Below are 144179 nucleotides of genomic sequence, written 5' to 3'. Positions count from 1 at the left end.
GAATCAGAATATAAGGGAAAATGTCTGAGCTACTGACTTTGTCTCAAGAGTTTTTATCAACTTTTTAAAATAAGGTCACTGCTACTGACTATATTGGTTGCTAGAGCTTCTATGACAAGTACCACAAACTAAGTAGCTTAAGCATTAGAAATTTATTGCCTCATAGTCCCAGAGTCTAGAAGCCCAAAATCAAGATGCTGGCAGGGATGGTTCCTTCTGAAAGCATGCCTCTCCCTTAGTTTCCAATGGTTTACAAACAATCCTTGTCTTCCTTGACGTGTGGCAAAATACCTCGTGTGGCTGACTATTCAAATTTCCCCTTTATATAAGGCTGTTTGTTGATATTTCTTCTGGCCACGATCACAGTATGTGGAAGTTCCTAGCCCAGAGATCCAACCCACTCCACATCACTGGCCTGAGCCACAGCAGTGACAATGCCAAATCCTTAACCATTAGGCCACCAGAGAACTGCCATCAGTCCTGTACTGGATTAGGGATTCACCTAACTCTAATAAAACCTCATTTAAGGAGTTCCCGTCATGGCACAGTGGTTAACGAATCCGACTAGGAACCATGAGGTTGCGGGTTCGATCCCTGGCCTTGCTCAGTGGGTTAAGGATCCAGCGTTGCCGTGAGCTGTGGTGTAGGTTGCAGATGTGGCTCGGATCCTGTGTTGCTGTGGCTTTGGTGTAGGCTGACAGCCACAGCTCCGATTGGACCCCTAGCCTGGGAACCTCTATATGCCGTGGGAGCGGCCCAAGAAATGGCAAAAAGACAAAAACAAACAAACAAACAAACAAAAAACAAAAAAACCTCATTTAAAATAATTATGTATGCAATAGTCCTATTGCCAAATAAGATGACATTCTGAAGTATGGGAATTTAGGACTTCAGCATATAAATTTTGGTGAGGGAAACAAAACTAAACCCATAAAACTCACCACTGTGTTCTTGGAAGTAGTAACTTCTTGAAATGTTTCATTAATATATATTCTCCTAAAATCCATTCTCATAAAAATAAAATTACATGTCTGAAATCTTTTCTGTGATGGCAGAAAATTGCATTTTCTTATATATATATAGTTTTACATATATTTGATATAAATATTTTTTCTTTTTTAGATTCTTTTTCTTTACAGGTTTTTACAAAATATCAAGTATATTTCCCTGTGGTATACAGTAGATCCTTGTTGATTATCGATTTCATATGTAGTAGTATGTATATGTTAATCCCAAACTCCTATTATTCTCTCCCTTCCCCTTTGGTAACCACAAATTTGTTTTCTGTATCTGTAAGTCTATTTCTGTTATGTATATAGGTTCATTTGTGTCTTTTTTTTTTTTTTTTTAGATTTCACATATAAGGAGTATCTAATGCCATATATGACACACTCACAGCTAACATCATACTCAACAGTGAAAACCTGTAATCATTTCCTCTACAATCAGGAATAAGACAAGAATGTCCACTCTCACTGCTAGTTTTGGAAGTCCTAGCCATAAGCAATTAGAGAAGAAAAAGAAATAAAAGGAATCCAAATTGGAAAAGTGGAAGTAATAACTCCTTGATTTGTTATTTGATATTGTCTCTACCCTCCCAAATCCCCATTTCTCCAGCCCTGTTATTTATTTATGTTCTTTTTTTTTTTTTTTTTTTTTTTTTTTGTCTTTTTGTCTTTTTAGGGCCGCACCCAGGGCATATGGAGATTCTCAGGCTAGGGGTTGAATCAGAGCCACAGCTGCTGACCTATGCCAGAGCCACAGCAACACCAGATCCAAGCCACATCTGTGACCTACACCACAGCTCACGGCAATGCTGGACCCTTAACCCACTGAGCAAGGCCAGGGATCAAACCCACAACCTCATCGTTCCTAGTCGGATTTGTTTCCAATGTGCCACGATGGGAGCTCCTTATTTATGTTCTTGAGTACACAGAACTCCAATGCATTTTCATTTTCTTTCAAAATTCAGAACTGAGAGTTCCCATCATGTCTCAGTGGTTAATGAATCCGACTAGGAACCATGAGGTAACGAGTTTGATCCCTGGACTCACTCAGTGGGTTAAGGATCCAGCATTGCCATGAGCTGTGGTGTAGGCCAGCAGCTACAGCTCCAATTAGACCCGTAGCCTGGGAACCTCCATATGCCGAGGGTGCAGCCCTGGAAAAAGACAAAAAGACAAAAAAAAAAAAAAAAAAAAAAAATCCAGAACTGTCATTTGTTTAGTCACTCAATTAACATGGATTTATTAAACATATGTTATCTTCTAGATATAAGAGACATAGTACAAAATGAATACTAAGTGTCTTCAGCTCTGATGGACTTACAGTCAAATTAGGAAGATATGGGCCAAAAGACAGTAGAAAAGTTTATAATCAAGAAATTTTAGGAGTCTCCGTCATGGCTCAGTGGTTAACAAATCCAACTAGGAACCATGAGATTGCGGGTTCGATCTCTGGCCTAGCTCAGTAGGTTAAGGATCAGGTGTTGCCATGAGCTATGGTGTAGGTCACAGACGTGGCTGGGATCCCCTGTTGCTGTGGCTGTGGTGTAGGCCGGCGGCTACAGCTCCAATTGGACCCCTAGCCTTAGAACTTCCATATGCTGTGGGAGTGGCCCTAGAAAAGGCAAAGAGACAAAAAATAAAATAAGAAATTTTAGGAGTTCCCTGGTGGTCTTAGTGGTTAAGGATCCAGTGTTGACAGATTGTGGTTCAGGCCAGTACTGTGTTGTGGATCCAGTTCCTGGCCTGAGAACTTCCACATGTCATGGGTAAGGCCAAAAAAAAATTGTTTTAGATGTTAAAGGAAATAAACTATGCTTCTTCTAGGAACACTAAGGAAGAAGTCAAGAATTTCTTTACTCTTATTTTCATGACTTCCCCCAAAGCCTAATTTCTGTATTTAAAGACTCTGAAAAGAATAGATGTGTATATATGTATAATTGAATCTCTTTGTTGTATGACAGAAATTATCCAAACATGGTAAATCAACTATGCTTCAATAGAACTTTTAAAAAATTATTAGTTTAGGGGGCAATTTGATATTCCAAAGGGCATAGTTCCTAGCAAGAGGAAACAGACCCCACAATTGTGTATTTCAAGAGCTCACCGAACATCTGTGGGCCAGTAGCCACAGATTGTTTTTTCTTTTTTTTTCTTGGATTTTATCTTTAAGACTTGGAGCAAATACTATTCAGTAATATAAATGGAGAAGATTCACTCTAGAAAGAAGTTTCCTTTTATGCGTTGTTCTTTGCCGCAAGCAATTTAAGCAAACCATTCTTCAAGAGTCACACTGGATGAAACTCAAATGAACCACAGAGTGGAGGGAGTCATGCAAATGAGAAGAAAGGGAAGGAACCCATTAAGTACCAAAAATAGCAACAATGATACAGAGAAGCTAAGCCCCAAGTTCATCTGGAACTTGGCCCCAGATGAATAGGAAGATCCAATTAAAGCAATAGTAGGAAGCTTAATATCACTGTTTGTTGTGCATTATTAGGAAACATCTATATAAGACATATGTTTTCTTTGATTTTTTTGTTGTTTACAATGAAAAATATTATATCTTTTAAAAAAAGTTAACTGCAAAATAAATGTTTCATACTTCAAGAAAGACCTAAGAGGGCCCAAATATCTTACTTCAGGGGTATTGGTGGTTCCATTGCAAAATTATCTTCTAATTTTTAAGAGGATCCAGTGCAATGAGTGGTATTCCAGGACACAGAGCTGAAAATCTACTGCAACCTAGGCAGAAAGGAATTAAGAGATAATTGGCCTCAGTCTGAAAGGGGGGAAAATCACTACCATTGCGAAGAGAATGGAGCCATAGCTTAACTTGACTAGGTATTGTCAAGCTGCTCTGCAAAATGGGTACAGCCGTCTTTACTTCCACCAGAAATACATGAAGATTCCTTTAATTTCATTTGGCTGGGACAGATGGATACCTCTGCCCAATTAACTATGGGTAGAAGTGCTATTTATTTTCTATTGCAAAGCCCATTCCTCCTTCCCAGCTCCACCCCCACCCCATCCCCACTCTCTGCCCCAATAGCTCTCCTTTTCTCACTAGCATGCTGATCAGCAATGTTTAACTGGATGTGAATATAAGCCTAGGTTCCTGACTGCAGTGAACAGATGACTGCTGTTGGCACTGTAATTTACATGCATCATGAGCAATAAATAAACCTTTATTATTTTTATATTTTGGGGTATTTGGGGGTTTGAATGTGTTTTTTGGCTGTGCTCATGACATTGAAAGTTCCCAGACCAGGGATCAAACCTATGCCACACTAGTAATCCAAGCCACTTCAGTGACATCCCCAGATGCTTAACCCCCTGAACCACAAAGGAACTCCAACCTCTGTGTTTTAGCCATGGAGATTTTGGTGTTTTTCATTTCATAGTTTTTACTCTGAGGTGTATTCAGACATAGTCCATAACCATACCAAAATTTGATATTAGCTGTGTTGGTAATTTTTTTTTCTGTCTTATATATATAAATATATATTCCAATATTAATGTGCATTTCTCTGATACCAAATATTCTAATATCCTGTGTATCTTATACAATAATTAAATTTTTGTGTTTCCTCTTCAATGTCCCTGTTCATAGATGCTGCCCATTTTATACTGCTATCTTTATATATACCATTGATTTTCATGAGTTTTATTCAAGTTTTTTATTAATCCCTTTTCAATTTTTTTAATTTTTAAAGTTTTATTGAAGTATAGTTGATTTACAATGTTGTAATAATTTCTGCTATACAGGAGTTCCCGTTGTGGCGCAGTGGTTAACGAATCCGACTAGGAGACATGAGGTTGCAGGTCTGATCCTTGGCCTTGCTCAGTGGGTTAAGAATCTGGCATTGCTGTGAGCTGTGGTGTAGGTTGCGGACGCAGCTTAGATCCCTCACTGCTGTGGCTGTGGTGTAGACCAGTGGCTACATCTCCAGTTAGACCCCTAGCCTGGGAGTCTCCATGTGCCGTAGGATCGGCCCTAGAAAAGGCAAAAAAAAAGACAAAAAAATAATAATAATTTCTGCTCTACAACAAAGTGACTCAATTATACATATACACACATCCATTCTCTTTCAGATTCTTTTCAGATGTAGTCTTTTCAGTTTTAGATATTGCATATATTTTCTTCCACTCTGGCAACTTGTCTTTAACTTCATCAGTGATGTTCTTTTTAGAAAAGAAATCTTTTTTTTTTTTTATCATTTTTTAGGGCCACACCTGCAGCATATGGAAGTTTCTGGGCTAGGGATCCAATTGGAGCTAAAGCTGCTGGCCACAGACACAAAATGCAGAATCCGAGCCATGTCTACAATCTACACTACAGCTCATGGCAATGCCAGATTCCCCGGCCCACTGAGCGAGGCCAGGGATCAAACCTGTATCCTCACGGATACTAGTCGGATTGGTTTCTGCTACCCTACCATAAGAATTCCCATGAAATCCTTAATTTTTATGTTATAAATTTTCAGCAATTTTTGCCATTGATGTTTTGAGAAATCTTTTTTAATCTCTAGATCAAAAAGATAAATTCCTACCTTTTCTTCTAATAACTTTATAGTGTTTTGCTTCTCATATTTAGTTCTTTAGTCAATCCAAAGTTTGTTTGTTTTTTTTTTTTCCATGGAGGAGTAATTTTTTCAACACCATGTATTAAACAATCTACCCTTTTACCAATGATTTGTAGAGCCAGATGACTTGTGTACTAATTGCTCATGTTTTTGCAATATGATTATAGATTCAAATTAGTTAACTATCTCCCCATGGGGATCCTATTTGGCAAGGGCATTTCTTTTCCATGGATTTTTGCATTTTGTGACTGCCATGCCCACCCACAAGAATTGAGAAATATGTAAATGGATACAAACACTACCATCATCATGTAATCAAGAGCATTTGTTGATACCCATCCATATTAGGTTAAATAGATCAACTGAATATCAAAATTGTCTGAATTTTGTATACTATGTTAGGGAATGATGAAGAGAAAATACTCTAAGAATAAGGTTTTGCTTTGGCTCCCTTAGAAGCAGACTCCAAGATAAGAACTTGAGTGCAAGTCCTCTAATTTTGGAGGTAAAGGGCAAGTAGGAAAGTAAGAAAGTGAGACAAACAGACAAAGCAGCCAAAGGTAGCCAGCACTATGGAGACCAGAGTTTAACTCTATTGAGAAAATTCTGGAATTGAATGTAGAACACAAATTTTACAGTTATCATACGTGAAGGGTGAGGAATGTGGGGTATTTCCAAAGATAAACCATTGCTTTAGAGCTGTATTTTTGGTCTTTGGTGGGCAGAAAAGGTGCTCCAGCATCAAGATAAAGCTCTCAGGCATGGATGCTGGCAGTTGTAGAATAGAGGTACATGTTAGGCACTGAGAAGAAAAGGTGGTGGAGGCTAGTGGACCACCCACAGCAATTGCTCTCATGGTGAATGCAGATCATTACTGAATGAATCTATTTAGTAGAATGAATCTATTTAGTAGAATGAATCTATTTAGTAGAAAGAGAGATATAGAAATTATATCTATAAAAAAAAGAAATTATATCTATGAATCTATTTAGTAGAAAGAGAGATATAGCAGGACTTCTCAAGCTTAATTATTAAATGAACCCTTTTTGAATCCTGATAAAAATCATACAGAGTGGATATTGTTAATGCTCCTATTTTGCATATGAATATACTAAGGTAAGGGGGGGGGAATTTCCCAAATTTCAAAGTCAGGTTTGGCTTTTATTATTTTTTTCAGGAATTCAGGTCCCTGGGATATTAAGACTTTAGATGTAAATATTTCCCTACTTGTCTTGATTCCCCTTACATTTGCAAAATGATCTATGGAAAAAAATATATATGTCCAAAGTGAAAACGGTTTGCATTTACAAGTGAAAGAAACAAATAGGTAAGATGTGAAATCCGAATGTTGAATTATTTTATGGTTGAAGTGTAATAACACAAACAGGAAACATTATCCAAGCAGTGAGTGGATGTCCTATTTAATGTTCTCTCTTATTATTTCCTCACATCACCTGCAATGCAAAGCTCGGCCCAGAGAGAATATCTGCCACACTCTGTCCTTAAAATCTCCCATATCAAATTTTAGTTTTTGACTTTTCTAATGTAAACACAACAGATGCTTCTGTGTTTAGGGAATCCTATTTTTCCCCACTCTAATATTTACTTGCAAACATTCACGCTCTTTCTTAAAAAGAATGAGATAGTGTGGCAGACTATCATTTTGTTGATGTAGCTTGATATTCTATTTTGGATCCCCTGCCAGCCTGCTTGCAAAATAGTCCATGTTAGACAGTACAGTGCTGTCCTCCACCTGTACTTCTCCCCTTGGATGGATGGTAGGTGCTGAAATCCTTCTCTGGGATATATATTTTAAAAATAATAAAAGAAGACATGTTTTATTGTTAGTGAAAAAAAAAAGTATACAATGAAATACTCCAAAACTTCATAGATTAAAAAAAAAGTTCTCCCAGGGGAAGTGATGTTCAGTTGCCAACATTTCACATATTGGTGTCCACATTCATATGATATGGCCTCCAAGTACCATAGAGTACTTGGAATAGCATAGAGTGGCATCACTGATGATGCAATGTATCTTTTTGTGTGTGTCTTTATGTGTGGGTGTGTATATAACAAAGTTCCTGCAAGATGGGGGCAAAACTTCTCATGCCATCTGTGTGGGTACAGGCTACCTCTGTCTCTGTCCTCCTGAATTTGAGGAAATGTCTCTTTAACATTGTTTCTCCTTCCTAGAAAGTGGGGGAAGATTTCTTCACTTAAATTCCTATCTATTCAAATGGACATTAAGCAGTATTTTGAGAGGCATCTTTGTTCACTTTGCTTTTCCAAAAAAAAGGGAAAGAAAGATACATGGTGAGTTTATGCAGTTAAGTGAACTCGACTTACTGTATCTCAGTCTCAAGCATTTTAAGACTTTCTTATTCTGAAAGAATTAAATATGAAGGCTTTATTGTAGTTACTGGAAATATCTTGTGCCTAGATTGAAATAAAGTTTAAAAAAAAAACTATCTTTGTTTTATGTAGCAAAGATATTTTTAAATAGAGCATCTTATTTAATCAACAAAAAAATGTATTCCAGGAGTTCTCATGGTGGCTCAGCAGGTTAAGAACCCAACATAGCCTCTGTGAGGATGCTGGTTCCATCCCTGGCCTCATTCAGTGGGTTAAGTATCTGGCATTGCCACAAGGTGTGGTATAGGTTGCAGATGTGGCTTGGATTTCATGTAGCTGGGCTGTGGTGTAGGCTAGGTGCTGCAACTCTGATTTGACTCTTAGCCTGGGAACTTCCATATGCCATGAGTGGAGCCACAGAAAGAAAATAAAAAACTGTATTCCATGTTGTAGACTTTTTACCAAAAAATAAAATCTAGGTAACTATTCCAGAATCAAAGAAAACTAGTCATTGCTGGATGTACTTGCTGAAATCAGGACTGCTCATTCTACTATTAATGTAACATTCATATTCTTTCCAATAATCTATGTTTCAGGACTATGTTTCCAAGTGAGACACTACCAATTTAAAATCTAGCCTAGATATTCAATCTCATAGAAATTCCTTATGTTGTCTGTAAGTGATCATTAGTTTCTGGATGTTTGCTCCACAAATATTTCTGCCAAGTGAGCCATGAGATAACACTTAACAAAAATGAGATGTTTGTGTGATAATTACCACAAAGATTCTCTCCCAGCAATTCTTCCTAATGAGGCAGAAACAGAAAAATGTGCCATAAAGTTTGCCAATTAGAACAATATGTTGAAAACCATCCTCTCTCAGAAAGTAAGTGCTGATGGGAGTGAATTAAGGGCCTAATGTTTCTTCATATTGCTATTACTTGCACTTGTTTTAAGCCATACTGTTAGACTGTGACAAATATATGAAGGATTAAGAGACATTATCTCCAGTACCAAGAAACACTCATAGCACACACAACTAGACATACATATACACATGTAATCACAGATGACTAGTGAATGATTAGTGCAGATATGGTTTGGAAAGTCAGAAGAGATATTTTCATGGACCAGTAAAGAGTGGTTGTGATATAACAGATTCCAAGAATGAGATTTCCTGAGAAAGAAGAAGAAAATAAACATAAGTTCTTGATAGTTCTCTCCAAAATTTCATTCATAAATGATTAGGAGAGCTATAAGATTCTTAGCTAAAGAAAGGTGAGATAGGAAACACAATCCACCATAAGCATTATTTAATAAGAAGTCTCAATTTCATGCTAAATGCTCCCTGACATTCAAGGACATAATTCTAGCAGGATCATTAAAGACAAGCATCATCTGATTATATTGCAAAAGTCTGTAGCTATAACAAAGATTTGTGTTAAAAGGACAAGATCAACATTTTATGGGGTAGGAATCAAATGTTAAACTATCTAGAGTAGAGCTCATCTCTTTCAGATGGTATTCCTTTATTGGCAATTAAAACTCTTCTAACTTTTACTTGGCTTTTTCCTTTTTCAGCTATAGGAAGGTATTCTAATTAAAATAAAATGCATTTCTCAAGCCAAGCAATAACATTTGTTTTTTGTTTTGTTTTGTTCTTACTTTCATAATAACAATCTACTATATGGTTTGGGGGCAAACTGCCTTCTTCACCTCAAACTGAAAATTTAGAATTGGAAAAAAGAGAACACCTTTCTCTCAGTAGAAGAACAACTAATAAATTTAGAAGAAATATTGGAATTTTAAAGTTCCTATTTGGGAGTTCCCATTGTGGCGCAGTGGAAATGAATCTGACTAGTAACCATGAGGTTTCGGGTTCAATCCCTGGCCTTGATCGGTGGGTTAAGCATCCAGCGTTGCCATGAGCTGTGGTGTAGTTCACAGACACGGCTCAGATCCTGAGTTGCTGTGGTGTAGGCCAGCAGCTACAGCTCCTGATTCGACTTCTAGCCTAGGAAGCTTCATATGTCGTGGGTATGGCCATAAAAAGAAAAAATAACGAAAATAAGTAAATAATCGTACTATTTGGCAATCACAAGAGTAGCAAATATTTAATCTAAGAAATATCAAAAGATGCTAAAATTATGGGTGAAAACCTGATAAAGAATGAAAAAAAAAGTTTTGTCTTTTTTAGGGCCACACCTGCGGCATATGGAAGTTCCTAGATTAGGGATAGTATCAGAGCTGTAGCTGCCAAACTACACCACAGCCACAGCAACATGAGATCCAGCCACGTCTGTGACCTACACCACAGTTCACAGCAGGCAATGCTGGATCCTTAGCCCACTGTGCAAGGCCAAGTATCCAACCTGAATCCTCACGGATAATAGCTGGATTCATTATCACTGAGCCATGACAGGAACTCCAAGAATGAAATATTTACAGTCTCAAAGTGCCTTCCCTCCTCACCACACAAAAACTTTTTTTTTTTTCTTTTTTCTTTTTGCCATTTTTTGGGCCGCTCCTGCAGCAAATGGAAGTTCCCAGGCTAGGGGTCTAATTGGAGCTGTAGCCGCTGGCCTATGCCAGAGCCACAGCAACTCGGGATCCAAGCCTTGTCTGCAACCTACACCACAGCTCATGGCAACGCGGGATCCTTAACCCACTGAGCAGGGCCAGGGATTGAACCCCCAACCTCATGGTTCCTAGTCAGATTCGTTAACCACTGAGCCACAACGGGAACTCCCCAAAAACTTTTAATTACAAAGAAAAAAAGAGTAACTTTATAATAACATAACTTAAGAATAATCAAAGTTTATATCAACAGTAATGGGACGAATTGAGATCATGTGTCTTCTGACAGGGCAATGATAGTTCTGTGCAATTCTTGCCCAAAATGGAAATCTGGGTCTAACGAAGATTTAAAAAAAAAAAAAAGAAAGAAAGAAAGAAAGAAAAAAATCAGAAAAACCCAAATTAGGGGAGTAGGGGCAAAATGAAAAAATATGTTCTGTAATCTTTAAATCTGCCAAGGTCATAAAAGTCAAGGGAAGACTGGGATACTCTACAGATCGAAGGAGTTTAAAAAGACAAGAGAAGGGGAGAAGCAAGTCTGACCTGGAACCATGAGGTTGGAGGTTCAATCCCTGGCCTCGCTCAGTGGGCTAAGGATCCAGCGTTGCCATGATCTGTGGTGTAGATCGCAGACACGGCTCGGATCTGGCATTGCTGTGGCTGTGGCTGTGGTGTAGGCCAGCAGCGGTAGCTCCAATTAGACCCCTAGCCTGGGAGCTCCGTATGCCTCGGGTAGCGTCCTAAAAAAAGGACCAAAAAAAAAAGACATGAGAAGGAAATGGAATGCATCATCTTGGAATGTTCCTTTTGCTGTAAAGGATATTACTGGGCGACTGAGGAACTCTGAAAAAGATCTGAGAATTTGATGGTAGTTGTCTTATGATGGAGGTTCCCAAGCCAGGGGTCGAATCAGACCTGTAGCTGCCGGCCTATACCAGAGCCACAGCAACACCAGATTGGAGCTGCATCTTTGACCTACACCACAGCTCAAGGCAACCCCGGATCCTTAACACACTAATCGAGGCCAGGGGCTGAACCCAAAACCTCATGGTTCCTAGTCAGATTCTTTTCCTCTGTGCCACGACGGGGACTCCTAAAACAAAATTCTTTGTTTTATTCGTACATTTCTGAAAGTTTGAAAGTATTTAAAAATAAACACAGGAGTTCTCTGGTTGCTCAAGGAGTTAAGGATCTGGAGTTGTCACTGCTGTGACATGGATCCAAGCCCTGGCCCTGGAATGTCTGAGTGCTGTGGGCATGGCCAAAATTTTTTTAAATAAAAATAAAAATGATTGTTATGATATTTAACCAAATCAAGATATTTTGAAAACCATCATATCTGTATATGTTTTCATTAAGGTCTATTGATTAGGAATTATTCAAATCCGAACCATGAGGTTTCGGGTTCGGTCCCTGACCTTGCTCAGTGGGTTAATGATCCGGCATTGCCGTGAGCTGTGGTGTAGGTTGCAGACGCGGCTCGGATCCCGAGTTGCTGTGGCTCTGGCATAGGCCGGAGACTACAGCTCCGATTTGACCCCTATCCTGGGAACCTCCATATGCCGTGGGAGCGGCCCAAAGAAATAGCAAAAAAAAAAGATAAAAAAAAAGGAATTATTCAAATCCAAAATCAAAGATCATTATTACTATGAAAGTCTAATTTTAAAATCTGATGCTCTTTTAAAATGTTTTGCTCCTGGGGAGTTTCCATCACCACCCATCCTGGGGCTAACAACTGAACTGTGTTTATGTGTTGCGGATGTTTACCTACGAAAGAATTTGGGATTAAGACAATTCTCTCTTTACTATGAAACCATTATATTTTTGAAGTATCACTTTTGCTAGAATCATCCAAGTAATTATTTCCACTTCCTTTCTATTTTGTCAGTGTATCCAGAAAATCTGTAAGTAAAACCATTTTTTTTTCAGATTCCAAACACACACTGATGTATTCACACAAACACACACCTCTTACGTAACCATAACCCCCACAGTTGTAATAAGACTATTCCTTTCAAAATAATAGCAGCCTTTACCATAACCCACCAGACCACAAATGTACTTATGCATGAGTTAGAGATAGAGCAGAGTCCCAGATCTGTGTGGTTTTTACAAGCCAGTGCCATCTGTTTACCATTGAACATTTCCTAAGGCCTACTTCCCACCACTTTTTAAGACACTCCATCAAAGGGAATATCCAACAGCCTTTCTAAAATGTGAATGTTACAAATTATTCCACTTGAGCAGGATATTTTGTTCTTCAAATCCCAAGTTTTAAAAGCTTGCAAGCAAAAGCAGAAACAACAAACAAAAAAGGCATAATTTTTAAGTAGCAAAAGTAACAGGTTTTCATGATTGTTCTCGTTTGCTTATGGGGCATAATTTTTTCCTCCTACTTCACAAAAGCTCTGGCCAGCCATTCATCAATAATTGTCAAGATGTTAGCTAATGAACTTCATTTTCACCTTAAGAACAGTTGAATTTTAGGGTGAGATCATAAATGAATTAAAATCCTTAAGACTCACAGAAATAAATAAACTTTGGAGAAATGTCAAGCAGCTTAATCATTGAGTGAAAGAATATTTGGAGCAGGAACGTTCCCAGAAACCACACTGAAAACATTCCCCTGCTTGACTCCGTCTCACTAAGCTGGTGGCAGCAAGGTCACGGAGGAAAAGTTTTGTTTTAGCAGCCGAAGGAATTGAGGGTTTGACTACAAGTATGGCCAAGGACAAATGATGACATTTTCTAATCAGTTTGCTCAAATGCATAATTATACTTTAGGGATGTTGTTATAATTGATCATTTTTAACCATCGCGTTTGCCTATCTACTTCTTCACAGTGAAAATTCAAGATGTGGAGTTCCTGTCATGGCACAGTGGAAACAAATCCAACTAGGAGCCACGAGGTTGCGGGTTTGATCCCTGACCTCGCTCAGTGGGTTAAGGATCTAGCATTGCCCAGAGCTGTGGTGTAGGTCGAAGATGTGGCTCAGATCTGGCATTGCCGTGGCTGTGGTGTAGGCTAGCAGCTGTAGCTCCAATTTGACCCCAAGTCTGTGAACCTCCATATGCCGCAGGTGCGGCCCTAAAAAGACAAAAGACAAAAAAAAAAAAAAAAAAAAAAAAAAAGTCAAGATGTGATCTGAATTGTCACAATTTGTATTCTCTCAATAACTTCATGACTATGTTACTAAGTTCAAGCTCATCCTCTTCCAGGCACAACAGGCCAATAAATTGGCTCATACATCAAGAGATGAGTTGTGAGGGCAAGGAACAGCAACTTTCTTCAGAAAGCCAGCAACTGAGAAGACGGCAGACTCGTGACCTAATGAACCGTTACACGGGAGTTAGAATTCAGGCTTCTGCTCTTCTAAAAGGAGAGGGTGTGTCGCACACGTCTTGGTGCCAGTCAGATCCTGGAGGGGAGGTAATCATTCTTCTTTCTTACAGCTGTCCATGTAGGCCTGATCACGATGTTCTTGTAAACATCCAAGACAAATATTATCCTCTGTTCTGCAACTTTTTATCTCTATGTGAAAGCAAAATATTATACCTTTAAAGGGCAAGCCTGGGAGGTAGAGCCTTGAGAAAGGGCTAGCTTGTGTATTTCAGGTTATAGGCAACTTTCTTTTACCAAAGACTAAACACAGGCAACAGAGCACAAGGATTAGAGCTAAAGGAGTATTTCCAATATGGAATCAAGTTTGTTTTCTGTCTGTTACAACTATAGTTTAATATTCCACTCTTTAAAAAATGAGGTAGTCAGAAATTTGAGGTGAACTTAACTAGAAACTTGTTGTTGCTTTCTTAATGTGGAAATTTTTCTTAGTAGTAAAAACCTGTTCATTGCTAAGTGCTCTCAATTTTTACTCAGCGGTGGCATCTTGAATAGAAATGGAACATTTCATCTGCTGCTTGTATTTGAGTGTAAACAATATGGGAATTCTACATGGTTCCAAATTCCATCTTTGCGTGTGTGTATATAATCGAAGAAGAAAGTGGGAGAGGGAATGAACACATATAAGATTTCATGTTGTTAGTAAATTTAACATCATAAAATCATTTCTCTAGTCCATAAGATACCCACGTTCAGTATCTTAACAAAACTTTATTTGTATAGCAAAAAGTCAAAACCAGGGAGAGAATGGATGGAGTAAATAATTTTTGGTTTTGTTTTAAAATTCTTTTGAAAGTACCATTCTCACACACAAAAATAAATGGTTTGTTATTTTGTGAGGGGATAAGTTCACAGAAATTGTTTCATAAACCTCCTATCCATAAACTATGAATATCTGGCTATGATATCCAAATATGAGCCAAATTTAGATAGTTATTAAGCTATACTTCCAAGGTATAAGAAACTAATATTATTGATATCAGAAATTTTTGTTTGGTTTTCCTAGTAAGTCCTATTTTAGATTCTGAACGTCTGAAAGTCAGGTTTATATAATTCCTATGAATATATTTTTGTGATTATTCAGCAATAATGAAAATATTTACCATTTCAAGTTTTTTCTGTGTGCCAGATACTGCTCTAATCACATCATTTCATCCTCAGAACAACCTGTGTGATGTCTTACTTTTTAAAAAGAGAAAATTGATTCTTTTTAGAGGTGAAAGAGCTTCATTATTCCAACATCATAAAGGTAGAGCCAGGACCCAATTAATCTGATTCCAAAGCCTTCATTCTCTGTTCCTTTGACAGTCGTGTGTGTTACGCACTTGGCTTCCATTCATCTTCAGATATGCTTTTAGTATTACTCTTGCCTTCTCAGGAAGCTAATGGTAGAGTCCCCAGCCTCAGTCATGAAGTTACTTGACCTTCAAACAACTCTTATAAAAGCCTGTCATGGCCTCTTCGCATATGAAAACCACCAGACAGTTAGGAAAAAAGGTAAGGACATTAGGCACATTTTAAACATTTCTGGTGCACATTCCTTAATCAGATTAACTAGTTGGCATCATGAGGACAGACTCTGTTGTTGGTAAAATATTTCTAGGCGGAGAAAATTAGCACTAATAAGGCTTTTCGTCCTGAAAAACACCATTATGTTTAAGCACCAGGAGGGGAAGCCCTAAGAAAGCAGAGTGGAGGATTAGGTGCTGTGGCAACAGAAAGAAAAGACGATACAAGCCAAACTTGATCCCTTGATGTTTACATTAAGTTCATCTCTGCTCACAAGTGAAGCCTGGGTTGGCTTCCAGTTTGTGTGAACGATTATGTATGTTTAGTTTTTAAGAGAGACTTTGGCATGCGTGTCAGTGCCTAGGGAAAATATGGTGAATATAATGAGATGTTGTTTTTTTCAGTAAATATGTAAAACTTGTATTTGCATAGCATTAAACCCTCCAAGCATTCCCTCAGACCCATCCTGGAATGCAGACAGATCCAGAATGACCCTTCCGTGACATGACAAGTATTGGACATAAATGAATCAATTGACTTACCCAAGATTACATTGCTATTTGATAATTTTCATAAAAAAGGATAGAGGTTCTCAAACTTTTAGGGTGGATATAATTTAACAGGGGATATCTTAAAATTCAGATGTCTAGGTGCAACACCATAAATTCCTGGGGTAAGGCTCTGTGATTTACCTTTTTAACAATACTTCAACTGTTTTCATGGCAGATGACCCAGAGTCTTTCTTTGAGAAACACTTGCCCAATGAGCTTCTTGCCACACAAATGTTAAACTGATTAAGGAAAAGCTTGAGGAATAATTGTGGCCTTAAATTTCCTAGAGTCTTGATGTCCCTTATGGAACTATTACTTGCAGGATTTAACAAACTGTTTATAATGGCTTAAACCAAGACATCTGGTAAGGAAATAACTACCCAGTACAGGACAGTGAACAAAGGAAGAGGCCTCAGACACCAGTTTCCAAGGGCATCCCAGGGCAGTTCTGTCCTCAGAGCAAAGAGGATGAACTGATAACATAGCCAGCTACCTAGACAAACCACTCCACCTGCTTGGGCACTATCAGGTGGTAGAGGAAACTGGGGTCAAGTCCAGGTTTGCGGTCTTCTTCATTCTTCTGTCTCAGGAATTGTGCCTCTTTAATGAAAAGTGTCCTAAGGGAATAATTTTGGTGTTAAAACACTTGGAGGAGAATTAAACCAAAAATCTTTTTAAAAACATAGAAAGGCTTTCCTGATTCTGCCAGCTGAAAGCAATCATCTTTCCCTCATTTTCCATTGCACTGGATGTTCACCTCCAATTGACACCATGATTGCTCTGTGGGGCATGTTTATTTATGTGTCTTTTCTAACTCTGAGCATGACTGTGGGCTTATTATGGACAAGATCCATTGCGGATTCACTGTTTTACCCCATACCCCCTATTTCTTGTAGCAAGTAACTGACACTTCTATGCTATTCTTTTCTGGGAATTTGATCCAGTGAGGTTTTCATTTGCTAGAGTATAACTTCTTGCAGAACTGCTATTAACAACCCTAAGCAGATAATTTGGCAAGCCTGCTGAGCAGGTATAATTTCTGATTCCATCTCTGCCAAAAAAGAGTGAAAATCACACATACCAGATCTTTTTCCTCTGGTCTGAGACTTGCAATACCACAATTTGTATGGTGAATCATAAATTAAATGATTAGAAATAAAGTCATTATTATTAGGAAAACTAGAATTCTAGTGTCTTGACTCTCCTCAGGGAAAGCATAAGCAAAGTTTCCTTGGACAGGGATTTGGCAAGAGGAAATTGTTCAAAAACTTTGGGTTACCTGCCAAACCTTAACCTGAGCCTGGTTTGAGGAGACGGCAGTACACAGATCATTGCAAGCCTAAGTATATCCATTTAGTCTAAAGGTCTATTGCTGGGCAAAGTTGAGAGAAGTCTCTTTTGGATCTTGCCAATAATAAAGACTTGTGGGTTAGCCCTGGTGGTCAGAACTTCCTGATTCCTTTGTGCATTATTGAAGATTCATGGAGTCCAGTCCTGCTGTTTAGCAACGAGTCAGGCCTCTGACTTCTGTTTGTGGCTTGTTTGGCGTAAGAATGACATGGTAGATGCTAAAAGCTGTGGTTTAGTCTGAGTGGCATTTTGATCCCAAAGTGTATCTTGGCCCAGTATGATTCATCTTGGACAATTTGTTTAATTCCTTTAGTATGGTGTCCCAGAGGCAGGAGTTGGTGATGTCTTGGCCATGTTTGCAACCTAGAAATATTTCTCCTTTGTAATTTAGTCTTGATGAAGCTAGGTAGTGGCAACTTGTAAGGATCTAACAGATACTTTTTCTAATATTCCAGATATGATAGCATTTAGACAGTTGGTTTGGGCAATAAGTAATATTTAGAAAAAAAATCTATAATATGATTTATTTGTGTGTGGGAGGGATGATGAGGGGTGAACATCAGTATTCTTGTAAGTTCTTGCTACAGTTTGTGTCCAATCTTAATTTATGAACACTTCCTCCCCACAGGAAATGCCTAATGGGATCCTGGACCCAGGGGCCAAAGTCTTATGACACCTCAATTCTATGACCCATACTTTTTGAGTCCTCAGCTTGGTAACAAGATAGTAAAAGGGTGGAATTAGAAGGTCTTCAAATATACCGATGAAGCCTCTGGAGTCATAAGAGAGCCATCAATTCCTAGAGAATTCTCAATGCCTATGATTGCCTGCACATGTGGACTTGTGTTTGGAATGTGCAAAGATATACCAAAGACCCTCACCAATCTTAGGGCTTGTGTTCCTTCAGAGACTGTGACCACATATGGTTTGCTGTGGTGACTCCATTATTCTCCAATCACTAGTGGTGGCTGATGGTCGAGTAATGCAGGTACTGGCTTTGGGGCTTGGTCATGGCATCCCAGTGATTATACATCAGTGTGACTGTGTGGGATGGAGTAATGGTGGCGCTCGTAGGTTGGATAGTCAAATATATTCATCTTGGTGCAGTAATTGTACAGTTTCACAGTGAAGACACAGCACTGACTTTATTTTATACAGATAGTGAAGTTTTTAGGAGGAAACTGATCATGGGAAGCTGATGTTTTTCCTATGATGAGATTTATCTTGGAGCCCAAATTACTAGTGCTCTGTTAAATGACATGTGTATCTTGACCTCTGCTAGTTACCTGTCTTTCTCAAATATATATTTTATTACTAAGCAAAATTTATCTACTTTCCAAAGTATTTATAGCCTAAGTTCTTGGTGTCCTACCCAGATTCCTTTGACTAAGCCACTGTATTTAACCTTCAGAAGCTGTAGGGTTTGGTTGCTGAACTGTCTCTCCAGATCATCATTAGAGAATGGGACCTGAATCACCTGGAGATGCATGTAGGTTAAACACCCCCACACCTGTGGGATTGCTTCACAGCCAGTGACAGATAGAACCAGGATCTAACGGTCCATCCCCCTTGCCTCTGGGTAGGGCAACATCTGTGATATGATTCATGTTCCAGAGTTTCTATATTTCTCATGAACAACATGCTTGCCTAGCTTCCCCTTAGTCCATCATATTGTCCTCATCCCCTTAAAAGTTTTTTCCTAAGATCACTCCATTTAATAAGTCACTTGCACAGGATTTAGGAAGATAATGCAGACTGGATATCTTAAAGGGATATCAAGAGAGAAAAGAAAGATAAGAACAATAGAGTAGCAATGACAGCAACAAAAACCTAAAAGGAAGAGAAAGGTACCACTGAAGTTGAATGATTGAGTACAAGATCCTCTAAATTTTTTTCATCATTTTATGTCCAATGCCTAGAAAAATGCCTGGCTCAAATAAGCATTAAATGAACAAATTTATGTAAGTGAACCAGACATCAATTCTCACTATAGGGAAAACTGACTGCCTAAAGAAGTAGACAGAAAATTAGCATCACAAAAGGGAAAACATATGAAATAAAATAGATTAGAAGCTAGACAGACCTGAGACAGAAATGAGAAAACAAAGAACATATTTTGGAAGAGAAGGGTACAATTATGGTCATGAAGGCTCAACCAGCCAACTTATGGTATACATTTATCCTTTTTTTGGTTTATTAAACAACATGGTTCTCCAAGGACTAAGAGCTGTAGTTAGCAAATGTTTTATTTTTTCAACAAGGGAAACTGTTTACTAAATAAAATTTCACTTAAACACTAGAATTCATAATTCGTTAAAAGCAATATTTATAGGTATGCGTTTGTTTGGTAAGTTAAAATTTATGGCCGAGTCAACCAATAGGAAAATAAAGCTAGGTTGAGTCATTGAAAAATGTTTTAAGTATGGATTGTGTTTACATTTTATATGAACCTCAGTAAGTTATTTCATTACAGTGTTCTTGAAAAAATATGAACATACACACATCAGCAGTTCCAATGACACCAGATTTTAGAGCTTCACCTTGTAATCACATGACACTAAACCAATTAAATTCTTGAAAAAACTCATATTGAGAAATTTATATTTCAAAGTTAGATCGCTTAAAGTCTAATTGCTGCCAAATTGTCACAATGAAACTTTGTGAGATTATTTGTTATTGGACAAATAACAAGTAAAATTAAACTCTGATCTATTCATTTACTTTGCTGATACTCTTGATCACAAGTATAGAAGGAATTTTTTTTCCTGATATTATTTTACTTTAGCAGATATACACTAAGCTGATTTATTAAAAAAAAAAAAAATAGGACAAAACTGGAGTTCCCTGGTGGCCTAGAGGTTAAGGATCCGGCATTGTCACTGCTGTGGTTCCAATTTAATACCTGGCCTGGGAACTTCCTCATGTCATGGATGTGGCCAAAAAAAAAAAAAAAGCAAAACTAAAATTTCTTAGTCAACAATACGTTAATTGTATATTTAAATATGTATAAAGATATTACAGAAAAATGTTTCTTCTAAGACTGACCCTTTCCCCCCTAAAAAAAATACACAATGTAATATTTCCAGTTAAAATTTTAGTGAATTCCAAAGTAATATTAGTAGATAGCTGAGTTTAAGGTTACTGGTATTTTTACTGGGGACTTTGAAACATTTAAAAATATATAAATGAAATTTGAATCATTAACAGACAATCAGAAGCAGCTCTGTTGAACCTGTACAAGCTAATGTTGAGCAGTGATCACTGGATATCAATTATTTTCCTAACCTTGTGGGGATTTAATCCTACATTTTTGTCTTTGGGATTAAGACAAATTAACTGAGGCTCATGCAAAGCACCCAACACAATTCTGCAATGATCCCGGTGGTAGTGTGAAGGCTAGTTGGGGGACAGAGAGAGAAGGATACAGAGAGTCATATGCAGAGAGTCATTCGGAGTGATGGTGAAAACCATAGTTGCAGTATGGTAACAGGGTATTCTGAAAAGCAAAGTTGAATGGTGGTAGGTTAAACTAAGATGAAAGAGAGAGGAAAAAGTCAAAATTTAGTTGCCCAAGTGCTAGTGACTTTAGGCATAAGATTTATGTTCAAGTGAAAATTTTTAGTTCAGGTGAAAAAATGAAAGGAATCCCAATAAATTCTACTTGAGGACTAGCATTGTGTTTAGTTCTGGAAAAAGTCTCTCTCAGGGGAGTGGAAAAGGAGGAGAATTCCAAAATAATGGGTCCAGCAATTAAGGACACTATAAAGAACTCGTTCCCCATTGATTACTAGCATACTATTTGCATGTGTTACTTGTTAGTTTTTGAACAGACCTAACTTTTTGTTGAATTAGGCAAAAGCAGCAATGTTCACTTCCATTAAAGGTAATAAGAGAAATGAAAAATACATTTTGCCAACCTTTCAATTTTCTGGCCCATCTGAATTTCAAATTTGATTCAAAATTTTTCATCTAAGTTGTACTACAAAAGGGGAGACATTTCTGGATTGACCAAAGCACCGGCATGGAATAGCATACAGATACTGTGAATATAAAATAATTATTAGAAACTCTTTTATGAGTCCTGTATGCATAAATAAGAAACATATGGACTACATTTCCCTGGAAATACACTTGGGTTTGAAAATTAAAAAGAAAAAAATAACCACCTTGGCAAAAAGCTGACAAGATTGTGCCAAACCCCAGCAGTTGGAAAAATAGCTTGAAACATTTGAGGAACCCAAACAAGGATGGGTCTGCCCTAGTTAGAAGGCCTTTTACGGTCAGATGAATGTGGGTAACAGTGGAGGAGGCAGAGTGGAAAAACAAATCATGAACAACACATGGTTTGGCATAGTTCCAGTCAATTTAACAGAAACTCAGATTAAAATATTCCACACAATGTACCTGACTCAAATGTTCACACCAAATAAGATCAAGAATCCCCTGGGTAGTTGACCCAATTTGAAATTAGAAGTTTTTACAGCTTCGTGTATCCATATTACCAGGCATCCTAACTGTTCAAATGTAAATTCTAGATTTAGTGATCAGGAGTTTTAAAAGTTCAGAAGAAAATATAAGAATGACCACATAAGAAAAGAGAACCCTCCTGCACTGTTGGTGGGAATGTCAACTGGTACAGCCACTATGGAGAACAGTTTGGAGATACCTTAGAAATCTATACATAGAACTTCCATATGACCCCACAATCCTACTCTTGGGCATATATCCAGACAAAACTCTACTTAAAAGAGACACATGCACCCGCATGTTCATTGCAGCACTATTCACAATAGCCAGGACATGGAAACAACCCAAATGTCCACTGACAGATGATTGGATTCAGAAGATGTGGTATATATACACAATGGAATACTACTCAGCCATAAAAAAGAATGACATAATGCCATTTGCAGCAACATGGATGGAACTAGAGAATCTCATACTGAGTGAAATGAGCCAGAAAGACAAAGACAAATACCATATGATATCACTTATAACTGGAATCTAATATTCAGCACAAATGAACATCTCCTCAGAAAAGAAAATCATGGACTTGGAGAAAAGACTTGTGGCTGCCTGATGGGAGGGGGAGGGAGTGGGAGGGATCGGGAGCTTGGGCTTATCAGACACAACTTAGAATAGATTTACAAGGAGATCCTGCTGAATAGCATTGAGAACTTTGTCTAGATACTCATGTTGCAGCAGAACAAAGTGTGGGGAAAAAAAATGTAATTGTAATGTATACATGTAAGGATAACTTGATCCCCTTGCTGTACAGTGGGAAAATAAAATAAAAAATTAAAATAAATTAAAAAATTAAATAAATAAAATTAAAAAAAAAAGAATGACCACATAAATGGGAAATCTGCAAGGGATGAAATATTAAGAGGGCAGGTGATAGATCAGAAGTGAAATTCTAAGTAAGTAATTACAAATAATGCCCATGGAGAAGAAAATGCTGACATGCTTAAGGCAACTTACACATCTGGGCTAAGAATGCTTAGGTATTTGAATATTTGCCTTGAGCAGCAACATAAAAGAGATGTGTTGGGTTATTAGGAACAACTTACAATTGGGAAAACTACCCTCCCCCCAAAAAAAACTGAGCACAAAACTGAAGACTTTGAGAAATGCTAAGAACAATATAAACTTCTTTCAACAACTGTTTACAATCTGAGTAAGAACCAAACAGATTTGATTCATAATCAATTTCTATAAATTTAAGGATTCAAAGAGTAGAATAAACTATTCATCGCATATATTTTCATTTTCTGTATCAAAGAGGATAATTTTCAAACTCAAGTGAATTTATCTAGTTAAAATTTAAGTCTCAAATTGGTGAAAAAATAGCCAAGGACTTCAGCTTTTCAATCAATGCATTATAGTGGGTAGACATGGCGAATTTTACTGTAGGGACTTGAACAAAATTGCGGAGGACAAGCCAAGTCCCCACAGGTAATTTTTGGTAATTTATGAGAAAAAGGAAGACCAAAAGAGAACAATATATTATTTTCATTTTCAAAGTGATTTCAAAGAGTGCAGAGTGGGGATTTCAACTTTGGTGGAGTGGTAAACTTAGGTGGAGTACTTGTAATATTTTAGAATACTAACTTAGAAATAATATCTTGAGGAATTTAAGGATTTAATTTCAGGTTGACTTATTGGAGGCTTTCTAAGAGAATATGGAAAACTGTGTGTAAGAAGTGCTTATCACTAAATCATTTCTCAAATTCATGATTTGAGGAGGAAGTTACGGGAAAAGGAACAGAGGCAGGAAAGATGTGGGATGGCACTTAATAAGAGGAATAGACTAATTTCAAATAAGCTGAGATGATATTATTCAAATAAACACATTTTTGATGAGTAAAAATAAAAACAAATCTTTTTTTGATATCTATTAAATACTTGAGACTCGAGATTGCTGCTTTTCATTTCTTAACCAGATTTTCTATCCCGGTGCTCAAGGCATTATGACTAGGAACTAGAAGATTGTGCAGTGGGGCTGATCCAAGATTGGGGAATGGCACAGTCTTAGAGGCTGAACTATATTAGTGATGACGTTATTTAATAAACCAACCATAGGATCTAAGCTCTGCAGAAAGCCAAGTAGAGCAGAAGTATAGCTCAAAGAGTGAGGCCCCATCCATTTGTTTATTCAATGAAAGGAGAGCCACTGTATGTTAGCACCTGTCCTAACTCTACTGTACTGGGATGATCAGCTTTATGTATCAACTTGACTAGGCTACAGTTCCAATTATTAAATCAAACAGGCGTTTTGTTTTGTTTTATCTTGTCTTATTTTGCTTTAGGGCCGCATTTTCAGCATATGGAAGTTCCCAGGCTAAGGGTCAAATTGGAGCTACAGACGCTGGCCTACACCACAGCCATAGCAATGCAGGCTCTGAGCCACGTCTGCGACCTACACCACAGCTCATGGCAACACCATACCGGACCCTTAACCCATTAAGCGACGCCAGGGATCGAACCCGAATCCTCATGGATCCGAGTTGGGTTTGGGTTCATCATTGGCTGAGCCACGAAGGGAACTCCCAAACAGGGATCTAGGTGTGGCTGTGAAGGTCTTTTGCTACCTTCTTTAATAACTGATTGTTAAGGTTTATAATCAGTTGACTCTAAGTATAGGAAATTATCCTTGATAATCTGTCTGGTCCTGATTCAATCAGTTGAAAGACCTCAAGAACAAATAGGAGACATTCCTCTGAAAAAGAATTATATGTATAATAATGTATATAACAATAATTCCTTTGCGGAGGAATTATTATTATATATATAGAAGAATTATATATATAAATATAATTTTTCTGTACACATGAAAGTAACAACAGTAAATCAACTGTACTCCAGTATAAAATAAAAATTAAATTTAAAAAAATAAATAAAAATGTTTTTAAATTTAATTAAAAAAACAAAATCAAGAGGCATTCCTGAAGAATAAATTCTGCCTGGGAACTGCAGCTTCAGATTGTGCTTGAGAATTCCAGCCTGCCCTTCCTGAAAGCCTGCCTTACGAATTCTAGATTGACATAGCCAGATCCCAAAATTGCATAAAACAGTTCCTTGCAAGAAATATTTTACTGTTTGTATATCCCATTATTCTGTTTCTCTGGTGGAAACTTAACTGATACAGATTTTTATACCAAGAAGTGCAGAGACTCTGTAACAAATAAAGTAAATATGTTCAAGTGGCTTTGAAAATTGCAGAGTGGGTAGAAGGTGGAAAGTTTTTGAGAAACATGATAGAAAAAACTTAGATTGTCTTAAACAAACTTCTGGTAGAAATATAGATGTTTAAAGGCACTTCTGGTAAATCACAGAAGGGAATGAGAAACATGTTATTCGAAACGGGAGGAAAGGCATTTCTTGTTATGTAATGGTAGTAGCTGAATTGTGCCCTATAGTTGTGTGGAAAGCAGAACTTGTAAACCAATAAACCTGGATATTTAGCTGGGGAGATTTCAAACAAAGTGTTGAAGACGCAACTTGGTTTCTTCTTTCTGTTTATGGTAAAATAGAAGTGGAAAGAAGCAAACTGAGAAAAGAATTAGTAAACAAACAGGAACCAGTATTTGATAACTGGGGACATTCTCAGCTTATCAAGACTGCAGAGATGCTAAAATGAGGAGATTCACTGTTAGGAAAAGTATATTCCGAAGAGAAGGTCAAAGTATAGCTGGATAAATTTTTGCTGGTGCTAAAGAGATCAGGCACATGACACACTATCTCCTCAGCCATCTGGCATAAGGTGGAATAGAAATGGGGTTACACTGGAGAGATATTTGGAGAGCACTTTTGTCTAATGGTGTGAATCCTCCTCATGACATATATCAGAGAGCCACAACATTTTTTAAGAATGTTATATCAGCGAAAACCTGTCAGCCTGCATTGAAAGTGACAGAGGCAGGACAAATGAAAAAGGGCTGTTAGACTCCCAACATTCTAGAAGCAAGAAACAGGCTGATAAAATTACTCAGATGCAAACATGTGCTACCATTCAAGAAAAAGGAAACGTAACTCCAAAACCAGAGTTTTGATTCCAGAGCTCAGAGAAATGGGCACAAAGACTGGAACCCTATGCCCAGAGGGTAGAGCCACGGACACAGAGGCCAGAACTCTAATCCTCAAAGTGCTATTCCTAGGTCTTAAAACCTAATTGAATTATCCTGCCAGATTTCAAAATTGCATGAGACCAGTGACCCTTTTCTTGCTTCCATTTTCTCTTTTTAGGGATGGAAATTCCTATAACTATCATGTCTGCCCCATTCTTACAATTTGTGAACAGATAACTTGTTTTCTGGTTTCACAAGTCCACAGATGGAGAGGACAGGGATCATAGTTAGAGTCTTAAATATTCATGATTTAGATGATTTAAGGGATGAGATTGGGCAATTTTAACTTGGCAATACTTAAATGAAGTTTAGGACAGGAGTTGATGTTGTATGGGTTGAGACTTTTGGAAATGACGGGGTGGTTGAGTGTATTTTGTATGTGGGATCAACATGAAATGCTGGGGTCCAAAATAGCATGCAGTGAATTGAACAATGGTTCCCAAAGATATCAGGTCCTAATTTCTAGAATCTGTACATGTTATTTTATTTTTTTACAAAGTTATTTGCAGAAATGATTAAGGTAAAGATTTTGAACTGAGAAGATTATCCTGGATTATCTGGGTGACCCGTAAATCCCATTACATGTATCCTTATAAGATATTTGGCAGGGAGATATTTGGCACAAAAAGAATAGGAGAAGGCAAGGCGACCAAGAGATTGGGGTGATGTGGCCACAAGACAAGAAATGCTGACAGCCACCAGAGGCTGGAAGAAGCAAGAAACATGCATATTCTCCCCTAAAGCCTTCAACAGAAGTGCAGCCCAACTAGAACTTTGATTTTGGCCTAGTGATACTAATTTCAGGCTTCTGGCCTTCAGAACTCTGAGAAAACAAATATCTGCTGTTTTAAGCCACCAAGATGGTGATCACTGGTTAAAAAGACACAGGAAACTAATATAGGTACAAGGAAAAGTAGAACGTGGACTCTTCCATAGAGATGATCAGTCTCATGGGGACCAGAGGCATGTCGAGTAATTATAACCCCTTGAAATAACTATGGATGCACAAAAGAGGAAAGACTGCTTTCCCCATGATTCTAATATAATCAATATTCTGTTCTGAATATTTTTGTGCAATATAACAAAAAATGTCAGCTGTAAATGCAGCTTAAATGCATCTTCTTCAGATAAATAAGCAAAGGAAGATTATTAAACTGGCGGGAACAGGAAGTAAAAAGGCCCAGGGGCAATGAGAGAGTCAGGGGTGTTTAAAAGTAGAAAGGAATCCTAAACTGAAGAATGGGGTGAATAAATGAAAGATCCATAATACAGTGTAAGAGGTCATCTGAAGCCCTGTTGATGGACTTTTCTATAGTACTTAATATTTGGGGCTTATTTATATGAGAAATGGGAAACTCTAAAGATATTCAATGCAACAAGTCAATAGGGGTTTAGAAAATATGATTTTTAATATATATTTTAAAGTGTGCACCCCAGAAGCTATACAGAAAAGAAACTAGGGTGAGGTCAGGCAGGGACAAAATCAGTCTCACTCCAACATCCCAGATGAGATAATATGACAAAAGTTACAGAAAAGAGGCGATGAATTTAGAGTTATTTTTGAGGTCAAGTTACCAGGACTTGCTAACCAAATAAAGGTTAGGAATGAGGATGAATCTGTGTGGCTTTTTTCATTTTTTGGTTTTTTTTCTGCAGCAGATGAATGGCTGCCAATACCATTAACTGAAAACAGAATGATAGGGGGAACTTGTGGAGCTGTTGACACAATTCATTCATTCACTTAATAAATATTTACTGTCCACCTACTTTGTCTAAGCTCCGGGATAATGATGTTCAGCTTGGGGTGATTCCAGGACCTTAAGAAGGTCACAAAGTACAAAAAGGGTGAGGAAGGAAACAAGTCACCCAGGGAGTGTTGAATGTTTTGTATTGTTAGTTTTCTTTTGTTTGTTTTTTGTGGGGATTGACAGTGTGGAAAAGAGAGATAGTAGGTGAAGAGGTTGTCGTATAGACAGGGGAGGTGGTACATGTGGAAGAAAAGAATTTGAAGAATTGCTAAAACGAGGGGTAAATCTGCTGTCAAGAAGAATGTTCTATCTCCTTGAGCACAAATGAAATTTGATAACATTTTCATGATTGATGGACGTTGAAATATTTTGGCATTAAATATAAGTGGCATACCAAATGCAGCTCCTCCTCTTACATGTGGTTTTTGGAGAATTTATCATCTATAAAAATGTACAGTGGTTTATTGACATATGCATTCCAATGCGTTTACAAGATAACGAGCACACTCAGTAATACCATGCATTAAAACTTCAGGCTCACAGTGAACCTAAAATTTTATAACACTGCATTTCTAATTTAGTAATACTTATAAAGTACAAACCTTGATATCTTCACATAGTAAGATACTTGCTACATTTGTATATATTGTTCAAAACACATTTAAAAAAAAATAATGGTCTAAAAAATAAGCCAGAATTTTTCTCTTTTTAACCCCACCCAGAATGCAATTGTACAGGACTACAAAAATAGTGATTGTTTTTATTTTTTACATGAAAGCCAATTCCATGTTTAGTCCATGGGCGTGGTGATTTTTGGATATCAGTTATCTATAAGCGTCCACTGCCTCAGAGATCAATGAAAGTAATGACCACATGTAAACACCTCCTATGTTTGATGTCTTGGTTGAAAAAATAAACTGAAGTAGTGAATAAGCTTTCCGTAGCAAGAAGTACGTCCATGGTATTTGTCATCCTTCTTGTACTATGAATGGTTTATTTGCGTGGATGTATAAAAATTGTCCATCCTGATCCTGAGCAGAGTTTAAATTTCACGGTACCCACAGGGGGATAAGGCCATAGAATTGCTGTTCTGTAATTCTGCAACAGAGGCCTTTACCAAAGGCCTCCCCAAAATACTTGGTACTATATAAAAATGATTTCTGCTCCACCCAACACTGCTGAAAGGGAAATGTTATTGTAATAGATATGGCAACTGGTAATTTTCTTATTTTAATGGATGAGGAAAATATTATTTTGAACATTTTAATAGATGAGGAAATTTACCTGGTGGAGTTGTGATTCAAACCAAACACGTGATTCTTCAACCCCAAAGCCATGCTATTCCTAGAACAGCAAGCTACCTCATAAACACACTACTTCAAATCCCTGAATAATCAAAATACTTTCATTTATTTATTTTTGGTGGGTTTCACCTGGACTTGGTCCCTTGGAAGATATATCATGATTCTGTTATAATCTAACTTTAGCATATTTCCTCTACTTTTAGTTGGTTTAAAGAATAAGAGCAAGCTTCCTTCAACCAGAAATACCACAACTTTGGAAATCAAAATGCATTTACTTTTTTCAGCCAAGGTATACAATTTAGTGTAAAGTTTAAGCTAAATAAAAACTCATAGCATAGTAGTTGTGTGCATTTTTTAGATAATTTTATTCATTTAATAATGATTTTTCTTGTTCTTTAAGCATGCAAGACAGGGCACATGTATTGAAATGTTCTCCTATACCTTCTAAGAACAGATTAAAATGAAATGATTAACCATTTTATTCTCCTGCTTCCCCAGACCACCTTATCTTATAGTCTCCTCTCTTCTCAAACCTCCAAAATCTTCCTTCCTTTCTTCAAGCTCAGTCAACAACCTTGCTTTTACAAACCATTGAGTTCATCTAAAATTTTATTTAACTCTGTTGGGTGCATGTAGGGAGAAGAAATGGATGGGAGGGCTATGTAAGAGATCAATCTTTAGCTACTGTAAGAAGTTACTGGATGATGATTAAAACCATAATGGAAAAGAATGTGAAAAAGTAAATATATATATATATATATAATATATATGTATATGAAACACTTTGCAGTATACCAGAAATTAACACAATATTGTAAATCAACTATATTTCAATAAAAAAAATTAAGAACTTTATTAACATACCACTTAGAAACATGGAAATAATATCAAAAGGAACAGCTGAGAGTTTTGAAATATGTGCTTCTGAGGAGTAGAACTACTTTGTCTTGGGATATAAGAATACTATTTTTTATTTTAGCTCTAAGGCTTTTAACATTTTTAAAAAATATATACAATAAAAATTCAGTTGATAAAATGGTAAAATTAGGAGTTCCTGTCATGGCTCAGTGGTTAATGAATCTGACTAGGAACCATGAGGTTGCAGGTTCTATCCCTGGCCTCACTCAGTGGGTTAAGGATCTGGCATTGCTTTGAGCTGTGGTGTACTTTTCACAGACGAGGCTCAGATCCTGCATTGCTGTGGCTCTGGTGTAGGCCGGCAGCTACAGCTCCGATTCAACCCCTAGCCTGGGAACCTCCATATGCCATGGGAGCGGCCCTAGAATTGGCAAAAAGACCAAAAAAAAAAAAAAAGTAAAATTTAAAGGCTGGAATAAAATACACAAAAATTATAATTGCCTTTCTATTAAGATGTTCTGGGTGATCATTTATCATGTTTTTCTCAACATTTTGACATGTTATATAATTCATATGTTTTACCAATCTTCAAGAAGAATAATTTTTCTTTTGTATTTTATTCTCTTTTAGAAAATCTATTTTTTTTTTTTTTTTTTTTTTTTTTTTGTCCACACCCACAGCATGTGGAATTTCCCAGGCCAGGGATTGAACCCAAGTCACTGCAGTGACAATGCCAGATCCTTAACCCACTGCACCAAGAGGGAACTCCCTAGAAAACATTTCAAGTGTTCTCTAAAAGAAATAACTTGGTGGTATGACGAAGGGAGAGGAGGCACATTTCTCTGCGTATATTCAATCTTAACTACGGAAGACAGGACAAGAGATGGCTCTCTGCTGGGCCCATTATTGGACTCCACACTTGGGGAGAGGGGCTGAAATGTTTTCCAGGGCTAGAGAAGCAGTTGTTTTTATCAGTAAATTTAATATGCCAAAGAAAATGTGTATCAGGGAGGATTGTCAGCACTGAAAAGTGGGTGAGCTAGGCAAATGAAAGGCCTGGTTTCTTATCTGAAAAGCTAGTGATCCAATCTTAGACCATAAAAATTCACCGAGGCTTTTTTCTCTGAGGCTTTTTTGTGTAATGGCAAACCATCTCAGAAAAGACTCCATTCACACTCTGAATGACAGACCAGCAGAATCACCAAGTGTTGTCCTTGATAAGGAAAACCTCGAGGAATAGGGAAATGGCCAAATTTCAGAATCTCTGATTTTAGGTAAACGTCACACTATCTATACCTAAAAATCAAAAATGAAGATGAAATTTCTGCTTCAAAGACTGTTTTCTTTGTAGAAATGTCTGTTTAGGTCTTCTGACCATTTTTCAATTGGGTTGTTTGTTTTTTTGTTGTTGAGTTGCATGAGTCGTTTGCATATTTTGGAGAGTAGGCCCTTGTCAGTTGTATTGCTTGCAAAGCTTTTCCCCCAATTTGTGGGTTGTCTTCATTTGTTAAATGTGGTTCCTTTGCTGTTCAAAAGCTTTTGAGCTTAATTAGGTCCCACTGGTTTATTTTGATTTTAATAGTCATTATTTTAGGAGATGGATCAAACAAGAATTGTGATTTACATCAAAAAATGATCTAATTTGGGAGGATTTCCCTTCGTGGCTCAGTGGTTAACGAATCCGACTAGGAGCCATGAGGTTACAGGTTCAATCCCTCGCCTCGCTCAGTGGGTTAAGGATCTGGCATTGCTGTGAGCTGTGGTGTACTTCACAGACGAGGCTCAGATCCTGCTTTGCTGTGGCTCTGGTGTAGGCAGGCAGCTACAGCTCCAATTAGACCTCTAGCCTGGGAACCTCCATATGCCACGGGTGTGGCCCTAGAAAAGACAAAAAGACCAAAAAAAAAAAAAGTGTTCCACTTTTTTCCTCTAGGAGTTTTATAGTATCTGGCTTTATATTTATGTCTTTAACCCATTTCGAGGTTTTTTTGTGTGTATGGTGTTAAAGAAAGAGGATATACAGATAGCCAATAGGCACATGAAAAGATGTTCAACATCACTAATTATTAGAGAAATGCAAATCAAACGACAATGAGGTACCACCTCATACCAGTCAGAATGGCCATCATTAACAAGTCTACAAATAACAAGTTCTAGAGAGGATATGGAGGAAAGGGAACCCTCCTGCACTATTGGTGGGAATATAAATTGGTACAACCACTAAGAAAAACAATATGGAGGTTCTGTTTTAGAAAACTAAATTTAGAACAACCATATGAAAATCAAATACTATATTATATTACTTACATGTGGAATCTAAAATGTGGCACAAATTAACCTATCTACAAAAACAGACATAGAGCACAGACTTGTGGTTTCCAAGGTGTGGGGGAAGAGAGTGGAATGGATGGGGAGTTTGGGGTTAGTAGATGCGAACTATGACATTTAGAATGGATAAGCAATGAGATCCTAATCTATAGCTCTGGGAACTATATCTAATCTCAGGATAGAACATGATGGAAGATAGTATAAGGAAAAGAATGTGTGTGTGTGTGTGTGTGTGTGTGTGTACAACTGGGTCACTTTGCTGTATAGCAGAAATTAGCACAACATACTGTAAATCAAAAAAATTAAAAATTTTAATAAAAAATTTTAATAAAAATAAATAATAAATATTTTTAAGAAATCCACAAGGACTGTTTTCTACTGTATTCTTTTTCTAGACCAACATAAGACAGTCCTTAAATTTATAGCTAATCACTTGGGCTACAAATTAAATGATTAAACTTGACTGATTTTCTTTCATATACAATGTTAATAAAGGAATTTTTTCTAATCAACAAGCTGATGCTCATTTTCAAAACTTATCATAGTTTCTCTATTAAAAGCAATTACTCGTCATTAAATCATAAAGGTATTCAGTGCATAGGATTAACACTGTATAGAGTTAGCATATGTGAGCAATGTAGTAACTAAATACACAAAAATAGTCTTTACTGAAGGTATAATTGGTAGAACTATTTTAAGGATAAAAGTCAACAGCTAAGGCCCTCTAAAGGAGGGACAATATATATGTAACAAGTAAATAAGATTTAGAGTCAGAAAACTTGGATTAGTTCCAGCTCTGCCACATATCAGCTCTGACTTTGCCCAAGTTACACATCATTTCAAACCTTGGTATACCTATAAGCAAAACACAATTTATAATGTCTTTGTCATCGATTTATTAAAGGTTTAAATACACTTATCTATCCAAAGAAACTGTCTTTTGGATAGTTTCTATCCAAAGAAACTATCCAAAGAAACAGTGACTGTCACATAGTAAGCACTCAGTAAATACTGATTATTTGTTTCACTTGGTACAAAATGAAAGAATATGTACACAAAGGTAGAGAACAAAGTTTTACCCCCTGTAGCCTATATTATTGTTATTAATTATTGACACAGAATGTTTGAGACCAAGAACCAAAAAGAACCCAGGCAGAGGGAGCTGCAGAGGCCCCCAGGAGGCCATGTGAAGTCAAGGACCCAGGCCATGTGATCTTATATATTGATGTAGGTCAGAAAGCACACAGCGCCTGTGATGTAGCTGTATATGGCCTTCTGCCAGGGCTCTGAGTAACTGGCAGAGCACAGAGCATGTGACTCATTATAAGTCAAATTGCTGTAAGTGAGGAACCACCTGTAGTTAAAACAAGTGCTTCATTGAATGTATTAGAGCATGAGAAAATTTAAGGAAAGAGTGATCTCTTTGATGCAAAATAGCCCTCAGCTCTGACATGCAGTACTCTCTAGGAATTCTCCCTTGCCACACTCCAATTTGGTCAAAGTGTTCCTTCTCAGCTTCCTCTTTAGAGAAAACTGGACTCTGGGACCTGAGGCTCCCTATGGCACCGCTATACCTAGGCTCTTCCTTCTTTCCAACATTGTGGGTTACTCTGAAAAATAAAAAAAGGAGCTAGTTCCCTTTAGCTTTATGTATGAGCCATATTAGAAAGCCCTGTCCTACCTACCTAAAGTTGGAGTGCCTATCTGTATGCCTATCCATGGGACAGAACTCAAACTAATTCAGTTTCCATCACCATTCCCAAAATCGATGTATTTTCTCTTTGCCTTCAGTTTGGCCAGGGTAATTTTCTCTTTCCCACTTTAAAGTTAAATCCTTTTTGGATATTGCCACACATTGCTTGACAATTTTGTGTCTTCTCTCTTCACTGTGAATGCTTTACAAGTTCACTAGTTCTATCTGTCCCTCTAGTTGGGCCTGAATCAGCCTTCATTTTCTCTCTCTCTCTCTCTCTCTCTTTTTTTTTTTTTTTTCTGTGTTACACTTTTTTTCCTATGTTTCTATGTTTTCATTAAAAAGCTTTCTAGCTTTTTATACTCCTTTTTCTTTCTTTTCCTTCCCTATACTCTTAGCACCATTTCCTCAATGTGTTTTTTTCATGGTTATACTGAGGTTATAGGTTTTTAGAAGAAAGACTATAGAGATGAAAGAGGAAATGTCATTCTCATCACATCATATGAAGGCTACTTACAATCAACATTACTTATCACTGGCCTTGTTAACCTTGATCACCTGACACGGTAAAGTTTGTAGGATGTCTCTGCTGTTGAGATCTTTCTCCCTTTCCATATTCTTTTCACTGGATACAAGTCACTAAGTGTAACCCATCCTCAAGGGATGGAGAGCCAAATCCCATTGACTTGAGGGACACAGTAATTGATATATTGTATGGGAAATTTGTCTTTTCCTTTTTTTTTTTTTAAATGCAGTAGTATATTTGCATCAGTATGAGCTCAGGGATGTTTGTTCTACACTTTGGGTTTTAATCCAATAATACTTTATATCATTGCTCAAATTGTCCCTTCTTTGGCCACTGAGAGATCTTTCATGTTGGTGCCTATATTAGACACATCATAATCTCCTGCAATTTTCTATTTTAGAAAGAAAATGTCCTAGTTTTTAAGAAAAGTGTATAAAATGTGCTATTTTGCAATTATGTCCAAATTCAATATTAATCAAAATATATAAATTTTGAATTTCTCATTTTATCTTGTATTCTATGCCTTTCTTCTGTGCTGACCTTTATTCTCACTCATTTTTAATCTTTAACCCTTCCTATATGAGTCTATTGGTTAATAGAAAATTTTTGTTGGAAAACAATTTTTAATCTCAATTTTGCCCTCATTCTAGGAGAATAATATGGCTGGGTATAAAATTCTAGGCTTACAATTATTTCCCTTTAGTCCTTTTAAGATATTAATCCACTGTTTTCTGTTACCTATTTTTTGCTGACCAAAAGTTTGCTAAATATCTGTCTGGGTTTTCTCCCGCTCTGGTGACCACTAATATAAACTAATAATCCCTTATGTTAGAAAAATTAGGTGTCATAATTCTAAATAGAAATTATTTTTATTAATTCATTTTGATAGAGTAAATTTTTGATCTAATGAATTCTGGAAACTTGTTAAATATTTTCTGTTTATACATTTCTTCTCTATCATTCTTTTTATTCCCTGAGTCTGTTGGACCTTCCTAATTAATACCCACATCCCTTGCCTGCACTTTTGTCTTTATAGGATGCTGCTATGGTCTGAATGAATGTATCTCCCCACAAAATTCATATATCAAAGTCCTAATGCCCAGTGTGATGGAGCCTTTGGGAGTGGTTTATATCGTTAGAGTGGAGCCCTAATGAGTGGGTTTGGTGCTATTATAAAAGGCCCCAGGGAGCGCCCTAGCCCCTTCTCACCGTGTGAGAATGCGGCAAGAATTCTGTGGCCCATTTACCACAGACTGAAAAACAACAGTAAAAACAGTCAATGAGTATTTTCCAATATATTATTAAAATGTAACATTTAGAAGGATGTTTATTTAATAAGCTTCTGTGTAGAGCTTGTAAAGAACAATTTTGGTTTCATTTTTATTTTCTTCTTACATTTTTTATTAAGTAAGCCACTTCATATAGTACAGAATAGCATAATGGTTAGAACCACAAAATTTGGAATAAAATAAATTCAGTTCACAAACAGCTCTGCTACTTTTCTAGCTGTGTGTGATCTTCAGAACATGATTTAATGTGACTGAGCCTTTCTTGGGCTCACTTGACCATGCTGGCACCCTGATCTTAAACTTCCAGACTCCAGAATTGTGAAAAATGTCTGTTGTTTATAAGCCACTCAGTTTACTAATCAGAATACTAATTCTGTTATAGCCACATAAGCAGACTGAGATAGACACACTCTAGATAAATTCTTCAATATCTTCTTCCAAATTAGTATCTTCAACTGTATGTACAGTATATGGATGTATCATGTACATATATTTTTTTGTGTATTATGACATTCTGATAGCTTAAAAAATCTTTCTGGTGGGGAAGAGCCTGTACCTCCCAGGGCTAGCCAATTCTTAGAGGTAGAATGAGATTCAGGAATTCAGCTGGGGAACATGCCTCTGATATACAAACCAACCAATGCAAAGCCATACATCTGGCCCTAGTACCGCAAAAGACAATATTCTTCTGCCTTAATCATCCAAGAACCCGTCAAGTACCAGGCAACCAAGGACACACCTACATCTTAAAGTCTATTGAGATTATGCAAAACTCCATAATCCTAAACTGTTTACCCTGCCCTGCCTTGCCTCTTTCCCCTGAAAACCCCAATAAAGGTCAGAGCCTAGGCACTCCCTAGCTCCTATTTCTGCTTCTTTACTAAAACTTGGTGTTCCTCCAGCAGCCCTGTGACACAAGTTGTGCTTGTCATTTCTAGGGAACTGTAAATAAGTTAAAAATTTTCTTTTTCAATAGTATTGCCTTCTGTGTTGTCACTCAGTCTCCCCTGTAAATTAAAACCTAGGCCCAGAACAATGAAATTAATTAAAATAGTTTTAAATTTTAAAAATACATGTTTTAAAAATTTCTAACTTCTAATTTATACAAAATATATTTCCTACTTTAGTATGTAATAGGTTTATTATTATTATAAATGAATCAACAAATATTCTTTTTCAACTCTATTTTCTATTTTGGTAACTATCAGAAGATACAATCTCATACTGAGGACCTTATATAAACCAAAGTTTTCAGGGGGAACTCAGTAATTTTTAGAGGGATAAAGGTACCCCAAAGTATTTGAGATTCATTGCTTTCTAGAGGATGAAGATTTCTTTTCCTTCCTTCTTTCCTTCATGTTCCAACGGAAACATGAAGAAAGAGAAAGCATAAAGTACTCTAGTCTATAGATATGCCAAGAAAACATTAACAACTCATACTTTAAAATGCCATTTTAGCACAAAGTACTTGTGGACATTTTTGAAGAAAAAAATAAAAGAATTTGACCAAGGCTAATACTGTTTTTAATGGAATGTCAATAAACATTAAGGCAGTTCTTATTCAAGTCCCTTAATGTTGGGAAATGACAGAACAGGAAAACAAGTGAGTCTTAATCCCAAAATATGCTACATCACCACAAAAGTAGATGAGTCAGTTTATCCTTGGCCTCCTTAAATCCTGGTGTTTTCTTACCCATCCCATGGATGAATGAATATTTGGGAAGGAATTTTCTTTATTGAACATGTTATTTCTCTGCTATGAGTTTCTCCACTTCAGAGAACACTTCTGGGGCAATGATTCCAATAATGCATTTGTGGATTTCACATGTGTCAAAAAATAAAATGCTTCGGGAAGTTTCAAACTAGCATTTACTCCAGGAGTGCTTAGTCCAGTTGCCACTGTCTTGCCTTCACCATCTCTAGCTCCGTAGAAATGGTCGCACTCTTGACTCTCCAACATTATTTTAATAGCGATCCACAGTGGTGTACTTTTCTTACATCACACATTTCTTTCCAAGTGTTTATCTCACTGGTAAGTAAACTCTGCATTGCGTGAACCACTTGGAGTTACTCTCCCATCTACTTTCTTTTCTTGTACCCTTGAGCAACACAGTGAAATCCTTTCCATGGTAGAGCTGAGCCTTTACTAAATTCCCTTTTCAAACCTATCCACTTTCCTGTTTTAAAGCACAAGTGCCTTACACTTCTTTGTTTTCTCTTCACTTCTACCACCAATAGTCATAGTTGACTTCCTCTGAAGAAATGTCTGTTTAAAAGGAACAAGAAGGTTTAGTTGTCGGATTTTCTTTTTTTTTTTTTTTTTTTTTTTTTTTTGGCTCAAAACATTTGGCTCAGAAATTCATTTTCTCACATCCTGGAGGCTAGAAGTCCAAAATTAAAGTGTCAGTGGGGTCACACTCTCTCTAAAGGCGCTAGAAAAAGATCCTTGCTTGCCTCTTCCTAGCTCCTGATGGTTGCCTGCAGTCTTTGGCATTCCTTGATTTATAGCTGCTGTGTCAGCCCAATCTCTGCTCTATCTTCTCCATCTTCACATGATCAGCTTCCCTCTGTGTGTGTTCCTGTATCTGTGTCTTATAAGGACACCAGTCATTGAATTTAGGACCCACCCTGTTCCTGTATGACCTCATCTTAACTAATGACATCTGCAACAACCCAAATTCCAAATAAGATCACATTCTGTGGTTTTGGATGGCTTCTAAAGAAACAAGGAGCTGTCCTTTTAGTTTTTGCTTAATCTCATTACCTTAGCTTTTCGATGTGTGATAATGAGTATTTAAAACAAAACAAACAAAATCCAAAACCAGAAATGCCAGGCAACTGCATAGTGACCACATTTCAAATTATGAATTAGAAATATCTAAGTTCTTCCTAGAACCACCGAGTGACTGGATGGGTGATTACTGTATCCTCTAATCCTAAGGGTTCTTTATGGTATATCATGTGATGGGAAAGAGAAGAGCCCTTGAGTCTTCTCTCAAGTACCGACAACTTGTACCTTATTGGCACCACCTGTATTCTCTTCTGGACATGGGGCTTTCCAAGGCAAAAGCTTCTATTAATCTGAGTTATAGATAGTCATGATTACTTTCATAAACTGTAATTATTTCTCTTTCCATAACCTTTGTACTTTATCTCTTCTTAATGAAACCCTGAGAGATCAAAGGAGATTGATTTAATTGAAACCAATGAGGCGGATGTTTGTTCAGAGGCTATAGGTTCTGATGTATCAGGTGCTGGAGGCACATGTAGAGAGGGGTGACATCCTCATACTCGGCAATGATGGTCTAGCATGTGGCAGAAGGAACAGAAAGACAAGCACACAAATGACTTCAACACTATCGGGGAGTGTAAACGTGAGAAAAGAGCAATGGAAAATATTAAGTGTTTTTTCTTTCCGCAGAAAAGAAACTCATGGACTTGGAGAACAGATTTGTGGTTGCCAAGGGGGAGAGGGAAGGAGTGGGATGGACTGGGAGTCTGAGGTTAATATTGCCTTTGGAGTGGATAAGCAATGAGATCCTGCCATAAAGCACAGGGAACTATATCTAGTCACTTATGATGGAACATGATGGAGGATAATGTGAGAAAAAGAATGGATGTGTGTGTGTGTGTGTGTGTGTGTAACTGGGTCACTTTTCTATGCAGCAGAATTTGACAGAACACTGTAAACCAAGTATAATGGAAAAAATAAAAATCATTATAAAAAAATTAAGTGTTTTTAAAACTCCCTCTTTACAGTTCACTCAGACATCGGAAGTAATGACCATTAGATGATAAATCTCTCTAAACCTTTTTGGAGTTTCTACTTTGCATCAGGCTTTTCCCAAAATTTAGCACCTGTTTTAAATATCTTTATTCTTCAGAGCTTGCTTTTTTAATATAATTTTATTAAAGTGTAGTTGATTTACAATGTTGTGCCAATTTCTGCTGTGCAGCATAGTTACCCAGGCATACATATGTATACATATTTTTCTCATACTGTATTCCATCATATTCTGTTCCAAGAAATTTGATATATATTGATGGTCTTTCAAAGCTTCTTATGGGGGCAAAGTCAGAGACACCCTCTGAACCAAAATATAAGAGGACACAAAAGACTTAAAACTAAATCCACAACTGCTATAGTGGGGTAATAACAACAATAATAATAGTAACTATTCATAATAACATTATTATTATTAACTTGCTGTTCACCAGGCACTTCATACATATTTAAACTTAATCTTAATCTTTATAGGAACCTTGTAAGGTATGCATGACAATTGTCACTCTTGCAGATGGAGAAACAGGTACAAAGATTGAAATAACTTCTGAATTACAAAGAGTCACAGACAGCACCTGGACTGAGGTAGAAAATTGGGCATTTCAGCTTGGTGTGGTGGTTGTTTTTGGAGGGATGTTCTCAACCATACAGCAAGTTGGCACAAAATAAATCCGCTACCCCCATGCCTCATGGTTTGATAGAAGAATTTTCTTATGATGCTCGGCTCAGGCAGTTTACTCTAATTACCAAGAACCCCCGTGATGAATGTTTTTCCACCCTGTGGGGCCAGCACAAAGAGGGGCAGGGTGCCAAATATCTCCTCTGAGCACATAAAGGAGGGTATTAGGTGTCCTTATGTTCCCAAATATCACAGACGTGTGCAGTATTTAATAGGATTAAATAGATTTAGAATAATAGAGGTACTATTGAAATCTCGGTCTTGACTAACCATAAATGTGAAAATTCGGCAATTAGTGAATCAACCCAGATAAAATGTGTTGACAATTTTGATACAGATCATCATGAAACATGCACAAGTGAGCAACACGAAACAGGATAACAGGAAATACAGCGATAGGCTAAGTATCATGCATTTATTACTTGAGACTATAATTTTCAAGAATGCTGTATGAGAGATAAGCTTGACAGCTAACATCAGACAAATGTGCTAACACTGACTGTTCATTCCTATAATCTTTAATTCAAAAAAACATTCAGACTGCCTACCATATGCAAAGCTCTGTGCCGAGGACTAAACACACTGTGGCAAGAAAAACAGGGATGTGTTCATTTGGATTATTTCTGTTTTAGGTGACAGCACCCCTAATTAAACTAGCATAAACAAGGATTTCCCATCGTGGCTCAGCAGTAACAAACCTGACTAGAATTCATGAGGACGCGGGTTCAATCCCTGGCCTCACTCAGTGGGTTAAGGATCTGATATTGCTGTGAGTTGTGGCGTGCCTTGAGCTGTGGTGTAGTTCACAGATGCAGCTTGGATCCCGTGTTGCTGTGGCATAGGTCAGCAGCTGCAGCTCCAATTTGACCTCTAGCCTGGGAAATTCCATATGCTGCAGGTGTGGCCCTAAGAAGACCAAAAAACAAAAAGAAAAACCTACCATAGACAGCAAAAACAGAAATAAGGATTCTATTGACATGGATTCAAGGCTTCTAAGGTTACTGCCTTCTCTGGTTTTTTGGGGGAGGGGGTGTTGTTTAAAAAATAAAAATCCTTCTTTCTTATTTTTTCCCTAGTGTTCTTTTTCCCATCACTGCTTGGCTTCATTCTTAGTCTTTTTCCACTGGGTGTCATCTCTAAGATAAATGACAATCCTCAGAGACTGCCTAGATGTTGTCTTCACCCCCTTCTTCATTTGGGGTTATACGCTTGCTCTATATTCCCAGCTGCCTACTTCTGCCTTATGTGTGGGTCCCCATGGCTAGTTATGCCAAGGGACTGTTAGCAGAAAGGAAGTATGCCACTGCTGGCAAGAGGCAAGTAAGAGAGAACGCCTTATCTACTCCCTCTTTCTTCCTTTTCTAAGTAAGTTTTGGAGGCAAATGGTGGAGGATGGGCAGGATCACAAGATGAAACAAGGTTGAATTCTTGATGGCATGGATCAGCATTCCACCTGCCAGCAACTCACAAAGAACTGGGATGTGATAGAAGGATAAAATAGGATTATGTAAAAACACTGAGAATTTGAGAGGTTTATTATAGCAGTTAGAATAAACTTCAATTTGGGGATATCACTGAGATTTTATGAGTGATTCAAAGTTAGAGTTCTGTTTTTAGAATATGGTCATTACGTCGGCTGATCATAGAGAAAAAAGTACATTTGGCCAATGACTTGGGCAAATGTCCCAAGTGGGAATCCAATAGGCAGAGTTCTTTTTGGAAGGAAGTGTTATGGCCAGGGTCTATGGGGCCCTATGAGTTGCTATGCTTTTTTTTTTTTTTTTGTATTTTGTCTTTTTAGGACCAAACACGAGGCATATGGAGGTTCCCAGACTAGGGGTCAAATCGAAGCTACAGCTGCTGCCCTACACCACAGCCACAGCAATGCAGGATTCTGAACCATGTCTGTGACCTACACCACAGCTCATGGCAACGCCAGATCCTTAACCCATTGAGTGAGGCCAGGGATTAAACCCGAAACCTCATGATTCCTAGTCAGATTCGTTTCCGCTGTGCCACGACGGGAACTCCAAGTTGCTATGTTCTGTAGCAAGTGCCCATACTCAAACATGTGGATTAGGGTTCCCTGAAAGATGCAGTTTCATTATTAGAGAAAGAACAATTAAGAAAAGTGATAATGTATAACTGAGTCACTTAGTTGTACAGTAACAATTGACACAACATTGTATATCAACTATACTTTAATAAAAAATTTAAAGGAATTCCCATTGTGGCTCAGTGGCTTATCATGACATAGTTTCTTTGAGGATTTCAGTTTGATCCCTGGCCTTGCTCAGTGGGTTGGGGATCCAGCATTGCCAAAAGCTGTGACGTGGGTCACAGATGTAGCTTGGTTTTGTTGTTGCTGTGGCTGTGGCATAGGCCTTAGCTGCAGCTCCATTTCAACCCCTCACCCAGGAACTTCTATATGCTGCAGGTTGGCCATGAAAAGGAGAAAACAATTTAAAAAGCAAAGTCATAGACAAATATCCAAAAACACATGCACAAATACTTTAAAAATAGTTAACATACATGTTTTGTAGAGTTAATAGGTATCTATACACACCTCCCATTTGCAGTTGCCAAGCTAGAAACTGGAGTTACAAGGTGATACAGACAAGCATGTTTCCATTTTCATGGTATATCCATTACAATGAAACAGACATAAAGAGAGAGAAGGAGGGGAAAAGAGAAAGAAGGAAGAGAAAGAAGCCAAGAATAATAATGTCTTCAGCATGTAAAAGTTTACTTGTGTAGGAGTGACGCACGCATTAGACTTGTCAAGGATCAAAGGCAAAAACAAAGTTTATTATAGAGAAGAGGGAGAGATGGAAACAAAAATACCTCATGGTCTTAAAACATTGTTTCACAGTTTTTGGAGAACTGTTTGGCTGAAAACTAGCAGCGTCCAGTTGGGAGAATGTGCCTTTTAAGCCTCTGACAACATGTAATTCGTTTAAATTGTTTTCAAATATTCTGAAAATTCTGTAGCAGTTAGCTGTGAAATACACACGAGAAGCTTTCATGATGTCCAACTTGACAGCTTCCTTCCGTGAAGGCTCTGCCCTATTTAGTTTCAATCTGCATCACGGTCCTCAACACACTCTTCTAAAAGAAAGACATCTTATGAGCAAATGAATGAATAACGTGATGACCTATTTGATCGCCACTGTGGCAAAAATGAGTGAGGATCTGAGATGTAGGAAAAGAGTCCAGAGATTACAGGGTTAACTGTAAATATGTGTTTGGAAATGCGCAACCAACTCCTGGCAATTAATTCCAAAGGCATGAGGCAAAAGAACTCTTTCAGGTACGATTCAACAGTCACCTCAAATATTTGGGCCCAAGCTGATATGGGCGATCAAGAGTCTCATAACCTTTGTGGGCAAATCTGGTGAGAACGCCTTTATTTATTTATTTTTGCATATTTTATTTAGGTACTTTATTTATTTACTGACATGTCTTTGATTTACCGTGTCATGTTGGTGTCAGATGTACAGCACAGTGATTATATATATTCTTTTTTAGATTCTTTTTCCTTTGAGTTATTACAAAATATTAAGTATGCTATACGGTAGGTCCTTGTTGGTGATTTATATTATATATATAGTTAGTGTGCATATGTTAATACCAAACTCCTGATTTATTCCTCACCTCCCTTTCCCTTTTGGTTATCAAAAGTTTGTTTTCCATGTTTGCAGGTCTCTTTCTGTTTCATAAATAAGTTCTGTTTTTTTAGATTCCACATATTGTGTTGTCATATGATACGTGTCTCTCCCTCTCTGGCTTACTTCACTTAGTATGATAACCTCTAGACATATCCATGTTGATACAAATGGCATTATTTCATTCTTTTTTATGGCTGACTGATATTCCATTGTTTATATGTACCACATCTTCTTTATCTGTCCCTCTGTCAATGGACATTTAGGTTGCTTCCATGTCTGACTATTGTAAATAGTGCTACTGTGAATACTGGGGTGCACGTATATTTTCGAATTAGAGTTTTCTCCAGATATATGCCCAGAAGGGGGATTGCTGGATCACGTGGTGATGGACTCCTTTTAGAAGATGATTTTGAACATAAGTTTTTGAGTTTCATGAGTGACAGCACCACACTGTCATTCTTTCCTACTCAGCTCAGTTCTCAAAAGAATGTGATGCCCCACATCCCTGAAGGACACGGGGAATCTTGCTTCATCATTTACCTAGACTGGAAAGGGTATAGATGAATTGGAAGAGGATCCCAAAATGAGAAAAAAAGAGGAGCAAAAGTGAGAGTCTGGCTTTGGGGAAAAATGTGGGCAAAGATTAATTCCCCTCAACTGTAATTCAATTAAATTCCATTTCTTCTTTTCTTCCTGCTGCTCATATTTTCGAAGGTGAGGGCTAGCAAACTTGTTCTCAGACCCTAGGGTATTTCAGTAGTAGTAAAAGGGGAGTTTCCAACAAGTCCAGGATGGTCCAGCTGGAAGGAGGAAAGAAGGAGAGTTAATGGTGATTGCCGTGGAAAGGGTTCCTTCCTGGGATTTAGAATAAAATCTCTATTTGTGAGTGACAAGTCTCTATTTGTCAGTGAGTGACGATGGCATTACTTCCTCTTTCCTCTGTGAGTCTAGGTTTGGGAAGTCAGGTGACACCTCCAAAGCAGAAGAAACTAAGTAAGCACAGCAATGCTTTTACCTGAACCCCTATCCTCATGCAGGAGCATAACCAGGATAACAGTTCCTTCCACCTGCTAGTACCTGACTAGGAAAGGTGTGTGCTGGAGAGGTGTGTATTCATCCATGGACAGTCAGGAAAAAATGATACTCTGTAGATTTTCTTTGGACTAACTTCCACTTCTTACTTTACTGACCAGAATAAGATAAATACATTTCACAAGGAGAGATTGACTTGTTAAAGATGGTGAAGACTGTGACGTGGTAGAGCTTGAAAAAGGTGTTGTAACCCTGTTATCAAACAAACAAAAAAACGAACTGCTTGTAGGACTATGGAATACTTTGTACCTACTATAATTACAATGGCAACTACTAGTCATTAAGTAATCTGAAATCTTTGCTTAAATTTGCCATCACGGAGGAAAAAATAAAAACCTCGAATGTTTCAAATTACTCTAGGCTGGAAATTCCTGATTTTCCATGTGTTTCCAGTAAGGTTTGATTTTTGAAATGATTTCCGGAAAATAAAGGAAAAAAAAGAACTCGAGTAACTCATAAAACAAGTAGTATGCGAATAATTGTGTGAGAAAAGCTAAAACAACATTTCACAGCTGGTCAACATTAAAATTAAAAAAAAAAAAAAGACTTGTTGGTTTTACTTTACAGATAGCACCTGTATGTCTTAAATAATACAGGTGTACATTATTCATTTGAAGACTTTTATACTGTATAAAATTTCTACATACAATGAAAATCTAGTTTTTCCCCAAATTTCTTTCTTATAACATTAAATATAACTGATTCTGAAGCATATGTTAGCCACCACGAGAGACAGACTCTTCTGTAAATATATCCTAGGCAGATAGCAGAGAAAATGGTTTTGAGTATTATCAGGAATATGGTAGGAAAAAAAAAAAAATCTCTACAGTGGTCTCAAGAAAGTTTTCTCTGCAAAGGAGAAAGGAAGAGTTGGCACAATCCCTGTTCCTATTATCTGGGGACTTTCTACCCACCCATCACATCAGTGCCGCCTAGACAGGAAACCAAGTTAGGGTGGAGTGTGTTCGCACATACTGGTGTGTGCTGTGTGGCTACTGTACGTGGGATTGTGCCAATGCTCTGGTGTGGCAAGAAACACTGTACAACTCTGTGGGTTATAGAAGGAGTTGGAGAGATAGAGAGAGGTGAGGGACTAGGAAAAAAGAGAAGGATAGTTTAACAGTTTCACCCTCTAAAAATTTAGGATTCACATCAAAGCTAGTGTAGTATATACACTCCCTTCCCTATTCCCAAAGTGTAACCTTTGGTTTTCCTTTTGTTTTATGTTAAGAAGATTTAACATGAAGTCTACCCTCCATAAATGTTTAAGCATACAATATAATATTGTTAACTATAGGCATGATGTTTTACAGTCGATCTCCAGAATTTATTCATCTCGCATAACTGAAACTTTATACTCTTGAAGAGCAACTTCCCACGTCCCCCTCCACTAGACCCTGGCAACCATCATTCTACCCTTGCCTTTATGAGCTTGACTATTTGATGTGGCCAACAAGGATGAAGCTGAAGGACAATCTGCAAAGTGAAATCAGCCAGTCATAGAAGGATAGATACTACATGATTGCACTTACATGAGGTATCTAAAATAAGCTTTTGTTTTGAAGCAAGTCTTCTGAGAACTGGAATATGCCAAGATGAATGGCCATTGAGGACAAGGCTGACTTTAAAACAGTCGTATAGGGTCTCAAGCAGCAGGGGTGCTATTCTATTCCCAGCATCCTTCACTCTACCACTCAGGGACATGATACTAAGGGACTTCAAAATACAGCAAGACTTAGGGTAAGGATATATTTTCTTTTGGCCACACACCCATGGCATGCAGAAGCTCCTGGGCCAGGGATCCAGACCATGCCTAAGCAGTGACCTGAGCCACAGCAGTGACAGTGCTAGGTCTTTAACCTGCTGAGCCACCAGGGAACTCCCTAGGGTAGGGATCCTGATGTGGGAAAGGAAAACTATTACAGAGCTGAGAGAGGGTGACTCTCTACTTGGGAGGTAAGGAACAGGTGTTTGGCTGGAGGGGAACATTTTATTGTCAGTTATTTCCTCACTCAGCATTAAAATCATAGATGGGGGAAGGGGAGGAAATGACACTTTAGCAAACAGAAATTTGAGAAAACACGACTTACAAGGATCTATAGCTCCTGCCATAGGGAGCTGTACTGGAAATACACAGTTCACAGCACCCACAGAAGTTTGCTCTCCTGCTTTTCCCCCCCTCGACATTTATATTTTCCAGTTTGCAGTCCAAGTATCTCTTGGTACAGTTGGCTCCATCTCTGAACCGTCAGCATCTCTGAACATTAATCATGGCTTATTCATCTTTGTATGTCTCCAGAGAATCTCCAGAGTGGGTTGCAGTGGGCCCTTGACAGATATTAGTTACAGTGGGTGGATTTTAAGAGATGTTTTGGATTGAGCATCAAATTAGGGGAAGGGACTTAAGTTTTGAAAGAGCCAGCCACTAGACGACTTTCATCCACAAGCAAGTCACTTTGGTCTCTGCTCTTAGATTATCTTATCTCCAAGAAAATTTCCAATTTGTAACATCCCGAAGCAGAAAGTCTCTTTGGGGAAATGTAAACTTATGTATCAGCTGTGATCATATACTCTAGAAATGCTATGGAAGCTTCTCCTTGAATATGCATAAATAAAATGATTTCATGGAAGAAGGTTCATTAATGAAGTAGCAACTAGTCCACCTAAACATGAACTTTGATATATTTTATCTTTCTATTTTAAAAAGAAAATAAAAACCTGAGCTACTTTCATCCAGTGCAAATGATTTCCTTGTACAGACAGATATTAATTTCTATGGAACATTTCTGGAACACTCATCTAATCCACAAGGGTAATATTTTGGAAAGTATTACCAAATGAACTTCCTAAAGTGCCCAACTTACTTCCACAGGAAGAAAAAAAAAATGATATCCAAGTCAAAATTTTCTGGAAATATAAGAATTTACTCATTATATTTATAGGCTGCATTAGTTCTTATCCTTGTGATTGTGTGGTTATATTTATATTTAGTACTTGATATTCACATTGGGAGCTTAATCTGTTTCTATCCTGTTCTTCAACAAATTTCTAAACATTTGAATAAACTACCTGAGTACAAATATCATTATGTCATTAAAACTGAAGGCATTAAATTTCAGAAGCATGATTCATGTGAGAAATGCAGTGTTTTTGAGAGAGGAGAAAAATAGTCCCTAAGAAGAAAATTCAGTTGGAGTTTTTTTAAATGCTAAATAAGAAGTCTGTGAATGCAAATAATTAAATTTACACCACTGTTATCTAAAATGCCTGTCCATCAGAATGATCCTTTGAGATGAACAATGATGAAATGCATAAATATCAAAGTTGTTTTAAAGATGGTATGGTATTGACAAATATTGGGCTACTTTTTACTGAGGTTGATAATGATTAGTAATAACAATAACAACACAATAAATGCTATGTAGAGGCACAAGGCAATGACCATTGAAAAGAGTATAGCCAGCACAAGGGTTGAAGGCTATCTGAGGCATAGGAAGCCTAGGTTCTCCTCTGCTATTTCCTGATCCTGAACACCTCTGGTTCCTCTAAATATTCAAGGTGGTATTGGCCTTAGACAATTGACCCCTGAGAGACAGGGGTTGTGGAAAAGGCAATGTCATTTAGCAATAGCAAATTCCTCCCAGATCTTGAGGTATCTCAGAATCCACTAGGCATTGATGGGTGGCTTCTGGAACCCTCCAGTTCACTTATACATGAGAACTAACCCTCAAAATACACTTCACCTGTCCTCCCAAATGCACTGGGGGTGCTTCCAGCACAGGGCAGTGGGCACCATTGCTGGCCAATTCTGGGATTCCCTCCAATTTCATGCTCCTCCGAGGACCTCAAGCCAATTCAGGACCCTCCTGGTTCCCTGAAAAAGTGATCAGATGTCTTATTAGTAAGAATACAAAAAAACCACCAGCAGCTTAAGGTGCACAAAGGTGCCCCTGCTATCCTTGGGGTGCATACCCGGTAAATTAAAAGACAGAAATGTGCTAATTACAGGGGATTCATTTTTCACTGATGTGTTAATTCATTCATTTGCCTAAGAGTAATGGGAAGGCAGATGTTCTTGCCTCTGGAGTTGACCTTCTAACCATCACAGGTAGTGGTTAGTTGTTGGTTTTCCTTTCTTTTCTGTTTGAGTGGAGAATTTGAGGAAAGGAGAGGGAAAAACCAAGCAGCAGTAAACAATGCCCACTTACTTACTAATGAACACCAAATTGTGCCCCCCCCCCCCCAACGTCCTTTTTTCTCCTAAAAGGAATTTCTGAGATTGATTTTAGCTCAGGGTCAAGGGTGATGAGTGTTTTTTTTTTTTTTTTTAGGAGATAAATACAAATATAGTTATTTATCATTTAAGTATCATTTAAGCCGAAGGATGAAGAAAGTGTGGGCATAGTTCTTCTTAATCTTATTTTTAAAATGAGCTCAAATCCTTTCAAGAGTTAACTCCTTGCTTCTTAAAGCAGCAAAGGAAGTTCCAGTCATCCGGGATTAAGTGACAGATTGCGGACGCCGCTGAAAGGCTCGCTGGAGAAAGGAGGGAGCGCCCGCGGCTCGCACACAAAGGCGCGGAGTTCCCAGGCCTCCGGCGACCCGGTCCGGGGACACCGCAACCCTCAGGGCTAAGCGACGCGCCAGGAAGCGCCCGCGGCTCTCCAGCTGTCCGGCCCCTCTGCTGGTGACTGGGAGAAGTTAGTCACCCGCAGCCCGAACCCAGCGTGCGTCCCAGCGCTAAGAGACCGGGAATGGGGAGGGAAGAAACCCGGTGTGGCTGGCGGGACGCAAGAGGAGCGCAGGGCAAGGGGGCGCGCGGGAAGCGGAAAGCCCTTGGCTGGTGGATGCAAGTCTGCGAGGCTGGAGCGCACCAGCGTGCAAAGGGGAAAAACTTGCGGCAGCAACTTCCTACCGAGGGAAAGAAAAGCACGAGAGAAGGAGGCAGGGAGAGACTTGAAATGTCTCAGTAACTTTAAAAACACACCAAAACACCCCTTCAGGAGATGAGGTAAGCCGAGGTTAGCCAACCCCGATTAGTTGTGAAATATCAGACAAACCCCGAGCCGCTGTGGCTTTAAATGAGGCCAAGGAAATCTTCTGTTTTTCTTACTCAAATACTTTCCCCCATCCTCGCCCTTGCTCCCTCCCTTCTCCCTCCTTCCAACTCGCCGGGTCCCTTCCTCCTCCGCGGTCTCCCTTTCCTCGATCACCCCTCTGGCCCGCCCTCCCCCATCTGATTAGGCGCGGACCGGGAAGGGTGGGAGTGGTGGGGGAAGCTCTCCCTTTAAGAGGCAGCTTGCAGTGACGAATTGTTGAAATTGCCATTGCAGGATGGCATGCCGCTATAAATTCATTGTTCCACCTCCTCGCATCTTCACAGCGCTCGCGCTGCTCTCCGCGCTCGCAGCGGCCGACTGGGGATGACGGCGGGCAGGAAGACACTGCATCCGAAGGGACACTGACGCGCCGCTTCACTGGCTCGCCGCAGGCCGCCCCTTGCATTTTTGCCTTAATTTTTATGGCTTTTTTTCTTCTCTTTCTTCCCTTCCTGCTGGTTCCAGTAGAGTCAAGGAAACCCACAAAATAGGAAAGGAAGCGGGCTCTGGAGCTTGAAACCTCCGCTGCCGGCGAGTCCCGAGCAGCAAGGGGGCAGGAGGCAGCACGCACCAGTTGCCCGCCCGCCCGGTGCACGGCACCTTCCTTACTTTCCTCGGTGCATCGGTCGTGGTTGTGTTTGGGTTTGGATTTGGATTTTTCCCCTTTCCTCGTACTTGCTGCATCTTCACAACTCGACTTTTTTTTTTTTTTTTTTTTTTCCTTTTTCTTTTCTTTTTCCCTCCTCTCTTTCTGGAGCACGAATCCAAACATTTTCCAAAGCAACAAAGAAAAGTTCGCACGCTGGCAGTGCGGCCGGGACAAACTGGCGCTGCTGCCGGGTTCCCTTCCCTCCGACACTTGACTCAACCTTGCAAGCAAGTGTATGTGTGTCCCCACCTCCCGCCCCGGTAACTTCCAGAGCGAATAACAGATACCCATAACATCCCCATCGCGCAGCCCCTCCCCGAGGGCAGCGCACTATGCTGCTCGGGTGGGCTTCCCTGCTGCTGTGCGCGCTCCATCTGCCCCTGGTCGCGGTCGGCCCCGCCGCGGCACCTGCCCAGGATAAAGCCGGGCAGCCTCCGGCTGCTGCAGCGGCCTCACAGCCCCGCCAGCGGCAGGGGGAGGAGGCGCAAGAGCCGGCAGAGCCTCGCGGCCACCCGCACCCCCTGGCGCCGCAGCGCAGAAGCCGCGGGCTTGTGCAGAACATCGACCAGCTCTACTCGGGCGGCGGCAAGGTGGGCTACCTCGTCTACGCGGGCGGCCGGAGGTTCCTCCTGGACCTAGAGCGGGATGATTCGGTGGGCGCCGCTGGCTTTGTGCCCGCAGGAGGCGGGCCGAGTGCAACCCGGCGCCACCGGGGCCACTGCTTCTACCGGGGCACGGTGGACGGCAGTCCCCGCTCCCTGGCTGTCTTTGACCTCTGCGGTGGTCTCCGCGGCTTCTTCGCAGTCAAGCACGCGCGCTACACTTTGAAACCGCTGCTGAGCTGGCCCTGGTCTGAGGCCGAGTCCGGGCGTGTGTATGGGGATGGGTCCGCGCGGATACTGCACGTCTACACTCGCGAGGGTTTCAGCTTTGAGGCCCTGCCTCCGCGCACCAGCTGCGAGACCCCGGGGTCCCCGCCCCGGCCCCGTGAGCGCCCCCCGCAGCACAACAGCCCGGACCGACGCTGGACGCTGGCCCCACAGCTCTCTGACCAGGCTCCCTCGTCGGATGGGAGTCAGGGACCACAGACGTGGTGGCGGAGACGGCGCCGCTCCATCTCCCGGGCCCGCCAGGTGGAGCTGCTCCTGGTGGCTGACGCGTCCATGGCGCGGATGTATGGGAGGGGGCTGCAGCATTACCTCCTGACCCTGGCTTCCATCGCTAACCGCCTGTACAGCCACGCCAGCATCGAGAACCACATCCGCCTGACGGTGGTGAAGGTGGTGGTACTGGGAGACAAGGACAAGACCCTGGAGGTGAGCAAGAACGCTGCCACCACCCTCAAGAACTTTTGCAAGTGGCAGCACCAGCACAACCAGCTGGGGGATGACCACGAGGAGCACTACGACGCGGCCATCCTGTTTACTCGGGAGGTAGGTCCAGCCTGGTGAGTGGTTCAAGCCCTGATGTAAGAAGGTAGGTCAGAGGGACAGTCTTGGAGTCCCCACTGTGGCTCAGCGGTTTACCAACCCGACTAGTATCCATCCATGAGGATGAGGGTTCAATCCCTGACCTTGCGGAGTGGCTTAAGGATGCGGCATTGCGTGAGCGGTGGTGTAGGTCACAGGTGCGGCTCACGGATCCCCCCCTCCTCCCCGCCCCATCATGGATGTGGCTGTGGCTGTGGCTGGCAGCTGCAACTTGGATTGGACCCTTAGCCTGGGAACTTCCATATGCAGCAGGCGTGGCTCTAAAGAGAAAAAGAAAAAGTTTTGCGGACAGCCTGGTTTCTCCCTCAGACTGCCTGCGACCATGAGTTTGCTTACCTGCTTCTTGAAGAAAACCCAGCCAGCCTCCAATTCTGCTCCTATATTCAGAATAGAGCCAATTCAAGCCTTAAATGACCAAGATCTGCTTAGTCAATCAATCAGGCAAGATGTCTCCAGACTGAGACATGGTGTCTTAGATGTATTACTATGACAATGTGGGGCTGGAGAGCTTGGGGGAAATGTGCCTAGTTAAATGGGAAAAGGGGGAAAGCAAGTTTGTCTTTTGAATTAGGGCTCTTCTGCTCTCCACTGGGCCCAAAGATGTAACTTCGTCCAACCTAATGGGGAAAGGTCTATGGTTCATTCATTGCAGTAACTTTATCTACCACTTTCCTTTGTAAATGTTCATACCTTTCTTACTTGAAGCCCTTTGGGGAAATAAGTCAAGGGAAGAATTTCCAAAGAAAGGACTCTTTTTTCAATCTGGCTTCCTGATGGAATTCTTACATATCTACCTTGATGGCATATTGGTTCCTTGCATGGAAGGCTTTGAGAGGGCCAGGAGGATATAGAAACCCAGTCTTGGGAGGTTCTTTAGTAACTCCTTTGCCTAATCCTCCAGTGCACAGCAAGCCCTGCTTGAGTCCTCCACGGCTTCCAGTCAAGTGTTACATCCAGCTTGCATGTTTAGGTTTTAGATGAATATGTTTCTGAAGCCCCAGTGTGGAAAGGTATGACAAAGAGTCAAGACATGAAGAATGTTTTCCTAGGATAGACCTCTTTTAAGGTAAAGGGTTACAGGAAGGGAAAGAAATGATCTTTATAGGCCCAGAGGTTCTGGGAGGAGCAGGATGTCTATCTAGACCACCACATTCAGACACAAAATGTGACATTTAGACACAAAGTTTTGTTTTGAGGTTGTCCTGCTCAGAACCTCTGTTTTCATAGCTCTATTCTGATTGGCAGTTTTAAGTCATGCTCTCAGATGCCTGGCAAGAATGGACTTTCAAGCTCATTCTTCAAGTGTTTGAGATCCATCCAGGATAGGTGAAGGATTAGAAACTTTGAAATATTATGCAAAATCATGGTTTGAATGAGAACAACCAGAACTAGGACAGGAAATTCAGTGATGGCTTGCAGGAGGTTTCAGAATCCTGAAACACAGCTCCACCACCTAATTCTCCTATTTTTACTAAGGCACCCCTAGTATGAAGGAAAAGTGTTGATAAATTTGGAGTGGAGAAACACTTGTGGTTCATGGGGTGGACATAAATGTAAACCACATGTAAATAAAGACACCGGAGGGCAGCAGTTTAGGGAGAGCCAGACAGCACAGGGTGCTTTGCAAGATGGAAAATCTTTCTCTTCATTAAGTGATCTCCTGGAAACCATCCTTTAATTTTTTTGCACAACATTCATCTTTAGAACGGAAGAACATTCATTTTTGTAGCCTTCCATATGAAATGAAATTCTCCTGTAAAACTATCCCTTTCTTATTTGGTTTCCAAGTCTTTTTTTTTTTTTTTCTTTTTTTTTTCTTGTAAGCAACTTTCCACGTCTGGATTTCTTGCTTTGCTGCATCACAAGAGGCTGCCAAGAAGGAGGCTTCAGAGAGAGTTTATGGAAGGAAGTCCTCTAAAGACAGAGGAAAAAATACTTTTGTAGGCATACTATTCCAAAGTGTTCACTTCGAACACTTGGAACATTTAAATGGTTGACTTTCCTTTTTAAATACAAATGCACATTCTGTTTATTTTTAAATAAGTGAACATTAATACCAGACCCCATTACTCCCTTCTTCATGCCCCCATAGTTTTGCTAATTGCTTCTTATAAAAAAAAAAAAAAAAAAAAAAAAAAGGAAGACTAGTCAGTGCTTCTAAATGACTTGTCTGTACTTTTTCTGGATTTGTTTTTTGTTTGGGTAGTTAACAATTCCTTTTTTCCAAACTCTGAAATATATCAGTACCTTTTAAATAGATAAAGCCAGGGGAAAACAGATTAACAGCTATGTTAATTTTGCTAAGTATTATAAGAACATTCATTTTTCAGACTAGTCTCCACATGGAAGATATTTTACATGAATGCTCCCTGACCTCCTTGCCAAGCAGAAGCATACTTTTAGTAAAGTGAATCTCATTGAGTTTGTGGCTGGCCCTCTGGCATATACATCTAACTTGATGAGAACCAAATATGTGAAAAGCATGTTATTGTGAATATATGCACCTAATTTAAAAGGGCTCATTTAATTACGGGGCTGAGACTCATGCAGCACTCATGTGAGAGTACTTTAAAATGTAATCTTCACCTAATACTTCAGAATGTGGAAATCAAGAGGGCTCTAAGAGAGATGATCTGAGATCTTTAGTTCCATGAAGCTACAGAAAAATTTTCATGGCTATTTTCTTTTTCAATGAGAAATACCCAGAGTTGGCAGCAGAATCCTCCTTTTACACTCTGTTTTGAATATAAGAGGTGCGTTGCTTAGCAGCCAGATGCCAAGCCATCACATCCATGTTTTGATGGGCTCTAAGCACTGTTCAAATTCTGTGTCCAGATGTCTTTTCCTAAATTGCTTGTTTTGCAGGCATGAAGCAAATGTGTGAGGATGTGTTTTCCATTCCCACTGGCCAGTCAAGGCCACCTTGAAGGTTGCGTCTAGGAGTCAGCAGAATAGGGCTAGTAATTCATTTATCAAACTAACAGGCTTCTCTGTCAGAACTGTACCCCAGCACTTGGTGCTATTCTAATTAGAGAAACTTAGCACCAGTCACTTTTCTGCAATAGGAGCCATTTTCATTCTGCAGTGGCACTTAGATGGAATTCACACCACTTGTGCCATCAAACAGTAGAAATCTGATCTCCCCAGAACTTACGTTTCCTTTCCAGAACGCTTTTCTTATTCCTGGCTTCCTCTTTCTCTTAAAATAGTTTCTTGAAAGTCAAACTCCCAAACCCACTTTGTAGATGATACACTCTTCTACAAAACACCTACCTGCCTGCAAACAATATGGAAAGTCATTTAACCCTCCCTCATCCTTGCATAACATTAATGAAAGTGTAACTTTTTTCCAGGATTAGGAGCATTGGATTGAAACCAACCTGCTCTGCCAGCTATGAGACTATACAATATGAAAGGTTCATTGATTTTCATTCATCATCAGTGTGCCAGTTAACTGGCAATTGTCTGTCAGCTTATACCTCACTGCTATTATATTCTACATTATAATGATGTGGTGGGGACTCCATCCAGCATTACCAGTGGGCTCCTTGCAAGGTTATGACAACGGAGCCCTAGAGGAAGATGTGAAGCTTGGAAGAGGGAGAATGATGTGCTTTTTCCTATTTGCTTGTTGCTTGGATTGACTAATTCAGTCACACATTTGAGTTCAAACCCCATTTAAATTCAAGAGCAAACACTTACGGGAGTCCCCTTTGTGGCTCAGCAGGTTAAGGACATGACACTGTTTCTGGGAGGATGCTGATTCAATCCTTGGCCTAGCTCAGTGGGTTAAGGATGCAAGCTGCAGTATAGATTGCAGATGTGGCTCAGATCTGGTGTTGCCATAGCTGTGGCGTAGGCCAGTAGCAGAAGCTCCGATTTGAACCCTGGCCCAGGAACTTCCTAAGAAAGAAAAAAAAAGAAAGCAGACCCTTATCAAGGAATCATAGCTGATAAGTCAATTCTAATCAATAAAAGGCTAAAGAACTCAGAAATGGGAAGATTGGGAGCAGGTTCAGCAATCTTTAATAACATGTCCATTAAAGACATGTTAAAGATAAACTGTGAATTGAAAACTGCTTGAGAGTAGGTCTTAAAAGTTTGCATCATGAGAAAAAGTATTTGTGACTATGTGTCACCATGGATGCTAACTAGATTTACTGCGGCAATGAGTTTGCAGTACATATGTGTATTGAGTGATTATGGTGTACACTTGAAACTAATATAATGTAGGTAAAATATATACTAATTGTAATTATTTGTTAAGAATATTCTGTAAAATCTAAAGATCATAGACAATAAACCACAGCACACAGGACGTATTTCACTGTTCTCTTTTCTCGCATTCAGTACATACCTCTGAGCATCTCCTATGTGTAAAATGCCCATTTAGGAAGGCAACGAGATGGGAAATATCTGGTCCCTACCCACCTCGGCTTATATCACCAGAGAAGAGGAAGCAGAAACATGCATAAATCACTCTAATGTTAGGAAAACTCTAATAAATGCTGTAACTGAGCTATAAGCAAAGACTATGGAAGGAAAGAGGAAGGAACAGTCAATTCTGCCTCTGGATCTTTATGTAGAATAGGTTTTATTGTAAGTGTAGAACTGAATTTTCCTTGAAGAATGGATAGATTTGATGTGGATTCAACCAGCTTTTATTTATTCATTACTGTAAACCATTTTACAATTAATCCTTTCAACAATCTGCAGCCATAGTAACATTATTATAATATGACAGATAAGGACATCTGTACAGAGAGAAAGAGATAAAACTCTCAGAATAGTAGCTGACCAGTGGCAGAGAGGGACGGTTGTCCTGTCTAGTGGTCTCTGAAATAAAAATATTACAACAAAATTATTCAAACATTCCGTAAGTTTCCAATAGGCAAAGAGGGTTTCAGAGGTTTGAAAAGTGGCCCCTTTTCTGAGAATGTGTTCCAGAAAATAGACAAGGAAATGAATGATTGCCGTGTAGTGTGATGATTTTTTTTAATAGATGTGGTCATTTAATATCTTGGAAGTACATTAGAAGGTAGCCTATCTCATCTGCATTCAATTCATAAGAAAGAAGAGAATTAGTAGATCCATAAGGAAGAAATAGATATTGCAGACACACCAAACTAATATGTGCAGTGGCCCAGAGGCAAATATAGAGGGCTGAGTGTGATAGGACAAACAATGTGACAGTGGAAGGGTGATAGATGTCTAGAGAAGAAGGTCACCACCAGCTAACAGAAGAAATTGTATGCCATGTGTATTAGTCTTCTTGGGCTACCATAACAAAATACCATAGACTGGGTGGTTTTAACAGCAGAAAAACCCTTTCTTAATACTGGAAGTTGGGAAGTTCATTATCAAAGTTTCAGCCTATTTGGTTTCTGGGAAGAAGTCTCTTCCTAGCTTATAGATTGTTACCTTCTCACCTTGTGCTTACTTGGTGGATTTGAGGGGGCAAGGGTGAGAGAGAGAGTTTTCTGGAATCTCTTCTTAAAGGGACACTGATCCTATTAGATCAGAGCCCCACCCTTATGATTTTATTTAACCTTAATTATCCCCCCCTTGATAGACCCTATCTCCAAAAATAGTCACATTGGCGATTAAGGCTTCAACACATGAATTTAAACAGAGGTGGGAAACACAATTCAGTCTATAACATAAAGAGTTTAAATTATAAATTAAAGTCAGTGAGAATCTATGGAAAGAACATCAGAAGGAAAACAGCAATGACCAGAGGTGTACCAGCTGGATCCAAGCCACATCTGCTACCTATGCTATAGTCAACGCCAGATCCTTAACCTGCTGAGCCAGGCCAGGGATCAAACCTGCATCCTTACAGAGACAATGCCAAGTCCTTAAGCTGCTGAGCCACAACAGGAACTCTAAAGATGTGAGGGTTTTTTGTTTTTTCCTTGTCTTTTTGCCATTTTCTTGAGCTGCTCCCATGGCACATGGAGGTTCCCAGGCTAGGGGTCGAATCGGAGCTGTAGCCATCGGCCTACGCCAGAGCCACAGCAACACAGGATCCGAGCAGCGTCTGCAACCTACGCCACAGCTCATGGCAACACAGGATCCTGAACCCACTGAGCAAGGCCAGGGATCAAACCCGCAACCTCATGGTTCCTAGTCAGATTTGTTAACCACTGAGCCACAATGGGAACTCCAGAGAGATGTGTTTTTTAGTGAGGCTTCTAGCTTAAGTAGTTGGGCTGGATCTTGGGAGAGTCTTTAGAGGCTATTTCATTCATCTTCAAGGAGACACTCGAGATAGTCTAAACTAAAGCAGTGGCATTAGAAATATAGAGGCAGTCAATAACTGTTCAAAAGAAGTGGATATGAATAAATTAATCTTTTCCAGCAGGAGGAATATTGGGGCTGAGGTTTGAGGCCACAATGTTGGTGAGATGTGCAGGAAAGAGTGGACAGAATGGATCATGAAGCTGCAGTGAAGGCTGACACAGAAGCCTGGGTTGCATTGTGCAAGGTTTGAATGCCAGGCTAAGGTTGGTACACCTTTTAAGTTTGGGAGGAATGGAGGAATCTTATCAAATCTAGGCTCCAAAAGGTAACTGACTGCAGCATATAGCTAGGAACTTACTGGAGACCCAAGAACCATTTAGAAGCCTTAGATGATGGTCCAGGCAGGAAGGAACAATGGAAAGAATGAGAAAGAGAAGACAGCTACATGAGACATTTGGTAGATGAAGTCAGTGACCTAGAGTGGCCGATCAAATGCATCAGGTGAGAGACAGGCAAGTTAATGATGTCACCAGGCTTCTTATCCATCACTTCCAATTTCCTGTTTTCTGAAGTATCAGTGAATTTTGTATTTACTGTGTCTCTAGATTATTGAGTTTCACCAAACATAGCAAAGAGATAAAGGCTGTGCTGTGTTATTTGTTGTAAAAAACAGAACTTGCTTGACCACGTACAGATTATGAACATAAAAGATACAAGTAATGTCGAGGAAGACATAGGTGATGACTTAACAGCACCACAGTGAGGTACGTTCAGGAATTGAGTGTTTATATATAGATTTGAATCGCATCTTCACCAGTCTCACTGGTGTGATTTTGAACACTAATTTCCCCAAAGCTTTAATTTCTCCCTCTATATGTTGAAGTGTTTTCCCTTAATCCTAACACCTGTGTAACTGGAACAAACCCTGGAGACCCCAGGGTCCAAACTCCCTATGCCCTTAATGAAGTGACTTTGTCTCAGAGCATATAAATGACTCATGCACTGATTCTTACGAATGGTGTGGAATTTAAAGCAACCTACCTTCCCTGTACCATCTCTAATCAGCTTCCACTCCCATTAACCAAAATGGCTTTTCTGAGCATCTGTTGCTCTCAATTCCCAACTCACGCTGTCGTTCCTTCCCTTTCTTCTTGCCTCATATATATCAGAGAGTTTCCTGTCTTGGAACTCTGAGATCAGGTTACCTTTTCAGCTTCCCCTGTTCATCATCCCCAAGGTCTATCCTGTATTCTGGTCACAGCAATGCTGTCATTTCCAAGACAGAATCCTGCTTTTTCCCATCCCATCCGCTGATATAGTCATGAGTCTTTTTTTTTTTTTTTTTTTTTTTTTTGTCTTTTAAGGGCTGCACCCACAACATATGGAAGTTCCCAGGTTAGGGGTTGAATCGGAGCTCTAGCTGCCTGCCACAGCCACAACAACACAAGAGCCAAGCCGCATCTGCGACCTACACCACAGCTCATGGCAACGCCAAATCCTTAATGCACCAAGTAGGGCCAGGCATCCAGCCCTCGTCATTATTGATACTAGTCGGGTTCATTACCGCTGAGCTACAATGGAAACTCCGAGTCTTTCTTTTTTTGAATACCCTTCCTCTACACTGTCAAACTTCTTTTCATCACTCAAGGTCCAGTGGGTGACCTCTGAGATGCTTTTATGGGTCTCCCGAAGGAGAAGAGCTCAGCAATTCCTCTTCTGCGCTCCCTGGACAGTCTCTTCAACCTGCTTCCCTCTTCATGTGTCTTGTTGTGTTCACCAGATCATGACATTTCTGCAGGGTCAAGACCAGATCCTATTTCATTTATGCCCTACATTGTCAGCACTTAGCACAGTGTCTGGCAGATTGTGGGCACACAATCATTGTTTGGGGAATAAATGTACCTGGATACCTTGGCCCCTAATCCAGCGGAGCTCTGGGTATTTGGTGTCACCTAGTTGTATCAAGAAGCATGGACAGAGGTTGCATAGCAGGGATCATTGTAATGGTCAGCCTAATAGACCCAATTAATGTAGTCTCTGCCCGGATCCAAAGCAAGACCGCTGTTATTGGGGACGGGTGTCTAGGTAGCCAGAAAGGCAAATGACACCTCAAGAATCAGATCCATAGACAGATAGGAATTATGATGAATAAGTGTATTTTGTTTAGTACTGATGGCCGAAATAGGTACCACGCCAGATTCTTTTATCACTAATCCCTATTCACTAGGAATTGGATGGACAGATAGATTGACATCCAAGGCTGGTTAAATCCTCTTCTCTGGCCTTCCTTGGAGCTCCAGGCTTGTCTTTACCAGGTGGTAATATCTATAGAAACAAAAGGTGCCGGTACTGTGTGCCAGTACAAGATTCTCTTGTACGAGGTATTCTTCATTTTGGCTGCTATTGCTGCAGTTGTGATTATAGCTGCTCCTATCAGCCTTCCTGTTTCAGCACATTTATGCTCAATGAGGGACCAGTCTAGTCAAGACTAGAAATGCTGCAGCTTCTGTTATGCCTTCCACTTTGCACATCCGAATCTTTGTTCATATCCTCCACCCAGTACCAACCACTGGGATTTTCCCAGCTGTACCAGCTTCTGGACACCTGCTTCTCAACATAGTGCCCCCTGGCCCCCACTTCATCCACAAGAATAAGTCTGGGGTACTAGGAATCCTTCTAAATTCCACAATAAATCACAGATATTGCCATATTCCTGATCCTTAGTCACCAAGTCAACGAGCTTTATGTCAAGTTATCACTGGTCTTGCTGACCATCTCTGCTCTATTTATTTATTTATTTATTTATTTTCTATTTTAGGGCCGCACCTGCAGCATATGGAAGTTCCCAGGCTAGGAGTCAAATCGGAGCTGCCAGCTTAACGCCACAGCCACAGCAAGGCCAGATCTGAGATGTGCAATGCAGGGATCAAACCCGCATCCTCGTGGATCCTAGTCAGGTTCGTTAACCGCTGAGCCACCAAGGGACCCCCATCTCTGTTTTATTTTGGATACGATGTCCTCCCAGTTCTGTCTCCTGGCCAGGACCATACGTACTATAAGCCCACCAGTTAAATCTCTGCAAGCTCTTGCAACGCTAACATTTTACTGAACCTTCCAGTGCATTGTTGTCTGCACTATTATTGCCTACAGGATATCAATATCTGATAATGAATTGGTCCTGCATGAAAAGAACCATCTTATTTTTTTATTTTTTTGCGATTTCTTGGACCGCTCCCGTGGCATATGGAGGTTCCCAGGCTAGGGGTCAAATCAGAGCTGTAGCCACCGGCCTATGCCAGAGCCACAGCAACGCGGGATCCGAGCCGCATCTGCCACCTACACCACAGCTCACGGCAACGCCGGATCGTTAACCCACGGAGCAAGGGCAGGGATCGAACCTGCAACCTCATGGTTCCTAATCAGATTAGTTAACCACTGAGCCATGAAGGGAACTCTGAAAAGAACCATCTTTAATATAACAAAGACATTAACTTACCTTCAGATTTACAATAAGCAGAAAAATTCTTGTCAGAAAATTTTAGTTCATTTTCTCTTATGTGGATCCTCTACGTGATTTCCGTTTCTTTAGTATCCCCTGCCTTCAGATCCAGACGATATAGATGATAGATGGATAGATGTTGCTTTTGCCCCAATCATATCCTTACTCTTTACTCTGAATTTTTTTTAAAAAGTCACCATCAGGAGTTCCCGTCGTGGTGCAGTGGTTAACGAATCCGACTGGGAACCATGAAGTTGTGGGTTCGGTCCCTGCCCTTGCTCAGTGGGTTAACGATCCGGCGTTGCCATGAGCTGTGGTGTAGGTTGCAGACGCGGCTCGGATCCCGTGTTGCTGTGGCTCTGGCATAGGCTGGCAGCTACAGCTCTGATTCGACCCCTAGCCTGGGAACCTCCATATGCTTCGGGAGTGGCCCAAAGAAATAGCAAAAAGACAAAAAAAAAAAAAAAAGTCACCATCAGAAAACAGAAATGAATGTGATGTACAGTGCTGGTAATAATTGGATGCACAAGTTGAATTTTAATGCATTAGGGTGAGGATTGGATCACAAAGAAATACAAGCATTTGTTGTAAATCTTGAGGAGGAAACCATAACTAGGCTGCCAGGGTTTGAAATTAGATGAGTGAAAGGGAAAGGTTGCCAGTTCACATAATTACAGTTACAAAAATAAAGACGGTGGCTATGTAGTCAAGGGGTTTAATCAGTGTGATTAAGAAAAAAGCTTCAGTTCATAATTTGTCACATGTACATATTTCCTTGGCAAAGGGCCAAATGCATTTAATGCAATTCAAAGATGACAAGGAGGGTTGATGGCCTCTAATGAGCAATTGATTACCAGTCAACAGAGAGAGATTAAGAATCTACATTAAACCCTGTTCAGAACAGGAAGGCCATTTCCATTAGCTGTGGCTCTTCATCTGAGCTTATTAATGAAGTAAGGAGTAAGGAGAAACAATTCTTAGATTTCTTTTTTATCTGAAGATAACAAACCCCAAATTGTGAAGATAAACATAAATCTCAGTTTAAAAAAAATATACATGTGCAGAAATAACTGACAGTGGCCGGCAATTCACTTAAACTATGACCTGGGTCTAAAGACTACTGAAACGATTGGGGGTGGGGGAATGGATTAAAACATGTATTTTACTATATAATTATCTCAACGACCGATTGTTATGCAAAAGTGTGTTCCAATTTCAATTTTAAAAACTACTAATTTGTTCTCAACAGCTGTAATTTGAGTTCCCTTGGGATGACATAAGAGGATACACAGGAGACTTTGGGAGGCTATTGTTGGTATGGTGACTTGATCCACCAGGGCTTCTTGGCTGAGATTTCCACTGGCTGAAGCTGTAATAACATGGCAGCCACAGGGAACTTCATCACAGCTGGGATCTCATAATATATGGAACACAATCAGGACCTGAAAATGTACTGGGGGATGGTTGGGTATATCTTTTAAATATACTTCACCTTGGCTGGACTTTTATACAGCAAAATAGAAAAGAGAAGAGTTTGATATAGAGTAGGTGGCACTGGTTATATAGGAATAATATCTTGTGCTGACTTCCCGCAGTTTCTTGAGGTCTTGCTAGCATTTATCATATTGATGGTGTGTGAGATCTACACCGCATCTGACTGTATGTTAGAATTCACCTCAACTAAGCAAATGTTTGTTGAGGTAAGCCAAATATTGGGGTAGTTGGAGATATGAAGATAATAGCTGCTACAGAAAGGACACTAGTAAATAGTCATCTTTCATAGTAATTAATTTAAGTTTAAAAGTTTAAAGTTTTTTTGTTTTTTTGGTTTTCTTTTTCTGCAGTTATTCAGTTATGGCTTACCAGGATACAATCTTGCTGTTTTGGATATTAATATACACTGTCAGTTAATTTTCATTGAAAATAGCAGTCAAGTGAAAAATTCTAATGTCCATTAATACTCAAATAGCATTTCTTGGGAAGTTTATCATTACAAATCTATAATGTCAAAAACTTTGGCTTATATTTCTCTTTATGCGTCATACCTTAATACTATCTTGTTGATGTCTCTCTCATCTGCATTGATAATTTAACTATTTATGAGGTGTGATCATGTTGCCTTTTGAGAATCTCTTAAAAGCTATGCAACTTCTCACCAGAAAAATGCATAGGCTCATTTATATAAATACAATATATTACGTATTTTTTTTCTGAGGATTGATCAGGTTGAGAAACACAACATGAAATACTATGAGAAAGAGTGAATACGTTTCTGAAGACAACTTATGAAATTACAACTCGATTTGGAAATTAAGAGATGCCCTTTTGAGAAATCACCCTTAAGATTAACATTTAGTTTCCTATCCAAATTCCTGAGAAATGTAGTTTCTGCCATAAATATGTGGCTGCAGTTTGACCCTGTGATGGAAAAGGAATTATTAGGCCTGACTTCTGATAAATTTAGCATGAATTTAGGTCAGAATATTGAGGCCTTTCTAAGCATGACCATATGTGAAAGTGATCCATGACACATGTGGCTGCATATGTGAGATACAGCTTTGTTAAGGCTGTGGCTGCTATTGCAACAGACAAGGTACAATCCTGTGACATCCTTTAAAATGTAACTGAGTGCCATCAGCCCTCTGTGCTTCTAGGGCCCAGAGAAGCTGAGAAGAGTCAATGCAGTTAGTTTGTCTTTGGAACATTTCCAGAGCCGAGCAGGTGATACCGTAAACATATCCCAGTGTTGACATTTGGAGTGAGCCAGTGGCTCTTACAGGGTGCCTCCTTCTGGATGTAGATTGATTTTAATGATTTCTTTCTTTCTCCCGGAGCAGGATTTATGTGGGCATCATTCATGTGACACCCTGGGAATGGCAGACGTTGGGACCATATGTTCTCCCGAGCGCAGCTGTGCTGTGATTGAAGATGATGGCCTCCACGCAGCCTTCACCGTGGCTCACGAAATTGGTATGCAGGGCCCTTTGTCTTCCCTGGCCAAATCAAACACTTGTAACAGCTGCAACAGGAACCAAATACTTGGCAATTAATTCCAGATTTTTCCCGGTTGAGATGTACCCCTGGGGATTGCATTTGTTTATATTTGCACTTTTTAGGGTTAACTAATAAGAGGGAAGGGAAGCCAAGTCAGGCACACACAGTAGATATTTCCTTTCTGTCAGTGCCGTTTAAAAGTTTAAGAGAAATCCGCTACAGCCACTGTCTTTTGAAGCATCCATAAATGACTCTTAGGCAGAATTTGCCGCAGTTGACGGTGGAACGCAGCATGCAGACCTGAAGGTACTCTATTGACTCATCCAGGGCTAATCAGGTTACACAGAAATTCATCAGGTTTTATTCTACTGTGAGTGATAACAGTAGGCTCCTGTCAAAGCGCATCAATAGCCTCTGGTCCACATTCCTGTCTTATTTTGAACAGCAAAGCAAAGGAAACAAAACCTAGCAGCCACCGGGTTTGTTTTAAAATGTCACTTTTTGCCTGGTTTGTTTGTCCTAAGAGAGTCATCTAAGTCCTAAAACTAGAAATTGAGGACTGAGTTTATTGAAAAATATCCCAGCAGTTCAGAATACGTGTGTCCTAATCATTATCCTAGGCCACCAGGTATATGAGAAGTTAATTTAGTATTCAGGATTAGATATTAGAATTCGATACATTTGGGCTCAGTTCTTGCTAAAATGCTTTCTACCTGTGTCACCTTGGTCTTATTACTTAAATTCTGCAAGCTTCAGTTTTCATATCTGAAATATAGGAATAATAGTGCCTATTGCATTGTGTCACTTCAGGGACCCAGTTGGATAGGTTAAAGATACCAGCTGTTATTTATATCCACGTATACTTTTGTTTTGCCTATTTTTCTTTTTCTTTTCTTTTTTTTTGACTTTTTAGGGCTGCACTTGCGGCATATGGAAGTTCCCAGTCTAGGGGTCGACCTGGAGTTAGAGCTGCTGGCCACAGCCACAGCCACAGCCATGCCAGATCTGAGCCATGTCTGTGACCTACACCACAGCTCATGGCAACACCGGATCCTTAACCCACTGAGCGAGGCCAGGGATCGAACCGCATCCTTATGGTTACTAGTCGGATTTGTTCCATTGTGCCATGATGGGAACTCCTACTTCTATTTCCTTTTTTAATTAACTAGTTCATTCACTTTTATTAAAGGTATCACCATTTAGCGTTATCTTTTGGAGGGCAAAGTATGTTTGATAATTGTTGTACTTATTGCTGTGTTTTATTAAAAAGATTTCATTTTCTTAAGCTAAAACCGTAATTTTAAACTGCTATTAAAACTTTTTTTTCACATTCCTAATAGGCAGAGAATATTTCACTATGTGTTGATTTTTGGCTGCTGTATTTTCTTTAGGGACTTAAGTTCACTTTGAAAGTGTAATTGCCTAAGCAAGTATATGGGAGCAGTAAAATAGAAATCAGTACTTAAATTCCAATTAGTATGTATTAATCATGACCTTAAATTTCTTGACTCTCTTCTTGACATCTTTTAACCAACCCTCTTCTTACCATCAAAGCAGAAAACCACAAACATAATATTTGAATGAAATGTAAATTACCATCCAACAGCATCACTGATAATAATAATTCAGTCTGATGCTTTATTAATTGAGCATCTTTAGTTTCAGGATGGAGTCCTAGATCTGTCTCCATGTTCTTTGTTTTATCTCAGGCAAGAGATTCTGACAATGAGTCTCTGTTTCTTCCCTAGTAGGTAGACTAATAATGAATGAGGCTTGGCTCCTTGGTGGCTGCACCAGGAGACCTGGTATGACCATAAATGTTTTTAAAACACAAATGGCATTTGAACTTCAGGGCTGAGATTATGTTTTCACCTATCTCTCACTCATGCCTATTAACTGATAAAAAATACAGCCTGACATTGATCCTTCATCGATGTTTATTACATCTCTGGGTACATGCACGCATGTGTAAGTGGGAGAAATGCAAGAGCTGCCTCAGACAACATTCTAATTTTGCAGCAAAGCTAAGACAAGTATTAGTATTAGTAAAGTATTAGTTCAAATACTCAAGAGCATTTGATTACACAGAGACAATTGAAAAAGTACACCAGTCATTAATCACAGTGGAAGTTTCATAAGAAAAGTTCTAAGCCTTGGGTAGGTAGAGGCTGGTTCATCTCAGATGGAGCAGAGGAAAGATAAGGAATAAGCAACAGAGCAGAATCATGGCAGCAAACATCCATAAGATCATAAGCCCTAAATCCTAACCGTCTAAAGTAGCGATTACAGATTCCATGGAGGAAGAGCTATTTCTTCCTTTAATTCTCTAGTGATCCATTTTCACACATTGGCAGCATCTGGGAGGTTTCTTTGTAGAGGAACCACCGTGGCAGAAAATGCAGCTTCTTGGAGGCTGCACTGACCCTCAAGGCAACTGGACTGGAATGAAGAACCTTCCAGCGTCACCCTTCCTGACCCTCCTGAGCTCCTAAACCAAGGGATTAATTACCTGGCAGGCACAGCAGTCAGAGAGGGAGAAGGCCAGGTGCCTTTGAGTAAGAACAAGCATTTTATTAACATTTGTATATGTGCAATAAGAACTTTTCTTAATACAGGAAGAGTAAACATCGTTTTATAAGATAACAGTGCAGGAAAACTGTGGCTTTCTATGCAAAAAATCAAACCTAAATCTTTGATGTCTGAGTACACTCTGTGTTCCCTTTAATTTCTCGGTTGAATCACTTCTATTTACCTCTTTAGAATGCTCTATAATTCATTCTTCAATCAAACAGCGCCTACTTAATTTCCCTTTTTGCATTACATATGGCCTAATCCGAGAAATGTAAGGTTTGGGGGCAGGTGGATATGAATTTAATTTCCCTTTCACAAGGAGACCTGGCTTTCATTCACTTTATTTTCTAATTGCTTTATTATTCTTTAATTTCACGTTTTGCCTAAATATTGCAAACATGTGTTGTGAAGTATGAGCCTTAAACATTTTAGAGAAGATAACCTTACAAAATATTTCCTAATCATCTGTATGCTATTACAGAGCTTTGCCTCTGCAGCCAGGGCGATCTTGGGTAACACAGCTTGATGTTCTGTTTCCAGCACTTTATTTTTAGATGGTTGCTTGAAGCCATCAGCTGGAATTAACTATGCTCTGGATTCTAATTCTCCTCCTTTCTTCTTATGTAATTTCCTCCTTTGCCTTTTATTAGACATTTATTACTTTCCAGATTTGGAGGTTATATATACAGGCTGCATATGGTGATAAGATGACGTTGTGAAACCTCGGTTTGGCTAGAGTGTTTTGAATTTGCCTGAGCCCATTCCAAAATGAGCAATTTGCTTCATCACACAGTGTAAATATGTGCCTGTGCTCAAAACATAAGCTGTGGAGAAAATTTCCAGGCTGTTCCCATGATTTTTCTACTTTGTTTCTTCTATAAGCAGTAAAAGGCTGTATTTAATTAAGAATAACACTTTGGGGAGTTCCCTTCGTGGGTGGGTCGGCATTTAACAAACCCTACTAGGATCCATGATGATGCAAGTTCGATCCCTGGCATCACTCAGTAGGTTAAGGATCTGTCATTACGGTGAGCTGCGGTGTGGGTCGCAGACGCAGTCCGGATACTGGCTGTGGTGTAGGCCAGTAACTTTAGCTCTGATTTGACCCCAGCCTGGGAACCTCCATATGCTGAGGGTGCTGCCCTATAAAGACAAATGATAAAAAAAAAAAAAAAAAAAAAAAAAGTTCTCTGTTCTTTTTCTCCCTTTTCCTTGTTTCCTTTCATTCCCTCCATCTAAAAATGTCCCTGCATTGAGAATTATCATGTAAGATAAAGAGAGGCAAATCTGAAATCCTCACCCTGTATCTCTTCTATTCATGATCTTCAAGTCATAATGAAGTGACTTCAGTGAACATTTCTGAAAAATGATTCTTCATGTGCCCCGTGCTAATGGGAACACTTCTCTTTCCCTGCTAATTCTTTACAAAAAAAAAAAAAAAAAAAAAGCTGGATTTTGGAGAGGCATAGCCAACTGATGTCAATACAGCCTTCTGGAAAATAAGAGTTGGATGCACCTAGACTCTGCAGAGGCAGAGACAAATTACCTGCTTTCTTGCTATGTTAAGTGCATGTCAACATTGCGTAAATTGTTAGGATGTTTAAGGAGTTCCCGTCGTGGCGCAGTGGTTAAGAATCTGACTAGGAACCATGAGGTTGCGGGTTCGATCCCTGGCCTTGCTCAGTGGGTTAAGGATCTGGCATTGCCATGATCTGTGGTATAGGTTGCAGACGTGGCTTGGATCCCTCATTGCTGTGGCTCTGGTGTAGGCCGATGGCTACAGCTTCGATTAGACTCCTAGCCTGGGAACCTCCATATGCCATGGGAGCAGCCCTAGAAAAGGCAAAAAGACCAAAAAAAAAAAAAAAAAAATTGTTAGGATATTTAAGAAAGTTGTTTTAAACTATCAAGAACACAGTCCCTATCCCTGGGCCTTGGGTGAAGGTAAGAATGTGGTTCTAGTTCCGAATGCAAACTGGAGCAAATCTCAAGTGAATCTAAGTTTACATTCGGAATTTATATTTTTAACTTGTCAAATGTTTATTATGGGCTCGTGATAATAAAGATTTCGCCTGCTGTGCATGGCTCTTCAACATAATAATTTTGTCGATGTTGGGCCAGCTGCTAATGTAGTGGGGGAACAATCCGATTTTATTTAGGCTAATGAAATCCATAGTTTGCAAACATGCTGAAGCTTCAGCTTTAGCGCAGTTAATTATAAAATGTGCTAAGTGAATCTCTCCACCTTGAAAGACTCCAGAATATTTCCTAAGCTCAAGTCAGGCAACTCAGGGTCAAATCTTCCACGGGAGGCTTTAGGAAGTGGTCGAGACACAGCAGTATGGCTGCCTGTGTTTTGCTGCGGTTGGAGCAAGTTCTGGTTGTGCTGATCTGCGTGTGACTCTGCTCCCACAGATGATTAGATTAAACAGGGCCTGTTTTGAAAAGCTGCAGAGGCCCTTGAAACACCATAGACCAAAGCCAAGGGCACAGAATCAGATGTCAGGACTGGTTGTGAGATGTGAGGTGAAAGGAAGCTGGGATTAAACTTGGTATTTACCCTCAAACCCATAGCTTTAATCAACATGAACTGAGCAGTTTTTTTCTATCCAGTTTGGAGTGGTGCCACACTGTGTCTTTCTTGGCCCTTAGATGAAAGGTGGGAATAGGTCTCTGCTCCATGTCTGGAGGCAGTATTGAAAGATTTAGTGCTTAGTATCAGTTGGTTCCTTTTTTAATCAGATCCCAGTTCGTTTTTCTCAAGGGGAGGGCTACGTGTGTGGAAAGCCAACAGGTTGAAGGGGGCATAAAATAAATATATCATACCCTTAATGTGTTATTTTTTTTTCCCTCTTATGTTTAGAAACTTGCCCCTTCTCTTCCCAAATGAAGAGTGTCTAGGCGTTCCTGTTGTGGCTCAGCGGTAAAGAACCTGACTAGTATCCATGAGGACGTGGGTTCGATCCCTGGCCCCACACAGTGGGTTAAGGATCTGGTGTTGAGGTGCAGGTCACAAATGCAGCTTGGATCTGGCGTTGCTGTGGCTGTGGTGTAGGTTATCAGCTGCAGCTCTCATTTGACCCCTAGCCTTGGAACCTCCATAGGCTGGGGGTGCAGCCCTAAAAAGAAAAAAAAATAGGATTGTCCAGTAATATCAAAATTTATCAAAACTACTAAAGACTAGAATACCCATAAGGAAAGTTATAACAGACCCAAAATATCAGTGAGAACCATAAAGTTAGCTAACAGTCACTGGGCATGAATGTTTGTCAAGCGCATAGTCTAAGCCCTTTGCATCTTTTACATCCTTTAAGCCTCACAGAATCCCATGAGGTAAGTACTATCAATGAGTCCCTAGGAGAGCAGGATGCTGACACGTAAGGAAGTTTCTAAACTGGTCTAAGGTCAACAACTAGGATACTGCAAGGGTAAAATTTGAACCAAACTCATTTGGCTCCAGAGCCCAGGATTTGGACGCTATCCTATAATAGTTTATGTTCCTTTTGAAGGAGGTAATCCTGAATTTGATTCAAAAGGATATTGACACAGCTATTTATAAGGTGAAAAAAATTTGTTTTCTTCCTCCCAGATTACATCATGGATGTGATATTAAACATGTATGTGTAATGTTTTGAAATAGGAGTTTGAGTTTTATCACTTCTACACTGGGATTGGCATTTGAATAGACATGTAGGATGCAGTTTTTGGAGCTCCTGGTTTCCTTCATCGAGGAGTCTAGATTCTGATCCCATGTGAGGTTTTGACTCCCTTTTCAACCCCTAGCAAGACCTTCCCTGCACCTCAGTAATCCCGGCTGGAAAATTAGGTAAAATGAAAACATGACCTCATTAAGAAACAGATGCTTCATCTGAGCAGTGCTTTCTTAAGTAAACACATTACAGAGCTTTTTGGGACACTTGTTTAGGATGTGGTGCTGTGTCCCCTTGTCCATTGGTCAGTCTGGGGTCAGGAGACAAGAGCTTGAAATTTTGTTTAATTTACAGACCGAAGTTTAGAAAAACAGCCAAATTTCCTTCCTGAGGTTAACGTTGTAAGTCAGCCCTAGCCGTACAGTAATACCTGAGTTGAATAAGAAGCTGAACCAACATTTTCCTTTAAAGTAATGTCTCTTCACCTCGGGTGTACATTTTCCTCCGATTTTTCTAACACGATTCCCTTTGTGAATTTAAGGAGGAAAGAAACTTTTAAAATCTACTTTGTGAATATCAAAGATGAAATTTGTTTAATGAAATGTCAACCATTTGCCAATTTAAAAAGATAATTACTGTACTAGAAAAATTATCAGGTGACTAATAGTTCACTATTTCTGAACTCGGAATAGAATTCAGACTCAGCCTAGAGACTTTGCTTTGATGTAATTTACCATGAAATTTATTTCCTTAACATAATTCAAATAAACCCCTTTCTGAAGTTACTTTGTGTGATGGGCATGCATCAGCAGTGCTGTCGTATTTATGATGTGATTTAATATCTATTAAGAATAGACCAGGAGTTCCCCCTGTGGCACAGAGGGTTAAGGATCTGATTACTGTGGCTTAGATTGCTGCAGGGGCACAGGTTCAATCCCCTACCTGGCACAGTGGGTTAAAGGATCTCTTGTTGACGCAGCTGTGGCATATGTCATAGCTGAGGCCTGGATTCAATCCCTGGCCAGAGAACTTCCATATGCCTTGTGTGCGGGGTGGGGGAGAAGGGGGGGGAACCAGTATTTTCTACAGGAGCCCTTATAATTTACACCTTGATTTTTACTAATGATTTCAAACAGCAAGATTCAGTTCTGGGACCCCCATCACTTGGGAAAATACTAGATTAGAACCCTGCTTTACTCTGCAAATTTCACTCTGACCTCTCTAATTTAAAAAAAAAAAAATTAGTGTATAAATACAAATTTAGTGTGTAAATACAAATGCCATTAACAGGTACATCCATTGTAGAATTGTTTTTGATCTTTAACTGTGCCAGGATTTTAGGCGAGAAGTGGTTTCTCATTACTGCAATCAAGAATTAAAGATTCACTAAAAAAGACAGCATGGTAAACAACGTCGTTTAATTTAGGTAAAGCAAACAAACTGTTCTTCAGTCTTCTGCTTGTCTACTGATTACAAATGGTTCCAAATAACCTGAATGCCAATTCTTCCTTAAAGCCCAGGCTTTGGGACCTCTGCTTTAAACTCTGACCTCCAATTGTGGTTCTGAATCCATCTCAGTCCTCTCACTAGGATTTTTCATATCCTGTTTTACTAGGGGAGCTTGTTTGAGCATCCTCAAATCTCTTCCTTGAATTCTCTTCACGCTTTTCCTATACTTTGGGACCTAAGAAAGAAATCTGTCTCCCAAGAGAAAAACTTGCCTTTGTGGCTTTCTAAATGCCATCACCCTGACTCCTCCAAGACTTCACCTTGCTCTAAAAACTCATTGTAAAATACATTCTGATGAAAAACAATGCATTATTCTAGGATTCAAAATTTTATCCAACCCTGTTTTATGCTCTGGGTCACACCTGTTTAAATCTTAGCTGAATCAGTTCTGCCGGAGGCTGCTTATGGAGGGAATGCTTAATATGCAATCCACACTTATGTTTTTTCTTTTTTTGTTTAGGGCCCCACCTGCAGCATATGGAAGTTCCCAGGCTAGGGGTTGAACTGCAGCTGCCGACCTACACCATAGACACAGAAACTTGGGATCTGAGTTGCATGTGCGACCTACACCACAGCTCATGGCAACGCTGGATCCTTAACCCGCTGAGCAAGGCCAGCGATCAAACCGGAATCCTCATGGATACTAGTTGGGGTTGTTACTATTGAACCACAATGAGAACTCCTACACACCTGTAATTTTAAACATCTCTGTGGATGGTTCAGGATTAGACTGTCCCTGGGAAAGGGTGATGTCCTAGGCAATGAGTGATAAATTCTGACTAAACTCTTCACAGTGGCTACTTGAAGTGTATTGTAGTCAGCTGCGACATTACCTTTAAAATGTCCTAGATTCCAGATTTTTCTCTGTTAAGAAGCTTTTAGTATCATACCATGTGTTCTCTAATGTGTGTGTCCCTTTAAAATAACTTATGCTTTTATAGGTATCTTGTCATCTCAGGGCTCAAAGGTATTGGCAGATTTCAGACTGACACTAAATGTCCTGGTGTCGTGACCACATGTGAAAATACCACTTCTTGGGCTGTTCACAGCCTTTAGTATGCCTGTCACGTCTCTCCTGAAGAGCTTCCAAACCTCCCCCACATTGTCCACTGTAATTTCTCTCCAGCTCCTGAAGGGAAGTCACGTGGCTCCTTGCTGTGCCCTGGTTCCAGCTACTGTGGGACTGGCTGCCAGTTTCTTTGGGCACTTAAACGGTTCTTCACAGTGTGCATGACTCTCATTGTCCTTGAGAGAACCTACCTTTCCCGGCCAGCTGACAGACTTTCTTCATGGAGAACAGACCCAGCACACGCATCCTTCCGCCAAGGAGGGGTCCATCCCTCTCAGCTGATCCCTTTCTGATTGATTCTTAGAGATGTTTAAAAAAAAAAAAAATCGCATCTCCTTTCAGCTCTTGCTAAATTGGAACTAAGATTTGTTCATGCCCAGAATGGCAATCTTTTCGGATGGCCATCTAAGAATATCTCACGGGTATCTTCAACAGCAATTAAGTTACACATCTTCAGCAGCAATTAAGTTTCATTGATACATTAGCAATCTGGAGGCCAAAGAGCATGCCAAAAGATTCATAGAAAGAGACCAGCACACCCGACTCGTATCTGTGAGGAAGTGGATTCGATGCATCCCTGGCCTCACTCAGTGGCTTAAGGATCTGGTGTTGCTGTGAGCTGTGGTGTAGCTCTCAGATGTGGCTTGGATCTGGCATTGCTGTGGCTGTGGTGTAGGCTAGAAGCTATAGCTCCGATTCGATCCCAGCCTGGGAACTTCCATAGCTGGGGGTATGGCCCAAAGAAAGAAAGAAAGAAAGAAAGAGAGAGAGAGACTGAAATATCTTGAAATAAATTGCCTTGCTTACATAATTGATATTTTAATGCATTATATTAATTCTCATAGCTTCATTGTTTTGTATAAAAGAAAAAATGGAGGTACTTGCCAGGTCCCTCAGAGTGAATTTGATATTCGCCACATGACTTTTATTTTAAGTTAAAAAGCTAAACTTCAGCCTCCAACTGAAGTGAAGATTTCTTGATGCCATATTAAATACATGTGAAAGTGCTATTTATTTAGATATGTTTGGAGGAAAAGACTATTACTCCACTAAATAAATGTGAATATCTTATGAAGTTGAGTGCAAAAAATCACATTTTTAAAAAAATAGAAACCCTGGATTCATGCTGCAGAGTTCCCCTTGGGCCACTTCCCCTCTCTTTATGTCCCAGGGAGAAAAGCTCAAGTGTGAAACGTCTACACAAATCCCAAGGTGTTAGCTGATAAAGATTCTACCTTCTCAACACGTGTCTGATGTACTCAGTAACTTTGAGCAATTTTGAGGAGGACGTGAATGAAAGGTTCTATTTTTCTGTGAGCTGTGGGTGCTGTAAAAACCTCAAAATACCACCCCCAAACTGGACCAGCCCCTGCCAATCTTTTGCATGTTATTTGGAAGCTATTTTACAGACTGTGATGAACATTTGCGCTGCTGACCAAATAAAAGTGAGTGAGTGGTGGCGGGTGTCCCACAGAAAATTTGCTAGCTTAGTAAATGCTATTGAAGTAAATAACTGCATAAATAGCATCAAAACATGGAGCCTTAGAAGGTCACTGAGCCCTGGCCACTTAATTTCAACCACAACAGCAACCAGCTGCTCCATGGACAATTTTGTTATGAGGTGTTAGTGATTTAACAAGTTGGCCCGAAGTAGTTGGAATTTGGCGTGAAAAATTTCATCTCTGTTGGGTTTTACTGTTGCACACTGGACTTTTTCTTGGCGGAATGGCCAACGTTCCTGCCTTTGTTGTTCAGGAACCCAAGGAAAATGCAGTAATCACTTTTCTATAGTGTTTTCCACATTCTTTTTTGGTGGTTTGTGTATGATTCTGCAAAACTCTACAAAAAAAAAAAAAAAAAAAAAAAGCCCTACGAGGATGACTCGTCTACTTTTTAGAGTCTCTTCAAATTGCTGTCCTGGATTTTTTTAAACAGCATTTTAAATATAATGGAGAATGCATTATACCCTTGGACTGTGTGAAAATTAATCTTATGTAATAAAAAAAATTAGTCAGATTATAAGAGTGGGATTAAGTGCTCTGTGAAATGATACCTTCTCTGGTGGACTGGAAATAGCGGTATGGAATTGCAGAGAGCGTGCTTGGTAGGCTGAAGCACAAACACCACCTAGCAGAGTAATTTTCCGACAATCACTTTCTCAGCATGTGTTTTCTTTCCAAGCGCTAATATTCTGCGTTTTAGACATTTCTTAAGTATACATGGCTATATCTTCAAAATGTACCATTTACTTGTGGGACTAATGAACATTCACGACTATAAATAACCGAAAGAAATGAAAGGATGAAGCAAGCTTACATTTGCACGGAGCCAGAAAGTTCCTAATTGCACTTTTTTTTTTTTTTTTCTTTTTCTCCGTAGTCATCTCTTATATTTACTTGGCCAAGAAGATGGAAGTCACAGACATTCAAAAGCATCTCTTAAGTGTTTATAACTTGCAGAACATTGAGTTAAATACAGATTTTTCAGCAGTAGATGGGGGGATGCTCTCTAATCTCATGGGGCTTATAGTGGATCACAGAAGATGGAAAATTAGACAAGCATTCAAAATAATATGTAGTGAGGGCTATGACATAATCCCACAGTTGCCTTGCAAATTCTAGATTCTAAATAAGGCCTGTTTCTACATATCCTTGAGCATGTGTGATCCAGATGGATTATGGGAACATTCACTCTAGTGTAATTTTTCAGCTTTCCTCTAAATGTTCACCAGAAGTGACCGCTCTAACTACATGCAGCTTTAATTTCCCTGGGGGGTCCAGTCTCTGTGTGAAAAGGCAGTTAACATGAACTCATATACAATTGGGAGGGGAAAAAAAAAAAATGCAAGTGCCAGTATAATTGCCACAGAAAAGTAGAAATGCAAAAAAAAAAAAAAAAACCACTCATGATTTGCGCTTCATATACTCTCTTCTTCAGGACATCTGCTTGGCCTCTCCCATGATGATTCCAAATTCTGTGAAGAGAATTTTGGTTCCACAGAAGATAAGCGCTTAATGTCCTCCATCCTGACCAGCATTGATGCATCCAAGCCTTGGTCCAAATGCACCTCAGCCACCATCACAGAATTCCTGGATGATGGTCATGGTATGTAGAGTTCCACAGGCTCAGAAGCAAAAGTTGGCATTATTACAGGTGGTGCTTCATTATATCCTCAGGACTTTCATCTTGCCCTCCGAGACAGTGGTTGTTTAGTGTCAAAAAAAAAGTGGGGGGAGGCAGGCAAAGGGACTGCCTGTTGTTGTGTAATGCCAGCATCCTTGGTGGCATTATAGCTATGGTATTTTCGCTTTTGAATTGCAAAGTTCAAAGCAAAGCAGGGTGGGAGACCACACAGAATGCCTAGCTAGTGCCCTGAAAGCCTGGCTTTTATTCCCTCTTTCACCACTAGCTTCCTGTGAGAACTTTGGCAGATATCTTGTTTCCCTACTATGAATATGACTCTCAGAATTATTTGTTCCATGCTTATTATGGGGGTGTAGTTAAAATGTAGGTGACGATTCTGTCAGATTCTCTTTATGGCCACAAAACGTCAGGAAAGGGGAGTTGCCGTCATGGCTCAGTGGTTAACGAATCCAACTAGGAACCATGAGGTTGCCTGTTCGATCCCTGGCCTGGCTCAGTGGCTTAAGGATCCGGCCTTGCCCTGAGCTGTGGTGTAGATCACAGATGTGGCTTGGATCCCACATTGCTGTGGCTCTGGATAGGCCGGTGACTACAGCTCTGATTAAACTCCTAACCTGGGAACCTTCACATGCTGTGAGTGAAACCCTAGAAAAGACAGAAAGACAAAAAAAAAAAAAAAAAAGTCAGGAAAGGAAGTCCTTCAGATTTGCATTCACCCGGAAAGATTCGGTTTTTATCCTGACAGCAGGTTTTCCTGAAAGTGGAATCAAAACTGCCAAACAGAAATAGAAAATCAATCTAAATGGTGAGCAAACTGTTTTAAGAACTTCAAACGAAAATCTTTGGCTTTATCCTCTAAATACAGTTCAGAAACACAGCAGACTTTATGAAGTTCTGTAAATCTAGGATTAGTGCTGTAAATTATATAAAAATACTAAGGAAGTCACAGTTTTTAAAAGTAATAAATTTTGACCCTTGAGTAATCTTTGAAACAAGCTGTTGCTAATTTCCTTGCTTTCCTTGTAACCTTACAATCTAGAAACGTAGGAGAATAGATGCATTTGAGTAGGAATAGATCATCAGTCACCAGAGTTCAAGTTTCTCATATTGTAGGAATGGACATACTGTCATTTTTTTTTTTTTTCTTCAAATTTGTCTCTTTCTAAAGCTGGTGGTTGAGGTGAATATGAGAGAAATTCTTGATTATGATAATTATCCCTGAAGTTATTTCATGACGTACGGTTCAAAGTTGGATAAAGACAATCTGTGATAACTGTTCTTTCCTAACTCCACCAACTTTATGGCTTGGTATTGTTGTAATTTCTTTGTGAGCTGGCCTTCTTGAACTTTGGCTGCATAATCACAAAACAATTAAGAAATTCAATTCTGGGAGTTCCCATTGTGGCTCAGTGGAAAAGAAGCCAGCTAGTATCCATGAGGACATGGGGTTCAATCCCTGGCCCTGCTCAGTGGGTTAAAGGATCCAGCATTGCCATAAGCTGTGGTGTAAGTTGCAAGACACACCTCAGATCTGGCATTGCTGTGGCTGTGACATAGGCAGGCAGCTGTAACTCCAATTTGACCCCTTGCCTGGGAACTTCCATGTGCTGCAGATATGGCCCCCTCCCCCCCAAAAAAAAGAAAGAAAGAATGAAAGGAAGGAAGGAAGAAATTCAATTATTTTCAGACAGAAAGAAATTCTTTGATATTTTATAGCCAAATGTCGTTAACTGATTTTTGCTATGTTAATCATTGATCTGGCAATACTTTAGCTACTGCTTAAATTTCTTATTCCTGAAGACAATCCACACCCATCTTCCTCTAAAACTTTCCCTCAACCTAAAGTAAATATTATTTTTTGCCAAATTTAGAAATGATATCAAGAATAAATATATCAGGTTTTTCCTTTAGACTAATAATACGATGGTATTTTTCTATTTAACTCAATTTAAAATGCTCGTTGAATGCTGATAAAGTCCTGAAATAAATGTTTCCTAATCATCTGCCTGTCTACCTTGATCAAGTCCATATCTCATAACGTTCCTCTTGGGTGGAATCTTAGTTTCCACTCTTCACATTACTTTTACTTACTTTTTCAAATTTTCTGAAAGTGGAATAACATTAATATTTTATTTCAAAATCACACACTACACAGTCCAAAAAGTTGAGCTAAACTTTGAATCATTAAATGAATGGATTTAGTTGCTAAGGCAGCAAATACTTATGGCTAAAATGGGACCAACTTTTTTTCCTGTATAAGTATTAGGTCAGCTAATTACAATGCTGTGCAGAATTTTGTTCCTTACTGCCATATTTCTGGAATGATTCATTTATTTCATGTTTGTGGAATTCATGATTTTACTTTCCATGCAGTAAAGATGCTTCCAGTCTTGTTTTCATTTTTTTTTAAACATTATTTCTGTAGTTAAAAGAGTCTGATACTCTGCTTTTTAAATTTTTACAACAAATTTTATACATCTCCCTGTGTCTTTTCCAAAGGATTTCATGGTAGATAACAACCAAGACCATACTTTTATTAGAAATAAATCTTACTGGAGTTCCTTTTGTGGCTCAGCAAGTTAAGAACACAACATAGTCTCTGTGAGGATGCGGGTTCGATCCCTAGCCTTGCTCAGTGGGTTAAGGATTCAGGGTTGCCGCAGGTTGAGGCATAGGTCTCAGATGCGGCTGCAATTCGACCCCTAGCTCAGGAACTTCCATATGCCACAAGTGCAGTGGTTAAAAAAAAAAGAGAGAGAGAAAGAGATCTTATTCATCTACACTGAGGAAACCTTACCTGAATTCCCCACCTATTTGTTTATATTCAATAAATAAATACATTCCTTACCAACATTTATTGGACAGGAAATTCTCATAATCATTCTTTCATTTTATCCAGCCTAGACTCTCTCAATTTTGAATGTGTTGATTAGGCAGTCTTGGGTTTTAACCACCGCCCCCTCAAAAATATTCAATTTTATTAGTAGCCTAGGGTTAAAGTAATTTCAGAATGGTGGGCATCTAAGAAAGGCACTGTGGCTATGACACAGTGGCAAAGCTCAATTATGTTTATTTTAAAACAGCATGCACAGATACAGAACTGAAACAGTAATGCTCTGTAGCACCACCATTTAAACTTGAACTTAATAATTAAATAACTTTTAGATGGCAACCAAAAACTGACCTAAGTCAGTTAAAAAGTGTGGAAAGATAAGAACTAGTCAAAGGAATTTTTGAGATGGTGGTGGTTTTGACATTTCAACTTCAGAGCTTTGGGGAGAACCAAGGAGACAAAGCCCAAGATGATGGAAAAACAAAAAAGGCAAACAAATATTATGCCTTCGTTGAATGACTAAGCTGCTATCATGATTCCAAATCATAAAACCCTTTCATTTTATTAGTAGAGAGCCATTCACACTTTCAAGCAGAGCCCATTCATTTATCCTTTTGTTTGTTTGTTTGTTTGTTTTGGCATATAGAAGCATATGAGGCATATAGAAGTTCCCAGCCTAGGGATCAAGTCCCAGCCAGCGCTGCAACTTATGCCACAGCTACAGCAACTCCAGATACTTAACCCACTGTGCCAGGCCAGGGATTGAACCCACATCTCCACAGAGACAGCATGCGGGATCATTAAACCACTGTGCTGCAGTGGAAACTCCTCATTCATTCATAGTTAGCAGAATTTTCTGTTCTAATTTTCCAGGCCACTAATAATTTAAGCAATAAAATGGTTATTTTGGTGAGTAAGGCACTGCAGACAGGTAAGCTCAGAGCGAGAAGTAAAATTGTTTGACATTAGAATATCTGTGAAAAGTAGCCCTAAAACAGTAAAAGCATGGTGGTCTGGCTCCATTTTCCAGAAAGTCAAAAAGCCTTTTACAGCATCGTGAACGCTCAAGGTATCCATGTTTCAGCAATTGCAATAGTTGATAACTCAAAAAAGAAGTGATTTTCAGTTACTTAGGAAGATTAAATTAGGACACTAATATTAAAAGGTGCCAAAGCAATTGCTGGGGTTTTTTTTGTTTGTTTTGATTTTTGTCTTTTTAGGGCCACTGCTGCAGCCTATGGAAGTTCCTAGGCTAAGGGTTGAATCGGAGCTGTAGCGACTGGCCTACACCATAGTCACCGCAACGCAGGGTCTGAGCCACGTCTGTGACCTACATCACAGCTCACAGCAACACTGGATCCTTAACCCACCGATTGATGCAGGGATTGAACTCGCATCTTCATGGATACTAGTCGGGTTTGTTACCACTGAGTCATTGCAGGTACTCCCGCAATTGCTGTTTTAAAGTAGATAGTCTCACAAAGTGTCTACAATGTTCAGGTAGTACCCAAAGAGTCCATTACTTCGAAAATCCATTTACAGACTAGCTCATCTGCCTCCTTCCCACCTCCAGCAATGCTGGAGAAAGGAGGTCTTAGAGTGCAATTAAATTCAAATCATTTCGTTTGTTTTTAAAATGATTAGCCAGAAGTAGCTGGACGTTCATAGCACTCTGCTACTGCCAAATTTAAATTTATTAATATTGAGTGTTTCCTGATTAAGTTCCAGCAAGAAATATGTAGCCGCTAGGTTATGGTTGAAAAGTCAGTGTGCATTCTCTGAAATAGCTGTGCCTGCAGATTAGTGATTCAGAAAAGAAGAAGCCCTGTCTTATGTGGGTGGGGCACCCCCACCCCCACCCCCTCACCCCAGCCTGGCCAAGATACTTGTAGACATTCTGCAGTGTTTATACAAGTTAGCTCTAGGCAAGCTGGCTAGGCGTATGATCCTCAAAAATAAAGGTAAGCGCTGGCAGAGAAAGTGCACGGCAAAAGCAACTTTTTAAATTTCCTTTCTCAAATGCCTAATCTTGAAGCCAAAAACAATAGTAGTGTCTGCGGGATCCCTGAGTCCACCGTGCCCAGTGATAAGAAGGGCCACTGCCTAAGGAGACACAGCTCAAGAACCGCCAAGACAGAGGCTGCTAAGGAAAATCTATGGAGAGCTTTGAAAATTAACTGCTAGCCTACTTAAAGAACCGAGTGTCCAGCCATGTATTGAATGCAAAACTTTAGAGATAAAATGGTATGAGGAAAATCCATTCTCTGAAATTTTTGTAAGTGGAGACAGTAGAGATAGCAATATAATCTTATTCAGTTTTTAAGGTTGTGCTCATAAAATTCAAAACCCAATAGAGTAGTCTCTCTCTCATTTATTTATTTATTGGCTGTGCCCCATATCTTTTTTTTTTTTTGAGGTACATATAGTTAATTTACAACCATCATGGTATTCTCTTGATTTTCACAATAAATATTTTCTTTCACAGAGTCTGCAAGTAAGACATGTATTTTAAGTCCCACAGCAAAAACCTGTATGTTTAAAAAAAATATGCCTCATCCTTTAACAAGGAGAATTTTTTGTTTTTTGTTTTTTTTGCTTTTATGGGTCTCATCCACAGCATATGGAGGTTCCCAGGCTAGGGGTCCAATCTGAGCTACAGCTGCCGGCCTACAGCACAGCCACAGCAACGCATGATCCGAGCTGAGTCTGCGACCACCACCACCACTCATGGCAACTCGGGATCCTTCACCCATTGAGCAAGGCCAGGGATCAAACCCGCACCCTCGTGGTTCCTAGTCAGATTCGTTTCTGCTACGCCACGACGGGATCTCCCAACACGGGGAATTTTTCATCTAATTCCCTTGGCATGACATCTGCTAAACAGAGCACCACTGCTTCTCACAGGTGCACAAACGTCTCATGAATTACTTTGGTCGGTAACATTGTCTATGTCTTTGTCACCGCCCATGTGAATTTATCTATCGCTGATCCCATAACGCGTCAGTATTTCTTCTGGACTTAGACATTCAAATACAGACCTAAAAGAAGAGGTGTGGGACCACACAGATGATGATAGGATGTGAAAGGAGAGAGTGTGCTTTGTTGGAAGGCTTCTTTGAATGAGTTTCGTTAGGAATATTAATTGATTTCTCCTAGACCTTGGATATTTGGGCCAATGCTTAATTTTATGTGTGTGTATTGAAAAGGAAGAGAAAACAGAAATAAGTACAGTGCTCGAAATAGGGGGAGGGGTTAAAAGACCAAAAAAAAAAAACAATGAACCTTAATCTGATCATTTTCATTAATCCTTAATATGAAAGACAAACAGTGCTAGAAGTCAAATAGAAAAAAAAAAAAAAAAAAAAAAACCAAGGGTTTTTCTGCTGCATTTTCTGGAAGCATGACATACCTTCCATCACTCTTAATTGTACTTTGTAGCCATGGAGAGATTTCTGCAACCTTTCCTTTATTTGTCCATATCACTGGGTCCTACTTTTAATTTTTTTCACCTTATTCTTAGCATTTGGCTTAACATGGATAGTAAAAAACAAATATGTGATGTTCACACCTTTCTGTTGTCTTTCTTTTAGAAGCGCTCCATTACACACACAAAATGTTAATAAGCTGAGAAGGAAGGAAAGGAGAGAGGGAGAGAAAAAGGGGGAAAGAAAAGGAAAAAGAACTTGGCAATTTTGTGGAACAGAGCAGACAAAACATCAGCAGTGAAACCTGATTAATTTTTCAGGCTAAAGGCAAATTTAGAAATATCTGAAGAAGTAGTGGAGAATAAAAGTAAAACAGATTAAGAAGAGTCAGCAATAGATTGGATGCTTTTAGAGGTCAAAATAAATGACACTAAAAAATTGATCAGTTTCTTCTCCCATCCTCTCCCAAATTGTACACATTTTTAAAGGTGGAAAATGTATATCCAATCCACCATTGCTCAGATCTTAAATATTTCATACTGTGAGATTCAGAATCGGGCTCTATATTGATTTTTTTATTGTCATACCCTGGCGCAAATCTGCCATTTGGTAGTGACGTCTGCACCTGTTTTATGGCAAAAGACCTAATTCAACGTACAGATGAAATCAATACCCTGTATATATCAGGGTTAGCAGAAACTAATGCGGCAACCCATCCCAACGTTGAGGACTTTGCAGTAATAAATGAAGGCACATCTGAAAGAGATCATTTTATGTTAAGCAAGAAAAGGCCATGTCCAAATGACCTTTAAGGGAAAACCATAGAGCTAAGATAGCTTTTCGTTTTGTTTTAAATAACACAGCGAATGTGTTCTTCATTTTTTTAACACTTATGCTTTGGTATTGACCTTCATAAAGAAGATGCACCTCTTGAAGCCTCCTTATTGGAAGTTGATTTCAACTGGCATCATAAATTTCTTTTCATGCATGTCTGCTAGGGAGGTAAAAAGTTGTCAAGGACCAAGTGGCCATGGAGAGGTGGTGGGTTACTTTGGCTTGAGAGAAAGGAAGTCAATCCATGCCACAGACACCCCCCCCACACACACACATTAACATTTTCCCATCTAAGACCTAGGACCCAGTCTTACAGTCTGTGCTTTTTGGTAAAATAAAATTTAAAAAAAAAAGAAAAAGTTTTTTCAAGCAGCACTATTGAAGAACTGGCAAACTTTCTTGCTGCCTCAGAGATCTGTTGACAGTCTTCTACCATCAGCCATCTGCTAAGCATCCCCTGGTTTATGCAAGGCTCTTTTTCCTGTAGCAGGGAAGATAATGCTTTTCCTGGAGTTCCGAAAGGGACTCATCTCACTTTATCTTCCAAACAAAGCTTAGGGAGCTTGTACTATCACTCTTTCCTGTTGACTTGATGTTGAGGTTTTTTCTTTTAACTTGATGTTTGTCTCCCCAAGTTCTCTTTGGCTGGATACTTATTTTTTCTTTTTGCTGTTTCTTTGGGCCGCTCCCGCGGCATATGGAGGTTCCCAGGCTAGGGGTCGAATTGGAGCTGTAGCCACCGGCCTACGCCAGAGCCACAGCAACGCGGGATCCGAGCCACGTCTGCAACCTACACCACAGCTCACGGCAATGCTGGATTGTTAACCCACTGAGCAAGGGCAGGGACCGAACCCGCAACCTCATGGTTCCTAGTCAGATTCGTTAACCACTGCGCCACGACGGGAACTCCTGGATACTTATTTTTAATGCTTTTTCTGGCTTGCCTTAAGAAGCTCTACCTCTTCAAACATTCTGGCTCAGAAGGTAAATAGGAACTTTACTCTTCATTCATTTTCATATAATGCCTCCATCACAGATTGACAAATTTTAAGGTATTCGCTTGGAAGAAACTTGAGTGTCGTTGTAAAAACACTTGCAGTACCCTGAAAATGTGCTGAATATTCCATTTCTCAGTGGAAAGTAGGATTTAAACATGGTTTTCTTCTGCTGAGTAAAAAGAGTAACGCAAATACATCTAAAATGTTGTTAAATATCTTAGGCATTGTACCAACTATGATTGTTTCATATATATATATATTTTTTTTTTTTGGTGACCCCTTATATCTCGGTGGGCTAATTTTACCCTTACAGTATCACAGTGAGAAGAGAAACATTTCATAGATCTTGAAAATAAATTAAGGAGAGGTTAACTAACTTGGCCAAGAACACTCAGCCATTTAGTGTTTTGCCAGAATTAGACTTTGGACCGGGTGTTTCTACCATTAGGCAGGCTGGCTTCCATTTAAAGGATCCTTACACATGCCTGTCCTTTAACAATAAAATAAGAAATCTCTCCACATGCTAAGCAGAGGCAAGAGGGTATATGATGAGGAGGGCAGATGCTGAGTATAAAACTCTAATAGCTTTGGGACCTTGGGTAAGTGATCTGTCTTTATATGCCTCAGTTTCTTTATCTACGAAACTAAGAACATAAAAGAATCAGCTTCATAGCGTTCTCACGACGATGGATTAAGCTAATACATTTTAAGAACTGAAGATAGTAGAAGTCTGTAATGAATATTAATTATTTTTAGTATTGTTAATAATCAGCGCGAAAATGCTAAAATCAAGTAAATTAAGATCCTGGAAATGATGAGCAATATGCAAGTTCCTACATGATGAGAGGAAATTAAGGGCGTTAACTCACTTGCAGGGATTCTTAGGGGAGTTTTGGGGGGAAGGTGAGGCACATTTCAGCTTCTGAATTTGCACTGTCCGTGTGTCAGCTTCTATTGATCCCCTACCCCCTTGGTAATCCCATCACTGTGTACTAAGGGCACCAACTTGGTGGTGGCAAATACACTCCAAAGACACAATAAATGACAACTGCATTCACTAACTGACACAAAAGGGAGAAAAAGGAGCTGAAGGGTAAAAAAAAATAAAATAAAATAATGCACCTAGTCCCAAGTTATCAAAGATGTTTTCTTTCCTTCTTCACTGCTCCTTTATTTTGCAATGCTTGAAAGCTCTTTATTAAAGTTTTTCCAGTTAAAGACAAAGACTTTACTGTTTCCTTCAGTTTATTTAGGAGAGATCTTGAGGGGGTATCTGAGTCATTTTTCTGTATTCCTAATATCCAGTATGTCTGCTAGGACATTGGAGGAGCTAAACAAATGCTTATTAAGCAGGCACAAGAGAGAATGAATGAGGCATCCTTGTTTATTATTTGTGTTATTAATGGAAAGGGGACATGGATGGAGGCATGAAGAAGAAGTAAGAATGGGTGGTTGGAAGTGAGGAAAGATATAGAAAGAGTACAAGGACAAACTCTCTCAAAGTTCTAAACATCTATTATTTTATTATTATTGTTGTTGTTGTTGTTATTATTATACCCACTATCTTATTACCTCTAGATCCATCCATCCCAATTTCTTTTGAGTCCCTCGGCTACGTTCACAACTAATTCTTACAAAATAATGTCATTTAATCAAACCACTGCCATCATTATCGACATCTCAGAGCTCACCTTTCTTGGGAAGTCCTGGCATGTGCTGGCAGCGAGCTCCCAGAGGTGCCCAGCCTCATCCCCTCACGGAGCCCCTCTCCCAGAGCCTCATGCTGAAGATCTGCAGAGGCCTCAGCACCAGCCAGAGTCTTGCTTTTTCAGATGCGAACTTTTAGAGGTTTGACACAAACACAGAATGGTGGTCATGCTTGGTTATTCTTTCAGGTAACTGTTTGCTAGACCTCCCACGCAAGCAGATCCTCGGCCCCGAGGAACTCCCGGGACAGACCTACGATGCCAGCCAGCAATGCAACCTGACCTTCGGGCCCGAATACTCCGTGTGCCCAGGCATGGACGTCTGCGCCCGCCTCTGGTGCGCTGTGGTGCGCCAGGGCCAGATGGTGTGTCTGACCAAGAAGCTGCCAGCTGTGGAGGGGACGCCATGTGGGAAAGGCAGGATCTGCCTGCAGGGCAAGTGTGTGGACAAAACCAAGAAAAAATATTATTCGGTAAGTGATTTTCTTGTCACGCAATGCCTGGGACCCAAGGCCTGATGTACATTCCTGGGACATGTGTGGGGGACTGTCACCAGAAGGCATTATTTCCTAGTTCAAATATTTTTCTTGGCGGGATCTATTTACAGCTTCCTCCTCTACCCACAGGAGCCATCCTCTTACTGGAGAAAATGCAGATCTCAGGTTATGTCCTGTAGCAAATACGTATAGAGAGATTCTGTGTAACTGAGACCACAAGTCACCCCAAATCATCATGTGGAAGTTTACTTTCAAGCTCTTAGTAAAGTTATAGGCTACATTTTTTTTTTAGGAAACTTTTTTTTTCCTTCTGTTTAGGGCTCCACCTACAGCATATGGAAGTTCCCAGGCTAGGGGTGACATCGGAGCTGCAGCTGCCAGTCCTGTGCCACAGCCACAGCAACACTGGATCTGAGCCCATCTGTGACCTAAGCCACAGCTTCCAGCAATGCCTGACCCTTAACCCATCCAGCGAGGCCAGGAATCAAACCCACATCTTCACAGATACGAGTTGGGTTCTTAACCCGCTCAGCCACAAGGGGAACCCCAGGGAATACATTTATTTCAATTCAAGGAAATAGCAGCAGAGCTGACACATGGTCATCATACACACTTGGTGAGCTCCTGTGGTCATGGTTTTCCCCTCAGAGAAGTTAATCTAACTCTGGGGACTAAAGTAGTTCCACCCAGCTCCAGAGAGACACCGCCTTACTCCCTATGCACTTGGTCCAGTTTAAGGCCAGCAACTGCCACCTTCATTGTCAGGGTCCAAGCACAGACTTTGTTCCCTCTCGTTCACATTTTCAAAGTCCCTAGAAGAGTGTTGCCACATGCGCGTTACCCATGCCTTTCAAGACTTTCAAGACCAAGCCTCTCAGATACCCTGATACAGGCAGCCAGAGGAAGTTCTTCAGGAATTCCCTTGGCAAAGGAGTTTCTAGTATCTTCCTCTTGGTGTCTCTCAGCTTCCTGCTGCAGTGTTTCCAGTAGACCTGGGATGTCGTAACAGGACTCCTCACTGCCTGTGGTGTGGGTGCAGGGATTGGGTGCATGTCAGCATCTGTCCATTTCCTCCCTAGGGGATGTAGTGAAGCCAAACCCAGGTCACGTACATTTATGCCCATGGCAGAGGGTCAGTCACAGATGGTATGTGTGATGTCAACAAAGGGATTATAGAACTTCAGGGACAGAGAGGAAGAAAAGATAAAACCTCCATCAGCTGAAGCCTGGCACCATAGCAAATCCTGTAGCATCACACTGTTCATTAAAGATGCAACATCAGGGCGGACACAGTGTGAATTGTGGTACCACGATTAGTAACAGAAATGCACAGTATCAGAAGGTCCAAAGAAACCGAGAGTCTTCAGTGTACTCAGTATTTCGGGTAAAGTGTTCAGACCCTCTAGGGCTGGCCGGAGGAGGGGCGGGAAGAAAGGTGAATTGTTGAGAATTGGAATGGCATTGCAATTCCAGAGCATTCTATAGCTGTGACTATGTTACAGTCAATGAAAATTTGTCTGTGATAATGTTACCACTGACTCATTGAATGCAGGCAACCTCCAAATGTACATTTTACATGCTTTCCTCCCTTCTGAGTTAAAATCTCTTTTATGTTCTGTTTTAGACATCAAGCCATGGCAACTGGGGGTCTTGGGGGTCCTGGGGCCAGTGTTCTCGCTCATGTGGAGGAGGAGTACAGTTTGCCTATCGCCACTGCAATAACCCGGCCCCCAGAAACAGTGGCCGCTACTGCACAGGGAAGAGAGCCATCTACCGCTCCTGCAGTGTCACGCCCTGCCCGGCTAATGGTACGCTGCTCCCCATGCCAGCCACCTTCCTGTGTCAGGTGTCATTTGTATTCCAGCAGTAATAAATAGAAGAGGCTGGAGAAATAGCCTATTAATCTTGTACTGCACAGTTCCACCAGCATGCAAATTGATAACAAATCCATGGGTGATTTTTTGTTTGTTTGTTTGTTTGTTGTTGTTTTTTAGGGCTGCCCCCCGTGGCATATAGAAGTTCCCAGGCTAGGGGTTGAATTGGAGCGACAGCTGCCGGCCTATGCCACAGCCATAACAACGTGGAATCCAAGCTGAGTCTTCAACCCACACCACAGCTCACAGCAAAGCAGGATCCTTAACCCACAGAGCGAGGCCAGGGATCAAATCCGCATCCTCATGGATACTAGTCTGGCTCGTAACCTGCTGAGCCACAGCTGGAACTCCCTGATTTTTAAATAATTATAATTACAAACAACTGAATATTCGGGAGTAGAAAAAAAGTAATGTATCTACATTACTCTGCATGTAGATAAAAATTCTTTGGTACTGGTGTGTAAAGAGACAGCAAAAAAACCCAAAAGTCAGCACTATCCCATGAAGTATTTAAGTAAGAATGTATCTAAGTTTCAGAACAGATAGAGTAATAATGGACGTGTTTGTTTTTAGGTAAATCTTTTCGTCATGAGCAGTGTGAAGCCAAAAATGGATATCAGTCGGATGCAAAAGGAGTCAAAACATTTGTGGAATGGGTTCCCAAATACGCAGGTGTCCTGCCGGCAGACGTGTGCAAACTGACCTGCAGGGCTAAGGGCACCGGCTACTATGTGGTGTTTTCACCAAAGGTAACTGCACTGACCAGAAACAGTAGGTGTCTTTGGTGGAAATTATTTGCTAGAACGGAGCCTGCACATAACAAATGTAAACAGTCATTATTTGGGGAGTGGCTAGATTTTGGAAGGTTTTATTTTCACCGCTATCATTTCTATATTTTCAAACTTTCTGCAATGAATCAAAACGATTTTGTAAACAGGACAAGTTAATGTTTTAAAAACTATTTTTAAAAAGTGGAGCTCTGTCAGGGAAGGTGAGATGTGGCCTTAACTTCAAAGGAGTATTTCCTAGGTATATTGCTAAAGGGAACTATAAGGCAAGAAAGCTTTCTATTTTCCTGTCGTTTACTGAAGAAATCCCTTTGGTGATTCCTGAAGATAGATTTTAAGATCATCACTGACTAGACTTTTAACAATCTTGCACCTTTAATATGAGTCAGTGTTCCTCTAGCTACATTATAATATATGCATGTGAAATTATCCTTTATTTTCCATAGAAGAGCATTTTCTAAATTTTTGATGTTTCATGTCGCACAATCAACATTACGCAGCAGTTTAAAATACTGTTTATCTAATTTGCAAGTAGGTGCTATATAAAAACCACACCTGTAACTCGCCTTCAGATTTTATAAGATATTATTCAAAAACAAGCTTATGTCCAAGTTATGTAACTTTTAAAATATTTTATCTTTTTATTGCAAAATAATACATTTTCATTTAAAAATATTATAGAGAAAAACAAAAATATTATCTGAAAATATAATCTAGAGAGCTATTAAGCTCTTGAAGAAATATCCTACCTTAGTTTACACACACACACACACACACACACACACACACACACACACACACACTGACATGCTCACACACATATATAAAAAGAGTTTTGGGGAGTTTCCGTCATGGCTCAGCATAAACGAATCCGACTAGGAACCATGAGGTTTCAGGTTCTGATCCCTGGCCTTGCTCACTGGGTTAAGGATCCAGCATTGCCGTGAACTGGGGTGTAGGTCACAGACACAACTCAGATCCTGCATCGCTGAGCCTGTGGCGTAGTCCGGCAGATGTATCTCCGATTAGACACCTAGCCTGGGAACCTCCATATGCCGTGGCCCTTAAAAAAAGAATGAGTTTTGTATATATACATATATAAAATATGTATGTATATACATAGGACTATATATTGTTTCATATAATCACAAGCACAACCCACTGAAAATCCATATACATACTGTTTTATAACTAGCTTATTAAATATATGCTAAATCTTTTATTGGAAAATATTCAGTCTCTTCCAGTAAGGACTTTTCTCTGAGTTCCCCAGACGTCTGTGTTTATGCTAAATTATCTCTATTTCAGCATCTCGCAATTCAACACAATAGGGAGTGCTTTCCAACTGTTAGGAGGTTGTGACTGTCCAGTATAGATTTTCCATTTTATTACTGCAGTAACAATTATGCACCCAAGAAAAATATCTTCATTCTTGAGCCTGATTGTCTTCTGCTCTTGACACAAGTTAGATAGTCCCAAGTCCCACACACTAAGTGAAAGATGGTTCCTGCCAATAAAAAGGCAAAACTATACCACAAGAACATATTCCGTATGCAGAAATGGAGCTGAGGACCTTGGTCTGCTAACACGTTTGGAATTAAGGCCAAGAGAAAAGGGCATAACCTAGATTTATCCCAGTTCTTTTTTCTTTCTGCAATGTCCTACCTATCCCCATCAAACTTAAAGTTCCCAAATTAGAATCATACATGGACTTATGGGCCAATGGGGACCTGTTATATAGCACAGGGAACTTTATCCAATATTCTGTGATCATCTATATGGGAAAAGAATCTGAAAAAAAAAATTGATGTGTGTCTATATAACTGAATCACTTTGCTATTTACAGCAGAAATGATCGAAGCACTGTAAATCCACTATACTTCAGTAAAACTTAAAAAAAAAAAAGAACTTGCTATTTTATCAAAGAAACCAGATACACAAGACCAACTATTTCCTACTGCTAATGTGTTTCTCGCTGTTCAGGTGACTGATGGAACGGAATGCAGGCCGTACAGTAATTCTGTCTGTGTCCGGGGGAAGTGCGTGCGGACAGGCTGTGATGGCATCATTGGCTCCAAGCTGCAGTATGATAAGTGTGGAGTGTGTGGAGGAGACAACTCCAGCTGCACAAAGGTCGTTGGGACCTTCAATAAAAAAAGGTAACATGAGAGAATGATGGCCCTGATAGGACCTGAACAAAGCTTTACCCTCTTGCAAAATTGATAAAGGAAGACTGGGGTCACATCTGTGGGAGGAGATCTAGCCTGGCCCTATGTACACTGGAAGAATACGAAAAGGGAAGGAGAGGAGAAGGGAAGGAGAGGATGTGAAGAAAGCTCTGGATGCCAGCTGGAAACTCTTGGCACCTCTGGAGTGTGATGGCCATGGCCATGGGGTCTAGCTTTTGCAGAGTGTGAAAAAGGAAAAGTCAATGACATTCCATTGTCACAATATCTTGCAGCTCTGTTATTCCTGAAGCATAATTCAGGAAAGGATGGCTGGTTTCCATCTTCCCACCACTTTATTTTACAAATAAATTCTTACCAGGCTGTAATTTTCCTTGAAAAAACATTTCTCATCACAAATTCTAAGTCACCTGCAGGGTTGTAGATGGCAAGCCTGTTTTCAAGGGAACTGGTTTACATCTGCTCTCTAATGAGTAATGTCTGTTTCCTGCTTCCTCTCATGGTCCTTGATGACACTCTTGCTTTAAATATGTAGGCTTAGGAGTTCCATCATGGCTCAGTGGTAACGAACCTGACTAGCATCCATGAGGACTCAGGTTCAACTGGCCTCCCTCAGTGGGTTAAGGGCCCGGTGTTGCCCTGAACTGTGGTGTAGGTTGCAGACACAGCTTGGATCCTGCATTGCTGTGGTTGTGGTATAGGCTGGGAGCTGCAGCTCCGATTCAACCCCTAGCCTGGGAACCTTCATATGCCGCTAAGCAATAAATAAATAAAGAGGTAGGTTTATAAAGTACCCATGTTTGGTCTAAAATGTTATACTATCAGCAAGGATGTCTGAGTCAGCAAGAGCCTGTTGGAGTACAGGATTTTTATTCCTCTTCACCAGAACACTCTTAGGCTGAGTTGTATTGGTCAAGTGCACCTGTATTCCTGATGTATATGCTATGCTGTCTTTCACTGGAGACCAAGTCAACAATAAGGATTTATTGAAGCAATTGCATGCCATGTTAATGTAAAAACTGGAAATGATCTTTGATATATTTTTGAAGTGTCTGGCTAGAGAATTTATTCTGAATTAACAGAATTACTAATTCTATTCAGTACCAATCCTTTTTGCTAGTGATATAATAATTAATCATCTAAATGTGTTGGGCCATCTAGGTCAATACCCCTGCAAGTCCAGTTACATCCTGTATTTTAATATTTTTCAGCGGTGCAAGAAATCATCATGACTAACCTTTTGCTTTACAAATGAGGGCACCAAGACTCTGAAAGTTTGAGTTACCCGATTTCATATGGCTGATGAATGCCAGAACAGAGGCTATAGCTTAGGTCATAGCAACAGGATACACAGGTCATTTGTAAAAAAGGTAAAAAAAAATAAACAAAAAAGTAAAGAAGGGAAAGAAATTCAGGAACCATATGAGAAAATTTTTAAAAAATATTTTTTTAAAATACTACCTTGTGTACTATATGCTATGTAGTCTTCCTCCATCAACTCATAAGCCACTTTTTATAATGCAAAATTTCGCCTTTTAAGTTCTCTGTATTTAGAACAAATATCTGCATATTTGCCATCCCATGAAAAGATGGAGAAATTCATGATCAACAAGTGGTGTGCAACAGCACTGTTTGAAAATTGACTCGACTAAAAGATTAGACTATGTGGTACAAATGACCTCTTTGACTATCCCGAATAACTTACCTTGACTTAGTGTGGTTAAGAAAAGAGAACATTAATCTTGGAGCTGGAACTTTTGCAGTTAAGTTCTGGCTCAGTAATTCCCTAGCCATGTGATCTTTGAAGAGTCACTTAACATTTTTGCTCTTAGAATCCTTGTGAGTGGAATGCAAATAATAGTAATTACCTTGCAAATTATTTTTGCTGTGAGGATCCAATGAGATAATGTATATTAAAATATTTCATTAAGTTCAAATGTCTTCCCAAATAGGGCCTTAATTTTCCTTCTTTCTTCCTACAATTTTCTTCGTGTCAGTAAAGGGCAACTCATTCCTTTTACTGCCTCAAACAAAACTTTGAAGTCATCTTTCACACCTAATTTTCTCTCACAAATCTGCAAATCCTGTTCAGTCCTACTTCCAACACATGTTGAGAATGTGGTGGCCCCTCACCACCATGAGCACTGCCACCCCCAGTCCAGATGTCATCGTCTCTAGCCTGGACCAATCCAACAGCCTTCCCCCAGTCCCCTTGCCGCTCACAGTCTCTACTTCACAAAGCAGACACAGCCATCACTTTATTACCTACGTCAGACCTTGGTGTCCCTCAGCTCATTGCCCTCCAGTGGCTTTCATTTCACCCAGAGTCAGGGTCCAAGACTGTTTGTAACCAATGGGAGGCTGCAAGATTTGGCCATTGCCCTGCTCTGAGTCCCCTTTCCTTGCTCTGCTCTAACACACTGGCTCCCAACTTTCCGAAGCTCCTCAAACACAGCAAGCTGGGCATGTACACGTTTTATTCTGCCTGGAACATTTTTTCACAAATGAATAAGCAATGCTTCCTCTAGAATTCCTTTAGATGTCTGTTAAATGTCACCCTCTGCCCCTTAGGTTGTGACTTCCCTAAATGAAGAGGAGGAACTCTCCCCCGTCCTGTTCACTCCTCCATCTCACTGTGTCTGCCCTGTTTCTTCACAGCTCTCATCAATAGATATTGTGGCATATTTTGTTTGGGGGTCCTCTCTAGAATGTCACCTCTGTGGCAGCACGGTTAGTATGTGTGGATGAATGCATTCCTTCACGGCAGCTAGTGTTCTTATACGGTAGAGATAGCCCTGAAGCAAAGAAGATTCCCTTGCCCCACAAGCCACATTTCATCCTTCATAGATAGATGAAAACAGCTGCATTTGTTCACAGTAGCCAAGGAAGCTGGTCAATGTCCAATGTTTAAATGATACCAAGCAGGGTGCAAAGAAAATGAATACAGAGTGCCAAGGGAATTCTGTTTTGTTCAAGCCCCAAGAAATTGGCAAACTAGTTTTCATCCTTCCCAGTGCCTTGGGGAGCTCAACTTGAAGACCTGTGCGGTGTTGACCATTCCCGCTGATTCTGGTGCTCATGCATGGCGACTTGGTCAAAGGAGCACAAAGTAGGAGTGGAGAAGCCTGGCGTTGCCACTAATACGCCCTGGAGTAAACACTTGCAAATACTTTAATACGGCTCCACTTTACAGGTTTTTCAGGTCAGATGGAATGTTTTCTCCTGCTTTGTTCTTATTTGATTTGATTTGATTTTACGTATAATTGATTTATAGTGTTGTGTCAACTTCTGCTTTACCACATAGTGACCCAGTCATACATATAGACATATGGATATAGATATTTAGATATACATTCTTTCTCTCATACTGTCTTCCATTATGTTCTATCTCAAGCGATTGGTTATAGTTCCCTGTTCTGTATGGTGGGACCTCATCGCTTATCCATTCTAAATGTAATATTTTGCATCTACTAACCCCAAACTCCCCATCCATCCCACTCCCTCCACCTCCCCCTTGGCAACCACAAGTCTATTCTCTATGTCTATGAGTCTGTTTCTATTTTGTAGATGGGTTCATTTGTGCCACATTTTCGATTCCACATATAAGTGATATCATATGGTATTTTTCTTTCTTTTCTTGACTTACTTCACTTAGTATGAGAATCTAGGTTCATCCATGTTTCTGTGAATGGCATTATTTTGCTCCTTTTTACAGCTGAGTAGTGTTCCTTTGTATATATGTATCACATCTTCTTAACCCATTCATCTATCTTGAAGCCATGGTAGAAACATCTCCTCTCTCGATATTAGATATTTCAAAAAAAATGTCCTGTGACAGAATCTAATCCAAAATGTATTTCAAAAATAAAGATAATGAATCAGATTGAATAGATAAGCAACATTATCACATTACATCTTCTCTCTAACACAGTAGGAAGCTCTGACACCTGTCTGGTTGTCACTGTTGATCAGATGCCCAATAGAAAGAGGCCCTCCCTGGAGATAAGCCTTCTCTCCAATTCAGAGAAAATGCTTGAGCAGGGGAAATACACTTGGATTTTCTGTATATGAATCAGTTACCCCCTAACTTCTAAACTCAAATAAGAATTTGAAAGCAGATAATTAAACTTCACACACATCAGTCAAACTGAACAAGCAAGGGATTTGTTTCTAGTTATATAAGTAGGAAAGTAAAACCTATGGGAATCTTACTATGATATTACTTATACAGGCAAAGATTTTGCCCAAAGACGACTCTTTATCACTGGTATAGTCCCTGGGTGCTTAATCAACATTTCCATCCTAGTGATTTCTGCAAGTTTATGGGTATCAGAGATATTTATAAGCCTGCCTATATTCTTGAGCAGATAGATGGTGGATCACTAGAAATCTACCTCATTTGTTGCTCATGTAATGTCTCACTCAGTCAGTCCTAACGCTTGGCAGACCCTAAGCACTTGGAGAAATTTGCTAAGTCATTAAAGATGTATTTTTTTCAGGAGTTCCCGTCATGGCTCAGTGGTTAACGAATCCGACTAGGAACCATGAGGTTGCAGGTTCAATCCCTGGCCTTGCTCAGTGGGTTAAGGATCCGGCGTTGCTGTGAGCTGTGGTGTAGGCTGCAGACGCGGCTTGGATCCCGCGTTGCTGTGGCTCTGGTGTAGGCCAGCAGCTACAGCTCCAATTCCACCCCTAGCCTGGGAACCTCCATATACTGTGGGTTCGGCCCTAGAAAAGACAAAAAAAAAAAAAATTATTTTTTTCTCTTTTGATGAAATTAGTAAGCTCTGGTTATCCAGTTTAATTTTATGTTTCATTGTCTGCCCCGCCCCAGGAAATCCAGAGTTTTAGTAGAAATGGAATCAGAGCCTCTTCTGTGTCTCTAGTCCAACAAATAATGAAATCCACGGTTTCCCAACTAGTCTGCACATTAAAACAATGGGAGGAACTCAAAGCAGAGATGCCTATGACCCATCTGGAAGATGCAGCTTTATCTGCCCTGGCTTTGGAATTTTTAAAAGATCCCCACGTGCAAACAATGTTGAGAATTTAAATTTGTAGGCTTTGGAATTTTTAAAAGATCCCCACATGCAAACAATGTTGAGGCTTTGGAATTTTTGAAAGATTTAAATTTGTAGGCTTTGGAATTTTTAAAAGATCCCCACATGCAAACAACGTTGAGAATTATTAATTTAAAGAATTCTGTGAGAGTAATTGAGGTTAGATTACTGTTGGTTTGTGTTTATGTGTATCCCATTTTATGCCAGAAAGAACATTGAGTAGCTTTGTAAAGATGGTACAATTAGATAAGAATGTGTGATTTTTGTGTAAATCTTTAAAGGTGGTATAAATTTTTAAAACAAAGGCAGGTTGCTAACACCCTAATTTTAAACATCATAATAAAAATTTATAGACTATGATAGTCTAACTGTAATTTTATTTTGTTAAAAAAAAAAAATCAAGTTTTGGAAGTATCTGCTATGGCACAGTGGGTTAATGATCCAGGTTGTCTCTGTGGAGGTGCTGGTTTGATTCCCCAGCCCCCGTTACCGTGGGTTCAAAATCCAGGGTTGCTGCAGCTGTGGCCTTTGTCACAGCTCCTCTGCTCAGATGGGATTGGATCCCTGTCCCAGGAACTTCCATATGCCACAGGAGTCCAAAAAAGGGAAAAAAGAAAATTAATTTTTGAAGCCCTGATTTTTTTATTTTTTTTATGGACACGCTCACGGCATATGGAAGTTCCCAGGTGAGGGGTCCAGTCGGAGCTACACACAGCTGCAGCCCATGCCACAGCCACAGCAACATCAGATCCCAGCCGCCTCTGCGATCTACACCACAGCTCAGGGCAATGCCAGATCCTTAACGCAGTGAGCGAGGCCAGGGATTGAACTGCAACCTCATGGTTCCTAATAGGATTCATTTCCGCTGCGCCATGAGGGGAACTCCATGAAGCCAATTTTAAACTCATCTTTTAATACATTAAAACTTTGTTGTAAGGTGAGACTTGTAGAAAATTTTTGTTTGTTTATTCATTTGTTAAGTGTGCTTATTTTTCCTTCCTCCCCTTTCTCTCTCTCTCCTGCGTGCATTCCTGCTTCCAGTAAGGGTTACACTGACGTTGTAAGGATCCCTGAGGGGGCAACTCACATAAAAGTCCGACAGTTCAAAGCCAAAGACCAGACTAGGTTCACTGCCTACTTAGCCCTGAAGAAGAAAAATGGTGAGTACCTTATCAATGGAAAGTACATGATCTCCACTTCGGAAACCATCATTGACCTCAATGGAACAGTCATGAACTACAGTGGTTGGAGCCACAGGGATGACTTCTTGCATGGGATGGGCTACGCGGCCACGAAGGAAATTCTGATTGTGCAGATTCTTGCAACAGACCCAACTAAAGCATTAGATGTCCGTTACAGTTTTTTCGTTCCCAAGAAGTCCACTCCAAAAGTAAACTCGGTCACCAGCCAGGGCAGCAATAAAGTGGGATCGCACACTGCAGAGGTGCAGTGGGTGACTGGCCCTTGGCTCGCCTGTTCTAGAACCTGTGACACGGGCTGGCACACCAGGACGGTGCAGTGCCAGGATGGAAACCGGAAGTTAGCGAAGGGATGTCTTCTCTCTCAGAGACCTTCCGCATTTAAGCAATGCTTGCTAAAGAAATGTTAGCCTGTGTGGTTGTGACCTTCTGCAGAGGTAACTGGATGGTTCATCACTGATGGAGTCATGGCGATCAAGAGGTCAACTTCAAGCACACACATGTCACACTTCAGTGTCATTATCAACGGGAATCCGATGATGGGCAGAATCTGCCCTCAGCAACCAAATGAAGATGTGCGACCTTGGAATACAGAAAAACTTGGGCGTTAGTGAACACCCCTGGGTCTACAAGAGTGTTGCAACACTGATGAATGTAGAATCAGGGGACATCTGAAGATGGCAGAGCAGTCTTCCCCTTGTCACCTACCTCTTATAGAATGTCTTCAAAGGCATCGTAATCATTTTCATGCATATGACACAGTAGTTTATTTTTACTGTTTGTAAATACATTCTTCCTTGGTATGTCACTTTATATCACTCGATTCTATTAAATATATATATATATATATTTCTATAAAAAAGTGTTTGACCAAAGTAGGTCTGCAGCTATTTCAACTCCTTCTAGTTTCCAGAAAGAGCTGTGGATGTTTTACTGGAAATTAAGAACTTGCTGCTGTTTTAAAAAGATTTAGTATACATTCAGACTACAGGAGATCACATTTTCGTCAAAAACCCTTTTGACAGCAAGCATCTTCTGAGAAATTCTGAAAAGGAAAAGGATCTCAGTGTATTTAGTCATTTAACTATATGCAGGGGTCCATGTATTTAAACATTTGACTGCCTGTATTTTTTCAGGCAGCCAAACAAATCAATGCATAATTAGGAGATAGAAGTAGTGTTTGTGTGTGTGTATGTTATTAGTATTCAAGAGTATAAAAATTCGTTTCCTTCCACCGGAATTTAAAAGGAAAAAAGAAACATGCTTTACCATATTTTCAAGTTATATTTTCATAGCTGCTTTCTCTTTCCATGGCTCCCATCTGATATCTCACAGCCTGTAATGTGCATACAGAACACACAGCAGAGAGTTTTCTACCACCTTCAACACTGGTATACCTCTTACCAGCAAGCCTTTAACACATACTTTGTTTTCGCTTGTTTGTTTGTTGTGTTCAGGGGTTCCATAGGACCTACAGTGTTTTGTACTTCTTGTTGACTTAGTTTAAAGATCACTTGGAGTTAGCCACATCTAAAAGTGGTTATCATTAACGTGGCTAGTGCAGGAAAAAAAAAAAAAAAAAAGGTTGGTAGTAATAAGACTGTTTCCACACCATAGGCAATAATTCCTTGCATTTTTTTTTAAATCAGAGTATACTGATACTGTACTTAAGATTTTTCACAATTAGAATGCATGTGGTTGTACCAGTAAGTGTTTGGGTGAAGAAATGTGATGATTTTTGCAAAGTTTGCTTTTATTTCTGTAGCCTGTCTAGGTAAGTGGTGAGTTTGAATAGTTATCTGCGCAAAAATCTCATAGACAGTAAACTGAATCCCTCTACCCCTTAGTTCAGAAAATCTAAGATGTTTCATTTCACTGGTATTTCTTTTTCTTTGTGAAATATCACAAAGTTATTTGTTTTTATAAAATTTTATAATAACCATACCAAATGTGCCTATTTTTAAAGATTTGCATATAAGGATATTAAGGAACTATTATTGTTTGAGTTTCCTTAAGCTCATGAGAGTTTATTTTTATTATTAGATATTTTTAATATAAAAGGATTATGTAATTGATCTTGTGGTATAGCACATTCATTTCAGTAGACCAAGGGAATGGATGTCTCACTGTTTTAAGTATTTTCTTAAGGAATAATTTGGTAAAACAAATAATTGTTTTACAAAACTATCCATTTTCCTTTGAATTTTCATAGGCTGACTTTGCTTTAGATGTGGTCCTTTTTTCCTTAATAAATTACCAGTTAGAGAAAGGAGGCCTATACAAGACTGGTAACCTCCATTTGATGGAGGTCACTGGATATCAGGGACAGAGAGCAAAGCTATTCATACCTGTCAGAAAAAAAAATAATAATAATAAAAATCACATCAACCATTTGACCATGCAGAGAGAATTAATAGAAAGGTCAAGTTTACTTTTCCCAATATATAAAATAACTTGAATCAAGTAATTTTAACTATGACACTTTTTTTTTAATCTTTTGTGGTTATATTGACAGCAACATTAAAAAATAATTGAAAAGCAAAGATGATTGTTTTCTACTCTGCTTCTCCATATTGTATTCACAGATTTTTAATATGATTTATCAATGATGCATTTTTCCCCAAATAATGAAGTTTTACACTTCTCATGAGAACAATCTTAGAGAGCTTAAAACTAATAAACCACTATTCCATGTTTTGAAGGAGTTTTTTTGTTTTTTCGTTTTTTGTTGTTTGGTTTTGGGTTTTTTGTACGGATATCGACAGAGTGACAAAGGAATGTTTGTCTAAATTCCTGAGAAAATATATAGACTGGAAACTGAAATTCAGAGAAATGGAGTGTTTGGTAGACATAGAGAATGATGAGCAAAGGAAAAATCCTCTATAAAATCCTCTATAATGCAAAATAATTTAGTCCAGTTTCAAGCTGGATATGCCTTTTACTTTCCATAGTTACATCTTGAAAGAAGAACCTAGGGTTCAGGATCCTAGGGACTATGTCCTCAAAAAAAAAAGTTTGAAATGCTCAGGTTAGAAAGAATCTAATCTAATTCACAAAACTAAATACTCCAGGTTAAGTTTCATTAGCTACAAAGGGAGCTGGAAAAAAATAGCATGTATTTCTTTTAGAATAGAAAATGTCAATTGAAGTCCCCCCCTTGTTATTAAGTTCAAGGACATTGTTTTAGTTTATTCAACGAATTCAACTTCCTCTGCCTTCCTGTGGAAACAGTTTTAGTGCATTGAGAATGAAGGGATTAATCACAAGCAAACAAAAAAGTTGCAGCACTGAAAAAAAAAAGTAATTTATTGTTTTTGCAACTGGTATGTGAAAATTTGTGTGATAAATTTATTTATTCTTATTTAACAAAACTATGTGCAAATTCTTCTATATTTAAAGTGTTTTGCTGTTGTCCTACTTTTTAATTTATGCTTCATGTTTGTGTATAAAGTACACTTTGTGAGTTTACATAATATACGGCACTGGTTGCTTTTGTATTTTTTTTTTTTTACAGAAAGCTTTCTGTGTGAAACGTGTATATGTTTCTCGTGTACTCTTATTCTGATACTCTCATTTTCCTTTCTAAGGAAATTTTAAACTTAATCTTTCATGACTAGTAGTATTCATTACTTGTCGTTACGTTAATAGGTCTTTTGGGTTCCAATGAATACTAATTTTTCCAAGTCACAGATAAGAGCACTTATTCAAGCAACTAAGGTCTTAAGTTTTACATTAGGGTACATAGATAGCCTGGAAGCTTCCCACAGAAGCTAAGACACAGTTCAGCACCAGGTCCATGATTTTCATTGATAAACTTGGGCAAGGAACTGTTGACCTATCACAGCCTCTAAGTGATATCAACAATACTAAAACCAAATACTGTCTTTTGCTGCTTTAGAAACCTTCCTTAAAATTAACATGAGTTAATCTCTAGTATCTTTAAGATTTGATAGATGAGAGTGAACAAATTGGATTTAAATGATTCAAATGCTAGTAATCATAACAGTTTCTATATGTCTGGGATCTCTGTTGATACAGTGTGACTTTTTACTACTACAAATTAATCTCCTGAAGGGAGAAGCAAGAACACCTCTGATCATACCAGCTTGCCCCTGACTGATTTTACAGTCTAGTCCCAGTGAAAAGGGAAAGCATCTCTGGATACACAACTGAGCAGATCAATCTCTGGTCCTGATATTTCTCCCTTTGACCCCTTCCTTATTAACAAGGTCATCGCAACAGTTCATGTGAGAACAGCAACCTTATTCAAAGCTCAGGACCTGTACTATAACTTTGAGTTCACTGTTTGTGAAATAAGATTGGATTTAATAATGGCTGGATTTTGTTAATAGTTTATGGCAGAGTGTGAAATCTCATTGGCATGATTGGTGACTGTTACTAATCTATTTATAGTTAAACTTGAGGCTATAAAAATAACAACGTTTCAAAGCGACAAAATAAATGAAAAACTTGAGGTCACACAAAGCTATCATAGAACCGAGGGCAGGGTCAGGGGGATCTATCATTTAGACTCAGAGCAAAAGAAATTGTATGTTTTCTCAACTATTTTTTCATTTGCCAACAATTTGCAGGTTTAGATTGTCAAACAGGTAGATCAACTTAGCTCACTAGCCCACTGAAAAGTGTAGTCTTTCTAATGGCTCCCTGGTAGCATGAACAAAAATGACTTCTCAAGTTATATCATATGGAACACATCAGTCAACACTGCATAACTGAGTGTCCTATTCAATTAAGGTATGAGAATATATTGAAACACCAACCCATGCATTTGTGAGCCAGAAAATGGGAATATATGTAGTGTTCAGAAAAGCATTCAATCTGGCAAATATCTTACCGGTGCCATGATATCTTAATTCTCAAGGCAAATTTTGTAGAACAAATAAAGGAATGTGTTGTTAGAAAACCTCGGTTTTAAAAGGGAAAGGGACTGAAACATATATTCATTAACTCTGTTCATTGCACCCTCTTACTATCTTAGCTCTAAGAATAAGTGTGCTGTCTGTGGTCCTCATCTCATAGCTCCAGCTGGTCCTTGTGCACTGCCATAGGTCAAATGAAAAAATAAAGGCCCATCATCCTAGAAGTCACTGCCACATCAGAGTGACCCAAGTCTAACACTGTGAGGAAAACTGTGATTTATAAATAAAACAGGGCATTCTTTTTTTTTTTTTTTTTTAAATCTTCCTTTGGAACATCTAGTGAACAATTGTAATCTTTATCAAGGTGCTAACATCTTCAGTGACCAACTGTCAAATGTGGTATTTCTGAGTTACTCTTTTATTCTACAAGGTTTTTCAATTTTCAAGAAAGAATTCTAAGCATTTTGTCAAGGCTGGGGCACCACCTGATACTCCAGATTTGGAAAGTGGTATCGCATGGTCATTTGGATCGGCAGTGTTTAATGACATAAGCTACACATACATCAAGGATGTTTAAGGTGACATCAAACTTAATGAGCATCAGGTTAGCGTAGCAGATTTTTAGATGAGTCTTGTTCCATCACCTACTAAGCCATCAGCATTCTTTTCAAACAAACTTGTTTGTTTCTTATACACAAAGGAACTTTTGTGTATGTTTGGCCTGATGCTGTTTAAGCTTTGCAATATTTTATGTCCACAGTAAACACTTGGCTACTTACCTCTCTTTCTGTAGCAATTCTCAACATATTAGAAACACTTTATCCCATACTGAGTATATCTAGGATAGGATTGTGTACTGTGTGTGACTTTTTGAAATTAGACTTTGGGTTAAAAAATATATATTGTCTCTGGATGGTATTTCTGCATCACACACTCCAGCATGACATAAATGTAGGACTTGACAAATAATGCTAACATTTTATGCATTACGATGCATTAATCAGAGGAAATCCTGCATATGCTTTGTAAATAGTCTGCAGATCACTAAACAGCTTGCAGAAATATGTTCAATTTGATATAGGCAGTGGCAAGAATATTTGATTTCTCTCTCAGAGTCTGTTAGTCAAGTCAGGTAATAAGCCTAAATAGGTAGAACTGAGATTTTTGAATGTTGAAAGATGTTTTCAAGGTAGTGTAAAATACTGAAGATCTACATGCTCTATACAAGCAGGAAAATGTAAGCTGCTTCTTACCCTCAATTTTCCAGAAGTGATGGAGTTTTTCAGTAAATATAATGCTGTTGGAAAAACCAAAAATGTCTTGGAAAACTAAGACAGGTCTTGTTTAAAATGTCTCTTCAGCTTTGGGAAATTTCAAACGTGAATGGACTATTGAAAGCATTACTGTGTCTTGTAGCCTGCATTCCACAACAGCTCTATTATTCAGGTAAACCACTTGAACTGAAACGTTTGGGATCTATACTGTACTATTTTTCATTAAGGAACAATATCCTATTTTGTAAAGCATTTCCCTATGTGTGACTTTAAACTGTAAAATGAAACATTGGCTTTGTGGTTTCAGTGGGCATAATAAATGTAAACTGTAAACTAGGTTAAAGTATGTATTGTATATACTATGTTTGAGAGTTGGAAACTCTTGTCCACTTATTTTTTCTCATAACAGCAAATAGGAGAAGCCAGGTCTTAGAGAAGCCCTGGGTTCTCTATAACTTCTCCTATCTCTCATCCACTTTGGCACAATTAATAATATAATCTTAAAGTACTGTGGAACTATTCCTTCAAGTTCTTACCAGACTGTCACCCCCTAAAGTCTGTCTACTGTCAAACTTCTGGTGTTAAATTAGAAGGAGAGTTCCCTGGTAGCCTAGCATCTAAGGATCTGGCATTGTCATTGCTGTGGCTTGGGTCACTGTTGTGGCATGGGTTCAATCCCTGCCTCAGGAACTTCTGCATGCTGTGGGCATGGCCTAAAATAAAATAAAATAGAAAACAAAACAAAACAAAATGAGGTAGAAGCAGCAAGCAACATAATCTATCTGCTTCATCCTTATTTTCTTGAGATGGGCTTATTCTAAATGTAAAATTAGAGAGCTGAGATAATAATGCATGGAAATTCAAAAAGGATTGACATTTACTAGCCAAAGCTTATTTAATTGCTAAGAAATTTATGGTATTAAGATTCCTAAGGACATGAATTCTTTCTACATCTCAAATCATTGCTGCTTAATATACATAACAAACATTGAATTTCTCTCTCATATAAAACAATATCTCAGAATCGTACCCAAAAATGTTCTTCTTTGGTCAGCATATACTCTTGAAAGAAATAATTTAAAATACTTAAATGTTTAAAAGCATGGTATATCCTAATTTGGCTAAGCTTCATTGAACATTTCTCTGGGTCACCAACTTTCTTTAAGGTGTTTCTTTCCATGACCCTTATGAGATCAGTCTTAAGATTCAAGGATTGCAGGTGATTCTCACATCAGAATAACGGTTGATGGTCATCTAGCTGTCACCAAGTGCCAAGGATTATAACCACTTTAGATATTTATCATCAATTATTGGCTTCTTAAAGCACTAGGCATCTTAAATCTGTTTGGACTCTGAGTCTGAGGGAGGGATTGTAGGGGGGATGGAGGAATATGTGAGACTGGGGAAAAGAAAGGACATTCTAGATGCACTAATATGTGGGCCCTTGAGTAAAAGCAAGAGCAGTCTTAAAATCCCAATTAAGGAAGTTTTGTTGCAGAGCAACACATTAAGAATCTGAGTTGCCGCAACTGTGACACAGGCTGCAACTGTGGCGCAGGTTCAATCCCTGACCCGGGAGCTTCTGCATGCCATAGCCTCGTACCCACCCCACCCCCAAAAAATTCCAGTTAAAATGGCATGGAGAATTGGGCAAGCAATGAGAGTGGAGACAAGAGCTGAGTATGTACAAAGGACTGTTGTTTAAAGAGAGAGAATTTGATTTAGGAAACTAGTACATGGCCAGAAGCATTTAAAAAAAAAAATGGTATTTAATCTTACAAACTCCCCCACAGTTAATAATGAGCTTGTTCAGGTTAAGGTCAAAAGCGGAAAAATGGTCCTGGGGGTGATTTTTAGATTAGAATAGAATGAACAAAGAAGATGGTATGAAATGAAACTATGGACATATGAAAAGACCAAGCCATCTTTAATTCCTAGATTCTGTGGGGTCTTTCTTGATATATTAGTGTTTCATCTGTTCCAGTTAAACTCGTATTTTCCCATAGAATGAAAGGTTATATGTCTTACTGTAGACACAAGCAAAGAGCATAGTCCCATTTTTCCCAAATTTCCTCCTTATTCATCTCAAAGGTGAAGAGAATCGAATTTCTAAATGTTTCACCACTTGGGGCAGTTCCCAGGGATGGAGAAAGACAAGAAGCAGTCCCAGAATCTCACTCTAACTTGAGTTCATAAACTTTGCTGTAAACATTTTTGTTATGTCTAGATATCCATACAGCTTTGCCTCCCTACTTTAGCTTCCTTCAGGGTTTGCCATGAATTGGAGTTATAGACATTTTGTGGCAGTTATTTATTAATAAAAGCATCTAGATCTTGGAAAGTAGGCAAGTACCTTTCTTAATTGCTTATGAGTAGACTCATCCCCAAAACAGGAGGTCTACTAGTTTTTGTTTGGTTGTTTGCCTTTTAGGGCTGCACCCACAGCATATTGAAGTTCCCAGGATAAGGGTCGAATAAGAACTACAGCAGCCACCTACACCACAGCCATAGCAACGAGAGATCCAAGCCACATCTTTGACCTACACCGAAGCTCACAGCAGTGCCAGATCCCAGACCCACTGAGTGGGGCCAAGGATCGATCCTGCATCCTCACCGAAAAGAGACAAATTCATTGCTGCTGCACCACAAGAGGAACACCCTATACTAGTTTTAAGTGTAGAGTGTCGGGGGAAAAATGATGTGTTGGGGACAAAAACCTGTTCATCTTCTAAATAAGTCTGTTACCTACTGGATATTATAAAGAATTTATCCAGATTATTTCTTCAATCTTGGAGCTTTTTTACTATCTTTGCCTATTCAAAGATGCTTTCTCTCGTCCTTGGACCTTAGGTATGTTGTTTCAGGCAGTTTGAATATGTGGGTTCATTTAGAACTGGACAGGATCAGACAAGCTCTAAGGATCATACAAAAGACACAAGAGCCAATATAGGTGGAAGCCTGAAGAAGTGCCTGGAGCTGTGACCACTGTGGGTGTGTCAGACAGAATATTAGGGTATAGGAACAAGCAATTGATGTCCCTTCCTTTGAGGTGATGCTGAGAATAGCCACTCCTTAGCTCCTCCACTGCAATCACTGACATTTTCCACCCTGAACAATAGCAAACGCCTCCTGATGGTGTTTCCTGCTCCCTTCAGCCATGGAAAACCACAAGCTGATCATTTAACTCCTTGGCTGAAAATTCTCCAACTCCTTTCTATTTTATTCAAAGTAAAAAACAATATTCTTTCAAAGCCCCCATGGGTCCTACCTCCCTCTCTCTGTTTCCTCTCTCTCTCTCCCTGGTCTAGCTTTACCTCCCTGTTGATTCTCACAGTACCAATCAGGAACCCTGTCCAGAACTCTTTGCCTAGAATATTCTTCCCCAGATATACATGTGCTTCTCTCCCTTCAAGTCTCTGTTTAAATGTTATCCCTGACTACTCTAAATCAACAAGAACCAATTTCCTTCATTTTTCTTCATGGCACTTAGCAACATTTGAAATGTCATTATGTACTCATTTGTATATGTCTGATATCTATCGATTGATCAATACAAATGTACTTTAAGAGCAGAGTCTTTGTTTTGTTTTTTTTTTTCACTTCCATATCACCAGCTTTTCAGGAGGTACCTGGCATGTAGTTAGCTGAATGAATAAAGGAAGGAAGAAAGGAAGGAAAGAATAAATAGATGACAATCCAGGAAGATAATCATCATTAAAGGGGTTCAAGAAATAGTCAAATGTATCTTACTTAGCATGTGGGGAAAAAAAAAAAACAACACTAAAATGAAAATATTTCAAACAAGTTATTTAGACAGAAGGCAAGTAGGGGAGGGTAGGCTAGGAAAGTAGTGGAATCAGGGTGGAGGGGTGGTAGCAAGAAATCAGCTCCTGGGTTCCAAGACAGATCTTTCATTCCTAGGATGACATGTTGTAAATGACAGAATTTTAAAGATGTCCCCTCTAATTCCCCCCTTTGATTATTCAATCAAACACTAATCCAGGTACTGCTGTAAAAGTATTCTGCGGATGGAATTAAGGTTACTAACCCACATAACTTAAAATAGGAAGATTATCCTGGATTAACCTGAGGGCTCAAAGTAATCACATAAACTCTTCAAAGCAGAAGGGGAAGTCAGAGAAATCCCAAGCTTGAGAGGGATTCCATGCACCACTGCTGACTTTGAAGATGGAGAAGAGGACCAAGAGCCAAGGAACGTAGACATTGTTCAGAAGCTCAGGACACCCCCGACTGCTATCCAGCAAGGAAACAGGGACTTGGGTTTCTAACATTGCAAGACATCGGATCCTGGCAACAACATAAAAGAGCTTGGAATTGCAGTCATCTTCAGAGCCTCCAGAAAGGGGTACAGCCTCATTGGTTCCAACCTGGTTATACCCAGGGCAGAACCCAGCTAAGTCATGCTGAGCCTAGCCATCCACAGAACTGAGAGCTAATAATTTGGTGTTGTTTTAAGCTGCTAAATGTATGGCACTTTGACATGACACTTCTAGAAAATGAAAACAAGGAAGGATCCCAATCTAGAATGGAGTTTTAGAAAGCCTATCAGTCTAGCCCCTTAATCAGAATAAACAAGGTTACACTATAGGAAAGGTAAACACAAGAAAAACTCAGAATCAGACTTACGCAAACAGGCACAAAAGCTTGAATCAGACCCTTGTCTAAATGAACTTTGATGTGGAGTCACTCGAGCTGTTGGGCAAGAGGTCCATGTATACATACACCCTGACTTAAGGACAGGATTAGTTAAAAGCTTGATGTGGAGGGAGAAGCTGTAGCCACAGTGATAAGAACAAGCAAAAACAGGTTGGTAAAGAAACCAAGCAGGGCCTTGTGGGGTTCCTGGGCTCACAAGCTTTTCTGTGTCCCCCATTTCTTTTTTGGGGGGAATGAGCTTCGGTCTCTGTAACATTCCCTGAATTCCAAAAAAACAGGTTCAGAAGGTTGCTAACCAGGGAAGGGAGGGGATGCAGAGACCTGGAGGAATAGTCAAGAGACAACAGTGCAGCCTTGAGGCAAGGTCCTTTTTCTTCCTCAAGGAATATGCATAATAATAACTTTGAGATCTTCCACAGAACTGAAACCCCCAACAAATGGAAGATGTTGATGAAGCATTATTCATTCCAAAAGAAGGATCCTCAGAACCAGTCTTGGGACCACCTCAACACCAGCTTTGAAAAAACAATGCAAGCTCTCTTCTACTCTGACCCTTACCAATGACCCTATTTTTTCACTCCCAAACTATAAAAGCACCTCCCAATCTCTCCCAAAGCGGGGGCGGGGGGGGGGGGAGGGGTGCTTTAAGGCATAGGCCTGTGGTGGCACCCCCTTTGCCTGACAAAGCAATAAAACTATCTTTTTCTCCTTCTCCCAAAACTCTGTCTCTGCATTTCCATTCGGCACCACTGGCAAGAGGCAGAATTCCAGCCACATTAGCAGGGGCAAAGTGGATAAGAGTTCATAGACGGAAAGATCTATTGCCTGGAACAGTGTTTTACAAGATGTAGCTATGAAATCTTGTGTTGGCAATAAAGATTTTGACCAAATAAATTAAAATGTTAATAAGGATGTTCTGATTATACATTACTATTAACAAGCCATCCAAATTCTTGTGGTTGAAGCCTACAGGTTATCAAACCCCATGATCTTGTGAGTCAGGGCTCACTTGGGAAATATATCTGCTTCACACATCAACTGGGTGATTTCATGAGATTCATCTGGTAGCTGTGATAGGGATGGAGTAGGCACAGGTAGTTTTACAAGTCCCAGTAAAAGACCATAGATAAAGTGGGAAACTTAGGGGACACTGGGAGATCACAGTAAGTTAATAATGGCTCAAGAAAGCCATCAGAACAAGGCAGGCTTGCTTGACTAGTGGAGGCATGAGAAATGCCTCGGGTCATTGGGTGGGGAATGGGATGAGGCCTGCATACAGATTCAGACCAAGGGCAGGAGTTTGAGGACCCCCCTTCTGCTGATTTGAATACACACCTTATGGATACCAAAGAGGAGCTGCTACTCCTAGAAAGGAAGAGGCAGTCTTTTCAGACCCCCCCATTCCCTTTGGATAATAAAACTGTAGCCCACTGGATCCTTGGGGCAGAGCCTCCTTGTCTGCCCGCTTGCATCTCTCGCAAGCATCCTATCCTAATAAATCTATTTCTTGCCTATCACTTTGTCTCTCACTGAATTCCTTCTGCACGGAGACATAAAAAACCTGAACCTCAATAAGTCCAGAGAGCGGGTGAGTGCTAATTTAAAACATGAGTGCAAGTGCCTATCTGGGATTAGGCTGGGTTCGAGTCCCGCCATGTGAGTTCAAGTCCTAATTTGGGTTTAGGCTGGGTTCAAGTTCCCTGTCTGTTCTGGCTAGGTTCAGGCCATTAATGCTGTCAGTTTCAGCTGGACTGGACTGGAGGGTCCAAGACAGGTTCGCTCACATGCCTTGTGTCTTGCCAAGGATAAGTGTTGCTGGAACTCAGCCTCTGCTCACCGGTGCTGAATAGAAACTCAGAGAGAGAGTTTTGGGTGAAGGAGAATATATGGCTTTATTGCTTTGCCAGGCAAAGAAGAGTCACATCAGGCTAATGCCTTGAAGACTGTGCCCTCCTTAGGAGAGATTGGAGGTGGTTTTATAGTTTGGGGAGTGAAAAATAAGGCTGCAGATAAAGGTTAGGGTAGAGGCAAGCTTGCATTGTTTTTCAAAGATAGTGCTCAGTGGTCTTGTGGTCTTCTTTTCAGAATAAAGAATGTTCCATTAACATCTTCTATTTGTTGGGGGTTTTAGTTCTGCAGAAGAACTCAAAGGCATTGTTATCTATATTCCTTGGGGAGAAGACAGGACCCTGCCCCAAACCTGCAGGGGGCTTTTTTTTTTTTTTTTTTTTGGTTTTGCTTTTTAGGGCCTTACAGGAAGCCTATGGAGGTTCCCGGGCTAGGGGTCAAATCAGAACTGTAGCTGCTGGCCTACACCACAGCCAGAGCAACACCAGATCCAAGCCACATCTGCAACCTACACCACAGCTCATGGCAACGCCGAATCCCAGACCCACTGAGTGAGACCAGGGATTGAACCCACATCCTCATGAATACTTTTCAGATTCCTTTCTGCTGAGCCACAATGGGAACTCCCTGCACCATTTTCTCTTGACTGCTCCTCCCTGCCGTGGTGTCCTCTCCCTTTCTTGATTAGCAACTGTCTGAACCTATCTTTGGAACCCAGGGAAAGTCATGGAGGCTGAAGTTTATTCCCTAAAAACAAGAAATGGGAGACGCAGAAAGGCTGTGTGCCCAGGAGCCCCACAGGGCCCTGCTCCATTGTACAAGAAGGTCAGGCTGAGCCGGGACTCCCCTTTTTCATATCGTCTCAGGCCATTCCCCACAGTCTTTTTAGCAGGTTGTGGTTGGTCTTCTTGCAAGGTGGTCCAGGGTCCCAGGAGGGGGTGTTTCCAGAGAACCAAGAGGGATCTATAGGGTTTCTTATGGCCAAGACTTCAAAGTCTCAGAACATTCCTTTTTAACACAACTAATTAAACATTTCACAATGTGTGAATCAGAGACACAGATTCATTCTTCCAAAGTTGAAAGATTATACGATACATCGTCCTTTGTAGTTATCAACCTTTTTAAGTTAATTTTTCTTTGCAAACATGTCATTTCTACACACAAATAAATGGTGGTTTTCATTTCAGAAACAACAAAGTTTAGAATTACAAAGGCATAATAGTCAACAATTAAGTGGAAATCGTTGCCCCGTATAGCCATTTGAGCACACAAGCAGCAAGCTATAGACAATAAGTCACACAGTTTTGTGATTAACTTGGTGTATCAGCCCTGACTTTGGAGACTCTTTCTGATTGGGGAGGGAAGATGAATTGATTTTTATTGTTTTGTTTTGTTTTCTGGTTTGGTTTTGCTATTATTTTCCCACTCTGTGTGACTTTCTCTGAAAAAACATTTCAACATGTCTAAGAAAGTTGACTTCTGTTGTGTCTGACTTCAAGACGTCTCAAATTTAAGATTGCAAAGAAAGTCTGGGGTATCTCTGTATGTGTGGAATTAAATAAATCATAGAGAAATCTTTATTTTCTAAAGTGTATTCCCAGGAGTTCCCATTGTGGCTCAGGGAGTTATGAACCCAACTAGTATCCATGAGGATGCAAGTTTGATCCCTGTCCTCGCTCAGTGGGTTAAGGATCTGGCATTGCCCTGGCTGTGGTGTAGGCTGGCATCTGCAGCTCCAATTTGATGCCTAGCCTGGGAACTTCCATATACTGCTTGTTTGGCCCTAAAAATGGCAAAAAATAAAATAAAATATATTAAGCCAGATGTATATGATAGAATAAAAAATTCAATCAATGGCAGGGCATTTCATAAGCAAGCAAAACACCTTTAATTAGGAGGAAGAAGACACAGGAAATGTGCTGCTTAGGAAATGTGTGTAGCACCTTAATTTAATGCAACCCCCATTTAATGCAACCCCCATTAAGTTCTAGTTCTTTTAAAGGGATAGACCTCACTCTTAATCCTATCAGTTCATTTGCCATTGATCCTACAGAAGTTTGGATGAATCAATATAAATCCATCAACACAGACTTTAAAAGGCACCTGCTGCTGAACATGGGTCTGGAGAAAGGATATATAAGCTGTCCCCTTATAGAAAGGACAGCTTCTGTGTCATATCTTTCTCCTAGTGAGAGAACAAAACTGTTTCAATATTGGTGGAGTATTACTGGAGCCCACTATTTTATTCTTATAATACAATAGAAATAAAGTCCTAAGCCTTCTTTGGATTTTGACATTGACAAAAGTCCAGTATGTGATCTCAGAGACAAGAGTTTGACATTAAAATCCATGAAATCTGTCATTGCGGATGCTTTCTTCCTCTTTTTTTTTTTCTTTTTTTTTAATTTAAGGTCATAAACAGAACAGAAATCTTTTCAAAATAGACCCTTTCTGGTTGTTCTATTTTCCTGAAAATAATTCTTTCCTCAAGAGTAATTTTCTTTTGATCTTCTATTTATCTTTTTTAAAATCTCTATTCTATAAGAAGTTAAAATTTATTGAGCCAAATATTACTTTAAGAACTTGATTAAGATTGTGGTTCACTGCATAAATGCACATGCACACAAAATATCATGTAAAATTTCTAGAGAATTCATAGACCTTCAAAGCTAACAAGAAATTTCAGTGCAAAAAAAAAGAAAAAGAAATATGTCATAAATGGAAATGTTCTAAAAAAAAAGCTTCTTGCAAGTGAAAATTTTGCTCTTAAGGTTAGAACATATTTGCTATACATTAATATATTTTTTAAATATTTATTTATCACTTAAATAATATAGCTTGTGATGGTATTAGAGTGCAATAGCAAAGAATTCATAATTCCACCAGGAACCTAAACCAGGGAGATGGATATAGGTGGCAAAGAAGTTATACTGCAGTGGCATATTTTCTCTGATACAGCTAGTTACAGTGTCAGTCATGTAATATAATTGCCAAAGAAGCGATTAGGGTCAGAAAGTGTGTTGATACAGTTAGTTATAGAGAGATTTTCTTCCTGATCGGCATGTGGCAGACACTGCTATGTTAACATCATTCCATGCCAGCCTCTTACTCTATAGTAACAATGGTACGGCAGACAAGACTAGGTCATTGAGGAGTTACCGTCGTGGTGCTGTGGTTAACGAATCTGACTAGGAACCATGAGGTTTCGGGTTCGGTCCCTGCCCTTGCTCAGTGTGTTAACGATCCAGCATTGCCGTGAGCTGTGGTGTAGGTTGCAGACGTGGCTCGGATCCCACGTTGCTGTGGCTCTGGCATAGGCCAGTGGCTACAGCTCCGATTCAACCCCTAGCCTGGGAACCTCCATATGCCGCGGGAGCGGCCTAAAGAAATAGCAAAAAGACAAAAAAAAAAAAAAAAAAAAAAAAAGACTAGGTCATTGAGAAGCTGAATCAAAGTCAACAATCAATCATCTTTGGAATACTTGTTTGAGGAAAACTTTTTTTTTTAAGATTTAAATCCTTACTGAATTTCTTTCTCTTTTTTTTGGGGGGGGGGTTCTTTTTAGGGTCTTACCCATGGCATATGGAAGTTCCCAAGCTAGGGGTCAAGTTGGAGCTGCAGCTTCTGGCCTACACCACAGCCACAGCAATGCCAGATCCTTAACCCACTAAGCAAGGTCAGGGATCAAACCTATGTCTTCAAGGATGCCAGTCAGATTCGTTTCCACCGAGCCACAATGGGAACTCCACAGAAGCATTTCTAATTGATTCAAGTTCCCACTTCAATCTGGCGAATACTAACTTAAAAATAATATAAACCAGCAGACGCCCCTTTAGGAGAAGAAGTTGGAAAGCTGAGGAAGTTAAGCTATGTCCTATTTTGTATGGTTAAAAAAACATTGGAAAGAAACTTGAGAACAGTATAGTTTATGTTTCAAATAGTTGATGGGCTATCCCAGGGAAGAGAATGTATAATTATTTTATGTAAAAAGAAAGGTAAAATTAGAACCAATGAGTTGGTCAAGTAAAGACCAATGTAAGTGAAAGTTTCTACCATTCAATCACTCTAACTTTCTCCCAAACACAGGTGCTTCAGGAGTGCCAAAACTGTGGAGGTTTAGTTTTACCACTCCCCTCCCTAAAGTGTTCCAAAACCGTCAGTGTATGCTTTGGGAACATATATATATATATGCGTGTGTGTGTGTGTGTGTGTGTGTGTGTTTGTTTACATAATATATATATACGTATATACAAACACACACATATGCGTATATACGTATTACTTGCACATTTAATCATTTAATAAATATTAATCTTATTACTCCCTTCATCCTATATACTTCATGAATTCTGTACCCAATTTTGGACAATTATAAAAGCCTGGTTTTACTTTTCCCTTTGTACTATAATTCTCATTCAGGGAAAATTTTGTACCCCCAATGGGCTATGGGACAATGTTTGGAGATATTTTTGATCATCAAAATACAGGGACCAAAATGCTACTGGCATCTAAGGGGTAGAATCAAGAGATGCTGCAATGCACAGAACAGCTCCCCATAGCAAGGAATTATGCCATCCAAAATGGCAATGGCATTGAGGTTGAGAGACACCACTTTTGCAGATGACTCCTGTCCGGCTCTGTCTGTGGGATACACATTCTCTGGAAACGACATACTGTCTAACTAAATATCAGTCAACATGCCTGTGACTCTTTTCTCCTTGGTGCTTATAAAAGTTGGAGCAGCAGGAGCTGGAGGCCAGTGCTTCATTTTAGGAACACTGGCACTTAGTGTGTGTTTCTTCATACAAGAACAAAATAACCTCAGGTAGGTTATGAGCCCTGGGCATTTGGGGAACAATTGATGGATTATGCAGGTGAGCTTGGCATAGACTGATGATGGGCAATTACTATAAATCACCGTTATAGTCTGACTTCCAGCCACATGCAACCAATTGCAAGAAATGTGCGGAAAATACTCATGGTCCATCCATTTTAGAAAATGAGTATTATGCTCAAAGCCAGGTTTGCACATTTTCTGAATGAGCTAAGTGGAATGTTTCCCATACAGCCAAGTAGAAAGAATTGAGAAGAATGAAGGTTTTGTTCCTTCAAAGGCATTTTTAAACTTTTATTTTATGTATAAATAGCATATATTTTAAACAGTAACTGCTGTAAATAAGCATGCTTAATTTCTAGGAAATTCTAGAAACACAAAATGCCTAGGAAATACAAAAAAAAAAAAAAAATGCTAGTGCAACAGACAAGCCAAATTCAGTTTTCCATGAGTACCTACCTATATAGATAATGGGGTTTGTTCAAGTATAAGAATTACGCAAAAGCTTGTGTATGAAGATTCATGATAAAATATACATTCTCAAATGTGGCTATTCAGAATAGCCCAAATGATACTCTCATTGATTACAGAGGGAAAAAAGGTTTGTTTGTTTTTTTTTAACTTATTCCTTCTTCCTCAAACACAATTTCCTAATTTAGAAAGGAAACCACCACTAGCACAATAGCTGGAAATTTGGTCAAAACCAAAAAGGATCCACAATACACAATATCTGAGAGATTAGAAAGAATGAGAGGGGAAGGGAGAGAAAGTTCACAAGCTTTTAATTAAGAGCAGATAAGAGCAGGGGAGGACAAACTATGAAATAGTGCTTACATTTTCATGAGGTTATTATTCATTTTTAGATATATACACTGTACTCGCCCATGGATCCCATCCTGCCAAACCAGGATTCCTGAGGTTCTTGTTTATTGCTGCTGTTCCAAGTCATTACCTTCCACCTCCTAAAAGACTCAATACCACTGCTTTCAAGTCAAGGCCAAAGACAATCCCTCTCGAGAAGCGAGTATACAATTTGAAAAATGATGGTCTGTTGATGTGCTTTGTTTTACTCACACAGAAATGATTTTTGACCATAAGAGTAAGTCTTTACTCCATGCAAAACCTGATACACGATGACAGGGGTGTTGACGCACAGAAGCCATCAAAACTGAGGGCCATCTCTGAAAATGTGTGACCTTGGTTCTGGCTCACTGTGCACGTGACAGAGATGGGGGGGTGAATAATTCCTTTTGTCAGTTCAAAAGCTAAACTCTGGAGGCAGTGTTTTCCTGGATGTTTAACTAAATCCCCTTGGCTAAGTTTACTGGGTCAGAGCTACAAACCTCCAAAACACTGTTGGATTTAGAAATACAGTGTGTTCTCATGTGTGGGGATTCCATGCTTTGACGAGTATTTACAGCTTAGCTCTACACTCTTAAGGGCCTGACTCTGGAATCCAGCAGATGATGGCCACTTACAACATTCCAAATCCAACCAACTTTTCAAGCCACACTTCCAACCATCGTATCTGATCATGCACACTTATAATTCTGCCACAAAACCCACATTCTTTCTTCAATTTCCTGTGTGCCCAAGTCTCTGAACCTTTGCCACGTTCTTCCTTCAATCTGGGTTGCCTCTCCATCATATCTCCCAATAGAACCCTCCACAGTTAAACAGTCACATTATCCATGAAGAATCTACTACTGCGTGCACGCACACACACACGCACATGCACACACACACTCCCAGTCAAAATCAATTACTCTGTCTTCTAAATACCTACATTATGAGCACCTATAATTATCATACACCTCTAATTTTAATTATTTCCCTTCCTCACTGATTTCATAACAAACTGTAAGTCTTGGGAAGGCAAAGACAATGTTTGCAACATCCTTATATTTGCAGTCACTGCAAGTTGATTGTGTGGATGACTGCATGAGAATGTATTTGAATATTACCTTGCACAAGCACTATAGACATTTATTTATAATACTAAATCAATCTAAATTTTAAATGCAATGTCTTTATATAGATTGTGGATGTTTTCTTGTCACGAATGTTTTTGCACTCGTTTTGATTTTTGCACTCGTTTTGATTTTTGCACTCGTTTTGATATTTGATACTATTTTTTTTTGATTACCAAGGCTTTTATGACACCCCTACCTCCTTCTTAAATTGGGGGCTGTGGGCAAATCCTTCACTCACCTCGTCAGAGTCCTGGCACAGGAATGGTATCTCTGTGACATCTTAAACAACAGGAAAAAAAAAGGTAGCATAATATGTTTTTTGCTTTATTTGTTATCCTCAATGCTAATGAAATCCTGATATTTAATAATAAAATAATAACAAAAATAATAAAATTTAATGTATAAATTAGAAACTTAAAAGAATTTTAAATCTTCACCCTCTTCATTATATAGAAGTACCTGAGGACTGGGGAGTTTAGGAGAAAGTAGTCCAGGGTCACACTCTTATTTCCCTTTTTGTTAGAAATGCTACATCTTCAGGTGACTGGCAGGGTCTCTGGATATGAACACAGTCCAAGAGGCTTCCTTGTGCACTGGACACAGTTCAAAGTCCTTGTCTTAATTAGTAATGTTGCCTATCAGTTTGAACTCAATCTTGGATTGAAAATACATTCTAAAATTGAAAAGGCACTGGAGTTCTCATGTGGCACAGAAGGTTAAGGATCTGGCATTGTCACTCTAGTGGCTTGGATCACTGTTGCAGTGAAGGTTCTGTCCCTGGCCTGGGGACTTTCACATGGCATGGGCACAGCCAAAAACTAAAAATAATTAAAAATAAAGTGAAATTAAAAAGGCACATAAAAGTAGTTTTTTATTACACTCAATTTAGGTTTATCTCAATTGCTATTTGGCTCTCTGATGCATATATATTTCCTTGGAGGATTTTAGAATATAAACATTATGGGAAAGTAACAGCATTTCCAAGAAGGAAGGAGAAACGCAATAATTCATTGTCTTATTGAAGATTTCTTTTCTACCAGATAAGGATGAGACTAAGAGAAAATTATTTGTGGAGAAATGTTTTTGCTCTCAGTAGTTATAAATCTTGGCCAAATTAAAATCTCCTGGAGGCACAGATGATGTGATACTATACATAAAAAAAAAAAAAAATCCCAAAGTCACCACCAGAAAACCACTAAAACTTATCCATGAATTCAGTAAAGTTGCAGAATAAAAAATTTATATAAAGAAATCTGTTACATTTCCATACACTAACAATAAACTATCAGAAAGAGAAATTAAGGAAACAACTCCATTTACCATCGCATCAAAAAGGATAAACTATCTAGGAATAAACATACCTAAGGAGGTAAAAGACCTATATTCTGAAAACTATAAGACACTAACAAAAGAAATTGAAGACAACACAAACAAATGGAAAGATACTGTGTTCTTGAATTAAAATAATTAATATTGTTAAAATGACCATACTACCCAATGCAATCTACAGATTCCGGGTGATCCCTATCAAAATACCAATGTCATTTTTTTACAGAACCAGAAGAAATAATTTTAAAATTTGTATGGAAACACAGAAGACCATGAAAAGCCAAAATAGTTTTTAGAAAGAAGAACAAAGCTGGAGGAATTGCACTTCATGACTACAGACTATACTACAAAGCTACAGTAATCAAAAGAGTATGGTACTAGCACAGACACATAGATCAATGGAACTGAATAGAGAGTTCAAATAAAAACCCACACACTTATGATCAGTTAATCAACGACAAAGGAGGCAAGAATATACAGTGGAGTAAAGACAGTCTTCAATAAGTGGTGCTAGAAAAACTGGACAGCTACATATAAAGGAATGAACTTAGAAGATTCTCTAATACCATACACAAAAATAAACTCAAAACGAATTAAAGACTTAAACGTAAGACTGGATATTATAAAACTCTGAGAGGAAAACATAGGCAGCAATATTTATTTTTTGGATCTATCTCCTCAAACAAAGGAAACAAAAGTAGAAATTAAAAAAGGGGCCTAATGAAATTTAAAATCTTCTGCACAGCAAAGGAAAGTATCAACAAACAAAAAGACAACCTACTGAATGGGAGAAAATATTTACAAATGATATGGCTGACAAGAATTAATATCCATAAACAGTTCATACAACTCACCATCAAAAAGACAAACAACGAGATTAAAATATGGGCAGAAGAACTGAATAGATATTTTTTCAAAAAGGAAATGAGGATGGCCATTAGGTACATGAAAAGATAATCAACATCACCAATCGTCAGGGAAATGTAAATCAAAACCACAGTGAGAGATCACCTCACACCTGTCAGAATGTCTATGATCAAAAGGAACACAAATAGCAAATGTTGGAAAGGATGTGGAAAAAACGGAACCCTCCTACACAGTTGGTAGGAATGTAAGTTGGAGCAGCCATTATGGAAAACAGTATGGAGGTTTCTCAGAAACTAAAAATAGAACTATCACATGACCCAGCAATTCCATCCTGGGTCTATATTGGAAAAAAACAAAAACACTAATTTGAAAATAAAGTTTGCACCCCTATGTTCATAGCAGCATTATTTACAATTGACAAGGTATGGAAAAAGTCTAAGTGTCCATCAATAGATGAATGGATAAAGAGGATGTGGTATTTGTGTGTGTATACATATATATAATGGAATACTATTCATCCATAACAAAGAATGAAATTTTACTATTTGCAGCAACATGAATGGACTTGGAGGTCATTATGCTAAGTGAAATAAGTCAGACAGAGAAAGACAAATATTGTATGATATCATACATGGAATCTAAGAAATACAACAAACTAATGCATAAAGCAAAAAAGAAGCAGACACACAGGCATAGAGAACAAACTAGTGGTTACCAGTGGGGGCAACATGGGGGTAGGGGAATAAAAGGGCTATTGTGGGATTATATGAAATCATGTGTGTACAACTTTTAAAAATTGTAAAACACTATAGAATTTAAAGAATCTTTCATTTGATTTAAAAAAAAATTAACTCCAGCGTCTAGGCCTAGCCCCACAGTGATTAAATCAGAAGTTCTGTGTTTGATTCCACATGTTCGTATTTTCAAAAAATTTTGGAGTTCCCATTGTGGCGCCACAGAAACAAATCCGACTAGGAACCATGAGGTTGCAGGTTCGATCCCTGGCCTTGCTCAGTGGGTTAAGGATCCAGCGTTAACATGAGCTGTGGTGGAGGTCACAGATGCAGCTCAGATCTGGTGTGGCTGTGGCTGTGGCGTAGGCCGGCAGCTGTAGCTCTGATTAGACCCCTAGCCTGGGAACCTCCATATGCCACAAGTGTGGCCCTCAAAAAAGGCAAAAGACAAATAAATAAATAAATAAATAAATAAATTTCCTTAGTAGAGTCATCATGCGCCCAAGGAAGCAAAGTATTTTTGTACATCTTCGTGGCAGTGTCCTCAGCCCTAATTCTATATTTTCTGTTCATGGGCCATATGCTTTGGTTTGTTTTGTTTTTAGTAGCTCATTTTAAAATCTATCCATACATGAATTTTGCAATGAAGAGTACAATCAGCCCTCCTCCCACCTAAACAATCTGAATTTGGGGAGTTTGCCTCTCTGAACCCAAAAGCCAAAAGAAGATATATAATGCGTTGTTTATCTTGTGGCTTCTGGTTGGGATTTATCTGGTGGGCACTTGGTAAGTTTGCATCTTCTTCAACACTAATTGTGGTTGGCTCTGATAAAGTAAGAATCGGAGGCAGTTCATAGCTCTTCTTCATATCTTAAATGTGCTCCATTTACCCATCTCTACCTGCCTCAAGCTCCCTTTACTTCCTGGCCTTTTGTGTGCTGAGACTTATATTCTCTGAATGAATGTCAAGAGAGAAACAGATGCATATAGAAGAAATGAGAGTAAGAACTGGGCTCTGGAATTAATCGTTTGGATCGGAGACTCCGAAGTTAAGGCACCTACTTGCCAGGGTGGCTCCTTTCTTGTCCAAGTTCAGAGGTAGGAACTACAGCACGTAGCCTGAGACTAAGCTTTTCAAATCCACCATGCCTGAGATGCAATTAGAGAAAACCACTCTTGTTCTCTTCTTGTATTTAATTTATAGTGCTGCTGCCACTCTGGGTATCATTATGGGTATTTTCATGGGAAGTTAAGATGAGGTATACTATTAAACATGTCTTGATGTGCTAACCCCCAAGTCCTATTAACTTTTATAATCAGAAAAAATAGAATAAAACTAGAATTCTGGTGTCTGCTCTACATTCTGACCATTAGATTTAGCATATGAAGTATACCTACATGCAGGCTAGACACTCCCATCTCATAGCCCTGCCCCCAGTCTCCATGATTTATGCCAGATTGCTGGTTCAGAAGCATCTCTTGCATCTTGTCACTATGGAAACTTAGGCTTTTTTTCATTCAATAACACTAGATCCAAATGCTCAGCCTACAGATCTCAGCAAGTTTCCAGCACCTCTGAGTCCCAGTCTCCCCAGCTGCATCATAGAAACTTGACATGCCTTATAATATGTAGCACAGAGGAATAGGTCCATAAATGTTTGGTCTTTCTCCATGTCTCCTTTCTAGTTTACCCACCTTCTCTTCATGGAGCTGCATACTTAAAACTGCCAGTGTCTACTAAGTGCCAATTATCCAATAACTCTTCACCCTGGTGTTCCAGAGCATGTACAAGCCTGAAGTTCACACTTTTTCTCCCCTTTGTCTTTGTCCAGCACCAAAAGTTAATCTCACTCCTTCCTTCCAGTCTGGGAAGACTTCCCCATTCTTTGGTCATTGAAATTGTGCCCTTGCCCTAAGGGCCAATTTAATCACCGCTTCCTCCAGGAAGTCAGAGGACCTCCTTCCAAAGATCTTATTCCAAACTTAGAGACTGAAATTCATCCCTTGCCTTTTAAAATCAAATGTCAAATAAACCAAGAACACACCCAGAACTTTATTTAAATTCATGGTGGACTCAACAAATGGAAGAAGAAAATAAATCTGCACCCCCAACCAAAGAAAACATTCTAAAATATGTTTGTAATAAAAAATCTGATCGTTCATTCATACATTTTTTTTCCTTCTAATTTTAAATAGTTAGATAAGCTAAATGCCAGTTGTTTCATGTTTACCTTAACCTTTTCTCACTCTAAAAGAAGGGCATGTGTTTACCTTAATTCTCTATGTAGATGAAATTCTTAGATCCGGAAGGGGTCTGATATACATCCTGTTGGCAAACTAAGATTTCCTTATGAATGAAGAATAAAATGTGCATACACAGGCAGCCTGAAACAGAAACCTTGCTTTGGGGCACTGCTATTAGTTCCAATCTTTATACTCGGCATCTCTGAAAAGTTCCACTCTACAAAGTACAAAGCCTGTTTTCTTAGTTCTCTCTTAAGTTGTTTTCCTAATGCACTCCAATCAGTTTAACGCCACTGAGTTTCTGTTGTGTTTATTATATTTTGTCTTTCCACCCAGGCCCCCACCCTCAAATCCCACATTGTGAGCAAGACTTTGAGTAACCCAAAGCTTATTAGCAAATTTTCCAGCAAATAGAATTTGTTGAAACTTTTTCCACCTTCGGTTGATGGGCTCACACTGAAATAAACCAGTCATGTTTGTGCTAAACTTCTAATGGAACTTTGCTTCCAGTCACATTTAATGAATGACAAACTGAATATACCAACAAAATCAACCCATGAGTAAAAATAGAGAGAGACAGAGACACACTGAGTAAAACAGAAAGAATGTGAGAAGGAAAAGTTGGGAAAGAGAATGAATGCTTACTCCTGTGACTCTTGTAACAAAAACTTTAAAAGTATAGTTTTCCTTAAATTGAACATGAGGATGTGGCTAAGAGAATTAAACACTTTTGAAGTTAAAGCCATATTTTATTTCCATGTAAATCATTCCATAAAATTGGCCTCTAATAACACCAAAACACTGATAAATCTTTTTTTTTTTTTTTGTCTTTTTCAGGGCCACACCCACAGCATATGGAGGTTTCCAGGCTATGGGTCCAATCGGAGCTGTTGCTGCCGGCCTACGCCAGAGCCACAGCAAAGCCAGATCCAAGCCGAGTCTGCGACCTACACCACAGCTCACAGCAACACTGGGTCCTTAATCCACTGAGTGAGGCCAGTGATGGAACCTGTAACCTCATGGTTCCTAGTTGGATTTGTTTCCGTTGCGCCACAACAGGAACTCCAGTAAATCTATTGTTAATGGAAGTGTTAAAAGTCGCAAAATGAACATGAGATTACAATTAACAGAATTCAATTACTGACTGGACAACTCCAGGCAAATTAAGAAGTACACAGTGACAAAGCCTTACCCCATATATCAAACAAAATAGTGATACCGAATCCAGGTTCTTGTTCACGGCAGTCGAAGAATGAACTCCTTGAACACACAGGCAGCAAGCAAGCAAAGTCTTTACTAAAGAAAAGCAAATAGCTCCCAGGGCTGCTAGGAGGAGGGCAGAAGAGCCCCCTTCTTTATTGTCCTATAGGGATTTTATCCCTTAAAAGTGGGGGGGGTACAAATGGGGGTCCAGAAAGATTTGGTGTTCTCCCGTTGGCCTTGCTCAATTACCTATATCAGTCCTTGTCCAATAGGGGCTTTAGGGTTATAAATGTCCCATAAGTTTTATGGTTTCTTTGTCCTTCTCTTTCCTTAGACTGTCACCATTCCTCTCATTCCTTTTCTATCAGTTGAGGAATGGACTAGAGATTCGCATTTCCTATAGTAAACAAAGCCTGTGGGGAACGTGCATTTGCTAAGATAAAACAAGTCCTGTGGGGGGTGTTACTCCCTGGAGCCCTTAAGCCACAAATGTTAATCAATAGCCGTATCAAAGGAGGTATTCCATGTTCCTACACTGACTGTCTGAGTTAATATTCTGCCTCAATAGCATCTAGCCTTCCTTTCTTCTGAAAAGCCCCAGGCCTCAATTATACCCACTCTTAATTTTTGATTCAACACGGTTGCCAAAATCTCGGCTGCCTCTGTATACCGATGCCAAATAGAAAGGTTGAGACAGAGTTGGGGAAAAAGAAAAAGTATTTTTAAATGCCAGGCAAAGAGGAGAACATGGCAGGCCAGTACCTCAAGCATGGAGCCCCACTCGCCCTTGGAGGGGGTAGTGAGGAGTCTTACAGCATTTGAGGAGCAGGATGTGATTAGTGCAGAGACATTTTCTTGATTTGTTGGTGGTGTGATAATCAAGAACCAGCGTCATTAACCTTCTGGTTCGAAACAGTCTGGGATCTATGTGCTTATGGGAAGCAGAAAGTTGACTTCTTTCACCTGGGGCTTCAGCTTCTGCAAAAGACATCCAGGAACATGATTCAGAATATTATCCACAGTCTTTGAGGAAGAGCTAACTAAAGGTCCTTGGCTTTGTTGAATGGCTAAAAAATCGTTAGTCTGTCTTGCTTGACAGGTTTCCTTCTTTGTATTTTCTCACTTCTCTAATTAAACTGATTCTTTGACCAAAATTTTCCTATAGACAAAAAGGCTGGTGGAGGACATAAGTGGCCTCCACTCTGGGAAGACCTCACAGGGTCCTGCTCAGTGACAACACTATGTCCTTTCATTCATTTTTTAATTGAATTTCTCTGTATCTTTCTTATGTTCTCAAAAAATAAATAAAATATTACTTTGAACTAAGGTAGGTAACAATGGCAATACAAGAATTAGGGGGAAAAAAAGTAGCAACCAGACAGAGAAATAAGGACGTCAAAGTAAAATCTGAAAATGGTCACATTTCCATCCTTTAAAGCACAATTTCACATCCTGGCTCGAACTATAGCCATTTATTGTTAACTTCACTGAACTTGTCCTAAGGATGTGAGAGGACTTGAGAAGATGATTAGAGTATTACATCCTGATGTTAGATAATGCTAATGCCTAACATATTCTAAAGATATTCAAAATACTTCTAAAAACTCAAGTACTAGATAAGTGATCATTTCTTACACATAAAATAGCACTGTATGTATTTTTGTAAATTCTTTCAAATACTGCAGCATATTTTGTCCAATCAATCCAAAACAGGTATTGATTCAATCCTTGCTTAATTGGATAAAAATATATTGAAATCACATAAGAGGCTCTGATGTGTACTATGGACCTAGGAAATGAGAAGTCAAACTAAATGTTAGGCTAGAGACAGTGTTTGGTGTATATGCAGTCAAATCAGAGCTAAAGACCAATCTTGTTGGAAGGGAGTTGACACACCAGAACAGCTGGAGTTCAGTTTATTCATCTGTGGAAGAAAGCACATACACAGAGAGGTGACCAGAAGCCAATGATGCCAAAACTAATTAGAAAACACGCGGTCATCTGCCCCATTGCATTTTCATAGGAAGAGATCAATAACTCATGACTAGAAGTCAGAGTACCCGCCAGTGCTATTAACGGTTCTCTTTCATCTATTGATTCAAAGGGATCAAGTCCTCATTCATGTTCTCCCAACACTTCACATTTCCATGTCAATTCAGCAAGCTATTCCACAGCAATCATGGTACCATGCCCAAACTTGCTCTTGGCTTCCTCTCCCACCACAAACACTGACCAAAACTAACACCTTTTTGAGCTTCACAGATGCAGCCAGTACACAGGGCTTCAGGTCCACACTAGGAAACCTGCAATTTCCCAGCCACAAAGTCTTGCCTGTATTGCCTTTGTGATGTTTTGGTCTGATTTGGAGGAAGAGCAGATAGGACGTAAGGAGTGAGAACAAATAAAGAGACAAAAGTGAAATTGTGACAGAAGTTGGAAGCTTGATGAGACATGACTTTGAATGAGAAGGGCACTCTTTAAAGTTCTGTTTTGGGACAGAACTTTTAAAGTTTCCAAAGAGAAACACTGCAACTCATCTTTACATATTATATACCAGGAAGCACAAATGTTTAGTTGTTTCTTTTGTGTTATTATTTTTTTTATGGCTGCACCTATGGCATATGGAAGTTTCTACACTAGGGGTCAAATCAGAGCTGCAGCTGTGGCCTACACCACAGCCACAGCAATACTAGGGGTCAAATCAGAGCTGCATCTGTGACTTATGTTGCAGCCTATGGAAGCTCTGGATACTTAAACCCACTGAGTAAGGCCAGGGATCAAACCCACATCCTCACAGAGACAATATCTTGTCCTTAACCTGCTGAGCCACAGTGGGAGCTCCCATTTGTGTTGTTTATCTGCATGGCATCTCTTCAAGAACAGAGAGCAAAGAAGTTTAGACACAGTATAGAATTTTTTTTCTTTGCTGACTTTCTAATTTTTTCTTATCTTTTTGTTTTCATTGGGATTTTATGCAAGAATACTATTCTGTATGCAAAGTAAGATAGAGGAATGAAAAACTTCCAGCAGTATTAATTCATTCTAAAGAATATAACTTAAAACTATACATGGAAAGCTGAAACAGACAAGATACATTAGCTGTTTTGAGTCTGCTTTTGGAATTCGTTTGCTAAACATTTTATTCTTCTTTAATCATCTTAAAAATTGACACCATATTATCATTCTGACAGCCAGAGATATCTAAGGATTCTCAAAACTTCTGTGACTAATTCCACTTAATACCAGCATATATGAGGAACATATGGATTTTGGAAATAAACTACCCCAAATTGTTTTGACATAGATTTAAATTTCAAAATAGAGGGAATTCCCGTTATAGCTCTGCAGAAATTAATCTGACTAGTATCCATGAGGAAACAGGTTTGATCCCTGGCCTTGCTCAGTGGATAAAGGATCCAGCATTGCCATGAGCTGTGGTGCAGGTCACAGGCATGGCTCAGATCTGGCACTGCTGTGTCTGTGGTGTAGGCCACCACTGGCTACAGCCTCAATTTGACCCCTAGCCTCGGAACCTCCATATGCCATGGGTGTGGCCCTAAAAAAACTAAATAAATAAATAAATTTCAAAATAGAGATTAAAGATTGAAAAAGGCCTGCCACTTCTGCCTATGACAATCACAGGAACTAGACATGCCTTCTCATTATAAACAATGATAAGAAATGACAAAATAGGCAAAACTGCTATTTTTAGGCATCGGGCTACTGGCAGTCCAGGACTATGATACCTGAGAGAAGATAACAAAAATGAGGTGAACTATATAATCACTGAAATTTTTTTCCTGAAAGCATTTTCTGAATTTCAAAGCAGGGAAGAGAAGTCCAAGCAAAGTATGGCAGACCTGCCGAATTGATGGGGTAATGATAAAAGTCTGAAGAGGCTGAGAAAGCTGGATTTGCAGGGAAGCATACAGAAGATGAGGAAACTCTCAGAGAAATAGGTTCAGGAATCTGCATGAGCCTCTTGAGATTTGGGCTGAATACCGTGCAACATAGGAAGGGTAAAACTAAGCAATGCATAGAGTAAAATACCTATATGTCTGGTCAAAAATAATAAGCTACTGGGAAGCTATAAGTTGAATAAATCAAAAGCTCAGTCAGAGATGAGAGATTGCTTTGTATCGACTATCCAAACAGGAGAAAACTTATTGAACACCTGAGGCATTTAATAGAGACCCCAGAAGGGGTCTTCTGTGGTATTACTCTAAAAAAGCTGAAAGATAAATTCAAAATTATTCATAAGCAGTTAAATTTCCTGCCAAAATATACCTCAGTACTCTTTAAATGAAAACAGCAACACCCATACACCTATCAGCATAATATTCACAATGTCTATAATCATATAAAACATTACCAAACATGCAAAGAAGCAAGAAAATGTAGCTCATAGTCAGGAGAAATGCTTGTTAATAGCAATAAACTGAGAAATGACAGAGATGATGCAGTTGGCAGATAATATTATAAATGCTCTTAAGGATTAAGATGAAAACAGAACCTAATGAGAAGAGAAATGGAAGAGTGAAAAAAAAATGTGTAATTTATAGGATTGGCCATCATGATAGCTGAGGAAAATTTAACTGGATGGACTTAATAGCTGATTAGAGTTCAGGCAATAAAGGATAAGCAAACGTGAAGACATAACAACAGAAATGGAAACTAAAGTATTGGGGGGAAAATGATTGAAAAGTAAAGAACCTCAGTTACCTGTAGAAAAATTGCACTTTCAGAAAAAGAGGAGAAAAGGGCAAATTAACAGAAGAAAAAAAGAAAGGTCAAAATTCCTTTGAAATGTTTTTAAAACCACTTATAAAGGTATGATAAAAAGCGGTATCTATTTAATGTATGCTACCTGATGAGTTTGTAGATTAGTATATACCCATAAATCACCACCAGAGTCTGTGCCATAAATACATCTATCATCTTCAAAAGGTTCCTCCCACCTTCTTTATTTAGTCTTATTATTTTTTGTGACACGAACCAGCATAAGATTTATGGTCTCAGCAAACTTTTAAGTATACAATACAATATTATTAACTACAGGCAAAATGCTGTACATCAGATTTCTAGGACTTGTGTACCTGAAACTTTGTGCTCTTTGGTTAATATCTCTATAAACCCACAGATCCAAAAAATTCAAAAAACAGAATAAAGTCAAATAAAACCACCAGAAGGCATATCTGAATCACATTATTGAAAACCAGTGCAAAACCAGAAGCATCCAGGGGAAAAAAATGTCTTTGGTTCAAATGTCTTCACTGGACATTCACTGAATTCTTTTGAACATTAAAAGAAGAAAAAAAAAATCTTACATGAATCCAAAATTTTGGAAAAAAGGGGACAATTTTTAAACTGTTTTATGCCACCTGTTTTGCTCAGATTCCAAAAACAGAGATGCTTACATGGAAACTACCAGTGTTCTTTTAAACACAAAAATCCATACAATGGCTAGCAAATCTAAGAGAAAAATTAAAAAATTAATACAGGAATTCCCATTGTGGCTCAGCAGTAATGAGCCCAACTAGTATGAGAATTTGGGTTCCATCTCTGGCCTTGCTCAGTGAGTTACATATCAGGCATCGCTGTGAACAATGGTGGAGGCTGAAGACGCAGCTCAGATCAACCCCTAGCTTGGGAACTTCCATATGCCACATGTGCAGCCCTAAAAATCAATAAATAAATAAATACATGAATAAATAAATAATACAGAATGACCAAATGGGGTTTATCACAGGAATACAACTTTGGTTAGTAGTTCAATAGGAATTAAAGTATTTCATCATACTGACAGAAAAGAGGGGGAAACAACATATTATCTCAATAAATATGTAAAAAGAACAATTTGACACTATTCAAAACCTAGTCATGATAAATGGTCTTATCAAACAGAATAAAAGGAAACTGTGTTGGAGTTCTCTTGCGGTGCAGTGGGTTAAGGATCTGGCATTGTCATTGCAAAGACTTGGGCCACTGCTGTGGCGTGGGTTCGATCCCTGGCTTAGGAACTTCTGCATGCCATGGGCACAGCCAAAAATAAAAAGGAAACTGCCTTTACTTGAAGACAATATTGTAGCACAGATTAAAAAAAACCTAATCTACAAAAAAAAAATCTACGTAGAACATCCTGTTCAATTTATGAAATGTTAAATCCCATTATTAAATATTAACAATATTTAATAATTTAATTTTAATAATATTAAATTGAATATAATAAAGATCAATATTAAAATTTATATTATAAAATTGATTATAATTCTATGCACTAGCAACAAACAATGGAATAAGTATATTTTTAAATACAATTTTCAGTAACATAAACAAAAAGTACTTGATTAATGACATAAATATAGACATGTAAGATTTCTATAGTAAAAATTATAAAACATTACTGAGAGAAATTAGGAAAAATAAATGGAGAGACATAACATGCTTATGGATTAAAGGACCATATTAAAATGTCAGTTCTCCCAAGTCAATGTATTGATAATTCCAATCAAAATTTCAACTGGGATATTATTTTTAAATAAAAATTAACAAACTGATTCAAAAATCTACTTGAAATTTCAAAGGATCAGGGTAACTCAAAAAAATTATTTGAAGAAGAACAAAGTTGGAGAAATTGTACTGAGTTCAAGGCTTAATATAAAGCTTCAGTAACCAAGACGGGAGTCGTGTTTTCAAACCTATGAACATATTGCTCAATGGAATACAATAGAAATTGTAAAAATATACACACACACATATAGTCATTTGCTCTTTAATAAATGTGTTAAGGAAATGAAATGGGGAAAGGAGTTTTTCAACAAACAATGGCTGAACAACTAAACATCTTTTTGGGAAAGCAATGAATTTCAATGCTTACTTTATTACATATAGACAATTTTCTTGTACGGGTCATAAACCTCAATGTAAAAGTAAAGGTTTGAAGCTTCTGAAAGAAAACATAGGAAAAAGACCTTTGAGAACCTGATGAAGCCAAGGATATTTTAAGATCTAAACAAATTGTTCGCACTGCAGTGAAACACTACTCAGCAATAGAGGGGATGAACTTGCATGATACATACAATAGCATAATTGAATGCTAAAAATACTCTTCCAAGTTTCAAAAGATACACACCATACTGGTGCATGATCCACAGGCACATGACTGAGGCTGGTCAAATCAGAAGAATCTACTCATCTTCAAGTTTGGAGCTTGTGAGATACAGAAACAGAGAAGATAGGAAATCTGTGCTAATGGCAGCTCCAGCTGCACCCATTTCCCGGGGCACCAGAAGCAGTGGTACCTACAGTGGCATTCAAGATTCAGAGCTGGGAGTGGAGGTCATATAATCTGAGACACCCAGTTGTACAGTGATGGTGATGGTAGCAGTGTCCTCTCTGGATGGAATCTGTGGCTTTATTCTTGTCTGTGCATTTCTGTCCAGCTCTAGCCTCCATGGCTCATGACAATTTCCTGAGCCTCTTTCTCAGCCCTTCTGGCAATTCTGCGGGTTATTCAACATCCATTCAATACTATTTTCTTGAAATGGTTTTTACTAGTTTTTGTTGTTTGCTACTAAGAATTCAAATTAATACAAATTTCATCAACCACGTGTAAAATGATGATTTGAAAATTCAAAACCTCTAGCTTTGACCCCCTCTACAGTCACATAAACCCCACTTTGAAGTCTCCTCCCTGGACTAAAAGTAAACATCCATAGGAGTTCCTGTGGCTAAGTGGAAACAAGTCTGACTGGTATTCATGAGGATGCAGGTTCAATCCCTGGCCTTGCTCAGTGGGTTAAGGATCCAGCATTGCTATGAGCTATGGTGTAGGTCACAGACGTGGCTCAGATCTAGCATTGCTATGGCTGTGGCATAGGCTAGCAGCTCCAACTGCGATTAAACCCCTAGCCTGGGAACCTCCATATGCTGTGAGTTCGGCTCTAAAAAGACAAAAAAATAAAAATAAAAATAGAGTATAAACATCTATAAAATAGAATTCTTAATATCCTCCTCCCAATGCAGTGGTAATTGACCAATGAAGGAATAGTATTTTCTCTTTATAGTACATCAGTTATTGGCAACCAAACAACACCATCTTTCTTATAATTATCGTAACTATCCAACTCAATAATTACAATCCAGTGAACCCCCTTTCACGTGCATCCTTTACCAATTCACAGTAGATAAAAGTATCAACAAATGTTATGCTACATCAGGCCAGAGGTTATAACCCCCTCACTTCCCACCAACAGGATCTTTGCTGCCATCTGACCACTGAGTGAACCAATTCCAGACTCTCTTCCTGAGTTACCTTCCTAGAACCAGTTCTAGTACCTGAGACTGCTGACAAAGGGCTGGATTCCCCAGAAGCAAATACAGACGTGAGGAATTTTTAGAAAGCAACATATTTGAAATATTTCTAGAACACAAGTAAAGGAGTAGTGACATAGGACCAGAAAAAGAGGACAAGGAAGGGTGTGGTAGCAACAAAAGCCCCAAAGAGCATAACTTAAATTCAATAACTCTCACAACATTGTAAATCAACTATACTTTAATAAAAAAAAAAAATCTTCAGAACAAACAGCAGCAAAAGCTAGACTTGTGGGTGCCAAGAGGGAGGGAGAGGCAGTGGGAGGGACTGGGAGTTTGGGGTTAATAGATGCAAACTATTGCCTTTGGAATGGATAAGCCATGGGATCCTGCTGTACAGCACTAGGAACTATGTCTGGTCACTTGTGTTGGAGCATGATAATGTGAGAAAAAAGAATGTATAAATGTATGCCTGACTGGGTCACCTTGCTGTGCAGTAGAAAATTGACAGAACAGTGTAAATCAGCTATAATGAAAAAAATAAAAATCATTATTTAAAAAAAACTCAGAGGCACTCTGCGTTCCATGTAGCCTCACTGAAGTCTTGACCCAATGATAGGAGGCAGTATTTCTATTCACATGTGTCAGTTATTACTGAGAGCTGTTCTCAGGAAGAATTAAATTCTCAGGCATTTCCCCACTTGATGCTTGTAGCCAAGGCAGTTTCTAGCAGCCCAGAAAAAGTGCAAGTGTTTATTTTGTACCTCTCCCACTAGTCTGTGGGTCACATGAGGTCAGAAGACCTGCCGTCTCCACAGAGCTGTGTGCAGTATCAGAGTGGTATAGGAGGGCAACAGTGCCATTCCCTCCAGCAGAAATGATCCCAGGTCCTAAGAATCAGGGCGTGAATCCGGAGAGATGTTACTTAGCAAGCAGGATTTTGAGAAACCATGGGAAGTTATTTAAATTAAAGAGCACCAAGAAGAAAGACACTGGGGAATATTTGGTGACTTTGACCATTTGATAATAGTGAACATGTTCTCAGAAAAAAACAAGATAGATACTCTCCAAGGAACTGGAAATTACATGGAAGAGTCATTTCTTCTTAGATCAGCTAAAAACAAATTAATGAGAAACAGATATATAATCATCACTCTATAGGAGAGTAAATAAGGAGAGATTGTACATCTAGGTAATTTAGAAATCTTTGAGCCACCAACAATGTCAAGGCAGAACTGGGCTATCCAATAGAAATACAATGCAAGCCACATATGTAATTATACATGTTTTGGTAGTCACATTAATAAAAAAGTATAAAGCAACTGGCGAGATTATGATTAGTAAATAATATGCTTCATTTAATCCAATGCATTCAAAATATTAGCATCTAAACATATCATTAATAGAAAAATATTCATGAGATACTTATGTTCAATTTGTAAATTTAAAGGAATTAAAGATAAATTACATTGACTATTCAGTTTCTGTCTCATTAGCTGCATGTCAGGTGTTCAGGCACTTAATGGTGGATGACTATCATATCAGGCAATGGAGTGCCAGAACGAAAGAATAACGACAATGTGAGACTGTCTGAAAAGCACTCTAACTTTTTTTTTTTTTTTTTTTTTTTTGGCTTTTTTAGAGCCACACCCATGGCAGATGGAAGTTCCCAGACTAGGGGTAGAATCAGAGCTGCAGATGCTGGTCTACACAAGAGCCACAGCAACACCGGATCTGAACCTTGTCTGTGAACTAAATCACAGCTCATGGCAACGTGGGACCCTTAACCCACTGACTGAGGCCAGGGATCAAACTCTCATCCATATGGATACTAGTCAGATTCGTTACCACTGAGCCATAACAGGACCTCCACACTCTGAATTTAAGGAAAACCCATATCTATATCTAAAGCTTACAGTCAATAATATTCTTAATCTTCTTTCCAAAGGGCAAATTTTTTAAAAAATTTACTTGTTGAAAGCTTCTTAACGGCAGGTCATCAATGAGACTACTGCAGAAGCCAAAACAATCATCCTTACTGAAGAACATTCTTAGTTAAGCTGCTTTTATTTAGAATTTTGGCCTCTCTGGAATGTTCCATGACTTCAACTTGATATTGCCTCTCAGTTTCCAGATGTGCTACCATATATTAGTGATGTTCTCACTGTGGCATGAATAGATGATGAACCCGTGAGAAAAATTTCGAGAGTTCTAAAGAGCTTTGATATGTACATCAGAGTGAAAATGTGGTGTCAACTTCTCAGACTCTGAATAAGCTCCACTGGTATTTTTCTCTCCCAAACCAAGACACAGCAACACTGGAAAGGTAAATTCTAAAAATAAGATGAGATTTTAGAAACCTTCCTATGGTCACTTACAATTCCTTTTCTACTCCTCTACCCACCTTTGGAGAAAAAAGGGGAGAGAGAGAGAATTTACAAAATCAACTTATTTAGCACTGGAATAAAGCTGGAACCAACAACTTTCTATAGTTGGGAATTTATTCTTCTATTATGAAATCAAGGATAACTACCATTCATAAAACATTATCAAGAAGTATAATTGAATAAAGTGAAAATTTGTAGGCCTTTCTCCAAAAGCCTACAAAATCTTAGATTTTGGTAGAGACCTCAAAAGGGCTTCAGGTCCAGTAAAACCTTTCCTGAAATAATCCCCCAAGGGATAGAAAGCCACACAATGGTGTTGCCAGAAGTAGTCTGAATTAATGTAGTTCAAGGAATTTCTCCAAGTTAGCACACGTTTCATCACCTTCCATTAATGACAGCTGAAAAGAAGGTAGAAATGGCTAAGAAAATGTTTAAATCCTTACAAAAATTTGATGGAGAAGAATTACCAAGTTTTCGTCACCAACATGTCCTTCTGCATCCCATGTCAGAAGTTACCTTGATTCCCATTTATCGGGCAATATTTCAACATTCCCTTCAATCATACCACCTTTCTCAGCCTGTAAGAAGGATTTATATGACAAATAAGGATCTATCTTGGATGCTATTTGACCCCCACTTAGATGCTTATCTCAGCTGTAGTACAAAGACATGGACTGTGCTATACAAAGAAGCTTGTACAAAGTGGTTTTCCTCTGCTATAACCATATTTCATGTGAAATGGGTTGGCGTAGTAACATTATTAAAACCAACAAACTTGTGGTTGCCAAGGGAGAGGGGGAGAGAGTGGGATGAACTGGGAGTCTGGGGTTAGTAGGTGCAAACTATTGCATCTGGAGTGGATAAGCAATGAGATCCTGCTGTATAGCACAGGGAACTATATCTAATCACTTGTGATGGAACCTGATGGAGGATAATGTGAGAAAAAAATGTGTATATATATATATATAATATGACTGGGTCACTTTGCTGTACAACAGAAATTGAAAGAACATTGTAAATCAACTATAATAGAAGAAATAAAAAATCTAAAAAATAAAACCAAATGAAGTTTTCTTCTTAGATAGTTGATAAAACTCTCATAATGTTCTCCAGAGCCATCAAAAGAAAAAACAACTGACAAAGTGAAATTTCAAGGTTTTTTTTTGTTTTGTTTTGTTTTGTTTTGTCTTGTTTTTCTGGTATACATAGTCATAGGCCTGCTGAAGAGCACTTGTTTGCAACTTCTGAAGGGTAGTTGTTCTATAGTTGAGAGCTGGCATTCACATCCAAGCAGTCTGGCTCATATCCTTGACCACATTTGTGACAATAACAGTAACATAGATACAGTGTGGCCCCCAGTATCCGTGGATTCAGAACCATGGATATAGAAAGCTGATTGTACTATGCCATTTTATAATTTTTTTTTTAGGGGCACACCTGCAGCATATGGAAGTTCCCAGGCTAAGGGCAAATTAGAGCTGCAGCTGCCAGCCTGTACCACAGCCAACAGCAACACAGGATCTGAGCCACGTCTGCAAACTTCACCACAGCTCAGGGCAATGACTGATCCTTAACCCACTGAGCGAGGCCAGTGGGATACTAGTTGTATGCATTACTACTGAGCTATGATGAGAACTCCCTGTACTATGCCATTTTATAAGAGGGATCTGAGCATCCATGAATTTTTGGCATCCTTGGAAATTCTGGAACAAATCCCCTATGGACACCTAGGAATGACTCATGTTTAAAGTGAATTTAAGAGATCGTCCGGTCCAACTCACAAACTGATATTTAATGTGCTCAGCATAATCCTTGAGAGTGTATTAATTCTCCTAGCAGTACAGCTAGGAAAATATTTCTGAAGAAGGAATATGTCAGATCTTTTTTCTGTGTGACAAATTAAAATAGCATAAATTTACTCCTTCAGCAGCTCTGCTATATGATTTCCAAATTTTGAAGAATGCTTCCTTCCCATCTGTTATGCCATAATCATCTTTTCTGCACAGAGAATGAAAAAAAAATTACACACATGAGAAGTAAAATAATAAAAGTAAATGAATGAACTATCATTCATTATTTTCTAGGACATCTTCCTAGCTTGGGAAAAGAAAAGAAAAACTGAAAGTTCTAGAGTAAATTCTAACATCAACTATGTAGAAAATTAAGCCAGTCTATTCTATAACATGTCTAATATAATCACCATATTTCTCACAGGAAACGCAAATTAGGTTTTCAAAAAGTACTTTCCACTCATCCTGTCTAATGTTTCATCTCTATCTTACCCTGCAAAGGAATTTGAGCTTTCTCAAGACTGAGCTTGTCCTTGTTTTCCCAAAAAGAAAAATTGTTATAATCTTTTCTAGAAAAGTTATTAGAAATGAAAGAATTTAGAAACATCATCAAGATTGTGCTTTCAAACACAGACCAACTTCAAACTCTCACAGTTTTCATAATCAATCACAAAACCAGCTCCTTTAACATATTTTCTCAAAAGGATGCAGTAGGGATTTGATCTCTAAGCAAAACTTGTTCCCTCGTTGACTTAAACATCCTTCCCAGTGATTTGACCTTAGAGCGCCAGCACTGCCTGGCATACCAAACAAAGCCATAGTTGGCAGAGCTATCTCCCTAGCGCTGGAGTGAGACTAGAGATGGAAGAAATATCAACATCTCCCAAGGCCAGTGGAAATAAATTTAAACTCTCTTCCACCACCAAACAAACAACCACAGCCACATCTTAAAAGCTACCATCAGGATGACTGATTTGGGTTGCATGGCCTGAAGTGGCTTCTTCCATATCTCAGTCCTGTAATTAGTGGCGGGTGTTCCCTCCAGACACTCAAGAGTTAGAGATCTGGTTTGAATGTTGTTCTAAACTTTATCCAAATAGGACTGGATTTTTCTTCTGTGTGTGTTCCTGCTTTTTCTCACATGTTTTCTTTCCCCCTCTACTCTCCACCTATTCAAATTTCTCCTGCAAAAATCTATATATTTCCTTCCAATTCTAGAATTCCCTACTCTGTCTCATTAGTTTAGGGCTTCTGTTTACTATTTTTTAAAAAACATTTTACTTTCTGGAAGCAAAATAGTATATTAAATCCTTTGTCGAGGAGAGCAGCTAAATTCAAAAATATCTGAGTTACTTTTAGCCAGAAAATGAACTTCTCATGCCCATACTTCACAAAGCTTTGTTTTAGCTTTTAAGAATTTTTCTTAACTGAAAAATATAAAATCTTGAATCATCTTTAAGTGGGTATTTGTGATTATTTGCCTGGCGAGCATCCTTTTTCTCTTCCCAAGAGCACCATGATTTCCAAATATTGGGGGAATTCTTTTGTTGGAGCACTATAATTAGGGGCCCAGACTTCTCCTGGCTACACAGTGGAGATGTTATTCAAAACGGCCAATAATTCAGAGCTCTCTAGAATCTGAATCTTGAATAGACAAAGAGACCAAAAATTGTGGTTTATCCTGTGGTTCTTGCTTAGTTCTCTGCATCTGCTTCTCCATCTGCCTATTTTCCAAGCCTTTTTTTTTCCAGACTTTATGTCAAAATGAGAACTTTCAGCTTGGAGCCAATTATCTGTGGTTTATGTAAGTCAAAGTCAGTTCCACTGCGTACAACCAAAAATCCCAACTGATATTCAGTGAGACCTGCCAATCTGAGATGCGTAAGGTCATATACTGGATTCATTCAATTGTAATCAATTCAGTGATGATAACTGATCACATTTGTGTGATCAATCCTGTTTGTGGTGCTGGAAAAATTATAAGAGGGGAAAAAAAAAGACTGAGTTCTCATAAAAATTAAAAAATACATATTTAAAAACACTGGATTACTCTTAGCAGATTTATGCTATAGTTAAGATTAATCCACATGCACTAATTATGATTCCCAGGCACACAAAGAACTCAGAAGGAATGCATTCACTATTCAAGCAATGACTTCTTGTCACCCACCTAGTTTCCCAAGCCTGAACCTGTAATGCATCCTCAACTTCTCTCTCTTTCTCACCCCACACATCTAATTAGTCACACTTCATTCACTGAGAAAATATTTACTAGCACACCGTGTTGACTGTGTTTATTTTATATCTCTTCTTTCTTTCACCAAAGCCTCTGCCCCTTACACTGCAACACCTTACTAACAGGTCTCTCTGCCTCTGACTTTGTTCTCACGATTCATCCTCCCCTAAGAAGCCAGAATTATCTTCTGAATGTGCAAATCTGATCCTACTGCTTTCTTCCTGAAGCTTGCCAGCACATCAGGAAAAGTTCCAAATGTCTTAGTAGGGTATTCACGGCCCTTCCAGGCACTTGAAGACTCTTCTAGAACAAAGTGAACTGTAACTGAACAAACCATGGAAAAGGTAAGGTCTATGGTGATTTGGCTCTGGCTTATCTCTCTAGCTTCAGCTCTCACCACCCTGGGCTACAAGCATCTTGGGCTCCTCAGAGGCCCCCAGGGCACCATCATCTCATCTCCTGGCCTGAGCACAGGCTGGTCCTCTGCCTGAAATGCCCTTCCTGCTTCCCGCCCTCTTTTCACCTGACAAACTCCTACTCTCACCCTCTGGGCCAAGGGGAGCTGCTCCTCCTTAGAATTTGCACAGTACTCACTCAGTGCATCCCCCTACGCAAAATACATCATTCCATCTTATCATTTTCTACTCCTCTGTCTGCCTTTCCTTCAACAAGACAGGTTCTCCTTGAGTTTGAAACTTTGTCTGACTCATCTTTGTCTTCCTTGTGCTTAGAACACTGAGCATCTGAAAACATTCAATAAGTGTTTTATTAACTGACGGAATACATGTAAAATATTCTCGGAGATAATGCATACGGTATCTTTTAACCAGACCAAAATAGCAGAAGAGACTTGGGTAGACTATATTTTAAGGCATTCTATTTGTAAACACAGGAACCATCTTTCTACCAAAATGCTGTAGAATTCCAGGACTCTCTAAAGATGTCAGCCCTGAATTAGAACAAATGAACTATAACAACAAACAGATAAACTCTCTAGATTTATGCCAAGTTTCTCTTGACTCAGTCAATTGGAAAAATCTTATAGAATCACTGAAAAAGCCATAAATGTCCAGAAAACTCTGAATATGGTGGGACACTTCATATATTAATGCATCAAGCATACTTGTAAGTACAAGTCAGTTCAACAGAATTGGTTTTATAGAAGAAGGGGGTGACGATTAAGCCAGTATGCTATAGCAAAGAAGAAATACGTGTTTTTGGACAGTATTTTGTGAGGAAATGAATTTACACAAAAATAATGGAAAGTTGTAAAAGAAACCTGGAGAACGATAGGGTTATTATGATACATGTAACCCTAACTCCTAGAATGGAGTCAAATGGAGTAAAAGTTGCAAACACATGGCTTCATAGGTATTTGTAAAGAAAAAAGGCATCATACATATGAAAAAGCGCAAGATATGCTTGTCACAAAAGGCACTTGATATAGTCCTTAATCGCCTGACTTCCTCCTACCATTACTAGTCCTCAGTTGTTAGCCATTTGCCTATTTTTCTCTATATAGTGTCCCTTGGCAAGATAATTCTCCCTTTCTTAGTTATAATCTTAGGGCATTAATTACCACCACTTAACATGAATCCAAAATCTGTAACTCCTGTTCTCACTTCTAATTAAATTTGTATTCTTTCTATTCGACTGTCCACTGTGCTTGCAATTATCTCAAACAAAACTTATTCAAGGGAATCAATCTTCTTTGACCTAATATTAGTTCCTCTTGTCATCATCTATTTCTGTAGAAATAAAGGCTAATTTTCCAGTATCATCCCATTAATTGTCTTTTAATCCTTTGTACCTTCTCTCTCCTTTTTCCTTCATGGAATGTTCCAGGAAATCAATTAGTCTAGCTATAAAATAGCCATCACAAACCAAATCTTTTTCTGATACTAGCTAATTAGCTATAATATCACATTACCTAGATGTTGTATCACTGCCTACATCATCTTCCAGACGTGTTGCCTACCGCTTCTAGCTGTCTATATCCACTTCTCATCTTCCTCAAAGACATCATACAGATTCAAAGACGGTTTTCTCACTCTAGATCCATCGCACCTATAAATTCACCTTGTATAATTATATAAACTAAAACTCCCTGTTATATCTAAGCTAGTTTTACCATACTACATTTTGTTTTAGCATCCCCTGCTCAATATACCTTCATGACTTTCTCAGCTTATCCCAAAGTCTACCTGCCTTCTGAAAGCTTATTCTCATCTCATATTTGCAGATTTCAAATGTAAGATGCAATTTGCAAATTTGATGAAGATTTGCATAATTTCACCATAAAGAAAGGATTCCATTGAATCCTTCCTGCTGAAGTAATGGTATCTCCAGTGAAACTTGCAAACGAACTTGGATTCTTTTTATCTATAAAAATCTCTGGATGGAGTTCTCTGGTGGTGTAGCAGTTAAGGATCCGATGTTGCCACTGCTGTGGCTCTGGTCACTGCTGTGGTGTGGGTTTGATCCTGGGCTTGGGAACCTCCATATCTTCATATACCGCATGCATGGGGAAAAAAAAATTCTGGATAGCTTTATTAGTCAATATAGGCTAATTTATGCTATAGTAATAAACAATCCCTGAAGCTCAGAGACTTAAGTTTATTTCCCACTCCCACGTGGGTTATCAGGTAGCTGCAGTGAACAATCTCTCAGGTATTTCAGCAAACAGGGGCTCTAATATTTAGTACTGTGGGATCCTCAGTTGCGATGGCAGGTGAAGAGAGAAACTAGGAAATTGCACAGAGGATCTTCACTGCCTCTGATTATAAGTGACACAGTTCATTTCAGCTCTTACAATTCTACCTCTCTGCAAGTGGGCCATAAAAATCTCTGTTAATAATATCAGCTTAGTTTGTGTGGAAAGAGAAATTCCCCACTCAAGCATTGGATGTTTCACAGTGGAACATAACTACCCATAGGAAAAAAAATGAAAACTGTGACTGCCTCTCCGAGGAGATCCACTTAGGTCTCCTGCTGTCAGTGACCAGGTGAAAAAGGGCATAGCTAGAAACATGATCTAAGAATCCTAAGGCCAAGAATGCAGGGATGCTAGGAGAGTCCTGTTCATCCTAGATGAAAGGCTGCCACTTACTGATGTTGAGCTAATTTGAGCAATAAAGATGACCTAGAATGGATCTGATGTGTTTGTAGTCAAATTACCTTGCACTTCAGAACACTGAGAGATGGGAGCCCGCACTTGTCTTGATTTGCTATTTCATTGCTTCAAGTGTTTATGTGTTCTTTTTTTTTCTTTCTTTTTAGGGCCTCACTTGTGGTATATGGAGGGTCCCAGGCTCGGGGTTGCATCAGAGCTGCATCTGAGGCCTATGCCATAATCACAATAATGCCAGATCCAAGCTGCATTTGTGACCTCCACCAAAGCTTGCAGCAAGGCTGGTTCCTTAACCCATGGAGCGAGGCCTGGGATCCAACCTGTGTCTTCATAGACACGATGTCAGGTTTCAACCTGCTGAGCCACAATGGGAACTCCTATGTGTTCTTAATTGGAGAGTTTTCTGAGATCAGGAATTATACGAGATAAATTGTTCCTCTACTCCAGTACCTTATTATCAGGGAGTCCTCATGGCTATTTCATAGTGGACAAAAACCTTTACATTAGAAAGATCATTTGCAGGAGTTCCCATCATTGACTCAGCAGAAATGAACCCAACTAGAATCCATGAGGATTCAGGTTCAATTCCTGGCCTCACTCAGTGGGTTAAGGATCTGGCGTTGCCATGAGCTCTGGTGGACATTGCAGATGCGGCTTGAATCATGAGTTGCTGTGGTTGTGGGGCGACCCCTACCCTGGAAACTTCCATATGCCACCTGTGCGGCTCTAAAAATATAAGAAAAAAGAAGAAAAACAAAGAAAGAAAGACCATTTGCAGATGGGTAGGAAATACATCACTCCTGGTGTAACCTTCAATGGGCAGAGTGTTCCATTGTTGTCATTTTCCCAGCTTCCTTCGCCCTCTCATTCATTCCCACGCAGTTTATCTAAATGGCAGCAGCCTATCTAACTGCTAAGTGTGGGCAAGTGGAGCCAGCATCTTCCTTGTCTTTTTCCCTGGAGAAACAGCTGCCCACATGTTCTGCTTTACTTCTCTATGGGCCAGCTCTGTTGTCACAGGTGGAACCTGCCCAGTCAAGCACTCCTGTAACAAGGGAAGGCTGCATGCATCTGGGGCTCAGCATTCAGAAGCCCGACATTGTCCTCAGACGCAAAACACATTCTCTAATTTCAGTTTTAACTGTAATAAATGTGACTTTTTTCTATTTTTAGGGCTGATATGGAAGTTCCCAGGCTAGAGGTTGAATTGGAGCTGCAACTGAGGCCTACACCACAGCCACAGAAACACCAGGTCTGAATCTCATCTTCGACCTACACCACAGCTTGTTGCAATGCTGGATCCTTAACCCACTGAGTGAGGCTAGGAATTGAATCCATACCCTCATGGACGGTGGTCAGGTTCTTAACCCACTGAACCACAAAGGAACTCCTAAGAGTGATTCTTTTGTTGTTGTTCCCCATATGTTGACTCCTTTATTGTGTCTCTTAACTGATGAGGAATCTGAGTGGGTAGGTGAGTACAATTTATTGCATCTTCCAAATAACAAATAACCTCAAAAGGTAGTATATTGTTTTATGCTATTTATTTAAATTTACTTGTCATCAATATTTATAATAGTTTTTTTAACAGTCGTTATACTACAATTACTATTTTAATATTCAGTAATACTAAAATATTTCTCGGTTATTAGAATAACTGTAATAACTATAACTGTAACTACTGCAGTTTTTTCATTGAAAATTTTCTTAGCAATTTGAAATAAATGTGTCAATATATACATACATTATATTCTTAATTTTCTTGCACCATGACCTGATTGTTTACACAGAGGCAAAACCCCAAAACCAAAGCAAAAAATAAAACTCAGCATGAACATACCATTTTCTACTAGCATTTTGTATAATCCAAAGAAATGCAGTAATGTATAAATTTGGATTCAGAAAAGAGCATCTGTCCATTTGAAGTTTATGGTAGACGCATGACTCCAAAGAAAATCCAATTAGCCTGTAAATGTCAACGTCTTCTGATGACAAAAAAAAATAAATTACTAATCTTAAAAGATGGAAATTATTGAATTAAACATGTAGGGCTACAACATAAATCAATTTTAACTGCTTTAGGTTGTGCCGAAAGTTGCTTCTTATTTACATATTGCTAAGAAGACAACTTATGCGCTTAAACACAAAACAAGACTGAAGTTTATCTATCCTCTCTCTCTTTTTTTTTCTCATTAAATTACATGTACTTGAAGGTCAC

The 144179-nt window shown here is 39.2% G+C and overlaps 2 protein-coding genes across 4 annotated transcripts; one reads left to right on the top strand and one right to left on the bottom strand.

Annotated features, from left to right (window-relative positions):
* Positions 1-44505: 44505 nt before the first annotated feature.
* LOC146397845 (uncharacterized) lies at positions 44506-50964 on the bottom strand. Of its 2 annotated transcripts, XR_014825107.1 has the most exons (3): positions 50178-50964; positions 48669-48799; positions 44506-44633 (listed from the first exon to the last, which is right to left on the bottom strand). XR_014825107.1 is itself a non-coding variant. In XM_084991872.1 (2 exons), exons 1-2 carry the CDS (start codon positions 50962-50964, stop codon positions 48771-48773), a joined length of 816 nt encoding a protein of 271 aa, XP_084847998.1. In that variant the 3' UTR covers positions 48643-48770. The 2 variants fall into 2 exon arrangements, 1 of the variants encoding a protein (XP_084847998.1); XM_084991872.1 differs by lacking the exon at positions 44506-44633 and having other exon boundaries at positions 48643-48799.
* Positions 50304-109656, top strand: ADAMTS5 (ADAM metallopeptidase with thrombospondin type 1 motif 5). Of its 2 annotated transcripts, none has more exons than XM_021070866.2 (8): positions 50304-52106; positions 64743-64875; positions 76636-76803; positions 86828-87111; positions 88760-88943; positions 89583-89758; positions 91781-91956; positions 109493-109656. In XM_021070866.2, the coding sequence occupies exons 1-8, from the start codon at positions 51006-51008 to the stop codon at positions 109635-109637; spliced, it is 2367 nt and encodes a 788-aa protein (XP_020926525.2). In that variant the 5' UTR covers positions 50304-51005; the 3' UTR covers positions 109638-109656. The 2 variants fall into 2 exon arrangements, with proteins under 2 accessions (XP_020926525.2, XP_020926523.2); XM_021070864.2 differs by lacking the exon at positions 109493-109656 and adding an exon at positions 98085-104732.
* The last annotated feature ends 34523 nt before the right edge of the window (positions 109657-144179 follow it).

This window comes from Sus scrofa, chromosome 13, assembly GCF_054392235.1.
Source record: "Sus scrofa isolate SSC_HxYL_T2T_F1_AM1 chromosome 13, Sscrofa_HxYL_maternal_Yorkshire_Landrace_v2.0, whole genome shotgun sequence".
Lineage (NCBI taxonomy): Eukaryota > Metazoa > Chordata > Mammalia > Artiodactyla > Suidae > Sus > Sus scrofa.
Note: the sequence above shows the minus strand (reverse complement) of the source record. Positions and strands in the feature narration are given on the sequence as shown.

What these genes read in the sequence shown, in the direction of transcription:
- ADAMTS5 (XM_021070864.2), top strand. Translation starts at nt 51,006, where the DNA reads ATGCTGCTCGGGTGGGCTTCCCTGCTGCTGTGCGCGCTCCATCTGCCC. An exon ending in ATTCCTGGATGATGGTCATG is followed by an intron (nt 76,804 to 86,827) that starts GTATGTAGAGTT and finishes TTATTCTTTCAG; the next exon opens with GTAACTGTTTGCTAGACCTC. An exon ending in CACGCCCTGCCCGGCTAATG is followed by an intron (nt 88,944 to 89,582) that starts GTACGCTGCTCC and finishes GTTTGTTTTTAG; the next exon opens with GTAAATCTTTTCGTCATGAG.
- LOC146397845 (XM_084991872.1), bottom strand. Translation starts at nt 50,964, where the DNA reads ATGGGTATCTGTTATTCGCTCTGGAAGTTACCGGGGCGGGAGGTGGGG. An exon ending in CACCACTCCCACCCTTCCCG is followed by an intron (nt 48,800 to 50,177) that starts GTCCGCGCCTAA and finishes TCACTTTTTCAG; the next exon opens with GGAACCAGGAGGGTCCTGAA.